The 104517-nt window shown below is 44.7% G+C and overlaps 23 protein-coding genes across 23 annotated transcripts; 19 read left to right on the top strand and 4 right to left on the bottom strand.

Moving 5' to 3' along the window:
- Positions 1-19275: 19275 nt before the first annotated feature.
- DSM5745_07879 (uncharacterized protein) lies at positions 19276-21064 on the top strand (the record flags this gene model as incomplete). The annotated part of the gene is made up of 2 exons (XM_026749895.1): positions 19276-19660; positions 19719-21064. 2 exons carry the CDS (start codon positions 19276-19278, stop codon positions 21062-21064), a joined length of 1731 nt encoding a protein of 576 aa, XP_026601927.1.
- Positions 21065-22726: 1662 nt separating this feature from the next.
- Positions 22727-23199, top strand: DSM5745_07878 (uncharacterized protein; the record flags this gene model as incomplete). Its single annotated transcript, XM_026749894.1, has 2 exons — positions 22727-22953; positions 23016-23199. The coding sequence occupies 2 exons, from the start codon at positions 22727-22729 to the stop codon at positions 23197-23199; spliced, it is 411 nt and encodes a 136-aa protein (XP_026601926.1).
- A 2261-nt stretch (positions 23200-25460) lies between these two features.
- DSM5745_07877 (uncharacterized protein) lies at positions 25461-27185 on the top strand (the record flags this gene model as incomplete). Its single annotated transcript, XM_026749893.1, has 1 exon — positions 25461-27185. The coding sequence occupies one exon, from the start codon at positions 25461-25463 to the stop codon at positions 27183-27185; it is 1725 nt and encodes a 574-aa protein (XP_026601925.1).
- A 921-nt stretch (positions 27186-28106) lies between these two features.
- On the top strand, positions 28107-29096 carry DSM5745_07876 (NAD(P)-dependent alcohol dehydrogenase; the record flags this gene model as incomplete). Its single annotated transcript, XM_026749892.1, has 1 exon — positions 28107-29096. One exon carries the CDS (start codon positions 28107-28109, stop codon positions 29094-29096), a length of 990 nt encoding a protein of 329 aa, XP_026601924.1.
- Positions 29097-29383: 287 nt separating this feature from the next.
- DSM5745_07875 (uncharacterized protein) lies at positions 29384-30769 on the top strand (the record flags this gene model as incomplete). Its single annotated transcript, XM_026749891.1, has 1 exon — positions 29384-30769. The coding sequence occupies one exon, from the start codon at positions 29384-29386 to the stop codon at positions 30767-30769; it is 1386 nt and encodes a 461-aa protein (XP_026601923.1).
- Positions 30770-34724: 3955 nt separating this feature from the next.
- Positions 34725-35434, top strand: DSM5745_07874 (FKBP-type peptidyl-prolyl cis-trans isomerase; the record flags this gene model as incomplete). The annotated part of the gene is made up of 6 exons (XM_026749890.1): positions 34725-34861; positions 34963-35030; positions 35082-35142; positions 35201-35221; positions 35279-35320; positions 35377-35434. The coding sequence occupies 6 exons, from the start codon at positions 34725-34727 to the stop codon at positions 35432-35434; spliced, it is 387 nt and encodes a 128-aa protein (XP_026601922.1).
- A 1599-nt stretch (positions 35435-37033) lies between these two features.
- Positions 37034-40648, top strand: DSM5745_07873 (uncharacterized protein; the record flags this gene model as incomplete). Its single annotated transcript, XM_026749889.1, has 3 exons — positions 37034-38542; positions 38606-39037; positions 39092-40648. The coding sequence occupies 3 exons, from the start codon at positions 37034-37036 to the stop codon at positions 40646-40648; spliced, it is 3498 nt and encodes a 1165-aa protein (XP_026601921.1).
- A 2520-nt stretch (positions 40649-43168) lies between these two features.
- On the top strand, positions 43169-45549 carry DSM5745_07872 (uncharacterized protein; the record flags this gene model as incomplete). Its single annotated transcript, XM_026749888.1, has 5 exons — positions 43169-43651; positions 43716-43877; positions 43934-43981; positions 44054-44366; positions 44492-45549. The coding sequence occupies 5 exons, from the start codon at positions 43169-43171 to the stop codon at positions 45547-45549; spliced, it is 2064 nt and encodes a 687-aa protein (XP_026601920.1).
- A 4976-nt stretch (positions 45550-50525) lies between these two features.
- DSM5745_07871 (MBL fold metallo-hydrolase) lies at positions 50526-51591 on the top strand (the record flags this gene model as incomplete). The annotated part of the gene is made up of 3 exons (XM_026749887.1): positions 50526-50726; positions 50787-50926; positions 50985-51591. 3 exons carry the CDS (start codon positions 50526-50528, stop codon positions 51589-51591), a joined length of 948 nt encoding a protein of 315 aa, XP_026601919.1.
- Positions 51592-53234: 1643 nt separating this feature from the next.
- Positions 53235-53910, top strand: DSM5745_07870 (uncharacterized protein; the record flags this gene model as incomplete). The annotated part of the gene is made up of 2 exons (XM_026749886.1): positions 53235-53845; positions 53874-53910. 2 exons carry the CDS (start codon positions 53235-53237, stop codon positions 53908-53910), a joined length of 648 nt encoding a protein of 215 aa, XP_026601918.1.
- Positions 53911-56883: 2973 nt separating this feature from the next.
- On the top strand, positions 56884-58516 carry DSM5745_07869 (uncharacterized protein; the record flags this gene model as incomplete). The annotated part of the gene is made up of 2 exons (XM_026749885.1): positions 56884-57121; positions 57189-58516. 2 exons carry the CDS (start codon positions 56884-56886, stop codon positions 58514-58516), a joined length of 1566 nt encoding a protein of 521 aa, XP_026601917.1.
- Positions 58517-60265: 1749 nt separating this feature from the next.
- DSM5745_07868 (bZIP transcription factor) lies at positions 60266-61397 on the bottom strand (the record flags this gene model as incomplete). The annotated part of the gene is made up of 2 exons (XM_026749884.1): positions 60266-60649; positions 60699-61397. The coding sequence occupies 2 exons, from the start codon at positions 61395-61397 to the stop codon at positions 60266-60268; spliced, it is 1083 nt and encodes a 360-aa protein (XP_026601916.1).
- A 3486-nt stretch (positions 61398-64883) lies between these two features.
- Positions 64884-65894, top strand: DSM5745_07867 (bZIP transcription factor; the record flags this gene model as incomplete). The annotated part of the gene is made up of 1 exon (XM_026749883.1): positions 64884-65894. The coding sequence occupies one exon, from the start codon at positions 64884-64886 to the stop codon at positions 65892-65894; it is 1011 nt and encodes a 336-aa protein (XP_026601915.1).
- Positions 65895-68123: 2229 nt separating this feature from the next.
- Positions 68124-68589, bottom strand: DSM5745_07866 (uncharacterized protein; the record flags this gene model as incomplete). Its single annotated transcript, XM_026749882.1, has 2 exons — positions 68124-68397; positions 68459-68589. 2 exons carry the CDS (start codon positions 68587-68589, stop codon positions 68124-68126), a joined length of 405 nt encoding a protein of 134 aa, XP_026601914.1.
- Positions 68590-68787: 198 nt separating this feature from the next.
- Positions 68788-69156, bottom strand: DSM5745_07865 (Con-6 family protein; the record flags this gene model as incomplete). The annotated part of the gene is made up of 3 exons (XM_026749881.1): positions 68788-68866; positions 68918-69073; positions 69116-69156. The coding sequence occupies 3 exons, from the start codon at positions 69154-69156 to the stop codon at positions 68788-68790; spliced, it is 276 nt and encodes a 91-aa protein (XP_026601913.1).
- Positions 69157-69734: 578 nt separating this feature from the next.
- On the top strand, positions 69735-71260 carry DSM5745_07864 (trehalose-6-phosphate synthase; the record flags this gene model as incomplete). The annotated part of the gene is made up of 3 exons (XM_026749880.1): positions 69735-70017; positions 70067-71156; positions 71206-71260. 3 exons carry the CDS (start codon positions 69735-69737, stop codon positions 71258-71260), a joined length of 1428 nt encoding a protein of 475 aa, XP_026601912.1.
- Positions 71261-72965: 1705 nt separating this feature from the next.
- DSM5745_07863 (hemerythrin domain-containing protein) lies at positions 72966-73598 on the bottom strand (the record flags this gene model as incomplete). The annotated part of the gene is made up of 2 exons (XM_026749879.1): positions 72966-73310; positions 73365-73598. 2 exons carry the CDS (start codon positions 73596-73598, stop codon positions 72966-72968), a joined length of 579 nt encoding a protein of 192 aa, XP_026601911.1.
- Positions 73599-74278: 680 nt separating this feature from the next.
- Positions 74279-76561, top strand: catA (catalase catA; the record flags this gene model as incomplete). The annotated part of the gene is made up of 2 exons (XM_026749878.1): positions 74279-74825; positions 74874-76561. The coding sequence occupies 2 exons, from the start codon at positions 74279-74281 to the stop codon at positions 76559-76561; spliced, it is 2235 nt and encodes a 744-aa protein (XP_026601910.1).
- Positions 76562-77601: 1040 nt separating this feature from the next.
- Positions 77602-79092, top strand: DSM5745_07861 (URC4/urg3 family protein; the record flags this gene model as incomplete). Its single annotated transcript, XM_026749877.1, has 4 exons — positions 77602-77754; positions 77820-78159; positions 78216-78392; positions 78458-79092. The coding sequence occupies 4 exons, from the start codon at positions 77602-77604 to the stop codon at positions 79090-79092; spliced, it is 1305 nt and encodes a 434-aa protein (XP_026601909.1).
- A 1223-nt stretch (positions 79093-80315) lies between these two features.
- DSM5745_07860 (Zn(II)2Cys6 transcription factor) lies at positions 80316-82573 on the top strand (the record flags this gene model as incomplete). Its single annotated transcript, XM_026749876.1, has 6 exons — positions 80316-80438; positions 80496-81113; positions 81181-81338; positions 81395-81565; positions 81612-81950; positions 81997-82573. The coding sequence occupies 6 exons, from the start codon at positions 80316-80318 to the stop codon at positions 82571-82573; spliced, it is 1986 nt and encodes a 661-aa protein (XP_026601908.1).
- Positions 82574-83390: 817 nt separating this feature from the next.
- Positions 83391-84422, top strand: DSM5745_07859 (porphobilinogen deaminase; the record flags this gene model as incomplete). Its single annotated transcript, XM_026749875.1, has 2 exons — positions 83391-83637; positions 83689-84422. 2 exons carry the CDS (start codon positions 83391-83393, stop codon positions 84420-84422), a joined length of 981 nt encoding a protein of 326 aa, XP_026601907.1.
- Positions 84423-87782: 3360 nt separating this feature from the next.
- On the top strand, positions 87783-90641 carry DSM5745_07858 (uncharacterized protein; the record flags this gene model as incomplete). The annotated part of the gene is made up of 1 exon (XM_026749874.1): positions 87783-90641. One exon carries the CDS (start codon positions 87783-87785, stop codon positions 90639-90641), a length of 2859 nt encoding a protein of 952 aa, XP_026601906.1.
- A 1787-nt stretch (positions 90642-92428) lies between these two features.
- DSM5745_07857 (formate/nitrite transporter family protein) lies at positions 92429-93490 on the top strand (the record flags this gene model as incomplete). Its single annotated transcript, XM_026749873.1, has 3 exons — positions 92429-92713; positions 92785-92905; positions 92964-93490. 3 exons carry the CDS (start codon positions 92429-92431, stop codon positions 93488-93490), a joined length of 933 nt encoding a protein of 310 aa, XP_026601905.1.
- Positions 93491-104517: the final 11027 nt, after the last annotated feature.

Raw genomic sequence — 104517 nt, 5'->3', positions numbered from 1 at the left:
TACTAAGTTTAATAGGTTATTTTAGTTTAAACTTTATATTTTTTTAGCCTTTATTATAATAGGTTTAATAGTGTTTTATATTTTTTTTTTAGTTTTTTTTATATTTAACTTAAATTTTTTTAAGTTTTTTAATCCTGGCTAATATAGCTAGTACCTTTATTTATTTAAGGTTAACCTTAAACCATGCTGTAATTTCTAGGTCTTGGCTATATATAGCTTAAAAGGGTAATATTTTAATAATAGTATTTTTAGTATTATTATAGGTAAATTATACTATTTTAAGTAATATAAGCTAGGCATGGTAATTTTTTATAATAAAATAATATAAGTACTATTTTAAAACCTGGTTAATTTACTTAGTTTATTTATTAGTTTAGGGGTGGAAAGCAGTTAATAAATATAATTTAGTTTTATAATAAAACTATAGCTTTCCCTAATATTTACTTATAAAAAAAAATTTTAATTAAATATAATACCTTTAGGCTAGCTATAACTTAATATTTAATTTTAATAAAAAACTTTGGCTAGTTTATGGGCTTGGATTAATATTAAAATAAAAATAAATTAATATTATTTTATATAATAATTTACTATTATAAAAATAATATTAACATGTTATTTTTAGTACATGGTAGGCGGTAGGCTAATAATAAAATTTATGCTAATTTTAAAAAAGGGGCGATTTAGTTTTAATAAGGTGGATAATTTTTTATAAGGTTAATATTAAGATGCCATGGTGTGTTAGCATATAAGGTATAAATAAGTAAAAATTTTTATTATAGCTTTTATTTTTAGCTAAAAAAACTTTTATTTTATTAAAAATTTAGTTTTTTATAAACTAAAATATTTTACTAAAAAATTATTATAATATATTTAAATAATTATAGTTTTAAGCCTTTAATTTAATAAAATATAAATTTAATTTTAAAAAGTTAGTAATTTACTTTTTATAATTAACTAGTTTTTAAAACTTAATTTCTTAGCTTTTTAAGCCTAATTTTTTGCCTTTAAGGCTTTAATTTACTTCTAAGTTTAATTATTTATAAATTATAATACTAAAAGTAACTCTGTTAAATAATTTAATATATAATTAAAGTAAATATTTTTAATTAATATAGTATTTTGGACTTAACACTAGGCTAAAACTTAATTTTTTTTAAAATTAAATTATATATTTATAATACCATGGTTTTTAAAATTAAGATTTAACTTTATTTTATTTTAAAAATAAAAAAATTTTTTAAAAATATTAAAGCACTTATTGCACCTAATATTTTAAACTTAAATATTTTATTTTTTATTTAAATTAAGCTTTTTTTTATAAAAACTTTATATTAAGTTTAGGTAAGTAATTATTTACACTTTAATACCTTGCACTATTTTTTTTTTAATAAGTATTAAAAAATTTTTTTTAAGACTAATTTAGTCTTATTTTTATACCTTTTAAATAAGGTATTTACAGGGTTATGCTTGCCTGGATAATATAGGATTTTAAAGTTATATATTACTAGGTTTATATACTATTTTACTTGCTTTTTACTATACTTTTATTACTACATAAAAAAATAAAGATTTATATAATCTAACCATACCGTTATTTTATAAAAGGAACCTTTAAAATATTACCTTTAATAATAAAATAATTAAATAATGGTAAATAGCTTCTTGTCTGGAATTAACTAATTAATTTTTACTTTAATAAATTTATAGGACTAAAATATAACGAAATAATATTTTTTTATATTATTTAATTAAAAATAAATTCTAGCTATCCCTATATTACTAGCATCCACTTTTAATTATTTTTTTTATATAAAATTAAAATAACGTAACAAAAGGGCTTTTATAAAAGCATTAAAAAAAGATTAAAATACTAGCTTTTCACGCTCTTAAAATTATAAAGGCCTAATTTTCTTTTTATGCTGCATTTCCTTTATTAAACTAGTTAATAATAAGGTAATTTATGCAAAATTATAAATAAAATAATAATAAAAATTAATAAAACCTAAAAAGGATTGCAGGGCTTTATAAAAATAAGGTTTTTTTTATAAAATTATAGTAGTTACTTATTTTAGGTCCATTTTAACACTATTTTAATTAATTATAAAACCTAGAAATTTTACCTTTTTCTTTAAAAAAGGTATATTTTTTTAAATTAGTAAATAATTTAGCCTTGCGTAACTATTTAAAAACTTATTTAATATACTTAACATGTTACTTAAAATTAATAAAAAAAATTAAAATATTATTAAGGTAAATAATATAAATTTAATTTAAAATATTATAAACTACAAAATAAATATAATTTTAAAAAGTAGCAGGAGTATTAGTTAAACTAAAAGGTATAATAATATACTTATAGTAACTATATTAATATTAAAAAGCTATTTTTTACTAGTTTTTTTTATAAACCTAGATGCAATAATAAGCATTTTTTAAATTAACTTTAATATAGCGGGTTGCTCCCAAGATTTAGTTAAAAATTTTTAAAATAAAAAATAAAGGGTATTAATTTTTAATTATTATTTTATTTAACCCTTAATAATTAATACATAATTATAAGCCTTTATTTTTCTTAAGCATAAAAAAAATAAGTACTCCGGCAGGACTTTTAAAAGGTTTAATATAATTATATTAAATATTTTTATTAATATACTAGCGTAACGTGGCTAATTTAGCAAGTAAAAAAAAATAAATTAGCCTATAAAAAGGTAACTAGCTATTTATTATTATAATACCATGCGTAGGTACTAACTTTAAAAATATTATTTTTATACTATATAAGAAAAATATATTTTAAAATATATTAAGTTTAGGTAATAAATTATTTATTTAATCTAACTTGCCGCTATTATAAACTTTTTTAGGTAAAAAAATAATAATAAATATATAAGCTTAATTCCTGCAAGCCTTTATAAACTTATATTATTTTAAAATTTAGTATTTTATTACTTTATTACTAAACTATTATTAATTTATTATTATATAAATATACATGGCTTAAATAGTTATAATAAAAAAAATAATTAAATATTTAATTTTAGTTTGCTTAATTCTTATATAAAACTATTTAAATATTTTTATAATACCCCTAAAATTAATAACTTTAATAGGTACTTTTTATACTCCCTTTAAATTATTTTACTAACCACTATATTCCTTTAAAATAAAATAAGAAAGCTTAGCTTAATTTAAATAAGCATGCTTAATAAATTTTATACTTACTATATTTACCTTTACTTTAGTATTTAAGTTTACTTTAGTTTTAATTTTATTCCGCGGAGCTTTTATTATTATTTTTATTTAAAAATACTTACTTATTTTTATTTTTAAATATTAAGCTAGGGCATAAGACTTTACTTTAGTTTTTTTTTATTTTTTTTTTATATATTTTACTTTTATTTTAATTTATATACTTACCTTCTTGCTAATTATCTTACTTTTTTTTATAATATTCTTTATTTTAAGGGTCCTTAACCACTATTTTATAAATTTTAGTAGTTTAATTAGGATTTACTAGTTAAAAGTTAGGGTTTTATAATAGTTTTATATAATTAAGTATAATATAACCAGGTTTTCCGCACTTAAAACATGTTATAAAAGTTAATTTTAACTAATTTTAGTTTAGTACTATTTTAATGCAACTTTAAAAAGGTTTTATTATACTAGGAGCTTATCCCGCAGGTATTTTATTATAACTTTTTTTAAAAGTTTATTTTATAAAATAACTTTTTTTTTAGGTTTTCCTACCACGGGTAAATCCATGTTAATTCCCTTTTAAATTAATAATGTTTTTTTCTTATTCGGCGGGTTTTAATTATTTATTATAATATAAAATAATACAAGGTTATAAATACAATATATAAAACTAATACTATAAAATAAGTTAAACTAAATATTTTTTAGTATTTAAAAGTTTTATATTATTAAAATTATAAATTTTATTTTAAAGTGGAGGTAAAAGCTTGCTAAAATAATATTAAATTTATATTTTTTTATTATTTTTTAAAAAATACTGTTCCAACATGGCTAAATAATTAGTAAAATTTTTAAAATCTTAGTTTTTTTTCTAACAAGCTAACTCTAGTTTAACCATAGTATTTAATAAACTAGTTATTAAATTTCTTAGGATTATAGCTGTTTATTTTTTAAAGTATTTTTAAAAAAATTCTTGGTATTTCTTATTTATACCCTTTAATTTATTAGCATGTTAAATTTAGTTATTTTTATATACTAATTTTATTATAATTAAAGCTCCTAGGATTTACTATTAATTTAATTTATATTTTTTAGGTGCTTTTTTAAAGTTTAATTTTAAAGTACCAAGCTAGTTAAGGTGTTGCTATAAGCTAAAATTAAAATTATACTTAGGTATATTTTTATTTTTAATTTTATTATAATTCTTTAGTAAATTATTTTAATATTAATATTGCTTTAAAGGTGCATTATATTTAGCTAATTAATTTTTTAAATATTTAATATACCTTTTTATATTTTATAATTATTAGGTTACTAGCATTTTGCAAGTGTTTTAATAGTTTTTTATAATAATACTTTTAATAGTTTTAATAATAGGAGATTATTAAGTATTAAAGGGTTTTTTTTTAAAACTATTAAAATAGTCTTATTTAAAAATAAGGCGTGAGTATACTAGCGGTATAGTATATATTTTATAAGTGGTTAATAAGTAAAAGAGTTAAAATTATAAAAACCTTAAGTAAGCTAACTAGGTATAAAATAAAGTACTAAGAGGCTATTTAATAGGGGATTAATATTAAATTTTAAAACTTAAAATATATAAAAACTAACTTTTAGCTAATTATTCTTTGCTAGGGCGTTGGCCTTAAATATACTATTAAAATAATAATAATATTATTACTGCGTGTTGGGTTAATGTTACCATAACTCTTATTTAATTAGTTCCCTTATCTTATTGGGGCTTGGCACCCGTGGGTGTGACAATTTTAAGCTATAAATTATATAAAAGTCCCTTTTACCTTTAACACAGGCCACCTTTAATAATTTAAAAAAAATTTTACCAGCCTTACTCCTTATAAGTTAATATATAGCTAATTAATTTACTAAGTATAAAACTTATTAAAGTACCTAGGTAATTACTTTTTTATGGTATACTAAAATACTTATAAAATATTATTATTTATTATAGTTTAAATAAAAAAGTATTATAACTAAAAGTATTAGGTAATATTTTTTTACTATTAATAATAAGGTGTTATTACGCCTTTATTAGGGATATAATATACTAGTAAATAAATAAATATTAAAAAAATTAAGTTAATAGTTTATGGGTTTTTTTATATTATATGCTAAGTAGGTTAACTAGCTTATAAACTAAACTTTTGAAAAAAATTGTAAATCCACCCTGTTATCTTAGTGTAAATACTTAAAAGCCTTAAAAAAAACTTCTTTAATTAATAGCTAATAAAGCCTGGTGTAATAGTAAATAAAGGTTTTTTATTTAATAAAAATTAGTATAAGGTAAAAAAAATAATTAATAGTAAAATAATACGCATGGGACATAAGTAAATACTAGTAATAAAATACTTAGTTTACTAGACTAAATATAAAGTAAAAAATAATTAATAGCTATTAAAATCTAAGCTTAAAGGCGCGGAAAACTTAGTAAAAAAATATAATAAAACTTACCTAAAGTAATTTATAATATTTATTTTAATATTTATTATATTTATTTTTATGTCACGTCATTATCTTTATTATTAATTTACTTAATTTTTTATGCCTTATCTTAATACTATATTTTTTTACTACACCCTTTATATTCCTGTTTTTTACTAATTCTTGCCTTTTTTAAAGCTTGAGGTCCACAAGCTAACATTTTTTATTTTAGCTTTTTTAGTTTTATAAGTAATTTTACTAATTATATTTTTTATTTTTAAGTAAACCTTACTTTAGCATTATAATACACCTTTTTTTAATTAAAGCCTGCTTATTAAACACTGCCTATTCTTACTTGGGTAAAAAAAAATTCTTTTATTTTTTTAGTAAGCAGTTATTACCTATTTTATTATTTTATTTTATTTTTTTAAGTAATCTTTTAAGCAAGCCCTTCTATTATTTTAGTAATTAAAACTTTTTTTTTAAGCAAGCCTTAGTTTAAAAATTAAGATTTTTTTTAAGCAAACCTTAATTTAGGAATAAACATTTTTTTCCCCTTTTTTATTTTTTTTACTTAATATAACTTATTAGGGCTTAAGTTATTAAATCTCTTCTACTTTTATTTTAGTAATTTTATTTTCCTAAAGCTTTTTTTTTTCTTTTTTTTAAGTCTTACTAACTATAAAAAAACTTAAAGTAATCTAAAAACAAGATTACGCCAATATTATTAATAAAAAAAATAAAAAATAAAAAAAAAAATAAAAAAAGCTATATAAAATACTGCTAAAAGTAATATAACTACCAAGATTATTTTTTAATATATTAAATATATAATAATAATAGCAAGGACTGCCCGTGAACGCAGGCAGTAAATAATAAAATAAATTTAAATAACTTAAAGGTAGGAAGAAAGCTTGTAATTATATTAAACAAACTAGTTAAAAATTTAAAAATTTATAATTTTTTTTTAAAAAAAACGCAAGTCTTAAACCTTAAAGTATTTTTTATTATTTATATAATAAATAGGTTGTCCAGGCACAAGAAATACCTATATAATTTTAATTTTAATAAAAATTTTAAAGTAAAAAAAGTACTTATTAGCCTAATAATATAAATTTACGCACATGGGGAATACTAGTTTTTTATATATTATAAATAAATAATTTTATATAGTAAAGACCTAGTATTTATAAAAATATAATAATTAAAAAATATAGTTTTACTAGGCTTATTAAACTTAAATTTTACTTTTAGCTTTATTATTAGGCTAAAACTACACACCATAAAAATTACTAAAGCTAATAATATTTAATTATTATTTTTAATTATTACTATAAGTTATTATATTTTAAACTTTTTTATTTATATTATTCCCCTAGGGAAAGGTCCAGCTATATAAATAATAAAAAAAATAAATTATAATAAATTTACCTAAGCTGCGGGAGGTAGTTATTTATACCTTTTATTTTTAAATAATTTAGTTACTTATAATTTTTATTAAATAGCGGGCCAAGATTTACTAAACCCTTTATTTAAAACATACTTATTACTAGTTTTTAAAAAATATAATATAGCAGGAATAAAGGCCTATTAATAATAAATAATAATAAACTAGGATCTCCTAGCCTTAAAAGCTAAAAAAGTAAAGAAATATTAAAAACTAGAATTAATAGCTAAAGGTATACTAATATAACATGTTAATAATTATAAATTAAAATTAATTAAAGAGTTTAAACTAATTATAACAAAGTTTAAGAGTAATACTAATATAAAAAACTTAAAAAATAACTTTAACTTTAATAATAACTCCAAAAATAAAATGTTTAATAAAAATACTATAAATAATAATAATAATTAGCCTAATGGCTCCTGAATATCTAAGGCAAAAAACTCTTATTTTTAAATATTTAAGGTAAATGCCCCTTGCTCTTGGGTATTTAAAATAAATAACTTAAAAATAAAAATACTAGGCCGCCTTAGCCACTTTTAAAAAAAAGGTTATTAATATCTTAAAAAAAACTGCGTAAAGCCGCGGATTAATAAAGTTCTTAAAAAATAAAAATAATACTAAATTTTATTTTTTATACTAAAAATATTTAAAACACCACGGCCTAAAACCTATTTACTAATAAGTAAACTTTAATTAATAACTAAGTTAAGCCCCCTGCCGCCACAACCACTAATATATTATTTACTAGTAGTTAAAAATTATTAAATCCTTTTACCCCTTAAGCACTTATATTAAATCCTTTTATTTTTTAAGCACCCATGTTAAATTTTTTTACCCCTTAAGCGCTTATATTAAATTTTTTTACCCCTTAAAATAAAGTTATTAGCCCTTTATACAAGCTAGCTAGTATATTTAGTTTAGGCTTATAATAAAACCTAAATTTTTATTTATAATAACTAAAACTAGGCTTTATAATTTTTAGTCAACTATAATTATTCGTGTAAAGTTAACTTATAAATTAATAAAAAAATATACTTATCCCTCCTGCTATTTTAATAATAATAGTATTAATAACTTAAAAAAAGGTAAAGGCTTAAAAAAGCGCTAAATCCTATTTTTACTAAATTTAATAAGTTAACTTTTATTACTAGTAAAAAACTAGCTAATAAACTATTAGTCCCTTAAATAATTTTTAAAACCTTAAAAACTATAGCCGCTCCTGCTAGCTTATAAACCAAAAATACTTTAAAAGCTTTAATAAATACTAAAACCTCTCCTGCTAATAATAATACCTTATTTTTAATTTTAAAGCTAGCTAATAGTAATGCTTCTATAGCAGCACAAGTGTTTTTTAAAACCTTAATAACTTTAGGTTTAACTTTATTAACTTTAATAATATTTAAACCCTTATTAACCTTGGCCTAAGCAAGTAACCTTAATTTATTATTAATTAACTATAATATAGTATTAAACGCGCTAAAGTAAAAGTACCCTATTATTTATAAGGCTATATAAGCTTTACTAAAGGCCTAAAGGTATATTACTAGTATTAATATAGCTTATTAAATAAATAATGAGGTGCTGGAAGTTTTAATAAACATGTTATATTTAATATTAAAAAGGTTAAGGCTAAACTAAACTTAAACATGCTTAAGTTTTTAAGCCTCCGCATGTTACTTATGTTTAAAACCAGATAATTTTTGCTCTTGTGTTTTTTTTATTTTTTACTAGCTTAAAAGGTTTTTACTTAAGCTTTATTTTTTATATTTCTTATTTTTATTACTTTTAAAGCTTTACCTTATTTATTATTATTACTTACTACTTTTGCTTAATCTCCGAGCGTCTTTTTTTTATTTAATAATATTTTTTATTAATGAACAAGGGCATCCGCCTTTTTTTTAGGGGGGACTTATTAATATTAGCCAGCCACTAGCGGCATATACTACTATTAGCCACTGCTATTAACCCCTTTCCTAAATCTAGAGCTTAGTTAGTTTTAGTCAATAATTAATTCATTATACTTCATCAAGATTGTTGTCTACGATGACAATAACCTTTTAATTTTATAAAAGTATTATTTTAATATTATAGGTAAAAAAGGCTATTAAGTTTATAGTTGAGTACTTAAGTAAAGTATTATATTATTATAAGCTTAATATACCTTATACTAGCATGGTAAAAGTAATATAATATATTATAATTTATTTAAATTTTTTTTAGTACCAAGAGCAGTACTATAAAACACTAAAATTAAAATAAAAACTTATTTTTTTTACTATTTTTTAAAAGTATTACCACCTCCGCAAGCTTTTATAATAGAAAAAAATATTTTAGTTATAAATATTAATTATATAGCCTATAAATAGCCTGCTTAATATATTTTTAACAAGCCTTTAAAATATAAATAGTTACCTAGTTTACTTTAAAAAAAATACTGCTTACGCTAATAATATTTTTTTTTAACCTTTTTTAATAAAATTTTTTTTTAATTAATATAAGTGCTTGTCCCCTGCTAGTATTTTAATATTAAAAAATTAAAGTTTAGGTTATTATTTATATTAAATTACTTTAGTACTATTTTTTATAAAATATTAGCCTTTTTTATATATTTTTAATTACCCTATTATTAACTAGTAATAGGGGAGCTTTAAGCCTAGGCTTTAACTTATATTAGGTTATTATTTAATATAATTTTTAGTTATTTTTAATACTATTAATTATTTTAATTTAATACGCGTGTTTAATCTTATAAATTATAGTTAAAAATTATTTTTTTTATTTTAAAGTGGGATTTACCACCCAAGCACGGTAATTTTTTATATACTTATTTAATTACTAAAAAGCACCATGGCTTCCCGGGCTAGGGTATTTATTTATAGCTTATATAGCCTTTATAATAATATTATTAAGGGACTTTGTATATTAATTTAATACTTTTATATTTTTAAGCTTTTTAAGTTAAGATAAAAATATTATTTTATTTTTAACTAGTTTAGCTAGGCATTTTAACTTATAGTTTAATATATTATAATAATACTATTTTAGTATCTTCTCCCCGCGCCCTAATATTATAATAATTAAAGTTTAATAATTAAAGTTATTATATAGCTTAGGTATTACTAATATATAAGTAAAAAAAATATTTAAAAAAGTTAGGTTAAAAATATAGCTAGCTTTATATATAGCCATGCCTGGTTTATTAATATAGCTAATATTATTATTATTAACTTACCTAGTAATCTTATTACCGCGGTATAGGTTATTTATTTTAAACTTAAAAATATTATAAGTAGTATTAAAATTCCTGTTAATAACATAGTTTAAGGTAAAGATTAATATAACCAGGTAATTAATTATTTTATAAGTAATTAATTTTTAATATATATTTAAAACCTTAATACTATTTACTATTAGCTATAGTATATTCTAGCTTTATATTAAGTAATATTATTTAATATATAATACTTTTTTTTATAAATATAAGTAAGTACTTTAGGGTGCTTTTTTAATTAATTTTTATAATTATTTTAGGTATTTACTAGCGCGTAGTACTTATATACTAGGTAATTTTAAGTTTTTATATTTATAGTAATTTAGGGCTTTTAAATATAGGTAATATTATAGCCTTACTTATAGGCTAGTTATAAAATTATAATATAATTAAATATAAATTTACCTATATTTACCTAGTAAATAATAAAATCTTATTATTATTAGGTATTATTTTATTAGTGGTTACCGTAATTTCTTTTTTAATATTTTATTATTAAAGTTTAAAAAAAAACTTAGCGTTAATTTTTATTACTTAAAATAAAAAAGGCATGCCCGTGCTAGCTAGGGCGGGCTAGATTAATTTAATAAAAAGTTATTTAAAATTTTAGTTTTTAGTAAAAGTATTAAACCACGGAGTATAATAATTAATAATTATTATAAAGCCCTGTTTATTTACCTTAAATTTTTTTCGCGGTGTGCTTTTTAAGGTTTTTTTAAAATAAAAACTACTTAATTTTAGCTTAAAGCTAGGTATTAATATTAGCTTAGGCATGTATATTTTAGTACTAGCAAGTATTATAATAATACATATTATTAAGTTTTTTTTTTAAATAAGTAAATTAATTTTTTATTTTTATACTTAAGGGCTACTAAGTAATTATTATATTTTATTAACTAGGGGTTTAGGTAATTTATATAACATGTAAAATTTTTATAATTTAGGCTAATAAAACCTAGGTAGTTTATAATTATTATATTATACTATATATAGTATACCACGTGGTTATATTATATTAGGTAGTAATATTTTTAATAGTTAAGGTTATATTAAAAAACTAGCTAATATTTTTTAATAAGCTAGTAGAGCTTACTTTAGTTAAATAAAGTAAAAATTTTAGGCTATCTTAAAAAAAATATTACTTAAATAATATACTTAATATTAAAATTAGGCCCATGTTTTAAAAAAGTAAGCTTAATGAATTTTAGTTTAATTTAGGCTATAACTTTATTTTAAATTAGTTTAATAATATTTATTGTCGGACGCCCGGAGGGCCGGCGCCCGGGACGCGCCTATCCTAATTAGGCCTAGCGCAGCACGTGATAATTAAGGTTTTCTTATAACTTACCACTTGCTACATATAAATAATTTAAAGGTTTATTATAAGTAATATTATTAGCTAGTTATTAGGTTATAAGCCCTTAAACTTTTTTAACTGCTTTAAAATATTATTTAAAACTTTTTTAAGTGCTTTTATAAGCTTTAAAGCTTGTAATAAGTGCTATTATATACTTTTTTTACCTTTTTAAAGCGCGATCTTTAATACCTACTATTTATAAATTAATAAAACTGTAATTTTTTAACTAATTAAAACTTAATATTTAATATAGCTAAGCCTTAATAAGCTATTTTTAATACAGGGACCCTTAATCCTGCTATAGGGATGCCTTAGCAAGTAACTTAGCTAATAAATCCCCCTAATTTCTTGCTTAAACAGGCATATTATAAGCACTGCCTGCTTTTAATAATAATTCTTACTATTATACACCCGCTTGGGATCAAGCTCACGGGCTAAACTAATTATAATAAGTAATTTAATTAAATAAGAAAATATTTATAAGCCCTATACCTTTTTTAATTAATTAATTTTTTACTTTCCTGGCCTCCCAAGAATAGGCTATACTAAAAATATTAAAAAAATTACTTAATACTTATTACTAATTAGCTTATAGGCCAGATTAGCTATAAGATTTATATTAAAGTTATTAAATCCCCGCGTTTAATAAAGTATGCTAATAAAATATTTAATATAATTTGCTAAATTATTATTAAATAAAATATACCCTAAATTACTAAGGTAGTGCTTAGTGTTATTAATATATATAAAAACTAGTTTTTTATTACTTTTAAATTTATTATAGTATTTATAATTACATAGGATACTATTAAAAACCTGCATATTATTATTAAACCTAGTATTGCCATGTTATTAGTTTTTTAAAAAATTTATAATAACCTTAAAATATAGTTTATACTTTAATAATTATTTTTAACTAATAAAATCTTAAATAATTATAGTAAAAATAACCTAAAATAATTATATAAGAATATTATAGCTAAAGCTAAAATAATTATCCTGCTTACCACCGCGGCCCCGCCCTTAAGAAAATAAAAAAATAAGTTTATTATAAAAAACCTTATATTAAAGCACTTACTAGCCCTTTAAATAATATAAATAATAAAAAATAAGCTAATTAAATAAAGTAAGGGGATAATAAGGTTTATTTTTATAAATACTATAAATAAGGCAGCCACTTTTAAAAAAATTATTATTATTTAAACCCTTAACTTTAACCTAATAGCTAGATTAAGCTTTTTAAGGTATAAGCACTATGCCTAAATAAGACTAATATAAAGCTATAAGCTACAGCTTTATATAATAATAATAAATTTAATAACTATAACTTTAAATATAATAAATTAAAGCCTAAAATTAGCCCTAAATTTTTAGTTTTACCCGCCTTTATTATAATTATTAAACTAATAAAGTGGCTTATAAATACAGGATTAGCTAAGTTTATTTTTTTTAAGTATTTTAACTTTAAAAGCTATATAAAATATGGCCCGAACCACTTAAAATACTTATATAAAATATTTAATAAAGTAATTAAACACGCTAAAGGTCATGGGATACTAATTATTATTATAAAAGGTATAAATAACATATATAAAAAAATTAGGGTTTATAAATATCACGCGCCTAAGGTTTTAATTTACCTATTATTTATTAAAAGGCTAAAAAAAACACTTAGCATATAATATTATAAAAAAAATAACACTTTTATTAGCCTAAATAAATTTATTATAGGGCAAGCTTACACACGCCATGGTATTTTTTTTTAAAGTTTATATTTAAATAATATTTTTAATTAGCTATAATTAATATAAATTTACTTTATAAGTACCTTAGCCACGTGGGCATTTTTAAACTTTATGCCATGGCCCGGGCGGAAGGCCTTAATATAAATATTATTAATTAATTAAACTGCTTTGCTTGTCTTAAGGCTAAATTTTATAAAATATTATTCTAGCCTGTCCCGCGGGAAGCAAATCTAAAAAAACTATAATATATAAATATATAACCTATTTAGCTAACTAAAATTAGTAGTTTTAACTATTACCTTATAATTATTAATAACACTACTTAATTAGCCACGGTATACTGCGTTAAAAAAAAAAAAGTATTTTAATAACTAATATTATACTAAAAATATTATAAACACCTTACAGGATAATACATCCGCGCTATTAAAATAAATAGTAGTAAAAAATTTTTTAAGTATAAGGCCTGGGCCAAGCTAAAGGGTTTAATATTTTAACCTTTTTTACTAAAAACTTTAAAATTTAATAGGATTTTAAAATAATATACCTAGTATATTAATATAATAGCCCAAGCTATAAAAATTAACACTAGTTTACTAAAAAAAGTATGGCCTAAAATAATTAAGGCCGCTATTAAAACCTTAAATTAATTATTTATTACTAAAAATTCTTATAGTAAGTTACCCCTATAGCTATGGTATAAATACTACTAGATTAATAACCTAATACCCTGCCTTAATAACTTCCACGCTTATAGCTATAAATTATATATTTATATATTAATTAAGAATTATAAATAGTCTTATAAACTTGCTATAAGAGCTTTAATTAACTATTTAATTAAATATAAAAAAAATAATAATAAAATTTTTTAAGTATGGGTCCTAGGGAAGCGGGTTTACTACTTAAAGCATGTTTTATTTAATAAATTAAAGTTTTATAAAAATAATTACTTATTTAATATTATATTTATAAAGGGTGCCCTGCCTTAATCTAATAAATTAGCGCCGGGGGCTATTATATATAATACCAAACTTAATAATATACTTATTTTTAAGCTAATTTTAATAATCCAGGCGTTTAAAATATTAATTACTAGCTAAATTTAAATTATATCCCTAACTTCGCGGCACTAACTAACTTTAGTATTATATAATAATATTAAACTAAAGTTACTTACCTTATTAATACTAAAATACCAGGTTAACTTTATCCTAGCACTAATATAGCGCTTACATGCTAGAAATATAAGAATTTTATTAAAATAACTAATTAATAGCAAGGGTAATAGCACTAGCATGCCAAGCCTAACCTTATTAAATTATTATAATAACCTTAATCCAGCAACGCCACCTTAATTTTTAATAAGAAATATTAATACCATAATAACACCGGCTTATATACCATTATTAATAAATCTTATTAATTAATTTTAAATATAAATTATATTATTTTTATTAATAACCTAAGCCCCACCTGCTCCACGCCCTTAAAAGCTTTAAAATAACCTTAATTTACTAAAATTAACGCTAAATAATATTTAAAATATATATAAATAAATTTTTAAAGCAAACCATTTTAAACCACATGTATTTAATATAAATACTAATATAGTATTAAATACACTAATTAATTAAGATTTAAAAATATTAAACTATAAAATACCAGGCTAATTTCCTAACTAACCAAAGGTTTTAATAATAAAGACCACCTTATATAAAATAAATATAAATACTAATATTTCTAATATAATAGTTATTTTATTAATTAAATACCCTAAACCCTGTATTAACTATGGCCTATTAACTAAAGTAACTAAGCGTGTTAATACTAGAGTTATTAAAATACTTAATAAAATAGTTTAGTATTTACTTACTAGAAGGTTTTAAATATTAGCTAAAGCTAAATTATATATTAATAATATTAAAGTGCTAAGATTTTATAAAAAAGCGTGGTAATTTAAGTTTTTTAACTAATAAAAAAAAGCTATATTAATTTATATTAGCATGGTAGTTACTATAAACACATAAAAGCTTGTTAAATAACTAAAAAGGGCTAAGATTATTTTTAGTAAGTAGGTATTTATACTTAAAAGTAATAAAAATAGCTTTATTTTATTATTTAAGGCTTGGATTATCGCGTGTGGTAACCATTAAGTTATTAAATTAAATTATAATAAAAGCTTTTATTTAGTTATAGCTAATATAATAATTAAATATATATTAATAGCTATAGCTATCCAAAGGCTTAGCTAGTGCTAATTTAATATTATTAATACCTACCTTAATATAAAAATAGCTAATTAAAAGGTTTATATATAATAGCCACGCGGCCACGGGATTAGTAATAACCTTATATATAAGGTATAAAAAGCCTTATTTAGCCTTTATAATTTTATATATTTATAAAACCAGGAATTTAACTAATTATTACACGCCAAGGGCTTTAAGCTGCTTACTAAAAAATTTTATATATATATTTAAAAGTTACCCTACGCGCTAATTATTACTTATATAAATAATAATATTATTACTAGTAAAATAAAGGCTAATATAAATACTATTATTAGCCTTTTATAAAAAATTTATAAACTTAAAGTTAGTAATAAGCTAATTAAATTTCTTAAATTAATAATATTCCATAACTATAAAAACAGGATAATCTATTTTTTTTAAGCTATATATATAAAATAAATAGCTTAATATTTTAGCCTTACTAAGGCTAGGCCGGTAAAAACACTAATAATAAAAAGGTATATTAAAACTATATAAAAAGTTAACTAATTAAATATTATAAATCCTAATATACCTTTAGTTTTTAACGCCTTTAGTACTTATGCCTTTACCTAATTAATTAAATTTTTTAGCTAGCTTAAAAAGACCCGTGTTAACCTTGCATACCTAGTTTAATTTTTATAATATTAATAAAAATCTTTAATTATTAATAACATGGCAGCTACTAAGCACGTGATTTACTATATTATAGTTAACTAAAGTAATTTAGTACTTACTAAAACCTATATAAAAAAAATAATTATTTATTCCAACGTGTTTTATTAAAATTATTTTAATAAAAAGTTAATTAAGGGCTTTATTATATACCTTTATAAGTTTTTTATTATATAAAATTTAAAAAAATAAGTAGTTATAGCGCCTTTATTTACTATAATAAAATTTTTAGTATTTAATAAGGCTATTAAAATAGCCTTATTTATAAAAAAGCTTATTAAAACGCTTAAGGTATAAAATAGCAAGCTAATTATAATATATTTTAATAATACTAGCGCTATTACTAATACTATTAGTTAAAAAATTTTAGTTATTACACGCTAGTTAGCTAATAAATACTTTTTTATATAAAATATTTATAAATAATACCTTGTGGAGTTCCACCACGTGCCTAAAAAAAAACCCTATAAATAAAATAACTAAACTATTAAAAGTAACTAAGTTTACTACCTTTTAAAATATAATAAGCCTTAAAAAAGCCCTTTAATTAATAAATTAAAAATATAAAAGTTTTATTATTTTTATTTTTAGTAATATTTCCTATTTAAAACATATATATAGCTTTATAATATAACCATGTATTACTTAGTTAAAAAGTATATTAAATATTTAAAGGGCCGGCGCCTAAAACATGCCTATTTTAATTAAAACTAGCGCAGCATGTGATAATTAAGGTTTTCTTATAACTTACCACTTGCTATATATAAACAATCCAGAGGTTTACTATAAGCAATGCTATTGGCTAGTCATTATTTATTTTATTATTATTATATACTAGGATAATACTAGGCACTTTTTATATTATATAATTATATTATTTTTAAAAAATATATATATTAATAATGCCTAAGGTATTATAAATTATGTTAACTACTTTATTAATTACTAGGAAATTTTTAATAAAAAATTATTAAAAATAATAGCTTAGCCCATGCAGGTAATATTAATTTTAAAAATAGTTATAATTATAATTAAGCCTAGTATATATTTAATAAAGGCTTATTAAATAATATATACTTTAGGGCATGTTATTAACTTATTATTAAAAAGGGTAATTAACACCTTATAATTATTTTATATTATTAAGGCTATAGTAAAGCTATTACGCGCTAATTAAGTTATTAAGGTATTTAATAGGGCCCCCTTACCTAAAATAATGTTAGTTAAAGTAAAAAAACTTACTTTAAAAGGGGTAGGTTAAGCGCTTAAATTTTTAAGGGTTAAACTTATTTTTTTTAAGTAATAATTTTACTAAAGGTTATTATAATAATAAGTTAATTATATATATATATATAAATATAATTAATATTATTAATATTAGCATAACCCTTTAAAAAAATAAAGTATATAAACTTATTATAAATATTATAAGTAAGGGCTTTTTAATTTTAAATTTTTTACTTAATTATAAAGCTATTAATAATAATTATAAAGCTTATAAAAACTTTATACTTAATATATACTTAATATTTTTATTTATTAAATTAATTATAAAGGGTTTTTATAGCTAGGCCAGGCTAAAAAGTTAATATATTATTATTTTTAATAATAATAATAAAAAAAATAGGCTTGCTAGGGCCCTTTTTTTTATTTTTTTATAATATAAAAATTAAAGAAAAATAGGGAATTTTATAATTAAATAAAATTAGCTAAATTAAAGCTTATAAACTAATTAAAAATACATGCCTTTATTTTAATTATTACGCCATGGGGAGTAATAAAAAGGGGAAAAAAAAGTTAAAAATAAAATTCAAATAGTAAAAATATATATTTATAAGACTTTTAAAGTATTTAGAGCCCTTATTTAAAGGTACCCCTAGATTACTAAGAGTTGTAAAGGTGCGTCCGTTATCTAGCAACCTTGGAACTGTGTTCCAGCACCTACCAGGACTTGCTCAAAACAACCTTAGATACGCTTTCAGGTCACTTGTTCCTCCCGGTTCTCATTCTGGTATGGGAATCCATCGCATCCTTTCACGCAAGCTACGTCACGGTGGGAGTTAATGGACCTCCGTGGCCTCAGCAACAAACGCACCAGTAGTCTAACGCTAGGTCCCAGCCGTAACGCAGTTCGTACAATTGGGTAGATAGGGCTCTGGATGATTGGTGTACGCTACTGTCCCCTGACTGTTGTACAGTTCAACTTCAGAAAGTCTCGCCTTCGCCGTCGCGACTTCTACGTTCATCTAGGAAAGCTCTTCTTATGATTCCTGTGCGGAGAGTAATCATTCTGCTTACAGGAGAAGTACTCAACATGGGGGAGGAATAGTAGCCAAGCTACCTCACATATTCATCCACTGAGTACCTACCAGGGGCGACATTCAGTATGGGATGTGGTCCGTCGACGCCTATCAAAGCACAAACCCTAGACCTACCTTCGGCGTCGGTGAATGGATGGGCATACTCATTTGGCTTAGTCTACGAGCGGGTGTTCTCCGGCCATTGTCCTCATGCCGGGCATATCTTGGATCCTCCATCCCAGGGACGTCTCGATGACTCTTGGCTTTCTTCCGGTGAATGAAGCAAGTCTCGCAGTGGGTACCATGGAGCCAACTTCACTGCACCCCGGATTTTAGTCCGGGGTAATCGGGAGCAATTGGGGCCTTCACTAGTGATGATATTTGTCACCTTCCTGTGAATAGGGTAGAAGAGTGAATATTCAGCAGCTTAGTGCCAACTCCAGATGTTCACGATCCAGGCTTGTATCCCAGACCAGCGCTGGGAGTTTCTCTGCACCACCATCTTCGCTTCTTCAGATCTTTAATGTTTCGAGATCCATCGTATCTTCCAACTGCCACTATCACACCATGTTGAGCACAAGGGTCTGCACGGAGGTGCTAATGCGCCGGCACAGAAGGCCAAACGAGCCTTTATCCTGGCCGTTTGAGTCCCTCGACAGCTCGAAACGCGATGGCTGCAACTGCTGTTTGACCCAAACCTGCGTGAATGCCGTCAGAGCCAAGAATGGCATCGTACCAGCGAAAACGAAGTCAAAAGCGAAACCAGTCTCGTTCATTGAACCCTCGGCCATTGTGACCATAATAGCACAAACGACAATTTCGATTACAGAGGCAGTGTATCAACAATGTGAGAAAGACAAAGAGGACGAGACTGCGCTCAAAACGAAGAATGGTGCTGAGACTGGTGCGGTTTGCGCGGGCTTTGTTGGATGTCTGGGTCTACAAAGAGCAGGTATGGCATGCCATTTATTCCCCAACAGATACTCGATGTACTAATGAGACACGGCAAGCCATACAAAGGCCAGTATCGTTCGAGAATTTGGTTCACAATCCTCGAGGGATCCGGAATGCACTACTTAAACCCTCGAAGCCATGCCCGATTTTCGACGCAATCAACTACATCGCATTGCCAGAGTTCAAGCTCCAGCACATACACTCACCTGAATACCTTACCACAGATTCAACCGTTCTCCGTACGGCATATCCATCACAGCCGAAGAGCATACTACGAACTGCTTCAACTGCAACCATAACAGCAACCACACCCATACCCATTCCAAGAAGCACAAGCACAACCACACTCACCATGGCCGGACCCTCCCGCAAGCGCTCCGCCGAGCACCTCGACGACGGCCACACCAGCGACGGCAGCAACAAAGCCCCCCGCTCCGACTCCCTGCGGTCCTGGCCCAACACCTCCACCCCACCGCGCTCGCCCCGCATGTACGCCCCCAAGCAAGACGGGGAGTACGACGAAGCGCACAAGATCGCCGACGGCGCCGACGAAGAAGCCCTCGACGAAGCCCTCCGCGCCAACGGCGTCATCGTCAACGGCGACGGCTCCGAATCCGCCATGCCCCCGGGCTGGCGGAGAGGAGAGGGCAAGCAGCGCGCTGGCGCACGCGCCCCCGCACCCCCCACCAACGCAGGGAGCTGGGAAACCACAAGCTCCGCCATCACCGAGAGCACCGCCGGCAGCCACAGCCATGGCCAGACACCCTACACACGCGCCGGGTATGCAGGCCAGGCGGGCCCGTCAGGCATCCGCCCGCGAAACGCGCCGCGGCGCACCGGCGCGGCCGCAACACGCCCCAGCACCGCCGGCCACCCCACAAACTACCAGATCTGGGTTGGGATCGCGAACGAGTCGAAGGAGACGAACCGGCACTTCACGGTAGTTCTGCGGGCGCCGCCGCACCTCGCGGACCCGCGCGGCGACTGCACGTGGTACCACGTGCTGGGGGCTGGGTTCGAGGAGACAAACTACTACCGGCGGGTTGTGCACGCGCCGCGGATGCACGACGAGCCGTTCTTCCACCGCAAGCTGCCTGTGGGGATGATGCCCGAGCACAAGATGCGGCTGTTCCAGCATGCGTTCCGGAGCACGCCGGCGCAGCCGCCGGAGTTCTTCCTCATTCATTTCTTGCGGAAGTTGGTGGCGGCGCAGATCATTGATCCGTGGCAGATTTTGGACTTTGAGAGGATGATTGGGGAGCCCCCGGCCGAGTTGGCGCATGATCCGGATTTCAAGCCCAGTCCGGAGTTTGGGCCGACGTGGACGAGGAATTTGGATGTTGAGGGGAATGTGCCCATTTTTGAGATGGAGGGGATGGATGTTGAGGAGGGGGAGAAGTAAATGATCTCTTTTGTTTGTGTCTCGTTTGGTTTGGGGTGTTTTGTTTGTCGTTTGTCGTTTGTGCATGGAGTTAGGGCTTTGGGACTTCTGCTGCACAGGGTCGTCCACTGTTCTGCCTAGAAAATAAAAGGATTAGCATCCAATATACTATTTTCTCAGGAAACGTAATATTTAGATTATTAAAATTGTTATTCACAGCCAATTCAGGTAAATAACTCGCAAAGGTCCGGGCGTTGGCATGTTCTGTTTACAAGTTCCAGCTCTGGTCGGCATAAATGGGAGAACAAATGCTAGGAGACTTTCCTCTGGCATTCCAAACTCACTTGGGATAAAGTCCAACGAGGAACAGCCGTACTGTAGCATATACCTTCTCTGCCCGTCGAGAATAAACTACACGCGGACGGAACGCGCTGGCCGAGATGGATGGTGGTGAGTCATTATCTTGCTCCGTAGATTTACATTTCCAACAGGGTCAGTGTAAAGGTCGTGGAACCTGGGAATAGGAACGGGAAGGCTTGTTCGACCTCCCGATGTGATCATCGCTAAGATCCAGAGTACACCGAGGACTATAGCACCTGAGGCTGGGGCACTTTCCTGAAGTGCCAACGCAAACATAGCATGGTCTGCCGTTGCTGTTCCGATCGCGACGTTCTTCGGTTCTTTGCCCTCTAGAACCCTAGACGCTGGTTTATTCTGCAGAGATCGTACAAGCGGTGTAATTTTATGGCAGGTAATAACAGGAGGGAGCGTCCAGGTCCGCGATATCACGGTGTCGGCCAAAGGAAGGAGACGCGGCCACGGAAGCCATTGGGATTGATGAATGAGCAACCCAAGCAGACGTGGACACTCACCTGCATTGTGGAATGTGTCGAGAATGGTCCAAGCAAGGTTTCTTTTCTTTTCTTTTCTTTTCTTTTCTTTTTTTTCATTTCGTCGAACTTTCATTCCTGGCTTCGTCCCTTCGATAACGTCTCGAAGAGTGTCACTAACCAAACGCGATCTTCGCGGCGAAGAGATCAAATACCGTAAAGCGTCTCAGTTCCTCTTTTCTTCACGTGGCCCTTCTCTTTTCGAACAAGATGGCCTACCTCTTGCTCCCTCTCCTCGCCGTGTCCAAACCGGAAACAACCTAAAGATCTCTCGCGAGCGGTGTCTTCCCACTTCCACTCAGCCTTTCGACAGCAAAACCCGATTGTCCCTCACAACCTCCAATGCAGGAAAATGAATCGGTGGCTTTTGCCTCTCGCCCCCTGATCTTTTCCTTAGTCAACAAGGAGAGGGATGTAGCCCGGTTCGTGGTTGGTGGTGCCGTCAGAAAGGGCTACTCGTGCCCGAGTGACGCAGAACTTGCCATTAACAAAATAACAGTTTCCATAGACTGAGTCGCCGGAATATAGACACCTGTTAGGATGAGCATGCATCGTTCTCACTCCTGACTTGTCGTACAATTATCGCCATTTCAGCCAGCAATGGTGTCATGTGATCACGCCTTTCTCCCAATGTTTTTCTCCAACTTTTGCTTCTGTTCCCCACCACAACTCTACAACTGCACCAACGCCCTAACCAGCTCTTTTCCCAAGCCTACCATACCGAAGTTCCTGAAAGCCCCTCACCTCCTGTCTCCTGCCATAATTCCCGAACAAAAGCAAAAGCCAATACAACATGCCAGTCCTAAGCGCCTACACCCTCCCCGCAACGACGGACGGCCTGCAGGTGCACCTCTCCCCAAACGGAGTTCGCTTCTTCCTCTCCTTCCACGCGTCCGTGGACCCAGCGACACAAAAGCCCTGGTGTCCCGACGTCGTCGCCGCAATCCCCCATCTGCTTGAAGTGTTCGTTCCGTCTAGCGCCCCGACCGTGGGGTTTGTGCACGTCGGGCAGAAGCCTGAGTATGTACCTACTCTCCTAACTCTTTATCCCAGGAAGGAAAGTGCACTGATCGTAGATGCAGATGGAAAGAACCGACCAACGTCTTCCGGACGAAGTGGAATGTCAACAATATTCCGACTCTGGTTCGCTTTGAGAGGGTTGATGGGTGCGTCAAGGAGACGGGGCGTCTTGTTGAGGCGGAGATTCTTGATCGGGAGAAGTTGAGGGAGTTTGTTTTTGGGAAGGAGGCAGCCGAAAGGACCTAGGCAAGTCGATATTGAGCTCCTGTTGCTGAGGGACCGGGGGTTGAGTTGTGCGCGAACCTCGAAGGAAGAGCGCATTTACTGCGCACTAACTGCTTCTTTCTTGTTATAAGTCCCCAGAATTGTAAACCTGGCCTTGAGGGAAAGTTTTGTTGTGACGTTCTGGCCCAAAGATGATTATTAGATGCCATTGACATTGAGCGGCATGCGTTATGTCAGATCTCAGTTCACATCAATGCCTAGGTCCACGGTGTGGACGAATGCTATCTCCAAATACCTGCAATTCCGCATCGTCAATCGTAATTCTCGTTCCGCAACAGCATTTACGCTCCCCACTTTGATTGTGCTGATATTTTGGAGAGACTTCAACACGCTGGCCGCCTTGGGTCTGTTTTTTCCGTCTATACCAATAAACTGGCAAGCAAACCGTACTCCGACCTTCATGAAGCTGTGGACGCCTGTTAACGGACCTTTCCTCTGGGCGTGCTGCTTTTCGACAGGAACCTCCAACCCAAACAGTGCTCAGCATTGATTCATGATTTCTGCCCTGCTATCACACCATATCCGCCAGGCAACCCTGACTGGCGTACTCCAACATAAGGTTGAGCCGAAAGCCTCCGGTATTGCGACTGCTGGCCAATTGAGTAGCAGCGTGCCTGACTCCGGCGTCATTCCAGCTATAAAGGCAACATTCCTGCATTAACATGTTGGTCGATGGTGTGGGCATATCAACGACGACGGCCAATCGATTGCGTTTCCCAAAACGATCAATTTGAAACAGGGCGATGTATGAACATTGATGACTTCCTGTAAGCAACCACCTGCATAAAAAACTTCTTCACCGCTTGAAGAACAAGATCACTGCGCCACAAATACTCCGCATGGCCCTAGAGAATCTTCGACTCTGCCACCCCACCAAAGTGACAGACGAGCACAGCGTAGCCGCGCTGAAGCTGGACGGTCGTGTTTGAACCCCTACCCCGATTGCAGATAGGAGGCCTTGCGACGCCGGGGCTCACTGAGAGGGCGGCCAAATCTGCGAAGAGAGTATATCAACCCTTTGCACTTCCCTCCGCAACAATCACCAGCCCATTCCACCTCAGTTTCAAACAGGTACGTCTGGAGTGGGAGACTCCCATATGACCCATCATCAGCCCAGAAGCCCCCCAGGACCTCGACCTCAATGCGTTGCTTACCCTTTGGACACCACTGGATATGTCGAACACGCAGAGAAGATCTCCCGGCTTGTCGCTTGTTCCCTTGAAGCCGTGGGGCTCAAAGTGACGATCGAATTCGAGACAACCGGGCTGAATTCGCGGCGATTGGAGTCCGTAAGGGAATCGGTGACCTTGCGCTATTGGACTCGACGCCCAACCGTACGTTCAGGGTCCTCGATGGTAAGATATTGAGTGAGGCATGGTGGCTTGGGTATGATGGGGAGGAGGTGCAACGGTTGTCCAAGGAGGCAAGAGAAAAGGTTGGCAGTAAAGAGAGCCGCGGGTATGGACGGTCCTTGAAGAGGCTACAGGAAAGCCTGCTGTAGTGGTATACTGCCCATTCAGATGTTGTTTGGGTGTCGCGGTTGGATGTTAAAGTCAAGGTCGGGTCGTCGGGGATATTGGCGCTCGGATAGAACAGACTCATTGATTCAAGATATCACTCAAAGAAAGACAGTAAACGTTATCTTCATAAAACATACATTCCACCTATTCATAATATGCCGTGACTGAGCCGGTCCTTCCACTCCTTCCGCCATCCACTCCCTGCTCTCATCTACCGAGACGGGTTTTTGATGCCTAGGTCGTCTCATACACATTTGGAATATCTCCCAACTTTATCTTCCATTGGCCACGTCAACCATTCCTTCACCAATATGGGACACTCATTTGCTTCCATCACTCGAAGGTTCGCCGGCAGGACCTACCGAGCCCGTGGTCATGTTTGCTGATAAATCGCGGAGATACGTACCGGGCCGTTTGTCATGCTCGTTTTTGGACTGAGCGTGCTTCAGAAGTTTCTCGAACAAGGAGTACACTGAAGGATATTTTGACATCCCAGCCGACCGGTGCTGGCTCCGTGTGCACCTGCCCTGGCACCGCATCGCTCCTTCCATCATTGAAGACCTCCCCAGGCCCGAGAGAAAAATGTAGCCCTTGACTTGATTCTTCTCACCCACTTCCATAACTTTACGCTTGCTTCCATAACTTTACGCTCGCTTCCATCACTTTACGCTCGCTTCCATCACTTTACGATATAGAACTAAAATGCCTATTATTTCACCCATCAAGACCATCGTTCAGGGTGCAGCCACTGGGGAGATCCTCAGCTCCACAGAACCCCTCAGCTTCTGGGGCGGCGTGTGTCAGAAAACAGGCGAGGTGACCGATACCCAGCACCCGCTGCATGGCGAGAACATCAAGGATCGCATTCTGGTGTTGCCGTCGACCTCTGGCTCACCTAACGGAAGCTTGGTAATCCTCGAATTACTCATCAACAGCGCCGCACCCGCCGGCTTGGTCTTCTTGAACGAGGAGGAGATCGTTACGACAGGCGTGATCATAGCCCAGACGCTCCTCGGCCGGTCGATCCCCGTTTTTCGAGTCAACGAGTCGCAATTCAATAACATAACCCACCACACACATCTTGCTACGGCTGCGAGGGGTTTGGTCGCTGATGTCGCCCCATTCCCGCCGTCGGACGCGGTGCCCCCGAACAGATCCGACCCTGACACACAAACTCAGAACGGAAACAACGTCCGGCTTTCCTACCGGGACAGAGGCATCCTCAATGGAGACTATAGCATTGCCGCGGCCCATGCAATGAACATCCTCATCCAGTATGCGCGTCTCCGGGGCATGCGCGAGCTTGTTTCGACTTACCGCACACATATCGACTCATGCATCTATACCGGTCCGGCAAGCCTGCTGCTCGCAAGAACGCTTCTTGATCAGGGCGCAGATTTTGCCGTCTCCACCACGCTGTCATCGACCTTTGATGAGCAGCGCTGCTTGCGCGAGCTGGGAGTTGACACAAATGTGGCGCTAGAGGCGGATGGCCTCGTGGACGTGTACGTTGCCATGGGTGGCAGGGCATCGAAGGACTTCCGCGGCACCTCCCAGTTCGGAGGGCCCGGTGGAGTTGTGTACAGAAACAGTTTTGATCGAGGTCGGACACAAAGGTATCCGGCTCTGATTGACATCTGCATTGCCCTCACCGGAAGAAGGCCGGTGGCTGAAGTGGTCGAGACGGCAGGGCCCAATCCTTCCCTGTGCATTGACGTTAGGATCGAATCGGTGATCGAGCTTACAAATGCACTGTACCCATTGCTCGGGTATGCAATCGGTAAGGTCGCTGCAGACCAAATCCCTCTGATAACTGGGTTGGAGACAACCACGCCGACAACCACCGATCTGCAAGCGTTCAGCGCAGCTTTTGCAACAACATCATCCGCACCGCAGTTCTACCTTGCCGGCCATTCGGATAATGCAGCGCAGTCCTCTCCGGCAGACCTCAGGCGAGTTCGACTCGGCGCAGACAAGCTGGTTTCTGCCCTTGACGAATTCACGACCGCAACAGACGCCACCGTCGGGCTCGTCTCGCTTGGGAACCCCAATTTTACGGCCAAAGAGTTTCGTCGGTTTTCGCAAATCTGTGCCGGTCGCCATAAAGCGGACTCGGTTGAGATGATCATCACCACTAGCCCGCGGGCGTACGCTGAGGCCAGCGCATCGAGGACTCTCCAGGCGGTTGAGGCTTTCGGAGCCAAGGTCTACACTGATCCTTGCTGGAGCATGAGGGCGGAATCCGCAATCGACCCTGCTGCCGGCAACATCATGACCAACTGCGCCAAGTACGCGCTCTGTGCGCCGGGGATGGCGCGTCGCGGGGTGCACTATGGCTCGTTGAGACACTGTATTAACGCGGCGGAGACGGGGAGGGTGGCCAGTGGCTTGCGTGAGAGACTATTGGGCTTGCAATGCGAGCAGTAGGGATTTATTGATTATTGGCTGTTTATGAGCTTTGATGCGGTCATCGGCCTCAAGGTCCTTGTTCTGCTGTGTATATAGAGCGGCACCACCAACGTGGGCTACTTGATCTGACATTGTTCGTTCAGTCTTTCCACCAGGAACGAAATCCATTCTCTTTTTTCCCCTTCTTTCATCGGGTACTAGAACTTATAGTCATCATTCAACCCCTATACGGCGAAAAGACACCAAATGGACGAGGCTACGAACCGACGATGAAACTCAGCCTCGATCTCAAACCACCCTCAGATTCGGTATCCACCGCGATGAAACAGCCATGACGCGGCAGCACTCGAACTGTCAAGCCTCACGATGCTTCAGCGATCGGACTAGTCCGGTCTAGATTCTGGGCCTGGCCGTGTCAAGAAAGCGAGTAATGCCTGACCGACAAGGCAGCAACCCGACCGAGCCCTGGGGTCGGCGACCGACACCCTGGCCCTTGATCTGCACCCACATTGATGGGCCGAGTCGCCGCTCAGGGATGCAAGAAGCTTATGGGTGGATGCAGGGTGCATATCTTGGAAATGCCGCCTCTATCCCGACGTCATGGTGCCTGTCCTGGTGGCGGAGTGGATGCGAAAGGGCCTGCTTGCGACCGTGGATTGTGACCTCACGCCTCTGCGATTGCGACCATCACTCGACCGTTGAGTCCCATAACCTTTTTTGCGGGCTCAGCTAAGCAGACCGGAAGCGCCGGAAGCAACGTGCTGAGTTTGAGCTTCTGAGTCGGCCCAGGTCCAGGTCCACTGGGTGAGGTCATGATGAACTCTGCGTAGTGTTGGACCGTGACATCACGAGAGCGCACCGATAAATAGGTAGAGAAACCCTCGCAGCAAACCTTAGGGCAAGAAGATACTCAGACACAATCAACACACAGCCACAAACATGTCATTCAAAGTCTTCAAGGGCTCGCAGAAGGGCGTCGTGCAGTCCAGCACCCCCAAGCCCGCGCTGACCGGCGACAAGGTCCTGGTCAAGGTCTCGCACTCGGGCGTCTGCGGCACAGACCTGCACTACAAGTCCGCCGACATGGTCCTCGGCCACGAGGGCGTCGGATCCGTCGAGGAAGTCGGGCCCGAAGTGCGCGAGCTGAAGAAAGGCGACCGCGTCGGATGGGGGTACGAGCACGACTCCTGCGGGCGCTGCAGACACTGTCTCTCCGGCTTCGAGACGTTCTGCCCGCAGCGCGCGATGTACGGGATGGCAGATACGGACCAGGGCTCGTTTGCGAGCCACGCCGTCTGGCGCGAGGCGTTTCTGTTTAAACTCCCTGATGGCCTGGACAGTGAGGCCGCGGCGCCGCTGATGTGCGGTGGGGCGACGGTGTTCAATGCGCTTGTTGGCGCGGAGGTGAAGGCTACCGATGTCGTTGGGATCGTTGGGATCGGCGGGCTAGGACACCTGGCGATCCAGTTTGCCGCGAAGATGGGCTGCTATGTTATTGTGTTCAGCGGGACGGAGAGCAAGAAGGAGGAGGCGATGAAGCTGGGCGCGAGGGAGTTTGTTGCGACAAAGGACGTCAAAGAACTGCAGACGAGCCGCAAACTGAATAACCTGATCGTCACCACGTCGTTCCTCCCCGATTGGAGCCAGTTCCTGGGCGTCCTTGATAACCGCGCGACGATTTCCCCGCTGACGGTCTCGGGCGATGACTTTGTGATTCCCAACCAGGAGATGCTGGTGCGTGGGTTGCGGGTGCAGGGGGGCATTGTGGCGGCGAGGCAGGTGCACCGTGAGATGCTGCAGTTTGCGGCGTTCCATGGGGTCAAGCCGATTGTTATGCGGTTTCCCATGAACGAGAAGGGCATCGGCGAGTGTATGAAGACGCTGGAGGATGGGAAGATGCGGTATCGCGGGGTTTTGGTGGCGGAGTAATGCGACTGCTTTCTGAGTTTCTCAAGGTTCCGAGTGATGAGTGATGATTTGAGGATCGATACATGGTCGTGATTGTCAGGAGTCAGAATCAAAGTGTATTTTAGCCTCCAGTGTGTGTTAGAAACCGTGGACGAGCGGGCGGACCCTCAGTGGGATGACGCGAATGATGACGACGCCGGCGATCCTGATACTTTGGCGCCTAGGTATAATAATATTTCATTCCCCTGTCCATCTTTTGTCTCTATTGTCCATTTGATATCCTGCCTTGCTGTCAGTAAATCAATGTAATGTCCCCCCTCTCCAAAACGGCGCACCGCCGCCTGTACGTGCTGGTGGGCGCCATCGTGAGCCTCCAGGTGTACTTGGCCTCCAGCTACACGCACTTCTCCCCCGACCGGCTCCACCTCCCCCACGCCTCCCAATCCCATTCCTCACCAGAGCAAGACAATGCACCCGCCTACTCAATAAACGGCCAAATCCCGCCCGACTGCCCTCCCCTCCCAGGCCTCGACAACATCGTCCTCGTCCTCAAAACCGGCGTCACCGAGTCCGCCACCAAACTGCCCATCCACCGCAACACCACCCTGCGCTGCATCCCCAACTACATCGTCTGGAGCGACTACGACGAGAACATCGCCGATATCCCCGTCCACGACGTGCTATACAACGAGTCCTCAAGCCTGCACCAGCTCCCAGACTTCAACCTCTACACGCGGGTGCAGGAGCAAGGCCGCGACGCCCTAACGAGCCACGATCTCTCCGGCGTGCGCGAGGAGTCCACAGCCTTCGGGAAGAGCAATCCAGGCTGGAAACTGGACAAGTGGAAATTCGTGCCCATGATCTCGCACACCCTGAAACAGTTCCACAGCCCGCAGAACAAGTGGTATGTCTTCGTCGAGGCGGACACGTACATCCTCCTCCCGAACCTCCTCTCGTGGCTGGGCCGACTCGATGCCTCGAGGCCGTGGTATCTCGGCAACCAGATGCAGATACGGGATATCCTGTTCGCGCACGGCGGGAGCGGCTTCATCCTGTCCAGACCGGCGATCGAGGCCGCGAATGGCATCATCCTCGATAAGAGGGGATACTGGGACGCCATCACGCAGAGCGAATGGGCGGGCGACTGTGTGCTGGGGATCCTGCTCGGCCAGGCCGGCGTGGAACTCACGTGGAGCTGGCCGATGCTGCAACTTGCGCCGCCCAAGGAGATCGAGTTCTTCGGGATGAACTACGGGCGGCGCATGTGGTGTTTCCCCGCTGTGAGCTTCCATCATCTTGAGCCGGGGGAGATACGGGAGCTTGTGCGGGTTGAGCGGGGGATTGTGGGCCAGAGAGGCCGGGCGGACGAGCCGATTACGTGGCGCGATATCTTCCTTAATCTTGCGCGGCCGGCGATGGTCAGCGACGAGGATGGGGATGGCGTGCGGCGGGACTGGGATAATGGGGCGTCTGAGGATAAAGGTGTTACGCTGTCTGTGCAGGACTGTCGGGATCTGTGTGCGGCGGATAGGTACTGCTTGCAGTTTGTAAGGAGGGCCGATGGGACGTGTCTTTTTGGACGGGATGCCAGGGTTGGAGGGCACGCTCCGGGCGCGGAGAGTGGGTGGTTGACGGAGAGGATTGACAAGGCTGCGAAGATGCTGGGGAGTTGTCCGCGGGTTGATTGGGGGTGACAGTTGCAGCCCAGGTGGCTTGACTTGGCTTCGTTTCTTTTCTTGTATAGTATTTGGATATGAATTATGACTTTGACTTTGACTTTGACTGCAGTAGTGCTTTTGGCTTCTTGACTCCATAACTTCCTAGGGCTAGGGTACTGTTGAGACGAACTATCGACGAGCATCTGCCTATGCATAAGGAGCATTCTTTCCCGTGCAGATCCCGCTGATCAGCTGCAGCCCCAACCTTCAAACGCGGGATAGCGACGATCATAACATCTCTCATTGTCAAGTTTACTTCTTCTGTTCCTCGTCCGGTTCCGTGGAACCCCTACCTAGGTGGGTATCTTTCGCCTGCAGCGTGATCCTTGTGCGCGCTGACATGATACCTGTCACTAACATACAGTCCTCGAGCCGCCTAATCACAATTTTCAATCTGTGCTTGTCGTCTGGAAGTAGAGATAGCGGGAGTGACCGAGTCGAGCAGGACCAGATGGGATCCTATACAGATCGGGTAGTTCAAGAAGCAGACCCTCGTGATTCGAACAAGTCAAGAAGGTGCTTGCGGCAGCGACTCGAACACATTTCTAGGGCTGGCCTTCGTCTTAAGGCTGGAATCTAATCGAGCCGAGGAAAGATCCCGACGTCCTAGCTGGAATGAGCCCAGAGCCCGGTCTATCACCATCGCACCTTCATTGCACCCATCAGTCGCGAGGGCGTAGCGAGATGTGATTCCTAAGATAGCTGACCGCAGTGGAAGCGAGACATCGGCGCCGTTGCGGACTCGTGGCTTGCTGTTGTCTTTCGCGATGGCAAGGTAGGTGAGCAGGTTTCACAACATGCTTTCCAGGGGATTGTCCATGGAGAAGAAAGGTCAATTCGGGAGCTCGGAAGGTGCAAAGGGGAAGACTCTTGTTGTCTTTGAGGGTTGTTCAGCAACTGAGGGCTAGCCGCTCGGTCTTTGGCAAACTCAGACGGAAATTACTGTACGCTTCTTGCAGGAATATCATTAAGCAGGACCAGTCGTTAGCTGCGTACTGGGTCCAGTCAAAAAGCACGGGGATGGCAAGATCTTCGTTCCTTCCTTGAGACCTCCTCCGTAGCTAATGGCATAGAAGGTTAGTGGCCAGCGAGACGCGTTGGTCTTCCCACACTCGCTGCGGACTCCAATTTCTTCGCCAACAGGTACTTGCGGCACTCGGATGCTGGAAATAATAGAATCAATCAAGCTGAACGACAGGCAGGGAAGGCAGCCATGCAGGTCCCGTCCTCCCTCGTCTAGGAGGCCCTCGAAACCTAGGAGAGAGCCCTCGTTCCGTTTCCCATCGAAGTCTCATCTTTCTGGCTCCATTTTATCCCCAGGTTATATCAGAAACATTTTGTTCGGTGCTGTGACTCGAGCAGGGGACCATTGCGGTGTCGCGATGGAACTCCTTTGGCCGTGGAGATCGCTGAAGAGACAACCTATCTTAATACCAATGACATTCGATGCCTCGCTCTTGTAGGGAGCTGCTTTGAGATACTTTCGCCTGTAACAGTTGTTAGCGATGTGCAAAAGTCGGGAAGATGGGGGAAAGTTGGAAGGATAGAAGCGGGTGCACAGCAGAATATATATCGTCCACCCCAGCGAAAGGAGTTATTTAGTGTTGGCGACTCTTAGCCACAAAGACATGGAGGAATAATAATATCCTCCAAGTTTGTGCCGATTACGTGTTTTTAGCATTTACTGCTGTACGGGAGAGACCCTTGACTTACCGTAGAGTAATCTGTGCTCCGCCGCTCCCTCCGCACTCTTCTCATCGACCAGATCATGATAACCATCATCAGTATACATTCTCAAGTGCCTTACTATGAAATGCCGCGTTCCAAGCCCAGATATTGAAACGAGTCCGAGAAAACAGATTCCCAGAACGCGCTCTAATGACGACGATGTCCACGGATCGGAGCACGAGGCTATTTACGCTTTTGATGAGTTGACCATTGCGCTCTGGTGCTGATCTGATTTAGTTTTCTTTCTGGGCATACAAAATTCAGTCTTCTGTGAGAAACAGCACTATCTATCTATCATGAATAGCCCGGATCACACAAAAACATCGCGTATCTCTCCTCATGCACAACATCCAGCAACAACACCCGAACCCATTCCGTCGCCAATATCCCGGTCGCCTTACGAATCCTTTCCTTATCCTTCACATTCCCCGGCGCGAGCATATTCAATACACAAATAAGACGAACCGAAAATACAAAACTAAGTCACTCACCTTGGCTTTGCAAACAATCAGCCCGCGTGCCAGGACATGGGCGAAGCCCTTCTACAGGCGATCATGAAGAAAATCAACTATAAAAGGCAAAGAGTGCGAAGAGCGTGAGGTGATTGTGCTGAAGGGGCTCAGGCTGATACTCATCAAGGTGTCAAGTAGACTTCCGGTGTCTGTTTGCGTCTCGTGGCGTTGCGCTGGGTTCAACCTTGGCAGCTTGGTGTTGTATACAAGAGCGGGCCCTTCAGCACTCTATTCAGGATTGTAATTGTACATGGCTATTTTCCGCGGGCCATTTCATCATTACGGAACCCAGCTGAGGAACTTTCTATGGGTCCCGTAGAGTCGACACTGCGTCCAACATAGGACGCCAATGAATGAAGCGTTGCTTCTCCTGATCAAGTGGTATCCTGTGCTACATGTCTATGTACATCCGGTCTTCGAGGAAATGCCCCACTTTATTACACCCCCGGAGTGCTAAGCCTTTGACCACCATAATGACCGGGTCAAGCAAGGGTTTGCTAGATATCCGAGAAGAGCGCGCTTCGCCGTTGTGGAGGGTAGCCGCCGAATCCCTCCTTTGCTTGGTCCGTCTCACCGCGGCCGATCGCAACTGCCGGACTTGTCAATTGGCGAAGGTTACAACGCGGTAAAAGGAGGAACTCCCTTTGCCGTCCAAGTGTGCAGTGCTCAAGCCCACCTGCGCCTGGGGCGTTCTCCTCCCCGTCTCCTTCTGATAACACACCCCAAACAGGCCATTTCATTTCGTCGTCGATTCAGCAATTTGCCAGGACAGTAACCCGGTGGAGTTTGCACACATCTCACGATCTCTTTATCGAGATTAAGAGAAGAGTTCTCGCCGGCGAGGTCGCGCACCCAGTCCGGACTCTAATCTCGCTTGGATTCGGACCCAAAAGTGAAGTCGACGTCCTGACCACGGACAACTGGTACCTATAGTCCAACAGAGGCCTTGTATAAAAGGCCCGGGGCATGACAGTCAAGTAGCACACCGCGGATGAAGAGCTCCTTCCCCGCGGGGGGCCCGCAGGTCCGGTTACCGTCAGTTTCCCGGCGATAAAACAGAAAGAGCAGAAATTAGACGGTAAACCGAATACCCCGTAGCCATAGAACGCCTGACCTTGCTCGAGATGCGTAAAGAAGCAACAATGACCAATTGGTTGAAGGTTTTTCCTTCGATACTGGTACTGCCTTCGCCGCCAAAACACAGGCGCGCTCAGTGCTCGTTCGGCTCGACTGGCAGCAAGTATCGGGCATCTCATCTTTGTCAGTGGAGTAATGCTCGTCCAATACCTCTTGGTAGATCGCAAATTTCGACGTCCCGATACGTGGAAGGGATCAAACTGGTTGCAGTCATTCGCGCCTGAGGGCTCGGTTCGGTCACATCATCTGTTTACATCGCGGGGTTGATTCTGCGGCAGCGCAAGCATCTAAACAAATGGACAACAATGAGTCCAAGACCTGTCGCAGTATATTTCAGGAACAAAGACTCACACAAGGTATGGTCGCACTAAGAATCGAGCATTGTCCAACGAGACAAGCGATGAAAGACAGCCCTGACTGAGGCCTGGGCAGGCGGCAGAATCGCTGGAGGCGCGGGCGGTGAGCGAGTTTTTCAGAGTGAAGCCTTAGGCACAAAATGCATTCAGTCAACTTCAATCCTTTGATCTCGAGACGACCACTTTGAACTGCCACAAATGGGGCTCATTGACTTTATCAAAGAGATTATCCGGCCTGGGAATGCTCTGGACTACCCCAAGCCGGGGGATATGGTCACTGTCCACTACCATGGCTACCTGTATGACCCGGCCAGATCATGGGGGAGGGGACGACGGTATGCTGCTACAACTTGATTTTAGGATACTATTGGCTCTATCTGGCTATATCTATCGTTTAAGCAAAGCGCTGCGACTGATCTGTAGTAAAATTGAGTAGCTTCGACAGCAGCATCAAGCGCGGCCGACCGTTTACCTTCCAGCTCGGAATGGGCACAGTGATCAAAGGTTCGCGCTCTTCCCTCGATCAATTGAACTTCTGAACTAACTGCAACATAGGCTGGGAAGTGGGAATCCTAGGGATGAGCTTGGGCGAGAAATCGCTGCTCACATTTGGCCCGTGAGTGTTCGCTTTTCCCTGATTCTGTTGACATCCACTCACGACTGAATCCCATCAGACACTACGGCTACGGCGAGAAGTAAGTCTGAAAACACTGTCGCCTGCATAAGGTCCAGCTCTAATTTAATCCTGGCAGAGGGGCGCCGCCGTTTATTCCTGGGAACGCGACGCTTGTGTTGTGAGTTTCTCTTGCTCGCGCGCTGGCGAGCGGACCGACTGACATCTTGATTCTAGCAATGTTGAGCTTCTTGCGATTAATGGGAGGACCTTGCAGTCTGAGGACTCTGAGTAGATCGATATCTAGCTAGTCGAAGCTACTCTACATTCTGTACAATTACTTCTATCCAGAACCCTAATTGAATGGCGTTCGAAAACTTGACCTGAGCATCGTGCGATCAATGGGAAGCCCCTGGAGTCTGAGGACTCTTAGTAGATAGACATCTCGCGAAACTCGAAGATATTCTAATTTCTGAACAATTACCCCTCTCCAGAATCGAGTAGCGTTCAAAAACTTGGCCAGGGCATCTGACCGTAGGTAGTGGAGCGAGCACCAACCTGCCCCATAGCGATGACTCTGACGTGCAGATCTTGATAAGCAGGCACTGCCTCTTATTGGCTCCCGATCTTCATCTGCTCGCTGCATTCACTGGTTCCTTAATCAGGAACCCTCTGGACCGTGCACGTGCCCTGACTGACAGGGATCCAGCCGCATGTTTCTTTGTTATGATCGCGTACAGTTTCAGTGTTTGTGTGTGCGCTTTTCACGCGCCTATTGTCACAGTATGGTAAAGCGCACACAAAGCGCGGCTACTGAGACAAAGCGCACCTGTCTGACGCTCTGCCTGATGTTTCGGCGGCTAAGAAAGTCGTCTTGGATGGAATCTTTGTCTTTCGAGCACGTCTTTCGACAGGAATAGCTCAACCACAATGAGCTTCTCACGTTGTATACTTCGAGTAGATAATGGCCCTGGTCTCAGGATGTCTCCAGTGAGTTTTGGAGATCCCTCGGCCTTTGGTGCTGGTGTAGCAGCCAGCACTGGGCGGGGGCGCCAGACAGCCCGGGACCCTGAAAAGCTTGGGAAGCTTTTCAGTGCATAGCGGTCGATCATGACTCGGCGTATTCTTCATGCTCTGTCCGTCTCAGTACCGTACTCATGCCCTAATCGCGTTTCGCCTCCCCTCGTCCCCCGCGTACCTGATTATTTCCCAAAATACCTCACACGCTCACGTCCCAAACTTGCTTTGCATGATGTCTCAGCTGGGGTGTGATCCGGTGAAGTCCAAGGGCTCCTGTCTCTGGTGTTGCCGAACTCCCAGACTCCTTCTTCACTCGCAGACTGCTTAAAATGCCCCTCCTCGTCCGAGCTCTCCTTCCCTTTTCGTTCTCTCTTTTCACCAACATTTCCTTCTTTCCCATTTCTTTCCCATACCCTTGACTTCGATTGAGTGTTATCCGTCTTCTTTGCAAGCTGTCTACGATTGAAGTCTCAATTGCAGACTTCGTGCATTCTGTTGTCTTGTTTCTGGAAGCAAGCAGCAGGTTTCTGTCAACACTTGAGCGAACTCAAGCTATCACAAACCCAATCCCATCACAACACCATCTTTTTCTCCTTTCATCACGGTATTCCGTTTTCTCTGAAGCAAAACCTTTACAATTCGTCTTGTCTTTCTGCTATTTCTGTTTCTTTTCGTTTTTCCATCTCGTCTCTGCTTGAGACACTTACCTGCCATCCTGAAGCAAGAGGCATCTTGTCAAACACTCTACACTCTTCTCTGCCCTTGAGTACCTACGACTGTCTTCAACTTCAGAGCACACACTTAACACCCATCACACGTTCCATTTGTTGTCCATCTTGCCGTCTCGGTCTTTTGATTTCCTACATGCAGCAAGATGGGGGGGCCGCGAGTACCGAAACCCGGAGAACCCGGATATGAAGCATATATGGAAGAAAGAAAAGTCCGGCTCAATGACGCCAGCAGACGTTCCTACCAGCGCAGGAGAGAGAGATTGAGAGCTGAGGCTGAAGCAGCGGCAGCAGCGACAGGATCAACGATCGGGCCGCCTCCAGGTTATGAACGACCTCCTAAGCATGGACGAGATGATGATGACGACGAAGGAGACAACGGCGAGGGGTCATCTAAGCGTCCGAAAACACCAAGCGCACCCAGGCCCAAGAGAACAACACGAGCACGGGCAAGGAGAGCAAGCCCAACACCAGAACCAGAACCAGAACCACAACCAGAGGCTCCAATTATTGCGGTACGACCTACAGCCTCGGATGCAAGACCGGGGATGGGGCACGACTTGTCGGGTATGCAGGCGCTCTTTGACGCGACATACGGTGCACCCCCCAGTCAGCCTGAACCCACAATTCAAAACAATTTGACGACCGCTCCCAGCGAAGTCAGCTCCCATTATGTTCCTTCCAGTGCTGCGACGGAGAGTGTGGAAGGACGTCGAGTGTTGAGATCGTCGACGCGCGCACCAACAGGTTCAGTTGCCAGTACCAGCAATCTCACCACCACTACTGATCTGTCCACTGTTGTGGCGGATAGTGCGGCTCGTTTCCTTGCTGCGATGGCCAGTCTGCCTTCCACCAAGGGTTCGAGGCCTGGTGCTGCTACCTCCAGTACCGTTACCACCAGGGCGGCTCCTGCCAGTGATGTTACCACCAACGACGCGCACCCTGATGATGCTACGATGGCCAGTCTGCCTTCCACCAGGGCTTCGAGGCGTCGTTCTGCTACCCCCAGTACCGTTACAACCAGCGCGGCTCCTACCAGTTATGTTACCACCAACGACGCGGACCCTGATGAGTCGTGGAGGGCGGAGTCCCCTTCGCCTTCGGACTCGGAAGACGGGAATCCCAGTTCTGATTCTTCGGACTCGGAAAACGAGAATCACAGTTCTGATTCTTCTTACACGGAACGACGGCCCACGCAACGACGGCCCACGCAACGGCAGCCCACGCAACGGCAGCCCACTGCACCTTCGACAAGCAGCTTTCGGTCCGTAGAGCCAGAATACCGGACCCGTCGACAACTGGAGCAAGATGCCATTAGAATGGCTAACTCCAATCTGGCCGCTCATAGTTTGACCAATCCATATGGCTGGACCACAGGAACCTTGACGTACGTCCATTGGTTACCGCTGCCGCCTGTTGACTATCTCGCACAGCTGGTAAAGCACCTGCATCGCCCGAATTCCAGGAAGAACATGCGCGGTATCAGTAGGAATTACTATGACGTCTACATCTATCATTTCGGGGATCACTACAAGCTAAGGGCGAATATGGAAATGGACTATGCCGCGCTCGTGCCTATCGTCGTCGACTGTTATGCGAGGAATGATGGCAGGCCAATCGGGGCTTCAACGGGTACCATTTGCGATCGATGCTGGGTAAGTTCCCATTTCTGTCTCTGACTTCCTGCTCTTTTCTTTCGTGACAGCTAATTTGTCTAGTTTCATGGCTCTCGGTGTACATCAACAGGAGACAATTCGTGTATGGCTTGCAACAGAGCACATCAACCCTGCACCTTCACCGACCGACGCACTTTCGTCACACGGCACCTAGCTGGTACTGCTCAGTACAACTGGTCCATTCAGCACACTGGAAAAATACCGAAGGAGACCGCAACTCCAAATGCCAGCCGGCTGTTTGTTAACTGGGAAGACACCACGTTGTACCCACTGCCGCCTTTGCCGCCGCCTGATACCGACGTGGTGAGGCGAGGCGCAAGCAGCGAGCGAGAGCGTTTTAAGAATAGGGTTCCTCTGCCGCAGTTACCTTTCAACAGGCCGTATCAGGTGCCAGACAGCATGATTGAGAAATACCCGCATCTGGCAAATGCCGGGCCATGGCCACTTCCAGAGCCATTCCCGACCAGTTATGAGGTAAGTTCTCAGCCGCTACACAGGCAATGGCACACCGCTAACCGGACGTAATAGCAATGGGTTGGTAGGGAGTCGGACGAAGCTTATGAAGAGCGACGTCGCAGGTGGGACGAAATCGCCGAGTACTTGGCAATTGCGAGGGATAAATATAAAAAGACTGTCAATTCAAAAACCTACGTCCCGAGAGCCAAAATTGCACGCACCCGTGAGCAGCAAATGACCTTCATGAGGAAGCAGTTCTTTGCATACAAGTACGATTTTCTAGATAAGGGGAGGTCTAAGCCACGGGGACGCGAGAGATACCGGATAGAAACGGCGGGCGAGGATTCGACGGCTCGGGCACTGGCTCGGGAAACGGAACATGGTGTCTATGAGGAATCGGAGCACGAGAGCGAAGGCGAGGGCAATGGTTCAGCTGCAGGCCGAAATCGTCTTCGTCGTGCTGCTCGGGATCGAGCTCTAGCTCAAGCTGCAGATCGAGCAGGTCGCCGGGAAGGTGCGGCATCAGTGAATACTCTCGAGGACCACGCCAACGACGTGTTGGACAAGCTGGAGAAACTGAAAGACGTGCTCAACCAACGCCAGCTTGGTAGCTACGCCGACGTCCTCCAGTCAGTCAACCGGTTTATTGGCTTCACACGTGGCATCGGTGCCCGGGTCCGAGGAGAACTTGATTCCACGCCGGCTGATTCTCTGGATCCTCCTACGGCTCCTCCCATGGCTCCTACTATGGCTCCTCCTATGGCTCCTCCTGTGGCTCCTCCTATGGCTCCTACTATGGCTCCTCCTGTGGATCCTGCTAGCCGTTATCCTCTGGATTATACTCCTTCGCTTATTTCTTCTCCGGCTCTTTCTCTCCCCAGTGCTCGACACCAGCCGTCTCCTAACTACATGGCTCCAACTCAATTCAAGCGCCCACGAAGAAACGTTCCTACCCCCAATCAGCCATCTACACGTCGCCAGAATGCCACGACCGATAACCAGCGCAAGCTCCAACAGGTACGCGAGAGACGGGCCAAGAGACAGAACGCCAGCTCCCGTGTCCAAGAACGTGAAGATCCTGTTTCTTTCATTGACCCTGCGATCCTTGGTTCCGGGGGTGTCACCCACGCCCCTCCACCCGCTGCCCCCACACGTCCCGTACGCTCTCGGCAACCCCAACAGCTTCCTGGTGGAAATATATCTAACGGGCTTGACTTCGACGAGGCTCAAGGGCCCTTGGAGATGACGGAGGCCGCTTTCCCTAATCCCCGTCGCCCGTCTAGACGAAATGCCGCCGCACCCGCCAACAATGCCATGCCCTATGCCCCCGCGTCTAGCTACCAGGGGCATTATAATCAGCCGGCCGACTCAGACGACGATGGCTTTGACAATCAGTGGCATCAGGCCCAGGAGTATCCTGAACCTCCGTCGTCTGACCTGCCCGAGCCTATCATTCCGCCGCCTCTGCAGCCTCCACAGCCTCCGCAGCCTGAGCAGTCTGCTCCGACGTCGAAGAAGCCTAGAAAGGAGCCTACTAGGCGCAGTCGGAGGATCCAGAACGCTTCCTCGAAAGCTGACTCAAGAGCTGACTCGAGAGATAACTCGGATGTGGACATGAATGACGCTTAATCGGGCTTTCAAATCGAGCATTTCTTCAGAGAGAGACTGCGTTTAATCAGATCTTCTCTACGACCTCTTTACCATGATCTACAAAAACCGCGAATACTTTGCAATTTTCTTATGTTATTTCCTTTGTTGTTCTACCGATACGTTGCCATCTACCATCTAGGGATCGCAGTCCAAATCTCTCTTGTCTCATCTCATCTCGTTTTGCAAGTCGTTTCGTCCTTACTCAAGTTCGTTCTGTTTTCTTCTTTTTGATTCTGTTATGTCTTTCATCTCCACTCATACTCATTGACTTCGCGTCAACAGTTCAACAGTCACTCTTTTAACAAATTTCCTTTGTGATCATTGTTTTATTCCATATTTATGTTTTTCATAATATCTCTCCACTTAGTGACCTCGTGTCAACAGTCACTCCTTTAACAAATTTCCTTTGTTATCATTGTTTTTTCTTCTTGCTCCATATCTTGTTTTGTTCCGCTCAGCCAAAGTATCTTCAGCGCAGGCGTCACGGCTCTGGTTCCACTCTTGCTTTACTGGGAATACCCTCATGTCAGCTTTTCTCTGTCATTGCCATGTTTTCCAACTGCGCGGCTGCATATCGTTATCCAACCGCAATGCGTGTTGATTTTGCTTTTCTTTTGAGATATGCGAGACCTAGATGTGGTTAGTTTGTTAACGACCAAAAAAGGGTTTAAAATTGAATAACTTATCAAAATGTCGTCGTCGTTTTGTAGGTGCGATGTAGATCTGGTACATGTAGACGGTAGATAGCCTCTTCGTCTTCCTTGGGGGAGTAGAGTTCGTTTTAAGTAACTGATCTATCAAGTCTGATAGTCAAACACGCAAAACGTAAGATATTAAGGCGTTGATACGCTGTGCAGTAGGATGGTAATGTTGAACCGTCAAGTAGTCTTCCCCCCTTCCGCGATACGACAAGTTAGGGCTAACGAACGCGCGGCTGCAGTGTCCGGATGGCACTTTCTACCGACACTGCAACTCAGTCATCGCTCCCTTCATCCGAAAGACATATTGGAACAAGGGGGAAATTAGGGCTAGGTTGGAAAGTACAATCCCGAGTCGTGTCGGGGGCCAGATCACCCGGCGCGTGCACTTAGGGCTTCCGGTGCCGGCATACGAGTACGCGGTCCAATCAGTTGGTGACAAGTACGCAGTTTGCGGGCTAAGCCTTGCGATCAGCGGCGGCACGGAGGCCGAAATCTTAGTGGCGGGTCTGGCGGCTGAGCTGAGAATGAGATGGCTGAGCACAGCCTGCCGATCGTACTCCGTAGCTGAAGGCTGAAGGTGAGCTGGTGAGGGTATAAGGGGGTATTCTGCTGCTCTCCAGGTTGAAGGGCGATTCGTCTTTCCGGTCGAATTTCCTCTTTTCTACTACAGGGCTGAACGGGTTGCTTTTCCACCCTTACCCTGGGTTCTCGAGGCCTCCAACTCATCGGACGGTCTGAGCCTTACGGTACCTACGGAGTCCCTACCATACGGTAGCAGCGATCTATCCCAACCTTACTAGATCTCATTAAATCTACCTCGCATCCAATCTGTCTCCAAAGCGAACTATCTACGCCAAAACCACCCACATCAAGAACCAAGAGAAACCAAGAGAAACCAGACGCAAAAAGCAAAAATAAAATGTGCCTCGGTTTTCTCGGCCTCCTGAATCGCTACGCGCGAAAACACCACGCCAAAGCCGCGGCGCGACACGAGCAGAACCAGAATCAGAACCAGAAGCAGAATACGCCTCAAGGTCCCCGGCCGGTGCCGGTAGCCAGCGAGGTGGGAGCTTCTATATCTATGCCTGCGCCTGCGCCGCCGAAGAGTGAGGGTGCGCTTTTGGCGAAAGCCGAGATAATGCCGGCGCCGACGCCAAGGGCTACGGTCTGACTCGATTTTGTTGGGAAGGAGGGACAGGATTGCGTTTTGGGGTGTTTTATGGCTTTCTTGTTTTTGAAGCTGGATTGATGAAGGCGTTTCTTGCTGTGGAGTTTGAGCCTGCGAGCCGAGGGATCTGGATGAGTCGGAGACCGGTGGGAATATGAGGTGGGTTGCGAGTAAGAGGCTGAATAGGTAGCTTCGATGTGAGGTCATTGCATGAGCGATAATCTTTCGTGGATTTCCAGCGTAGAGTACTCCGTGAGGATAAGGTCAGCCGAAGCTGTGGGTTCAATGCAGAAATATATATCAGGTCAGACTGACTGCGGTCGTACAGCGACAGCGCACTTTCCGTGCAATGATAGAGTCCAGTTGATATCCTCGAATGTACTACCATATGGAATCAATAGCCGAATGTCAAACGTATGGAGGTTTATTACTCGTAAACTGTCTCGACGAAAAGGGCCCTGCGTGTGGAAAGTCTTGGCGCTCCACTATTGGACGGACAGACCCAGCCCCGTGACCCGCTGACTCAGCGATTGGCAGAGTTCGTCCGTTCCTGTTTCTCTGTTTCTCCTCACGATTTCCCCGCAACCCACCTCTCCCCTTGTTGATCGCTCTCTCTCGCTCTCGCCCACCATGAGGGAAAAGGCCCAGAGGCTCCCGCGTGTCGCTGCTAAGAGCTGGAAATCCAACGCCCCTCCTTACAAACCCGGCAAGCCTGACGCGTTCCGCCCCGCAACGCCCCTTCCCGAATCCTTACTGTCTGTTCCCCCCCAAGCACGAACCCGCAACTACCCCGAAACCTGGAAGGCTCCGAAGGTAAAGTCTCCTAAGCGGGCTCCCGCTGCTCCTGCTGCCAATGACTCAACAGAACCTCCTGCTCCCCCGGGAGCTGCGAATGGCGCGGCATCTAACCAAATGGCATCTTTACTGGGATCGATCAAAGCGCAGCAAGAGCAGCGAGCATCGTACACTTCCCTTGTACAAACTGTCGACGACAATTATAAAAATCAGCTTGAAGCTACGATGAGTTACCACCAAGAATCCCAACAGACAAAGATGAGACTGTATGAACAATGCATCGACGCCATGAACGAAAACAAGAGCGACATTCTGTCGGTTTGTCTTTCTTCTCTTCCACTCGCGCCATTCAAAATGCCTGATTGCTCACTCCAACTCATAGGCAATAGCGGATGTCTTCAACAAGTGGCAGCCCTCGACCCACAGCTCCCGCCAAGGTAGCGACGCCTTGGATGAAGATAAAGTGAGTCACGAGGAAATCCAGGCTTTTTTATCTCGCAAATTCGACGACAACCCGAAATCAATTGCGATCAGACTGGCCCATGTACGCTTCCCCTTCTTGCCAATCTACTCGGTATTGATGTCGCTTACCCCTTGTAGGAACAGATGGCTTACTACATGGTTGTTGTTGATGGAGATGCAATGAAGGTGTGTTCCTGACCGACATCTTTCCCGGAGAAAGCCACCCAGACGCGCCTGACCGATCCCAACCACGCTTAGTTCAACCCAGAGTTCATTAGGCAAGGCTACGATGGCGGTAGAAGATTGGCCAAGGAGTTCAGAAACAAGGTTCGCCAATATTTGGAAGAAGTTCGTGGATACAGCCGTGCCACTCGGCGTAATCACACTCCTGCAGAGACTATTCTCCGAGTCTTCGCATCCGTCAAAGGCCTGAAGAAAATGTACCGCGAGGCTGGGTACATATCCTCAGATGATGTCTTTGATGCTTTCATCCAAGGGTTTAATCTCAACGTAAATTGTGACTTCATCGATGTCGGAACAGGACCTGATAGGGCTGATACTAAGGTGAAAAGTAGGTGGTCAGATCATTGGAGGATCTGGAAACCTAGCGGCTAATTCGTCGCCATGCCACAGGCAATTTCATAAGAGCCACCAAGGATTTCCACTGTCTCCACATACTATTTTGTGCCTGCACAGACAGTGGCTACGCGCCTGTACTCGCCAAGGCTAAACCTACTCAATCGCGTATAAGTCTGGTTAAGGCGACGCCATTCGCCCCCTTATTGCAAGCGTTTACGGACACTTATAGCACGGCCACATTCCCGGACATATTCATGTCAGACGAATTTGAGAACACGAAACCGCCTTCCCTCAGAGATTACGACAAAATTTACATGCACCAACCGTCACCCACAGACACATCAGGAAGTCGCCTGGCTGCCATTGAAAGGAAAATGGCCCAGATGATCGATTTACTCCAAGAACCGAGGACAAACAGTCTTCAATCGACCGGCCAACCGCCTATCATAAATCACGACTCTCCCGCCGACTTTCCAAGACCTTTGGACATCCTCGATGTAGATCTTGACCATCAGTCTAGCAGTCGCCTAGAGTCAGTTACAGAGGACATAAAGGAAGAAGATGGCCAAGACAACAACAAAACACGAACGCTACATGGGGCTGCGCGCGCATCAAGCCCGGGGACTCCTGCAAAAGACCTACCCGGGCATAACTCCGAAGATCCCGAGCCCAGCGACAAGCCCAATGAGCAACAAGAGGCCAGAAACCCCGAGCATGCCGACGCATACGGGCAAGCTAGCTTTCCCGAAACGCTAGACGGCAAGCGGGAGTTCCTGGAAGCGTGGGCCGCCAAACTGGACAAATTCCTCTCGGAGAACATCGAATCCCATGCCGCTGAAAACGCCCGCCTGCACAGCCATGCCATGCGCCAACGCAAGGACTGGCCGGAATGGGAGCGCATGGCCGCCATGTGCAAGAAACTCAGCAAGGACCCCGACCTCAAACAGCTGGGCCTGGTCAAACAGCTAGAAGTACTTCACAAACGAATTCAAAACGGCCTGGACAACATCAAGACGGTGAATGTTCATATGTTGGATAACGTCGTAAAATCCAACTACCATATCCAGGTGGACACCCGGATAACAAGTGACATCGCCAAGCGATATCGCAGCCGTTCGAAGGTTGTCTTCAATTTGAAAGCCAATAAGGCTGCTGCCAATCGCTCCCGACGTTGATGGTTCTGGTGCCGTTGGAGATGGGAGGCGTGTGATCGCGCTCTACCCGCAGGCGCTGAAGCCACGAGCCCGCACCTGCAGCTGCACCTTCCACCCCGGTTTCGGGTTGGCGGCTCACTGAACCTCCAGTTGGAGCTACCAAATCCGACCTCGTCAGCTAGAACAATACGGGAAAAGATATCGACCCCCGGCCCTTGCTCGTGCGTCCCGCTATCGGCAAGGCCATCAGCTACATGGATCTGCTTTGCCCTGTCGGCGTCAACCCACCCTCGCGAAATCCAATCTTGTCTTCGTGGACTCGATGCATCCTACCCGACGGACCTGACTCAATCTCTCCTTCTCCAGCGCTCGGAATACATTGGAGGTGCATATACGGAACTGCTATTGTATTTCTAGGAATGCTTGGTATATGTGTATAACATCTTTCGGGTTTGCTGCTTGTTGCCTTCCTTAGAGAGCGCATGCATTTGGTGCGATAAAAGCGATATACAGGATAATATACATGTTGCAACGCTGCTGAGCGGCTTGCCTTTTTATTGGAGTCCATATCCATGTAGCTATCAGGTTGAGTTTCCATAATCCATTGTAAGCGTTTCGGTTTCAGGAATGTTTATCTTGAGAGTATGGCCCGGAGAATCCACCTGGGACACCAGATCGACTCGGAGATGTTTCCAGTTCGAGGTTCCTTCTTGACACTTGTATCAGTTTCTTGAGACCATGCGGTTTCCTACTTCGCTCTACCTGAAACGCAGACAGCCCGAGTCGATAGGCATGGTAAATACCCCGATGCACTGAGTGGATCGTGTTTTAAAGCGAACGTTATCACCGGTTACTCAGAACTGTAGTCCTTCGAAGCCGATGTCGTATATCCAAACGCGTACTTGCCGGTACTTGAGGTTATCTGCCTTCCTACATCCGCAATGCACCGGGCCTCTTATTGCAGGTGGTTAGGTCTACGAACTGCAGGTGTGTTTATCGCCCTCCAGCTCCCACCTCCTTAACACCCGCATTACTGTTTCCGAAGGTTCAAGGGCTTTCCCCATGCCCATCACCGCAAGCGCAATCATCGCACTGTCCAGGACATCCACCGAACAGATGGAAGGAAAATGAAATGGGGGGATGACTTCAGTTTGCTCTGGATTGTCCATCTTGCCAAACTATGGCCTTGGCTATGCATCATGGATTCAATTGTTAGGGTCGAGTCGGTTCCGGGCATGTGCACAACGCTACGGTTATCAATTCCACTAGCAAACAATCTACATTCATGATGGTAATCGGCCGAACTGAAAAGTAACCTTCTGATAAGAAACTGGGATACTTGAATATGGAAGGTTCGTTGTCCAGGCTTCTGCCCGGAAAATTGTGCATTGGTTCGGAGGTGTCTCTTATGGCTCGCTTCTGCAGCCTGGACATTACGCTCCCTCGTTTATTTTGTGAGCAGAGTATCTGGGATCGAAGGAAGGCAACGATGAGACGCATTTAGTCACAATCGCTGCTGGTGTACCTTAGGCCGCATGACTCTCCTGGAAACACCATAGGTACAGAGATATGACAATGATCGGGGTGCGTTTGCAATCATGCCGCATCTTGCTGCCCTTACCGAACACATCGACGTCCGGAGATAACCACTCCCAAGAAGGTGGACGTGATATCGGGGCAGCTAAAAAAATACGCATCAGCTGGCAGTTGCCAGGCCCGGGTGCGATCAACCCTCCCGATGCAGACGCAATCACAAACCATGGCCTTCCAGAGAACAGCTGGAGTATGTTACAGCAATGCCTCAGCCCAAATCTCGAGCGGAGCTTACCGAGCATATTTCGAATCGGACTAAACCCCGCAAAATAGATGCGATTGCGCGAGTCATGCTTATCACTTGACACAGTGGGCTGGTATGGATGTGGCAGTCGTTCAGCTGAAATGTTCAACCTGAAGCTCACCAAAGGATGGCTGACTGGGAGATCTGAAAGTTGATAACTGGGCGGACAAATCCTTCTCTTAAGGTAGCTAGGTGGTTAGGTAAGTAGGTAAAACCATACGCCGAGACCTCCTATCTCGCATAAAGCAAAGAAACAGGACCCGAGCGGCGCAGTCAAGATGCAGCCCGGATCTGCATGCGGCACCCTCGGCTGTGCGGACCCTGCACCAGACATTAACTCGGCGGCCCTAGTTCGGCGCAGCTTGCTACCAGTGCGAGTGGACGACCGTTGAGCACGAAGCCTGCGTGCCTATTGGATGGTGAGCCCTATGATTTGCAGGTAGGAAGCGGGGGTGGGGTTGGGTGGTAAGCCTGCAGGTGCTTAGATGTGATAGCAGGGTACGTACTGCAGGGCGTTCGTAGATCACATACTACCTGAAGCGTCCGAACAATCTTACTGGACTTCGAAGCTTCCAGGGCTGTTGATCATTTCAGTATAAACCACATGAGCCCGGATCACCCCGTCATGCTTCGCAGGGTGGACCACTCAGACCCTATGATCCCCAGAAAGCTCCACATATGGCGTGCGTGACGCCGGCCCGTCCCGACTCCATTTGACAGGGTCTCATATACCCAACCGAAGTATGTCGAATCAGAATTATACACGTTCGGGAACGACCGAGCAGGTGGTGGTCAGATGAGTGGGATAACAGCTAGATGACCTATCCAGAGCTTGTTCGGTTTGCCCTGGAGTTGATAGGGATGGTTGACTGCAACGCAAGACCTGGAGTGACGCACAATGGTGTCCATACGTAGTGCTGTAACAGGAGAAAGACATGCACTGTGATGCACGCCCGAGTATAACCCGTGATCCCGAACAGCGTGGGGAGGGATTTGGATGGAAAAATGGATAACCAGATGATATGTGATTACCGCTCCAGCGGTAGGGAGAAAGTCCATAAATACCGCCCATCATCCGGTTGAGAATGCTTCCAACTCAGGCCTTCAAGCACCTTCATCACTATCTTCGTTCTCAACTCCTCCATTTTCAAGACTTCGTCAGACCCCTCCCACCACCATGCGCGTTGTACAGCTCGCCTTGCGCTTTTCGCTAGCGGTCTTGCCGTAACAGCTGCCCCTGCTCCTGCCTCTGCGCTCGACTCCGCTGGTGTAGGCGATATCGTCGCCGCAGCTGACGTTTCTGTTGTTGGTTCTGTCTCTACGGCGGACGCTGTCTCCAACACCGAGTCCCTCGCCGTTACTGAAACCAACGAGAAGAATCAAGCTGCAGCTGACCTCGACCCTGATTGCAGTCTGTCCAAGTCCCACTGTGGGGTATGAAGAAACATCCCTCTTATTACTTTCCTACATGACTACATGATCGCACATCAAACCTCTCTAGACAATCAGTTATACTAACAAGCTGCCATCGCGCTAGGAGTGCAATGGTACGAGCTGCAGGATTGTATTCAAGAACTAGTGAGTCTCTTCTTGGGCCATCCCACCCGAGCCTTCCAGGAAAGCCGTATAGCAGCATGCATATACTGATGTGATTTCACGGTATACAGTCCTTGTGACGCTGGCAGTGTATGAAGCTTCCTCCTTCTGGTCTAGCCTAATTGATGCTTACTTCTCCCTCTACACAACGCTAACATGTTTTCTCTTGTGCAGTGCACCAAGCAGCGGAGGTGGGGATGGCAAGAGGTGCTATGATAATAACCTTGGTGGCCCAGGCCCGAGGCACATTATTTGCCCCGGAAAAAGACACTAAGGGGTCGGTATTGGCGAACAATGTCCTCGCTGAGGAAATTCAGTGGCTCTAAGTAAATAGCGCCGCCTACAACTATTTCCCGCTTGGTTCTGAACGTGATTACATAGGTGGAGGACAGAAGGATCGGACTCCGTGTTCCGTCACTCTTTATGAATGACAAGGCAGTATCAGGCAGGAGGCCTGTGGCGCCGGGCTTCTTGCCCTGATCTAATACGCTCGTTACGAATGTTATGTCCTTATGTTGTTATGTGCCTATGTACTTACCTTGCTCACGCTATGTGCCCGCTCTTCAACAAGCCAGGCCAAGCGAAGAGAATGACACTCTGATTTTGACTCTCCCTAGAGGCTCTCTTCCTGTGAATAGGAGAAAGAGCTGAAGAACAGGCCTAGGTGGGATGAGACGTACCCTTAGCACTTCGAGCCCTTATCTTCCTACTGAAAAGGAAATATACACCCTGTACCGTATGTCAATCGGACTGCCAGCGCACCGGGATATCGAGTACACTCAATCACTGCTGCAATTTCCAAATGGGCATGGATGTCCTCATCGGCCTCACAAAGGGATTGGATGCGCCAATACAGGTAATGGTCGCCTCTACCCCAGCTTGAATACGAGTAGCTGTCTGAGCTTATCCAATAATGTCTGCATAAGCTGACACCCAACTGTTTACCGCACTGCCGTCAATTCGTCTCAGGATGTCAGGGTTAGCAATATAGATCCTAATCGAAATGCTGTATCTGTTAGAGTGCAAGTTGCCCTGCCCCTATGGCTACCATCTAGGTAACTCATGACCCTGAGCACAAGCCCACAGTCCGGTATGATATGGCCTTTGTTAGCAAGGACTCTTGCGTGGGTAGTAGTGTGACATTCAATTCAAGGTCGACGACTTTCGGGCTAGTGTCGGAAGCCACAGTGGACAAGTTGAGGGTAATCGTCTGCATTATGTTGTTCCTGATAGCAGGCCGCTGCTGGTAACTCGGCCCCTTTGCCTCGGTGTTATGCTCTGTCTGCATAAAAGTCAGATGTGTGTTGGAAATACTTGGTCAAACTATACTGCACAAAGACGTATGTCATAGGCATTTGATTGGAATCCCTTAACCTCGACGACAAGCTTGTCTTCGATGTCTAATTGCTTGAGATAAAGGCCAACGGATATTTGGAGCAGTGATGGAGGAGCAGTGGTAAGCGAGGCATCGGGTGGGCGACCCCGCGGAGATCGCGACCCACCATCCTTCCTCCAGCTCTCCAACGCAACACCAAACCACGCAACACGACCTGCGCGATCAATCATGTCCAACCTGGAGGCCATGCTCCCCGCCACCGACGGCTTTGTGCACCTCCACCTCCTCAACGGAGGCAGCATGACAGCCGAATACCACAAACTGCACGCCGGCGAACCCGCGGAGGAATTCCGGCTGTACAACTGGGCGTTTTTGATCCAGCATCCGACGCTGAAGAGGAATGTTGTTTGGGATTTGGGGATGTCCTCGGTTCGTTCCCCTCCCGTATTGCTTTCTTGATACACGCTGATTGCTCATTTGTGCCCGAAGAACCCAGAGGACTTCCCACCCGTCATCGCCAACGGCGTGATCAAAGACGCGAAAATCTTGGATCCGCGCGAGCCACTTGTCGCGCAGATTGAACGGAGGACTGGAGTTGCGGCGGATCAGGTTGACACTGTTCTGCTCAGGTACGAGCTCACCCTTCCTCCTCATTATCTAGTCCTTCGGTAGGTTGACGACTTCTAGCCACGCCCACTTCGACCACTGCCGCCCGATCACCCCCCTTTTCCCCGCCGCAACAGCCTACTTCGGTCCCGGGACAGCCGAGTTCTGCAGCCCGGGCCATCTAGCCGATCCCTCCTCCCCGTGGGACGGACGATACTTCGACCCGAACCACGCAACAGAGCGGTGGTCAACGCTCAGCGGCCCCTGGGTACCATTCGGACCCTTCGATTCCGCAATGGACTTCTTCGGCGACGGCAGTTTCTGGATTATCCAAGCGCCCGGCCATATGCCAGGTAACCTTGCGGCGTGCGCGAGACTCTCGAGCGGGGAGTGGGTTATGCTGGCAAGTGACTGCTGCCATTCGAGGGGTTTGCTGGAGGGCAGCAAGGAGATCGCGACGTTCGATGTTCCTGGTGGGGGCGTGGGGTGTTTGCATGTGGATGTTGAGGCTGCGAGGGATACGTTAGGGAGGATTAGGGTGTTGCGGAGGGAGTACGGGGTTCATGTTGCGCTTGCGCATGATGCGAGTTGGATGGAGAGGGAGGAGGATCATGTCCTGATGTCGTTGCTTGATGAGGTGTTTAAGAGGGATATGCGGAGTGCTTTGCGGAATCAGGAGCCGTTTTGATTTGGGGGTTTCTTTGAAGGGGATTTGGATAGCGCATCGAGCGAATTGTACGGTAGGGAGGTCTAAGTCAAAGCTAGAGAAGCTTTGGATAGATGCCTAGGATAGAATATATGATGCTGGCAATATAGAAAAGTTACTCTGTCTTGGTAACATCCCTGTGAACGCAGCCCAATTTGATGGAGCTGAGGCGAGAGGTACTGTCTGTTTATAAAAAGCCGAAGGGGATCAGTGTTTGCATTGCGCTTTCAGCCTTGATAGTAGGTTTATATGCTTACCTATTGTGCGATAGGAGACAGGAAAATTAACCGCATTAAAAGGCCGGACTCATTGACCCGGTGGCCCCTTCCCACCACCAAGTCAGCTCTTTTCTCCAGGGTCTCAACACACTGCACTCACCGCGGGAACCTTTTCTTTCCAGCTCATCCATCCACGCCCAACCCGACCATGTCTGCTCCTCAGCCTTGCCCAGGCACGCCATCAATCTCTAGACAATCTCTCTCAACTGCCTTATCTCCTCCGCTCCTCCTTCAACCCCTTCAACATCGACCGCCAAAGGTGACCGCAATACGGACTGGACGCCTCACTCATCATCAGCATGGCCTCCACGACCACAGTGACCCAGAAGGCTCCGAATCGAGGGCCCCGTAGTCCCACCGCCGATCCTCGAAGCAAAAGATGCCATGCTCGAACACGATTCCAGTCTCCGAATGCCTATACAGAGGACGTGTGTCGGAGCAACAAGGAGAGCGTTCTTTCGTCATTGAAAATGAGCCCCAATGTCACACGGCGACCATTTCATTGTCCCCGCCGATGGGTTGACGGCAACTGGCTCTGAATCAACAAAAGTGCGTGGAATTTGAGAGGAATTTTCATGCCCGAGTGTGAATGCAACAAGCCCATACAGCCTGGAGGGAAGCCAGACAAGCCTCCAGGAGCCTCCTCCGCCACTTTACATCCCGTGAATGGATTGACGCCGCGAAGTTCCAACCCAAAGCTGCTCGTGCAAGAGCATGCGATTATCGAATTTCGCCAAATGGCGGTTGGATGGATGCGGATGTCTATCGCGCAGGGTATTCTTCTGATGACCGGGTCCTTGATTCTAAAGTCAAGTCAAAAAGCCTTCATTAGCGGTGGAGGCCACTGCCTAAACTCAACTATATTACCGGGCTACTATTAGGTTGACGAGCTGGGGTAATCCCCAGCGGTGCATCATAGTCCTTTGCCTAGGATGAGCTGAGATCGAATCGCGTTTTCTATCCCATTGCATTGCAAACACGGAGACAGAGTGGCCAATCTGTGGCTTTCTGCCCAATATCTCCTCGTGAATTGTACGACACAAGCATCGCTGCTTACTTGCGGTAGGTGGGAGCCCCGCACGAACCCCTCTTTACCCTGACATGGTAGGATGAGGCTGGCTGAGGGCTGCAATGACGAGCGTTAGGGGAACTATGGTTCGTGGAACACCGTCAGTGCCCAAGAAGGCTACCGGTGTCAGCCAGCCACGCCAGCTTACAGGTATATAGTGTCTCGTCTTCCTCTGATCGCTTTCCTCTGTTGAACTCAAACGCCTGCACAACTTCGCAACAGACGCATCATCCATCCATCCCATCAGACCAAACTACCTCTCTCTCTGCCACTTCACGATGGTCGACGCAGTCTACTTCTACCCCCCAATCCACCAAGCCTACTTCTTCAGCGGCCTCCGCTACGCCCGCATCAAATTCACCCCGGGAACCAGCCACGAAGAAATAACCTACGGCCCTCGCCGTATCGTCGAGCACTGGCCATCACTAGCCTCAATCGGCTTTGGCAGAATCTCTGCCGTCCTCCCCATCGACGGCAAGCCCGAGGAGGCCTACTTTTTCTCCGGCGCCCGCGTCGCACACATCAAGTTCGACTACGAGTCCTACACCGACAGCGTGCTCGGCGGTCCGTGGACGATCGCCGACAAATTCAAGAGTCTGCGCACGCCTGAGTTCGGTACGATTGACGCCGCGATCCCGGTCCCCGGTCACCCCGGCCAGGCCTATTTCTTCGCGGGTACGAACTATGCTCGCGTTGATATCGTGGGAGACACTGCGGTTGTTGCTTCGAGGGAGATTACCAGCCACTGGCCTGGTCTGAACAAGGCTGGGTTTGACTCGGTTGATGCGGCGTTTCCCCAGCCCGGAAGCGAAGATGGGGTCGCGTATTTCTTTAAGGGCGATAAGTATGTGAAGATTAAGGTCGTCGCTGGTGAGCCCGATGAGATCACGTATGGGCCCGAGACTATTATTTCGCAGTGGAAGACGCTTGAGTGGATCTAGTGCAGGTGCATAAGGATCGTGGTGCTGCGACTGCGATCGGGCAAGTTCTATCCGGATTTGCCAGGACTATAATTCTCTTACTGCATCCTTCTATCATCGTATATGCCTAGTAAAGAGCAATCAGATTTCTTTGACTCACCCAGCATGAGCTACCCCGTAATTCGCCATAATCAGGTCATGTCCACGGTCTTCCTTCCATCGTCGGTAGAGCACAAAGGCCACATTTCCCAGAAAAGTGACCCAATTGACGAGTGCATATTGTGGAAGGATTCCTTCTCGAAAGCCCGCATCGCTGGCCGGCCTGGGCCGCACAAGTTGGCTTGGGAAAGCTTATTGCAAAGTCTCAAGATCTCAGCTCTAGTAGTGATGGACAGGCTGATCTCCCAGGCTCCGCTCCGCTGGCCGAGGCTTCGCCGGTGGCATTTGCGCGGTGCTGCAGGTGTGTTATGCATCAATGTCCCTTGAGCGGATCTCCCACCCTGCAGGTGCCTGTTCATTTCGTCTGACTGGAAACCACTACTGGACCCCGTCTTTCTTCCTTATCCTACACCTCTCTTCCCACTCGCACTCCCATCATCCATCCTTTACTCCCAACACACCTGCTACTTTCCCCATCTCGCCTTCAGCGTCATCAATCACTCTCGACCACGTCCGTCTTCACTGTGAGTCTTCTCCCATCGTCATCGCGTTTCTCTCCATTGCCAGCCAGAAAAGATGAAGAGACCTGTCCTTCACTAACACAGCCCACGTCTAGAAACAGCAGCAATGTGCGAACAGGTGAGGACAAAGATCAAACATCACTGCAACTGTCTCATCGATGCCCCCGTTGTCCTCAAGCCCAAGGACGGCTGCAACGGATGCGGAATCCCCAAGAGCCAGCTGTACTTGGGTCTGACCCGTCGCCGGGAGCCCTGCCCCAATTGCATCGCGTATGGTGTTTGGGTTAAGGTTGATGGCCAGTGGAAGCGTGCTTAGAGGTGCTGTGAGTTCTGAATTCTTTTTTCGGCCTGTGCCCGTTGTTTCCAAGGCCGTTTGCTAACGGATACCTTCGATGATATAGAGACGCGAAGTCATCCCATCCGACCCGATTCTTTGCGATGTCCTTATGTGGTGCGATCGAGCTGGAGATGGGACCTGGTTTGGGAAGTGCCGGTAGAGTTGCTATGGACACCATTGTGATGAAGGGAGACTTACAAATGCTATGACTATGACCCTTGGGTGTCTTTGGAATCTGGTTATCTAAATATCTAGAGCGTGTCGAAACGGATATAGTGCGCTTCTGCTACAGAATAGATAAACCCCAGACGGTTCTACGTCAAAGCTGCTTCGTCCACTGTTAGTAGAGCAGGAAGTACACACCTTCCAGAGAACAGCTCCGGAGGTGGAATAATTTTCTCTCTCGGGTAACTCTACAAGAACTTATCCAAGCGAGACGAAACGGCAACTCGACCTCTCTAGCTGACCTCAGACCAAGATTCCATTGCGGGTCAGTGTCAGCTAGCCAATGGCTGTAAGTCGTTGTGCAGCAATATCTTCAATTGCCGGTGCGTCACCCAGGGCATGGCCTGAGAATCAGAGAACCGGGAACCTGTCCGGCTACAACAGGGGAGAACAGCAGATGGAAGGCCGATTGACAATTATTTTTGTTCAGCAAGAACGGAGGACTTGGGGTCATTGACTTGATGGAGATCCCGATTGAATCCCACGTCATGGGAGGCTTTAAAGAAGCTAAGCTATGGTATCTATATAGGCAAGAGGTAGTATTGCCAGCTGGATGAGATAGTAAGTAGCAAGGAAGAATATAGTGTTTGCCTGCTCCGGTGAAGTCTTACCTGTTTTCGGATTGTGTTCTCACTTGAGCGGATTTTCCAAACTGCAGGTGACCATTGCCCTTCTGTTGAAATTTATTTCTTTCTGCCTGAGCTCCTTCTGTCTTCCTCCCACAAACTCTCTCCAGTCAACCTCGCTTCCTCCGTTAAGCATCATCTCCCATCTTCACGAGCATCATTCCTTTTCCTCCTACCTCGTGGTTTGAATGTAAGTCGGACCAGCTTCACGCTTGCCCACGCCCGCCAAGCAGATTCCCAAGCTAACACAGAGGAACACAGTCCGCAGACCGACAAAATGTGCCAGGAACTCATCGCCCCAATAGAGTACATCTGCACCCACATCGTCGAGACCCTCACCCCCGTCGAGTTCAACGGCTGCAAGAACTGTGGTGTCGTCGTCAAGAAAAACTACATGGGAAAGACTCGCAAGCCTTCCCCTTGCCCCGACTGCATCGCCAACAAGCTCTAGGTCATGAAGGGTAGAAAATGGTCTCGTGCTTAAATTGCACCCGCAGTCCACTGTGAGTAACGACCATGGGCGAGAGGCTTGAGGATTCGCGTTGAAGAAGAGCAGAGGGAGCTAACTGTTCGCCATGCTTGCTTTCAGATTAGTCGAGATGCCGCCGAACGTTTTCCGCCTTCGCGTCCAGAGGACCAGGACTGCTTTTGGTTGGGCTCCGTTGAATAGCAATTGATAATGATCTGGGGTGATTGCGAGTGGTGCTTGGTTCAGTGGTCTTGGGGTTGGTTCTTGGGCGCTTGGTGGTGTTTACCTGCTTTCAGCTCTAGATCGCACTTTTTCAACGTACCTTGCGTCCTTTTTTGTCTTTTAATCCAGTCCTCGTAGAAACATCTTGCCAGAAATGAAGTGAATCACGGATTCAGGAGTTTATTCCCTCCACGTTGTAGTCTAAACAAACCGTAGACACTGAGTGTCAACAGTCCCCTTGGTGCCTTATGGTTCAGGCCGCAAAGGTCAGGCGAGGTGGACCAATCAGGTGCGCGCTGTTGTCTCTGGGCAGGTGTTACTCTCCAAGTCCCAACGCTCACATTGACTGAACTCTGTCAAGACCTGCCATTCATTTTCGATCCTGGCTTACCAGAAAGGAGAAGACAGCAAAGAGTGCAGCCCGGATCCCTGACACCTCCACATCGTCATGGATCTTCAGAAACAATTCCCGACGGTCCACTACATCTGGGGAGGAGCAATCTCGCATGTTTACGAAGTCCATCCTCTGATCGTCCTCAAGGTGCCGGGGACAGGTGATTACGACGTGGAACAGTTCAAAAACGAGCTCAAGATCTACGACATCCTCTCTCGCCACCCGCCTTGCCCGTTCATCGTTCAATGCTTCCACTGCGCTGAAAACGGGATCTTCCTCGAGTACATGAAGAGTAAGCACTCCTCCGGCAACAGACTGCTTCGAAGCTCTTGCTGCGGCCACACTAACACGGCTCGCAGATGAGGTCCTCGCCTTGCGAATCCAGAACAACCACACAAGAGACCACAAAACAATGGTCGTCACCGAAGTCAAGAAGCTTGAACCTCTCGGCCTCCGCCAGCAATGGATGACCGACCTCGCCGGAGCGACCGCATTCCTCGAGTCTCTGAACCTAGCGCATGGCGACCTCCGACCCGAAAATATCCTCCTCGACGGCGACAAGGTCAAGCTGTGCGATTTCGACTGGACGCGCGAGTTCGGGGAGGAGTACTGGACTTGCGAAGCGCCCTACGGCAGGTTCTTGAACAAGGGGGAGGAAGAGGCGGGTGAAGGGACTTGCGGGCATGGTGGCAACCTATGCGTGCGCACGGAACTTTTCGCCCTTGGCTCGCTTTACTACCTCATCAACTACGGCTTCGAGGTCTACGGGGATCGCTGTGTGTCTGAGGACCCCGAGGGGCGTGGGGCCGCCGTGGAATCGCTGCTGCAGAACATGCAGTTCCCCGAGCTGAACGGGGATCCTGTCATGGATGCCATTATTGACAAGTGTTGGCACAATAAGTATCCCACCATCGCGGACTTGGCTGCCGAGTTGGAGCGCCTTTTTGATGGGGAGGGTACTAAAGTCAGCACTGCCAGTGAAGAACACCATCGAGTTGAAGCTAGTGGGGATGGCGAAACCACCATCGATGCTGCTGTCGCCGAGGATACTGCGGGCAAGTCTTCTGAGGCTGGACCTTCTGAGGCCGGATCTAGTGAAGCGGGATCGACTGAGTCCGGAGCTTCAGAGGCTGGATCTACTGATACTGAGACAGAATTATCTGAGAATGCATCTCTTGAACATTGTCATCTGGACGAAGGTCATCTCAAGGAAAGCCATCTAGAGGAGGGTTTTCTCGAGAAAGGCGATGTTGACGAACATCACCTCGAAAAACGTCGTCGTCTCCAGGAAGGTCATCTCGAGCAAGATCATCTCGACAAAGGCCATCTCGAAGAAGTTCTTCTTGACCAAGACCCTCGTGAAAAAGAACCGCCCAAGAATGCACTTGCAGAAATAAAAACGCATGAGGAAGGACTGGTCAGCGCGGGAACCAATGCGCCCGAAGCAGCTTTGGGAGAAGAAACCGGCAAAAGCAACGCTGACGAAGGCGTTGAAGAAGACGAGGGATACGCCAGTACCTCTAGACCTCCCAGCATGGATGAAAGCGGAGCGCTAAAGGGGGATTTCTCTGCCTTGAAGGCCATTTGTCAGGACTTGGTGGCCCGCGGGCTTCTCGACGCTCTTTCGTCGGTGGAACCTAAGGACCTCGGATTCAGTGTTGAATGGTACAGATATCACAAGGGTTGAACCACACTCCCCAGTGCTCTTTGTCTGCCTAGAGCCAGCGTTCGCCTTAGAATTACTTCCTTCTATGACGTGGGAAATTAGTTGTTGTTTTGTCCTCAGATTTGTCCTCACTGGTACTAGATATTACATGCTCCTTCCATGTTGCTAGGAAATAATAAATGCACCACAGATGGAATCTTTCTCAGTAATTTTAATCAGTCTAACCAACCCTAAATAAACCAAGACACTAAGATGCCCGACAGTTTAATAGATCCAACAAATCAGCAAAGCACCTGGGCAAAGCAAAAGACCTCCCAAAGCTACCAACGGCCCCTGGTTCCCCTCGTCACAATTATCAAGCTCGGGCTGGCCAGCATAACCCACATAGCGAGCCTTAAAGTAGCACCCGCCCTTCCTACTCGCCTCGGTAAAGTTGCGTCCGCAGATGCTGCACTTGTTCCCCTGCTGGACGAGCTTCTGGCCTAGCTGCGCCCATCATGAACGGGATCCCAGACCCCGGGGGACTCTTCGGCAGATGAAGAGACACGAGGTGAAAGACTCCGTTCCTAGGAAGTGCTTTGTTGATATCACTGTTCCTGTTAGTACTGGGCATGGTTTGCCGGCTGGTGATGGTTGATGGTAGATGGTTGATCGTGTATTGAGAGGGAAGCTAATGCTTGATGGAGGGTGTAGTTGGTGGTGCTTTGGGGAATTTATATAGATAACTTCCTGGATGAAGGTCCCTGAGCGATACTGAGGTTAGGTTTGTGGACGCCTTTGGTGTCTTTCGATTGTTCCACTCTTCTTGCATGGTATTGATAGACATCTGCAGATGATGAGGGCTTTATCTCTGTACGATTTCACGCATGGCTTGGCCTGTCAGCGCATTGCGTCAACTTCCTAATGCTTTGACCCTCGGCGCGGATGGATGAGAAATCGTTTGGTCTGGAGAGAGAGGAGGGAAAACATCAGTGAGTGTCTACGTTGCTAAAAGCCAATGGGTCGAACCGAGAACTCGAATAACCAACCAAGTATTTACAGAGTCTAGCCCTGGAGCTTGACTCCTCTGGATTTTAGGCCTCTTTCCAATCCTCCCAGCGATTCTGTATTAGACTGCTGCAGGATATCAGTTGGTCGAACCAGTATTTCTCCACCGTCCTGGGCTATAGTCCATGACCGGGCGAATCCGAAGCCAACTGTTAATCTTGCTCAGGAGGAGCCAGGGTAAGGTCATAGTACCGCAGCTGAAGAAGGGCTTAGAGGTGCAGGTCACGCCGGCCGCGTCCCAGATAGATTAGCCTAGCCGTATGCTGGGTATAGGTCCGCTTCGATGCTCGCTAGATATAGATAGATTGTAAGAGGTCTCCATTTTAGAGGCAATTCCTATACTGCAGATGCCGTAGATACCGCTGTATCGCTCGGAGTTTGGTGCTTGCGCATGAATCTTCCGGATATAACGTCTGACCCATGTTTTATGCTTGAGGAGACTGAATGTAGATGGTGCGGCATGGCCGTTGAGACGACGAAACGTAGAAGGGTTTAAGTACCATACTCAACCGACAGTAAGAAATAAGGTTGGACGGCATGTTTGTGCAAGAATCGTACATTGAAGCGATATATATACATGCTTCGCAACTATACTCGTCAAGTCTAGCGCAGAAGTGCCACAGACAGACCTGGAAACCAAGTGATAGAACCGCTAAATGAATAAACGAAATCGGGGACTCAAGACGCCCATACGCCGGCAACGGTGCTTGGTCGTACGACATCTCAAGCCAGGATATTTTCATCGTCGCCAATATTGACATATTTCTTCAACTTGGGGAACATAGCCGCCCACTCCCGCGACACCTGCCAGTTCTCGTAGTCGTACAAGCCCTTCTCAAAAGCTTGGGTCGGCATCAGCTCCCCGTTGTCATTGGTGTAGATGAACTCCTGATCCCCCGGCCACTGGAAGTGTATGGAGCGCATGTACATAATCACCGAGTGCCGCGGGTCTTGTATTTGCTGCGCCTTGTGGATTAGGCGATCGCGGAGGCCAGGCCAAGGAAGGAAGTCGATGCAGACGGGGTGCGGGACGGTCTTTTGGATGTCGGTCGGGTATAGCCAGGTCGGGACGTCGCGCTGGGTTTCTTCGTCGGGGCAGAGGCGCCACTGGACGTTGTTAGCTGAGGGACGGGTGCTGCTACCGCGAGCGACTTACTCGTAAGAAACGATACATCACAACATAGCAAGCGAAAAGTGTGCGCACGTTCGCCGGCCGGACTTGGCTGAATACCAAGCCCAGGATCTGGATGACGGGGTTATCGGTCGATGTTGGTCGGAAGACATGGACGAGCGACGGGGTGCGAGGGAGCCGCGTGCTGTTGGAGATGCTCTTGTTGAGACCCTGGTGGGCGCGCAGCAGAATCGAGAAGGTCGAGTACTCGAGGCATTCGTAGTAGGAGCGGTGGTCGACTCCGCATCGGCAGTCGACAGGGACACTGTTATCGGGCTCGCCCAGTGCCGGCGCGTGTACGAGCATCGGGAGTTTATCGGCGGGGAGAAGGAGCATGTCGTGTGCGTTGGGGAGCGGGCGCGGCGGAGCGATCGAGGCCGTCGAGGTGCCCGCGGCAGGGACGGGACTCGGTGTTTCCGCCAGATCAAAACAAGCGAAATAGCGCGACTGGTCTCGCAGTCTCTCGTTGAGAACGCGAACCTGGTCGGTCAGCGACTGGACGGCTTGCTGCAGATTTGTGACCTGGGTCTCCAGGCTCTCCATCTGGCGCTTCTGCTGCTCGCGTTTTGCCTTGTGATTGATGCGGTCGGCCTGTCGCTTGCGCGCCAGCTGGGCTTCGGTGCGTCGACGCTTCTTGTGGGCGCCGTCGGAGGGCGTTGGAGGGGTGGAATGCTCGATCTCCATTTCGACTTGTTGATTTGATTCATTGATTTCCTTGAAAAGGAGAGTGAGCAAGATGGGAGGTGGGAGAGGAAGGCCGGGACCTGATCAGCAGCGCAACCCCGCATTCTGGCCGCCCACGGGGTTCAGCCACCACCTGATCCACCCTCCTCTCCCTTCACGAGGCGGCCCTGGATCCAGGCCGAGGGCTCCCTGCACCGTCGGAAGCAATGTCCTGGCGGTTTCTTCTTATATTGGCCTGTCTACATCTACATTAAACTCAGGAACCGTGTGGAATGGTCTGGTTGTTCCTTCTCGCGAGGTTTATTGAACAGTGTTATTCCGTACTAACTCGCCGTTCTCCAAGCCAGGTTTTCAACCTTTCTTCATCTGACGCAAAGTTCCCCTTCGTCAAGTCATTCAACGGCAACGATGTGAATTGTTTTGAATACCGATTAGCACTCCGGAGGGCCCCGTTGTGGTGATCTGCCTCCCGCTCGCTACACGCCGCGGAGACGAACCGAACCGTGTCAGTATGGATTTATTGTGGATACATCGCTGGTGGAGATTGTTGGTTGCATTCGGTGACACGCTGAGAAAGCTCTACAACCATTTTGCTATATCGAACCGAAGAGAAACTGCTCTGGTTGATTTCACGAGCCCACGGAATCGGGCCTTCCCAAATACGGCATACCCATTGCAGGAACTGGTTGTGCAGATTTCTTCTCTTCCATTTACCGCTCTCGAATACAGACAGAAGCAGGATTGACGGCTCAAAGTCTGCCGCGAAGCTTTGTATAGCGCCCGGTCAACAAAGCCTTGAAGCACGTGCCTCGGGTGACGGCAGCCTTCAGGTGGTCGACGTCGACCAGGCAAGTCTGAGACGCAGGGGTCGCAACCAATGAGGCAGCTGGCAACCTTTCGGCATTATTCAAGGTATACAGCTAGTCGACGCCCATTCAGCTAGTTCAGGGCGCTCCAGTTCTCTGATTTATAGCCCGCTTGAGAAATCATGGCGAGAAAGACCTTACGATCCCAGCGGGTACTAGAGAATTTCGACATCACTCGCACCAAGCGAAGATATCTTAGCGCTTCTTTCCTAACCTATCTCTCTGTTGGATGTTCTGCCCGAGAATCTGGATACCCCTGGCATCGCCGCATGACGACCCCCTGGCAAAGCACGGCAGAGACACTCCAACCCTGGAGTGTAACCCAGATGCACTCCAGCTATTCAAATCCGCCCGCAAACTGGCGGGGCACGAGCAAGGTCTGATCTCAGTACGGTATCACTCCGCGCAGTAGTTGCGCCGCCCCTCGGCGAACAATAGAGGGCGAACGAAGTAGCACAAACACCCTATTCCGCCCGGGCTTGATCTCCTGTCACCTGCGAAACATTCCCGCGGTCTAGGGGCAGCGTCGTCATACGAATCGGTGACTTCATTCTCTCGAAAAATCCCGACCTCTCGAAATCGAGTCCTCCGGTCTGAGCGGCAGAACGTACCGGTCGCATCAACGAGAACCGACACTCGCCGAAACACGCGACACTCAGGCTGTCGATAATAGTTGTTCTCCAGGTTACGCTGGGGACTGGTTACCGGAGGCAGCAAGCTCTGTCGTGAAGTCCGCGGAGTTCTGAAAGACGCCGAGCAAGTGCTATTTTGGTGCTGGAACGCTGCGGGCGCCGTGGTTTCCCCCGACCCAAAACGTGGGATTCTATTTCGATGATGTCGCCCTGCAACGTTGTGCAAAGTTAACTTTATCGCCAAAAGAAATGTTAGGTGGAGCGTACCGAGTTGCCGGGTTTGCATGCACCTGCATTATTGTCCGACTCCTTCTCCATCCCAGCAGTATGTCGTGATATCAAGCGCAGCAGGCTGGTGTTCAGTTTGAGGAGCCATCGCGCCTGTCTAGCGACGAAGATACTGCCTCTGTAACTCCTGAGTCCAGGACGTTTACTTTGTTCTCACATTCCAGAGAGGAACATGGCCGAGTCGAGGAATTCCGCCTTGAATCATCAACAAGGCTTACCCTGGCGCTGGCGACTTAGAGTTATGCCATGCCTTCAAGAACGATCTACGAAGCTTCCAAATCTCTATGACGCAGCGGCCGACGTCAAAACCGGAGCGTGGGGCTGGAAGGTTGGGGTCGCCCAGAGGTCGAAGGCCATCAACTTTGGTGCAGTGGCCCAGGATAACCCCGGGTTCGCTAACAACCTTTCTAACTGACATGTGACCGGTCACAATAATAAATCATTCCAAGACATAACGGGATTCGCAACATCCGTTAAGAAACCAGTTTTCTCCAGGGAGTCCTGCTTTGCTCCACCACTGGATGGGGATGCGGCCAAAAGTACAGTGGGCTTGAGGGGCGGGATGTAAGATCCAGGCACTCCCATTCGTCAGATACGACATCCAGACGCAAAAGTACGCGACATTCTCACTCTGTACTAAGTCGATGGATCGCAGCCCGCTGCATTTGGACAGCTGCACTGATCGTCGGCTCTGGATCAGCTTCATACATCATCATTGGTGGAGCCTGCTCCTACAGCTTCTTACCCTGAACGGCAAGTGGCGGCAAGTGGCGGCTTGATTCATCCTCTTCTCGGCGTCCGATGCCTTGAGTTTACAGTGGCTTGCTGAAACACGGTTTGGCTTTCTTGGAGCAATAGCTCGGCGGATCAGCCGTCCGAAGGGGGTGATTTGGTGAGACGGCCATGCATGTCATCCTGCATCAGCTTATCTTGCTGACCTTGTTCCCGTTTGGGATTTCCTTGTTGTGCAGCCGTTGACCGTAACACATTGCAATGCAATGTTATCGCTTGCAGGAAATGATAGCCAGGCCTCTGCTGCGCGAGAAATGCGATCTGGAACCATCCAAGCGCGGCGCACGAGAGGTTCAAAGGCTACCAGTGCACGAGGCAACGAGGCAACCACGTCCCCAGCCCAGTTCCAGCACTTTCCACTAATGCGCTTGGAGTACCGGGGTGGCCGAGTCCAGCGGCGCTTCTCTTCCCGCCACTGTGATTGATCAAGACATGGCACCCTCACTACGCCGGCACAGTGCAAGCGTCATCCTGACACTAAACTACCCACTGCCCTGGGCCTCAACTGCGATTCTGAAAGGAGCCAAGATCAGCTTCCCTTGAGGACCGTATGGCTAGTCGCGAGCTTCCCACGAAAACGTCAAGACCTTGGCTTGACCCTGCACGCAGTGTGGGTTTCCCCGCTTACTCGATCTCGTCGGGCACAGTATATAGCTCGATCGCGTGTCTACGGCACCTTTCGGCCTTTCTTGGATTCTTCATACTCGATTGCTGACCTAGCTCTACATTGGACTCAATACTAAGTACTTGCACTTCAATCAATTCAACTTCAATCTTTCATTATCTACCCCCTAATTGTTCTTCACACATCTTAGCGAGGTGTGCTTACTATCATATGACCGAGACGGGATCTCCATAACGCAATTCTTTGCCAGCCAACCGAGCAGGACCACGTTGGTAACAGCATAATGGCCAGCCAGACAACATTCTACCAGCCCGATCCCTCTCTGGATGCGTCGATCGCCCCAGAGTCGCTGTTCTTGGGCCAAGAGTTCTCTCCAGAATACCTCTCGCTCTCTTTACTGGAGAAAGACGACCAGCACCCAGAGATGCCTTTCGAGGCGTTCCAATACCAAGCACATCAGAACCAAATGCAGCCTATGCCGACTATCCCAGCTGAGAGCGACATGAACCGCCCTCGGCTCCGCAACCGCGCCCTCCGCCCAGCACCCCCGGACAGCCGCAGAGGCTCGGCCGACGACATGAACCAGCCTCCATTCTACTCCTACGGGTCCATCCCCAGCTATTCATCCTTTTCATCCAACAACTCCAACCCCCACGAGGCAGACCAGGACTTCCGCTTCTCCCCGCACTCGGACATGAGCAGCAACAAATCGACCTCCCCCCTCCGCTGGCAGACAGGCGACACCGAAAAACGCGCCAAACATCTCGAGCGCAACCGCGCGGCCGCCAGCAAGTCCCGTCAGAAGAAGAAGCGCGAAACGGACCAACTCCGCACGCGGTTCCAGGAGGCGTCCCGTCGCAAGTCGGGTCTCGAAATCGAAATTAAGGAGCTCCACAGCCAGCTGCTCTCGCTCAAGGACCAGATCCTCATGCACTCGCGGTGCGATGATGAGGCCATCCATATGTACCTGGGGCGGATGGTCAAGCAGGCGACCAAGTACGATTCCTTCTCGTCCGCTTCGAGCGGAGAGCCGGACTGCGATGACCGCGACCGGAAGCTCGAGCGTCGGCATGCCTCGGACTCTATCTCGCCTCGTCAGGCTGCGGTCAGTTTGCAGCACCCTCACCCACACGGTCGTCCCAACCAGTTTGAGTCGGACATTTCGAACGGGCAGCAGTTCCCGATGAGGATGGGGGATGGGGGATTGCCCTGCGGCGTGGAGAAGCCGATGATGAACCAGATGTTCAACCAACACGATCAAAATATCTTCGATCTGCAGATTAGCATCTCGTGATATGAACCTGTTCATTGCGCATCCGTTTTTACTACCTGCGCCTTTTCTTTCTTTATCTTCAGCATACCCAGTACGATCTGTACGAACGGTCCCGGCGCACACGGATGGGGGTGGATATCTCTTTTGGTTTTTGAAAAGCGTTACGTTACGGTCTACTGACGGCCTTTTTCATTCTTCATACCAGTTAAAGTCAATAAAATGCGTAGATATCTTGATAGATGCTGTATTATATATGTCGGTAGTCGTGATCCATTACATATGCCTGTTCTTTGTTCTGTGTCTCCCGTCCTCTAGCCTGGGCGCCTGCTGTGTAACTGTGTAATATAGGCTCAACCCAATAGAAAACCCGCAACATCCCACAAAACTCAAACGCGATTATCAGATCCCGCCAGGCCAGCATGCAAAAGCACCAGTCTCGAGACCAAACCCCGAGTCCCCGGTCTAGCCCTGCTTCTTCACCCTGTCCTCCCAGCCCCCTCACCGACAATCCCGCAGCCCTACTCTATACAATATACAAACTACCGTACTTATCAATCACCTCCATCTGCACCAGTCACAACCACCGCCTCCCCACCAACCCAATCTCCCGGCCGAGGCTGTGCGTAGCCCCCCTATCCCTCCTCCCTCTCCCTCTCACCAAATGCCTCCACCTGCAGTCCTGCACCGATACGGACTCCACCCCTTCCTCTCCCTTGCTTCGATTGGGTACTCGTTTTATACCCTCCCCAACCCGGATCGTACTGCGCATAACCTTACATTGAACCTCCCCCGAACTTGCCTTTCGTCTGCCCACTGACATGTGTTGAAAATGCGGATGCGGGTGCGGATGCGGATCCGGCATCGCGCCTTCTAGAAATACATAACCCCGACGCTTTGTTTCCAAGGTTGTCGCGCCTCAACGGAGGGTCCTCCCGACTCAGCTGGGAGTTTCGGGATCAGAATCACGCACACGTACAGGGGCGACATCCATGGATGTCCGTGTAGATGCATCGCGATGCACTCTCCACGTCCCGCCGCCTCCCTGGGTCCATTTGACGACGCGGGGGATTCAAGATTCGCGTATATTGTATATTGGCTCGTCGGCGCGTCGGCCGTAGAGTTCGGGTTCGGGTTTGGGTTTGGGTTTCACTGTGAGTAGTGCGATGCGCTGCGCTGGCTTTGGATGAGATGAGATGAGATGAGACTCCGGGATAGGTAGGTAGGGGACCCGGGGCTAGAGCGGAATGCATCCCATGCGCGGCTGTATGGAATCGTCAATGGCACGAACGCCTCTTCTCCAACGCCTTTTCTGCGCCCTTGGACGATACGCTTTGCTTGCTTGCCGGGGCGTGAGCGGAAGGGGTTCCGGACGTTTGAGACTTGCAGGGGCGCATTGGCACCCTCCATTCGCTGGTGACTGTTGGGCGAGATGGGGACTGCGGTTGGTTTATGGTGGGTTGTCGGGAGGGACAAGTAGGAGCCGTAGGTCTTGTAGAGCCGTATTTTTCTCGCCTGGCTTTCGGCGGTGGATTGGCTTTGGCTGCGGGAGGGGATGTCGTGAGCTGGATGTGGGTGGGTGTGGAGGGGTGGATTACTGCAGCCAGCTCTAGATTCGCAGGGGTGTTTTGTCTTTGGCGCAGAGGGGGTTGGGAGGGGCGATGAACTCGCGGTAGCGTTTATTTATCGAGCTGATGAGAGCCCTGGAGGACTCCGGGGTTCAGGGCGTCGGGGAGTTTGACGGGGCCGAATGAGTAGAGGAAGGGGGTTAGTTATTGCAGGGCGAGGGCCATGTTCCTGGTTTGCTGCTCTGTCCTGTCTTGTCCTGTCTTGTCTTGTTTTGTCTCCTGCTTTGGAGCATTGGAGAGGAGGACGGGTGTGTAGTGTAGCAAGTGGTGTCTTGATCATAAGGTAGTGTTCTTTTATGGTAGACGCTGATCTGTACCTGTGGTGTTGAGAGGCATCCTTGGGCTTTCGCTCCTATTGCACTCTTCTTGACGTCAACTCGGTAACCCCTCTCTCATCCCAAGTTTCTGCTACACTCCCTGCCAGGATGTGAATCTGATGGTGCTATGAGAGATACTGGGTGCTCCAGGCCATCCGATCTTCGACCGATCTATACGGAGTATGGCAGATCCAGACCCGTCCTATCCTATGCCAGAATCATTCCACAGATAAAAAAAAAAAAAAAATAGATCATGCACCCAGTGCCTTCTTTCATTCCCAATCTCAAACAACAATACAATACAGAGTCTAATTCTGCGGCCTCTGCGGCGAAACCGTCCCCTTAAACTTGGCCGTCTCCGTCTCCCCCTCGCCCGTGATACTCTTGCCGGGCTCGTTGACGTACGGGTTGCTCGTGTCCGCGTTGCTCAGGCCCTCCTGCTTGCTGCTCATGCTGCCCTCGCCTGCGGGCGCCTTGCGGGTCGCGGGCTTGTCCTTCTCCGAGGGTGTTGGGTGCGTGTCGCCGCGGCCCATGAACAGGTAGAATGCGGCTGGGATGCCGAGGGCGGCGCCGATTATCATGCTGGGCATGACTTGTTAGTGGGGGGGTTGGAGGAAAGGTAAGAAGGGGAGGGGAGGGGTACATTGTGTTGTTGCCGCCGCCGCCGCTTGGTGGTGCGGAGGGGTCGGAGGCGTATGTGCGGCGGGTGATCTTGGGGCGGGGGGTGGTGAGGGCTTGGCCCCGAGGGAGGCGGAGGGCGCGTGGGAAGGGCATCTTGGTGGTATTGTTTGGGATAGATGATTGATCGATTGAATGGAGGTATTTTGCAATTTGGGGAGAGAGGAGGTATATACAGCTGGGATGGCATGACCGGCAATGATGTAATGTGAAGCTGTCATGATGTAGTCGGGATTCTCCACTGTCAGGAAAGCTACTCTGGGAATTCATCATTTAGCTATCATTATCTATAGATTACTCCTGCGGCATCTCGGCCAGCTTCTCCTTGGCCTGCTTTTTCCCCTGCTTCGAGATCGAGTCGTTGCTCATCGCGCTGAGGCAAGGCATGTCAGATCAGCTAAACAGGAGTGAGCAAAGAACGTACGCCTTGTAACCGCCCGCCACTCGGTTGGGGGACTTGTCGCGAGCGCCCTGGGCTGTCAGAATCTCCTCGTGAGGCTGGTCGCCGCCGAGCTCGTTGTCGAGGACGTCCTGGGCGTGCTGCTTGGCTTCGTCGGAGACGCGGGGGTTGTTGAGGGTGCTGGCCCATTAGAAGTGTTCTTAAACAAGAAGGGCAGCATACGCCTTGTAGCCTCGCATCTGGTTGACTTTCTCGTCGGCCATTTCTCTAGATTGCTAAATCAAGAATCGGATATAGCAAATCGTCTGTCGGAGTGTCTGTTCTTCCTAAATCGTCTTCTTCCCCGTTAAGCTGCAGCAATATATACAATCGCCCGCCGGTTACTGTCCGCTTGGGCATTCCACGTCGGGTTGCAGTCAGCTTCACGTCAGTCCCATCCATGCTTTCTTCTCCTCCCCAGACTGTCTGATCTGGAGACTCGAAGGGTTGAGTGGTGACGTCATCCCCGCATCATCTCCGCATGCACTCATTCACCATTTCAACACAACAGACAGCCGGAATCTTCGAGATAGCAAGGATAATCCCTTCTGAAGCCTTGTATAAAGCCTGATATCAGCTGAGACACGCGTCCAGCGCCTGCAGCGCAAGTGGCGTAAGCCCACTGCCAGAAACGACCAGGGTCCAACGATGACGGGACTGGAGTAACACTTGGACCTGGAGACGACTTTAATTCATTTCATTTCATCTCGTATCCAAATCTGATAGCCTGTCATTGAACTCAATCTCGTAACTCTACCCCAACAACTCACCAAGTCAAATACAACTCAACAGCAGAATCAACATGTCCGACAAGAAGCGCGGCCTCATCATCGTCTCGAACCGGCTGCCTCTCTCGCTCAAGAAAGTCGACGGCAAGTACGAGTCCTCGCTCTCCAGCGGCGGCCTCGTCACCGCGCTCTCCGGCGTCAGCAAGTCCACCAACGTCCGCTGGTTCGGCTGGCCGGGCTCCAACATTGAAGACCCGGACGAGCGCAAGATCGCCAACGACGCGCTGTGGGAGAACGGCGCGGTGGGCATCTTCCTGGACGAGGAGCTCGCGCATAGCCACTACAACGTTTTCTCCAGTACGCCCCCGTCTTCATCTCACTTTCTTTCTTTTGCTAATCCAGACAGACGGCATCGCCTGGCCAATCCTGCACTACCAAAGCGGCGTCGACTTCAACGAAGACGCCTGGAAAGCCTACCAAAAGGTCAACGAGATCTTCGCCGACACCGTCGCGCAGTCCGCCGCCGACGGCGACCTCATCTGGATCCACGACTACCACCTCCTTTTATTGCCTGCATACCTCCGCGACCGCCTCACCAAGGCAGGCAAGCACTGCCCCATCGGCTTCACCCTGCACACCCCCTTCCCCGCCGAGGACTTCTGGCGCGCGCTCCCGGTCCAGAAAGAGCTGCTCTCCGGCGTCCTGGCCTGCGATCTGATAGGCTTCCACACGGACGAATACAAGCGGAACTTCATCGAGTGCTGTGCGCGCGGGCTGGACGTGTCCGTTTCGCACGATGGCGGCGACATAACCTACGGCGGACACACAGCACACACAGGGACCTTCATCGTGGGCATCGATCCGACAAAGTTCACATCCGCGCTCTCCAACCCCGACGTGCAATCCCGGATCGGCGAACTAGAAGAAGAATACAAGCGCAAGCTGGTCATCCTGGGCGTCGACCGCCTCGACTACACCAAAGGCCTGGTGCAGAAACTCCATGGCTACGACGCCTTCCTGCACCAGCACCCGGATCTCGCGAAAAAGACGACCCTCATCCAAGTCGCGATCCCCTCGCGCGAAGACGTAAAAGAGTACCAGGACCTCGAGCGCGAGATCTCCATGCTCGTTGGCAAGATCAGCGGGACACACAGCACGCCCGATGGAAGCCCGATCGTGTACATGCACCATTCTGTGCCGTTCACTGATTTGACGGCGCTGTATCGCATCGCCGATATGTGTCTTATTACCAGCCGGCGCGATGGGATGAATCTTGTTGCGGCGGAGTATGTTGCGTGTCAGGGGGGGCGGTTTGGGGTGTTGGTGCTTTCGGAGTTGGCGGGCGCTGCGGCGTTTATGAGTCAGGGCTCTGTGACGTTTAATCCGAGTAGTGTGCAGCAGATGGCTGATGCGATTTACAAGGCGGCGACGATGGGGGAGGGGGAGAGGAGGGCGGGGTTTGAGACGCTTGGGGAGTTTGTGCGGACGAATACGAGGTATGTTTGGCTGTTTTCTGGTGGGAGTGTATACTGACGGTGTCTGCAGTGAGAAATGGGGGGAGACGTTTACGAAGGTTCTGGCGGGGTTTGCAGGGTCCTAGAGTCGTTGGCTTGATCCAGCACTTGCCTTTTCCGTTCTTGCCTTCTTGCTTTTGCTTCTACAGGCGGGCCCTCTATTCAGTTCTATTCGATTCATTCGGCTTGATTCAGCGCCCTCTCTTTCTACTCCATTCTTTACTTCTCCACTCTTCGGTTCTATACTTACAGGCCCGCCCTCTACCTCTAATCAGTTCAATTCCATTCCATCCAATTCGAGATTCGCATTCTGTACCGTATCCATTAATATCTTGCTCAGCACCACACCACGACACCTGCACTAGGGCTCCAGCTCAAGCCTACTGCTCCCCTTCCAGTCCTGCCACCCTATCTTCAACGCCAGCCACCAATCGTCTATTCTATACAGCCAACTCCCCAATCACTTATCTCCAACGCCATCTCCCCACCCACCAATCACCCATTTCCACCCCCCAATCTCCCCCATCCTAGAACGCAGTGACGTGACCAGTCCCACGCACACCCACCAATCACGCCCGGCGGAGCGAATGTCCGGTACCCTGCCGCCCGCAAATGCCGCAATGGGGTATGATAGGTAGAACAGCAATGGCGCAAGCCACAGCTGCTAATGACGTCGGGTATTACGCCGCGCTAGGTCGAGTACACTTCAACCCCCGGCCCCGCGAGGCTTATCAGATTCGGGATTCAGCAGGTGCCAGGCGGGGCATGCAGGGAACCTTAAGCGCGGAGAACGGGAAGCTTCTGCTGTGTGACGCCGGGGATGGACGAGACGAGGCTGGGATCGGGCTGGGGAGAGCTGTTTCCGGATGGGGATAATGCTAGTATATGAGTCGGCATATGCTGCAGGTGACAGGGTACGGTATCTGGATTCTCTGGTGGTTAGGTAAGGTACTAGGGCGAATATGGGAGAATGCCTGGTTAGGTTTAGTAGACCCAACGGAAGAGAGACTTGTGAATCTTCCAGGGCCGTCCTAGGTACGGTCCTTCGCGAATTAGATAGCCCTAAGTACAAACCAACATGTGTCGCGCTGCTCGCGCATGAAGATGATGCTGGATTATTGTGATGAAACTTGGTTCCCCTGTTCTTCTTTGCTGACCATACAGTATACAAATACCTTGTTGGTTTGCCTTGGCCCTTTGCTTGCTTCCTTCCCTTGGAATAGCAAACAAACATTCCAATAATTAACGGTCACGCAGGACGCTGAGTGTCGTTGAATTTGATAAATATTTTACAATATCTGCGCAGTGTAGCTTCACGACAGCCCATTGTCCAACTCCACACCTGCAGCTCGCAGCAAACGGACGGCAACTGACAGAGTGGGCACGGCCCGCTTCCAAGGTCCTGGACATCCGAGCCGGAATACTATACGTATGGACCCCACGGAGTAGATGCGGCTTAGAAATAATGGAGCTTCTAGACTTCCACCAGTCCGGGTTAAGGCAATGCATGTCATTCTATGCCATCCCGCGCGAGGGCAGTCTACCTAGGTCCTACGGACTAATATGGATGCATACGAAAGCGCATTACGCAGATAGAGAAGCTTCATGGACAGTACCAAGCGCATATTCATATTCGTGCTTTCCGGAATCAGAATACCCTATCCTATCCTACCCATACAAAAGCAATTCGTAATACATAGACCGAAACAAACTCAAAGCCCTAACCTAACCAAACCCCAGAGCCCATACCATGGATCCTACCATTACCTTAATACTTAAGGCCCAGGCCCATTACTTCGTACTAGGATTCGGCATCCCACTCGTCCCCGGCCACGACCTAAACAAATCCGAAAGATGGTCCAGCGGCGCCGCCATCAGCCCCGCGACCGTCTCGAAGGGCGGCTTGTCCGGTGCAGACGGGTGGCTGCGACTCGGGACAAACATCTTCGTGCGCCCGAAGCTCTTGGACAGCTTCTCGGACTCGGCGGCGGAAATGGCGTCCTCGAGTTTCGGGAGATCCTGGCTCTCTTCTTCCTTGATGTGCTGGGATAGATCGGCCATGAGGGACTTGAGGGTTGATTCGAAGGCGGGGTCGGCGGGTTTCATGTTTTGGAATTTTTTGAGTTTTTCCTTCACCTGCACGTTCATTAGTACCGTTATTTAAGTGGGGGAGTGTGTGGAAGTGCCCACCGTGTTATGCTCGTGGCGGTCCTTGTCGGCCATGGCTTTGCCGTCGGGCAGGTTCTTCTCGAAGACCGGGTAGACGACCAGCTCCTCGCCGATGGAGTGGCGGGCGAGTTCCCAGGTGAACTGGTTCTGCCACTGGGTCTTCTCCTTGTCGGTTGTTGCGGCGAGGATCTTGTTGTAGTAGTCCTCGATCTCGCGGTGGTCTTCCTTGATGGCGTCGATGATGCGCGGGGCCATTGCGATGGGTGATTGGGAGATGGGTCTGGTTTGGGTTTGGAGGGACCTGTATTTGGGTATAGTGGTAGTAAACTGTCTGAGAGAGCGAGCTGGATTCAGGGTGATGAGCCTGGACATTTTGGAAGACGGAATAGAGTCTAGATATTTATGCTTGCGGTGGTCGCACAGGTTCTCTTCGGGTTACGATCACACGACTTCTTCTTCTTTATGGAGGGTTGATCGGCGGACGTCATGATTGTGTCTGTCTGATGCGATTTGGTTTTGGCTGGATGAAGCCTGGTTATGATCGCGAGAGCAGGTCTAGAGTTTGTATGGCGGTGGTGGTGGTGGTGGTGCCGGAAGGAATGCCGGCCAGTCATCGGGCACTTTTTAATCAGCGTCATCGTCACGAACAGGCCGAATGCGGAGACCAATGAGAGAAAGAGCATTACAAGCATGATCGACAACGGCCGCTGGTGTTCCAATGGGACGGGATCGGCGGTCTAGATTGACAGCTTTGAAATCGAGTTAATCGCGTTGCTTTTCATCATTCTGTCATCATGGCCGAACGCGCATGATGTCACGACCTGCCAGCCTGCAATCCTGCAGCAGCAGGTTATAACGGATATAACCACCATGGCGAATCAACCTTATTTCTCAACCAGACTTTCTTGTCTTTGTTTCAGTTTCCCTCGATCAGCATGGCAACGCAACTCGCCGCCGGCCTGCAAAAGGCCCAGCAAGCAGTGCAGGACACTGCCACCAAGAACAAGAAGGCCGTCGACATCGCCCAGGATACCGTCGACGTGCACAGCGGCCAGGAACAGCGGACTGACTTTGGTGTTGCCATCAGCGACCCAGAGCACTGGCTTCGCGTGACCAACGAGACGCACTCCGGCCCGTCGCTGTTGGAGGACCACATTGCGCGAGAGCGCATCCATCGCTTCGACCATGAGCGCATTCCCGAGCGTGTGGTGCACGCCCGGGGAACTGGTGCGTACGGTAACTTTACCCTCAAGGAGAGCATCGAGGACTTGACGTATGCGCCTGTTCTCACGGACACCTCGCGCAACACCCCGGTTTTCGTCCGCTTCTCCACGGTCCAAGGGAGCAGGGGAAGCGCCGATACTGTTCGTGATGTCCGCGGTTTCGCCGTCAAAATGTACACCGACGAGGGGAACTGGGATATCGTTGGAAACAACATTCCCGTCTTCTTCATCCAGGATGCCATCAAGTTTCCTGATATGGGTGAGTCATTCGAACAGCATTAGAAATGGATTATACTAACTGGCACAGTTCACGCCGTCAAGCCGGAACCTCACAACGAGGTCCCCCAGGCTCAAACCGCCCACAACAACTTCTGGGACTTTGTCTACCTGCACCCCGAAGCCACCCACATGTTCATGTGGGCCATGTCCGACCGCGCCATCCCCCGCTCCTACCGCATGATGCAGGGCTTCGGTGTCAACACTTTCTCTCTGATCAACAAGGAGGGCAAGCGCCACTTCGTCAAGTTCCACTGGATCCCCCACCTCGGCGTGCACTCGTTCGTCTGGGACGAGGCCCTCAAGCTCGCCGGGCAGGACCCAGACTTCCACCGCAAAGATCTGATGGAGGCTATCGACAACAAGGCCTACCCCAAGTGGGACTTTGCCATCCAAGCCATCCCTGAAGAAGAGCAGGACAACTTCGAGTTCGACATCTTCGACGCCACCAAGGTCTGGCCCGAGGAGCTCGTCCCCCTGCGCGTCATCGGCGAGCTCGAGCTGAACCGCAACATCGAAGAGTTCTTCCCCGAGACCGAGCAGGTCGCCTTCTGCACCTCCCACATCGTCCCCGGCATCGACTTCTCCGACGACCCCCTCCTCCAGGGCCGCAACTTTTCCTACCAGGACACCCAGATCTCCCGCCTCGGCGTCAACTGGGAGGAACTCCCCATCAACCGCCCCGTCTGCCCCTTCCTCAACCACAACCGCGACGGCGCCATGCGCCACCGCATCACGAAAGGCAGCGTCAACTACTGGCCCAACCGCTACGAAGCCAACCCCCCAGCAAGCGACAAGGGCTTCAAGTCGCACCCGGCCCCGATAACCGGGCGCAAGCGCCGCGACCTGACCCCCAAGTTCAAAGAACACCACAACCAAGCCCAGCTCTTCTACAACTCGCTGTCCGAAGTCGAGAAGAACCACGTCAAGAAAGCCTTCGGCTTCGAGCTCGACCACTGCGACGACCCAATCGTCTACGAGCGCCTAGCAGGCACCCGCCTCGCCGAAATCGACCTCCCCCTCGCGCAACAGGTCGCCGAGATCGTGGGCGCCCCTATCCCAACCAAAGCCCTGCGTCCGAACCACGGCAAGACCTCCGTCCGCCTGTCGCAGTTCGATTTCCCGCCCAAGGTTCCGGGGATCATGTCCCGCCGCATCGCGATCATCATCGGCGACGGCTACGACAAGATCGCCTTCCAGGGCATGAAAGCCGCGATTCTCGCGGCGCAGGCCCTCCCCTTCGTCATCGGCACCAAGCGCTCGCCCATCTACGCTGATGGCGAGGATAAGAATAGTTCCAAGGGCGTGATCGCAGACCACCAATACGACGGGCAGCGGTCCACCATGTTCGACGCGACTTTCATCCCCGGCGGATCGCACATCAAGACGCTGCAAAAGAACGGACAGATCCGGTACTGGATCGCCGAGACTTTCGGGCACCTTAAGGCGCTTGGGGCGATGGGTGAAGCCGCGCAGCTGGTCAAGGAGGTTCTGGGCAATGTTATTGGTGTTGAGGTTGCTGGTGCGGACTCCAAGGAGCCGGTTGAGTGGTATGGTGTTGTTACGGCGAGGGGACCCGAGAGCGCGGAGAGTATCAGTGAGGGATTCAAGATCCTTAAGGACGCCGGCGACTTCACGGGCAAGTTCTTCTACCAGGTTAGCCAGCATCGGAACTGGAAGCGGGAGCTTGATGGGTTGGCTTCGACGGTTGCGTTTTAGATGGCGTGTGTGGTTGCACTATTGTACTGTACTTTTATTCCCGGCTAGGCGTTGGTTTGTGTTGTATTTGGGTACCCTGTATGTGACGGCAGTATATCGCTGAATTCAGTATATGATCATTTCTCACTTTGTGTGTTCCTCCCCGGTTGAGCTGGGAATAATCCCAACGTTTTGGCGTCGCTCGGTAGTCGCTCCTCGTGGCTGTAACTCGGAAAGAAACGCCTTCAATTCCAGCCATCATCAAGTAAAGCCCTCGCTGCGCGGCATAAGAATCGCACTTGGAAGATGATTGCTCCAGCCAATATGTCTAGCAGGAGGAATAAACGACACGTTGCCGGGGGGAGGTCTCGACGAAACTCCCGCAATGGGTTTCAGGAGACAATGAGCCGGATATCAATATCAATCGCACCTCTCACTACTGCTCGCACAGGGGATTGGCTGTGAGGCTTAGGCGCTGTTGAGGTTTTCGCGTCGGGTCTCTGTGGTCATGGGGGATTTGGGGAAGGATATGTTGATTGGCGACTATTCCTTGTGAGTCCATAGAGAGGTACTATTTGCATGAACGGGTCAGTCTTTCATTATTGCTTCTCACCTCGCAGGTTTCGAACTCCGTGTTGGAGCAGGCAGATGGTATATATTTTGGACAGGTAGTGATGCACGATTCGGCGTTGGCTGATATTGCGATGATGAATTTATCTTCTTGCGCTCATTTCTGCATTAAAGTAGAATGGCCACCGCTCTCAGTAGCTTGCTTGAGACTCCAGGGCTGTTGATGCGCTAGTCAATCGACTTGATGATGTTGGTGTTGGCCAGCTGAGCTGGAGATCTCCGAATCCCAGGCCCGCTTATCTCCGTCTCCAACTCTTATCCGATAAGCCACTGATAAGAGGTGATAAGCCGCTGATAAGGCCTCCATATGTAACCAACCCCGCACGTTGGACAGCCTTACATCCTCCCTTGTCCTACCTACCTTTAATTCACTCTCGTTATCCTTTCATCATCCGCTTGACGACGGTTAGACCTGCTTGATACCACCCGCAATGTCCGACCTCAACCCCCTCCTGACCCTGCAAGCCGTCCGCTCGCGAGCCCACCTCGTCCTCGACCTCGCGAAGCAGAACGCCCTGAACCACTTCGATTACCATCCCGAAAGGCTCGATGAAACGGTGGAATATGTTATTGGGATTATCCAGGTACGTAGGCTTTATCAACATCGACCCCCTTCAACGTTATCTTGTTAACTTACCTTGTGTCACAGAGAGACTTCGGCCCAGACCGCTACGACACGATCCCGCCCCACGGCCGGTGGCAGCACTTCGAGGTCGGCTCGGTCCCGCGAATCGATAAGTTACTAAAGCAATGGGGCGAGCGCGGATACGACGCGAAAGAGAAAGTGCGGAGTCTGCTCGATCTGTTCTTTGTTTCGGTGCTGCTGGATGCGGGGGCGGGGGATTTGTGGACGTTCACCGAGCCTGGGACTGGGAATGTTTATAATAGGAGTGAGGGGATTGCGGTTGCGAGTCTCTATATGTTTTTGGGTGGGGAGTTTGCGGGGGAGATTGGGACTGACGGAGACGGGAGGAAGGATATCGTTACTGGTGAGTGCTTGAGTGGTCTGCATAGAGAGAAGCGGGACCATACTGACTGTATCCAGGTGAGGGGTTGAAAAGTTTCAGTGTTGAGGCGCTATACCGCGGGTTCCAGATCAACGACGAGACGAACCCGCTTGTCGGTGCGGCGGCGAGAGTCGAGATACTCCAGAGACTGGGCGCGTCGTTGTTGGAGAATAAGGAGATCTTCGGCGAGGCGGGAAGGCCCGGTGGGCTTGTTGGTATGTGATCCAATTCCACCCACAGCTGCTTTTGAAGTTGAATAGATGAATGCTAATACGTCCAGACCACCTCACCCGCAACGGAACCGACAACCTCGATTACGCCGAGCTCTGGAGCACACTGCAAACCCTCCTCATCCCAATCTGGCCGTCAGATCGAACAAAAGTAGCCGGGAAGCCTATCGGCGATGCCTGGCCGTTGTCAGCACTCCGTAAGCACGAGTCGACAGCAAACCTCGACCCCGCAACAGCCACAATCGCGCCCTTCCACAAGCTCACCCAGTGGCTCGCATACTCGCTTAAAGTCCCCTTCGAGCGGCTTCTTGGCACGGCATGGACGAATGCGGAACTGGGCACCGGTCTGCCGGAGTACCGCAACGGCGGGCTCTTTGTCGATATGGGTGTGCTCTCACTAAAGCCAGGAGCACTGGAACGTGGTCTCAGAACCTCCGGCGGTCCATTACCCTGCTTTGGTGCAGGTGATGATGAGATTGTTGAGTGGAGGGCGATGACGGTCGCGCTGTTGGACGTTCTGCACCAGCGCATTAACGAGAGTGGACGTTTCGGCGATGTGAAGCTATCACTGCCGCAGGTTTTGGAAGCTGGATCGTGGAAAGCCGGGAGGGAGACTGCGGCACAGAAGCGACCGGAGACAAGGTCGAGTCCGATTCTGAATTCGGGGGATGGGACGTTGTTTTAGATGTAGTTAGTATGATGGACTGTTATCTCTGTGGAGTGTAGATATAGCTCAGTAGTGGGCCTTTGGTGGAGCTGAAGATCATGCACGATGAGGAAATATCGAGTCGGTATGGTATCTTAGAGCGTGAGGCGAGCGAAGTTGGGCATCGTCTCTTACGATAAGGCCGGAAGGGGCATTAGCTTTTTGTCTGTTATACGGAGAGTTGGAGACTGGAATTAAACTATAAACATTTTTCTGTTTATGTACTGCTATTTTTAGTAGGGAAGTTAAGGGCTCATAACTTTTGGATAAAAAGCAAACGCTTATTTACTTAAAACCTATATAATATGTTTGACAACCACCCTGGTATCTCGGTAACAGAACAATAGCGGTGTAGACCGCATCATCCCCGCGAGCGTTGGAGATACTCCAAGTCCCCTGAAGACCAGTATACCAAAGTAAGCATGGTTCTGTTGGTCTATCTCTCTGTGTATCACTGTATTCTGCGTACGGATAACAGATCATTGAATAAAAACTGCCCGATCAGCTGATCGAGACGATCTCCTCCCACTATTTCCGGGGCTACTGCACGCGATTGCGGGGACACATGTGGAGGAATTCTTCGGGATAAATTCCCACTGGCGACCCAGTGTGTGTACGGAGTATAGAGTGTATCAAGTGTGGTAAGTTGATACGAGGTTCTCTACCCGATCCGGGATTTGTGGTCGTACCTTCCTTAGGTCGTCTGCCTACTTCATTAGAGTGAGGTAGACTTCATTCAGAGTAATATACCAGGCTATTCCTCTCCATTGGATCGCCTAAGCTTGCTTGACCCAAGTCTTGTCGTCATCAAGGATGCTGATTCAGAGAATCAACAATTCGAGCCGTGAGCTGTGATTGGTGGAGCGAGTCTCCGGGCCAACCGGAGCAAACGCGCACAAAGCTCGGCCTGCCAGTGGGACTCTCGATCTCGCTCGCATGTCCCTCTGCTCTCGCCGATTGGCCTGATCGCCCTTGTCAAGCTTCACTTGAGGTGTTCGGCCTTTGTCTCGGATCCTCCCAGGCGGCTGGGCCCCTTCCATCGACCATGGACCGACGCCCCAGCTGGAGATAAATAAGCCTGCTCCTGCTGGGAACTCTTTTCCGGGACGCGATCTGGCGCCGGATCCCTCGCGTTGAGCCTCGTGCCAAACAAACATCCCCCTAGCTCGATCCTCCTGCAAGCACCGTAGCCACAGCCTCCCATGTCAAACTCACAGTCCCCCGCTTCCCTTATAGGCCCGGACGGAAATGCCGCAACGGAGCGGAATCCAGCGCGCAAACACAAGACAACCGCCTGCCAGGAATGCAAGAAGAAGAAACTCAAGGTGAGTCGCCCTTGAACGCAATTCGCTGGTAAGCGTGCTGACCCCGCGGGGTATCAGTGCCGGGGCGACCCGCCGTGCCAGAACTGCGTCGCAAACAACATCCAATGTCTCGTGAACGAACAGGCCGACCAGCGCCGAAAGCTGCCACAGAAACGTAAGCTCGAGAGCCTGGAGCAGTCGAATGATGTCCTGCTTCGCTTGCTCAGAGCGATCCGCGACAGCGAGAACAAGAAAGTCGCCCAGCTCATGAATCTCATCCGCAGTAATCCGGCCGTGTCGGAGCTGCAGGAATTTCTTGCGACGAACTTTTCACGGTCGGAAATTGAGAAGACCCCCGAGCTGCAAGAGGTACATCAACACGTCCTGCGCGAAGAAAGTGTTATTCTTGAAGAAAATGCCATTCTAGAAGAAACCGCGCCGCCCCGGCCACGACGGATGCTGGACATCCGCCGCCTGGCCGATAACCCGGTGTATCGGGTGCCTGCGAAACCGTGGACCACTGTCACCGATGACGATGATCTTGTCTCGCACCTTGTTTCGCTGTATTTTACGTGGACTAACCCGGTAATGTGCTGGGTCGACAAGGATGTGTTTATTAAGGAGATGCAAAATGGGGACCCCCGCAGCCGGTACTGCACGCCGTTCCTGGTGAACGCGATCCTCTCTGTTGCTAGTGTATGTTGAGTGACTGGTAAATGTCCATCTACCTTTTGTCCAGAGGTTTCTAACTTATCTCGATCAGTACCATTCCGATTATCCTGAAGTTTTTACAGTTCCAAACGATATAATGACCAAGGGGGAGCAGTTTTATGATGAAGCGCGCCGGCTTCTGGAGGAAGAGGAGCGGGAGGCTACCGTCAGTATTCCAACGATTCAGGGACTTACAACTTTGTGGTTGAGGTTGGTTATCAAGAGGTTCCTCTTTGTACCGAACAGCGGATTGCTAATCATATCAGATTGGTCTTGGGGGGCAAGGATCGTCTCGGTTGGATGTACCTCGACCTTGCATGTCGCGCGGCGGAGGAGTATGCTGCCGCAAACCCACCGCGGCCCGCGGAGAATGAAAGTGATCGCATCGAGGAGAGAGTCATGAACATGGCGCTATGGGGAAACTTCAGTATGGCAGGGTATGTTCATATCAGTTCCATGTCCTAACGCTGGCTAACGAGGCAGTACTTCTGCGGTATCGCTTTTGAAGCACATCCATATTCAGCCACCCTCGCGACCGCGCGTTCCAACGCACCACGATCCAAACGACGTTTGGTGTCCTTATCCTCGAGGAATCGACCCGGTACCGGGACACCATCTCTGTGTTTTTGATCGGTGGTGTGACCTGAACTGCATCGCGTTCGGTATCAGCAGGGCATTCTACTCATTGCAGGAGCGGGTTCCAGCCTCGGAAACACCCTCGACAGTCACCGAGTTGTACCGGCAATTACAGGGCTGGTACGCAAATCTGCCGCATTGTCTTGATGTCAATACCGCGGTCGTCCCTCATGTCATCGGCCTCCAGTATGTTGTCCATCCTTCACGTAAAAACACAGCTAACTGATTGCAGTCTCTTCTACCACACCAATGTCATCCACCTATTCTGGTCTCTGCAGTCATATTACCTTTCCGAAGGCGATCACGAAAAGGCCCGATCCGCACGAGATTTCAGTCACCAGAACGCCCGTCACTGTGCTCAACTCATCGCCATTCATCGTCAACGCTGGGGAATTGACTGCATGGCACCTTGCACCATACAGTGGGTCACAATCGCGCTATCCGCTCTGCTAGGCGCCCTCGACTCCGCCGAGAACCGGATCGCCTTCACAGACCTCTGCACCACTGCTCGGGCTTTCTCCAGGAGATATCCCATAGCCAAGGGTATCATGCGGATGCTCCAGCTGACGGCAAAGCAGATGCAGGTAACCCTGCCTGAGGAAACGGACGCCCTGTTTAGCTCGTTTGCGGCCGAAGCATGGCATGAACATGACGGGGAGGGATTCAGCAGCTTCTACCCGCACTGGACGACGGTGATTCGCCACGGGCCAGCTCGGCAAGATGACGATGTCCTAGACCGGTTCCTGCAGAAATGGGACAAGCTCACTATTTCGGATGATGCGTCGCAAGATACCCAATCCCCAGTGTGAAGATCGCCAACAAGGCTGAATATCAAGGCCAAAAGATAAGTTTTTCTATGACGCCGTTCAATTGTTGCGACCAACCCCCGGCGACTACCGCAACAGTCGCTTCCGAGCATTCCGGGACCTCGATTATCCCCCGAATGGCTCCTTATCAGCATTGCGGTGACAGCCCTGGCTTATACACGTGGCCTGGGGTCCTACAGTTGCTTCCACTTCCACTTATCTCCCGGGCAATCTACGACGCTCAATTGACATGATGCATATACTAGTTGCGCCGGTTATATACTATCCGATTCAATATAGGGGTGGCAATTGGGCGCGCAGACTGGTAATCAACAGCTGCCCATTGCATCATGCGAGTCATCAATCAAGTGCTCTATTGACGAACTCGAATCGGTGCCGATGGATTTAGGGGATGACTTATTCTTCTCGCACTTAGTGGGCCAATGTTTAGAGGTTAAGGTTAGTATAGCGTGGACTATATATTTTGCAACGCATTCGAGTTAGAATCGAATTACGGTTCACTAAGCCGTAGGCGTTGGCCTTGAATGTTGTGAGATATTACTAGCAATTAGATGACGACAAAAGGGTCAAACTGCAACTGCTATTATGTCGATCTGGTGTTCGAGCATTAAGTTAAGGAAGGAGAAAGTCCGAATGAAGAGTTTAGTGCGTATGCGTATGCGTATTTGCTTGGCAATAAGTAGGGCAGGCGGATTATTTATCCGCGCCGATGGCCTTCGCCTTAAATCCACGCGGGCGGCGGGACTCCCCGCACTCTCATCCAAAGTTCCTCAACAGGAGTCAACACTCAAAACCAATTATGGCACCACCATTCCGGATCGGCACACGCCGATCGAACCTCGCTGTCGTCCAGGCCGAAGGCATCCGCGACAGCCTACAACGCCTGGCCCCCGACCGAACATACGAACTCGAAGCCCTCCGCACCCTCGGCGACAAAGACCAGTCGACTGCACTGTACAACTTCGGAGCAAAGAGCTTGTGGACCGCCGAGCTGGAGGAGAAGCTGACCTCCGGCGAAGTCGATGTTGTCGTCCACTGTCTGAAAGGTACTATTTACACCCAAGGCCGGTAACTGAGCGCTCTAGAACTGTTGACAGACATGCCGACCAGGCTCCCGGACTCGTGCGATCTCGCCGCCATCCCACCCCGCGATGACCCACGCGACGCCCTGATCGTCAAGGCCGGCCTCCCGTATACGAGCCTGCAAACGCTTCCCGAGGCCGCCGTGGTAGGCACGTCCTCCGTCCGCCGATCCGCGCAACTCCGGCGACTCTACCCGCACCTCCGATTCGCGAACCTCCGCGGAAATGTCGAGACACGTCTGGCTAAGGTCGATGACCCCGAGAGCGAATACACGTGCATGGTGATGTCGGCTGCTGGTCTGGAGCGCATTGGGCTGGCACACCGGATCACGCAGTATATGGGGTCGAAGGACGGGGGGATTCTGCACGCCGTGGGACAAGGGGCGCTAGGGTTGGAGATCCGCAAGGGGGATATTGAGACACTGCAGTTCCTCAATCAACTGGGTGATTTGAAGTCGACGCTGGCGTGTCTTGCGGAACGGGCTCTCATGCGCACGCTTGAAGGTGGCTGTAGTGTTCCCATTGGCGTTGAGACGGAGTGGATTGATGAGAGCCTTGGTCGTCTACGGATGACTGCGATAGTTGTTAGTCTGGATGGCGCCCAGAGTGTCCAAGACAGTATCGACGGCCTCGTGCAGACAGAACAGGAGGCAGCGGCTCTGGGGGAGGAGTTGGCTGCGAAGCTTGTGAAAGCTGGGGCGGACAACATTCTCAACGCCATCAACGCCGACCGCCCACCCAAGGATTGATATGCCTTTGAAGCTTCCCAAGCCGTGGTAAATAGCTCCTTTGTATTCCCCGGATTAGCCCATGGCCCTGTAAAAGTGGATCCGCCACAGCGGGAACTGAAGCCGAGTGTCGCGATCGGGAACAGCATCCGTTGCTCGAGATAATGCTTGGATTGTATACATAGCGATAGATGCTCGCCTAGGCCGAGGCGGTCTGATGATCGACACTCCTGCAACGGCAGGCTGGAGTTTCGAATTGACCCTTTGACGTGCTCCACGGGCAATGACGCAGGGAAACCGGGATCCCACCCATAATGAGTAATATAAATGGGTTTATAAGCCGTTGCATGTCACAGCTTCACAGCACAAGCAATCAGAGGTATCGGAACAAAGAAACATGGCAAAACATCCCGCTGTGTCTTCTGCCAAACAGACGACCACCCCGGCACCCCTAAAGTCCAGCTTCTCACCGAAGGCCTTCCCCGTTCTCAGTTCTGATTGAAGTCCACGGTGTTGCATTATCTACCGCGACGCAGACATCGCGAATCGCAGAAACCTGTGGCCTGTTACGCCGCACGGTATCCGCTGCAATGATGCACGGCGAGGTCATTGCCGTAGGCGACTACGTCAAGACCATTGCTATGGGCAATAGAGTTGCACCAACTTGGAACATGTATGTGATGGCTGTAAAACTAGATCGAGGCACTGTTGGAATTATTGATGCTTGTTGAAAGCATGTTGAAGCTAATCACCCAACTGAAGTACACAAGGGGATTATATCAAAAAACGAATGAAGCAGATGCAGAGAAAGGAGTTGGCCGTGATCTCCTTGCTGATGCATCTTGACACAGGTAATGTGCCATGGTACTATATCCAAAACGAGCGGTTGGACACTAAGCACATAATCTCCAGGTTAGAGCGAACCCTGAATCCCTAGTACCATCTATCTAGCCCCCCAAAACCCGCCAGAGTAGGCTATGCACAGACCCAAGACAGCACCGGCGCAAGCCACTGCCTGGGATACCGCGCCGAGCCCGGGCCCGGGCCCACGATGCGATGCGATCACGCTCGCCGTCCAGGACAGAAAGTCTCCCATTTCTTATCCACCTTCGCCACGTAACATGATGCTCCATCGCCGCCTCCGCTCTGCTTGGTACACTGTGCAAGACGAAGGTTAGAAGCGCATCTACCAAGGTCCAGGGTGTATGCCGGACTCAGCAGCTGAGCGTGAGAGTTGGGCTTGGAAACTGGAAAGGAAACCAAAGCAGGTTCTTACACTGCCGCGATCACAATGACTGTCAGGGGTAGATTTGCCCGTCAGCCAAGTCCAGTGTTCATTGCATGCGGCCCGGCATGGCATGGAATGGTAGGAAGAGTAAGTGGCACACACCGGTTCATTCCATTTGCTAGGCAGCTGGTCCCATTGCATTTCTATGTTCGGTCACGCGTTAGTCGGCGCAATTGAAAGGACAAAAGGGATGGATAGCGGCTGCAAAGGCATGTAGGAAGAGGTAGGACCGGGGTTTCATACTCCGCAGTTGTGGGGTCTTGTTCCCTTGGGGCATCTCGCTGCTGCTTCGGCTGCGTTGGCATCGACGGCGAGCTCGATATCCTTGTTAGCCGTCGCCTCCACGGCGCCTGCGGCGTTCTCTGCTGGGGCAGCGAGGGTCGCGAGGGGTATGGCGAGGAGGGCCAGGGCGAGAGGTGCGAAGCGCATGGTGGCGGATGGTAATGATGTTCAAATGTAGATGAGGAAGATGAAGGCAGCGCTTGACTACCTGGAACTGGGGCTTTGGGGGGATGTGGTGTTCTGTTGATGGAGTCTGAGAACCTGAGGGTTGTGGGCTCTGTTGTCCTGGTGGGATGCCCATATTTATACCTTGCCTTGCACTCTATTCCTGTTTCAATCTTGCGGGTTCAGTGGACACGGGAATCCGCACATCGATGGTCCATTGTCGCTCATCCTGCTGTCTGTCAAGGTTGGACCCTGTCCTGGTCAAAGGGTCAAAGTGCTGGGGAGCATGCATGACTGTTTGACCTCACAACCCCAGAGCGGGGACGGATTGTTTGTTTTTTTCTATCGTTCCGCAGAGCGGCAAGCAGGTCGCTGGGCATGGTGCCTACCAGACAACTGGAAGGTCGTGGACTTCCGGTTTCTATCCACTCCCGAACTGCGCTGTTCTGCCCGCTGCACATGTGAGCTCCAGCGATTACCCATTTTGGGCATTACCATGTGATGACTGCATCTCACATACCCCTCTTTGAAGAAGCAATTGATCCCATTGCTTTCAACATCCAGTACTTTCATGCGGACAACGCTAGACCTGACTACGTTGAGTCACCTCACCTTTCATGGTCATTGGACGTCTTCGAATGTCTACGCGCATAGCTCGGCGTCCAAGCTATCACTTCGACGTATTAATAACATAGCAGAGTGGGAAGTATAAGACTGGGGTTCCACGAAGGACGCCTTCGGAGCGGCCCGTCATCCATGTCACGGCGCCAGAGGGGGTTGACCTCGATATCCACTTGCAGGGGACAACTTGGTACATTGGGTCCAGCACATTGGACGCTTGAGCACGAGTGATGTGAAAGCTGCGCTCAAGCCCCCTGATCAACAGTGCAGCAGGGCGCATGGACGCAGCAGACCCCAGCCAATGATTATGTCCGGGCACTGCAGCCTCTCGGTCCATTTTACAATACCCTCTTCGCCTCATTTCCCTCCAAAGACTATGCTATCGAGGACCAGGGGTCATAGTCCTAAACAGAATATGCACAGCTTTCTTTCAAGCGGGCGCCAGGCGCTCGAGCCTCTGGGTCTGGGGTTGGTGGCTTAGGTACCTATGCGGTGTAACAAGCGCCTGGCTGTCACCTGTAGGGTGCATGGATGGCTGATCCTGTGGCCTACATTAGGCGAACACCCCGCCCAAGCATGGCATGTTCTGACGACGTCCTTGGTTGACGCTAGTTGTTCGTGACAGTGACGCGAGCTGCATGTTGAGGTACAATTTTCTAACCACCATGCCATCACTCGCTGTTTCATCGCCTCCCAGCAGCTGCTCAGAGACGTACAGCAGCTATCACGCCCATCGACTAGGTGTCTGTCTAATGCAGTTGGTCCAATCGATAGACCATGGCGACCGTATTGCTGGTAATACTCCTAAAGGCACTGGACGCGTATGGTATAGCGCTCCTCTCTATGTCCGGAGACGATCCGGTGGAGAACTGTGTGTGAACTGTGGGGCCTGAAAACTGTGCCTTGACCAATTTTTATCCTCTGTAACAACGCATCTCATCACATACGACTCCGCGACCTGCAGACAATGCCGCATTATGTCGAAAAATCTCGATGGACAGAGCAGACCTCCGCCACCCGCAACAATGTCCCAGCTTGAAGCCCTGCTCCGATCAACAGATCCTCGATCCGCATTGCAAGCCGCCGTGCAATCAAAGCAGCTTGCAGTAGCGAAGTTTCTTCTGGAGTCTTCGGACATCAATTTGGAATCAGAATTCGGAGGAGAACTCCTCCTTACGGCAGGCAGTAAGCCCGATCCAAACATGCTCAAACTGCTCATGGCCAAAGGTGTGGACCCGCATTATCGACGAGAAGACTGTCGAAAGGCGATCATCGTCGGCCCGCACCAGGATATTGTGGACTCTTCTCTTTTAGTGGCCATCTGTCACGCTTTTGCAGCCCGAAAAACACGGGCCTTCTGGGACAGTGCCGAGACCGATACTGGAGACTTGGCAGACCTTGTCGAGCCATATGAACGAGCAATTGATTTAGCTCTTGCTTCTAGTTGCGATGTGAATACCCCAGGCTCGATGGACAGGACTTCGTTAAACTGGTGCGTGCTGAGCAGTATGCCTGCGCAGATCATACAGAAGCTCCTTGACCATGGCGCCGATGTCAATGCCGAAGATAGCGAGGGTAATACACCGCTGCATTTGTACTACCCCTCTGCGGAAACCGAAGCAGTTCTCGGCATGCTAGTTAAGCATGGCGCGAGATCGGATAAGCGACGCAAATCAGATGGAAAGACACCATTGCATACGTGCGTGGACTTGGGATGCCGGAAACATGATCTCAATATGTTGCTCCTGCAGCAGCATGTCAAGGACTGGAACGTTACTGATTCTAGAGGTGATACTCCGCTACATCTGGCGGCCAGGATTCAGATTACCCCTGAACTAGCAATACGGTTGCTTGAGCAGCTCATATCCCTTGGTGCGGGTATCAATGAAGCGAATCATGATGGCGATACGCCCGTACACCTGCTAGACAGCATAAAACTGGGCTCCGATGATATCAGAGCTATGCTCGTTGCAGCGGGAGCGGATTTCGAAGCGCGAGATAGACGAGGAAGGACGTGGTTCCTCCGCGCTGTTCTCGAAGAGTCCAATCTCACTGAGAGAGCGCATTCGGTTGCTCTCGATCTGGGGTTGGATTTCCATGCCGCTGATTACGAAGGAAACAATGCTCTTCATCTCGCACTTGGCAATGACCGGCCGATTGCAAGTCTTGAGTATCTCATTAAGGCCGGTGTCGATCCATGCCATGCGAATCATAACGGTGACACGCTATACCACGCGCTCATGAGACAGTGTTTCCAGTCCGCCTCTACTGACCTCATTGCAAAGCTTACCGTCCTTCGCTCAACGAGGCCAGAAATACCCGCTTTGGCTCAAAATCACCGCGGCCAGACCCTACTTCACTGCGTGTGCAGTAAACCACCCTCATTTCCCGCGTATCGCGATATGCTCTATACAACCCGTAATCCCCTCGAGTGTTTCTCTGAATCTGAGATTTCCTCCATGGTACGAACCTCGGACAATGAAGGCACAGTACCAGTTCATGCAGCCGCAATGACAGACGAAAGTCTCGTTTGGTGGCTGATCACCAAAGGAGCAGATATATCTGCCCGCACGCATGACAAAGAGACTCCGCTGCATCTCGCTGCTCTTGCTCGGCAAAGCAACATTATCGGCTTACTTCTTGAGACGTATACCAAAGCAGAGCGAGTCAAGGCTGTGAACGAAGCAGATATCCATGGACGCACGCCACTGCACTACGCATGCTGCTCTGGGCGGCCTGAAAGCGTCAGGCTGTTATTGGATGCTGGGGCTGATGTTGGTATCGCTGATAGAGCCGACTGTACGCCCCTTCACGCTTGCGCACAGCTTGAAAGGAAACTAGAAGTCCGGGGTTCGAATCATGTTGGTTACCCGAATGACCATCAGATACGCTCTGATGACGGATCCTTGCGGGTAACAGATATTGTACACCTGTTGTGCGAGCGCGGGGCGGATATCATGGCAGTAGATGGACAGGGGAATACTCCTATGGCTCTAGCCATAGGCAAAGGAAACAACGAGATGGTCGCTGCCCTTATGGATGTGATCGACAATGGGTCGCCGGAGCAGAAAGCAGCTTTTGAGAAGGCCCATGCAATTCGTCTTTCTGCACGATTGTATCTAGCCAGTGGACATCTCAATGCTGAGTCAATCGTTGGCCAATTCATTGAGAACAGCACTCTCAAGGATGATCCCGCAGCCGCGGTCCAAACCTGCGACCAACTCCTCAAACTCGGCGCCTACAGCGTGATACAAGAACTCTCCAAAACGGGCTTGCCGCTCTCTGGCGCAGTAGGTCCAAGGAAAGTTGACTTCCTCGAGTCCCTGGCTCGTTGGGGCTTCACGGATCTATTCCTTAAACTCGGCCTTACACGCAGCAGAAGCCTCAACAGTCACAACTGGATAAACGGGTCCATCTCAACACCATTCTCCGAGATGTTCGATCTTCGCCCATTCCTCTTAACCGTTGTCTCAAGGTCTCTACCGAGCATGGACCTCCTCTCCCTGGTCGTCGAGACTTTCAGCGCAGACGTCAACATCAAGCTTGAAAAGCGCCAGCGTATGAAAACAGATGTCTCCGCGCTGCATATCCTCGCGGAAGGGAAGCACTGGTGGAATACAGATGCTGTCGCGTATTTGCTGAAGCACGGCGCGGATCCGAATATCGCTGATGCGTTCGGACGCACGCCGCTCCATGTTGCAGTGAGTGGGGGGTATAGACGGCTAGGGATTGTGAGGCTTCTGCTTGAGCATGGTGCGGATCCGGATGCGAGCGATTGGAACGGTAAGACGCCGATTTGTCTTGCGGTGGGAGATGAGGATATGGTCGGTTTGCTGGTGCGGTTCGGCGCTGGGGGTGCGGCTGGGGAGGCGCCGGTTTCGTGATCGGGTGCGTCCTGTCTCCATCTTCGCCTCGCTGGTCTTCCCTGAGCGCGAATATCGTCGAACCAGAGTTAAGCCTACTATATTCGGAGGCGTGGCAGAGGACAAGGTTCCGAAAAAGACTTTGACGCCGGAATGCCCGGGAACGCAGGCGTGATCTAGTGGACCCGTGGAACTCTCACTCAAGAGCACACCGAACACTGCAGATTCTGGCCATGATCGATATCTTACTCTTGCCGTCTACCGAGGGTAGAAATGTTCAGCATGATGATGCCGATGGGGCTGTACTGCATATCACCGCGCGGACTGAACTCAGGCTGCTGAGCTCTTTCACTCGTCTTCTTTCTGTGCGAATCTGCAAGAGCTGAGCGATCGACAAACCCCCACTGAGAGGATCTCAATTATCATATCAGGAGAGAACAGCTATGGACAGTTCAAAGACTTTTTGTTCCTCGACAAGCTATGATTCCGAGCGTCGGTCTCATGGTCGGAGCAAAAGAACGATTCCCTGCTCTCGAAGGGCCTTGTCAATTCTGGGTGGATAAAAGTCCTCTCACAATCAGCACTTGAGAACTTATTTACCACTACGTCACCCAGTGTAAGCTTACCTATCTTCAGCTCGATCGCAAGGTACACCATCAAGTCCGCACTGCAGATCTAGCCTCGACGAGCTGCGAATCACAGGTTGTGATTGGCCCGTCAGAGCGCTGATAAGGCGATTGGCCCAATGAGCGAGCTCGATTCCCGTCACTGCGCGGAGTCTCGGACATGTCCAGCAGCTCCAGCTGTGTTGGAGGCACCGCGTCGAGCCCTTCCCTGGCCCCAGCGAGGTGGATAGATCTGCTCCGGAGACCCCATGCCATGGGTTGCCCGTACAGCTGGGTCGCTGGAGATAACGAAGGTTATTTGGACTTTGCTGTCCTTATCATGATCAAGGATTTGCTGCCCAAACATATCTACCAAACAGCGAACAAGTCTCCGGCAACATCGCAGCATTAGGCGCTGTGATATATGGATCATCATCCTTTTGCCGTAGTCCTGTTTTCCATCCGCGGTTCTTATGGTAGCTGGTCCCCCAGCCGTCGGTCATTGATAAGGCAATGGCGGTGGCGCCCTCTCAGCACGCAAGGCGTCAGCCATCTCCGAGCCACGTCGTACATGTCTCTTGGCCTGCCTTGTATCGGCATTGCCAAAAGCTTCTCATCAACAAGCTTTGTTTGTACTCCGTCTGCGACGGTGCCATGGCGATCGCGGCAGCAGCGCGAAAACAAGCACCTGCACCTTGCCATCAATCGCCGATCGCGATCATCCAAAAACAAACTTCGAGATGTGCTATCTCTCCAATGGTTTGCGACTAGTTCCCGATCGAAGGGTGCAGTGGGCAGCGATCAACTCTATCTCTTTAACTCTTATCAGCCCCAGCAGTTTAACTTAGTCGCGGATTTCCTTTCTCCGCGGAACCCTGATAAGACCCCAGAGCCCAGAGGCCCTACCTACGCCCTTCTGGGGAATCCGAGCTCGGCCTGCGACTTGACTCCGGGGCTCCAGGCCCTGCGATTCGTCCCGGAGTCTTGGACTCCTGAGTTTCGTGCCCTAGGCCTGATAGTGTCTAATATCTGACGATTTTCTGAGCTGATGACGATCCAGATAAGCTTCTCTGCGCTCTTATTGGTCAAGACACTGGATGCAGGATGCTATCACTCAGGGCTGAGTACCTATTAAAGCTCCCTGTCTCTCATACCTAGGGATCCCGTCGACGGCTCCCAGCTACACATCCTCAAACCGCCGCAATGCCGCCTTCAATCGACGCCTACACGCCCGCCGAGGTCACCGAGTTCGTCTCGCGCGCCGGCTCCGTCAAGGGCCATATGCGCCTGGACAAGGTCTTCTTCAGCTCCGTCTCCGCAGGTGGTTTGCTTGCTCTTGCGTGCGGCACAGTCCTCAGCACAAATGCCAGTCCGTGGTTCAGCGAGAATGCGCCGGGGTTGATCCGTACGATTAGTGCGCTCGTCTTCCCGTATGGGTTGGCCCTGATTATCCTTACCGGCGCGGATCTGTGCACGGGGTCGTTTATGGTACGTTATATCAGCCTTGGTATTGTCAGATGGGACAGCGCAGACGGGATGCTAATACGTTCATTGGGAAGTTTACGACCGTCGCTGCCCTCCACCGCCGACTCTCCTGGCCGAAGATGCTCCTCCACTGGTTCGTTACATTCTGGGGGAACCTTTGCGGCTCGCTATTCGTTGTCTCTATCATCTTCGGCTGTGCGCCTCCTTCTTCTCCCTACGATTCCTAATGACTCCCCACTGACAACTGCTCCAGACGGCGAAGTCTTCTCCGCCGACCCCTTCCGCAGCGCCGTGATAACATTCGCGACAAAGAAACAAGTGACGCCCGAGTTCCACAGCATATTCCTGCGCGGGATCGGATGCAACTGGCTCGTGTGCCTAGCATGCTTCCTAGCACTGCAGGGCCGCGACATGGCGTCCAAGATCATCGGCATCTGGCTCCCGATCTACGCGTTCGTGTCTCTGGGCTTCGACCACGTCGTCGCGAATATGACGTTCATCCCGTTGGCCATCTGGCTCGACGCGCCGGGGATCAGCGTGGGGCTGTATATCTGGAAAGGGATTATCCCGACGCTGCTGGGGAATATTGTGGGCGGTGGTCTGTTCGTCGGGACGTACTATTGGTACATGTACCTGCTTCAGACGAACCCGGTTACGTTGACGGGGCTGAGGAGGAAGGCTGATGGTGGGAGTGAGGGGACGGTTACGCCGAGGATGGAGGATGTTGAGGCGAATGCGGGTGTGGTTCAGGGGGGTGAGGGGGGGAAGATTGGTGGTTGATATGGTATCTTCCATTTTGACATCCTGCGCTGCCTACTAGACATACACTACACCTGCACTATCCCTTCGTAATATACCCAGCTAATACAATATAATATTCATCCATACTCAATGCTACCATACCCCCTCGGCTGGTAGTCACTCTCGGGCATAGCTATCCGGCTGCGCCACCAGCTCGCCCATCCACGGCGTGATGTACGTCCCGTAGCGCGTGCCGGGCACCTTTGCATACTGGATGGTCACCTCCTCGACACTGGCGTCTTCAAGGTACTGTCCCAAACACCCGATCGCGATCCCGCTGCCGCCGTTGCAGGTCACGCCGCTGATAACGATATTCGATGGGCGCGGCTTGATCGCGATGAAGGAGTCGCCGCCGGTGAATGTGAAGTTGGACAGGGTCAGGTTCGTTACGTCCATCGTGTCTGGGCCATGGCCTAATTAGTACGGTACCATATGGTATCTCAAAGGGTGAGGGGGTAGAGTAGGGCGCACCAAACCCATCCGTATTCTGCGCCCAGTTTTCCTCCTCCGGCGCAGACGAGTCGTCGACGGCCATGGTGATATTCGTGAGATGGAGATCTGTCCCGCTCATGACGTTTATGCTCCAGAGTTGGGGCTGCCAGATCGCGAAGTTTGAGACGTGGATGGCGGACACGTTCCAGGGGACGAAGGGCTGGCCACGTCCACGTCCAGCACAAGTTTGCGTTACCTATGATGGAAGAGAGCTGGGGAGGGTTTGCAGGTTGGTGGACGCACCATCTGACGTCCCGACCTCGTCGTCCCAGCCTCATCGATATACCAGACCTCGCCGTTCCCGTCTATCCCGCCGGACCCGTGCCCGTTGATTGTGATGCCGTCGCCTGAGAGGATGAAGCCTGCAGCGTGATTCTGGAATTCGATTGGGTAGCTGTTTGCGCCCCAGTAGGTTAGGTTGTCTGAGAACTACAGGGACCATTAGGTATCACCTCTTCAACAATATAGGTTGATAAGGATAACAGGGGTGCTCGTACCAGCCACGTTCCTTTCAGTCAACCGTGACATCCCTAACATGCGGATTCAGCAGCTCGGTATCCAGTATGTTTTATTTTCAGGGAAGATAATCTTTCCGCCGTTGTTGCAGTGCTGGAATGCGTCCAGGATGTTGGGGACGTCGTTTTCGTGGGAGCCGAGGGGATGCACGATGCAGGTCTTTTGGCCGTGGTTCAATAAGAACTCGAGCGAGGCGCCTGATAGTGGTACCAAGCTCAGGAAGGCTGTGAAGAAGCGCATGTTGGGAAGTATGCTATGAGCTGAAGAAGAACCCAAGTGCACATCCTTTCATGCTGCTGCTTAATGGTTACATAGCCCTCTGTGATATGTTTAATGCTCCGTGACCGCGCAAACCTTACAGCTGTCCTCGCAAGTGTCTATGTCAGGCCCGTGGATCTTGGGCACATTGAGATGTTACGTCTTTCCACCTGTCATAATTCTATCCATCCCCCGCTCTGCAGATCACCTGCAGACATCCCCGCATTCTCTGGGGCTCGGGGTATTGCTTCCCGATGGGTCAGGGGATAGGATGTTCGCAGATCTGGACTTGGAGCACATGGAAACAACCTGAATCAATGGATTTGCCCAACGATGTAGGTAGTGAGCTCATGGACTCATTGGGTACAAACCTGCTTTTTTTTACCGCTTTCTCTTTGGGCCCTGGTCGGACTTGCCAGTGGTAAGTGACGAGGAGAACTTGGATTGGGCAACTGCGCATACTATGACAAGTTTGTATCTTGTGGCCCTCAGTCTACGTCTGAGGAAAGTGAATACAGTGAGCGGTATTGCAGGTAGCGGACAGGTAACAATGAGCCCCCACCCCAAAGCTGGCTTAAAAACGTAAAGATTATAAGCAAGGACACGGCGTACTACGCCTACACCCCCGATGACGAGGTAGGTGTACACACTCCTAACCGCCCTGAGCCGTAAGCAGTAATTCTGGATCAGGAACGCGCCCTACTCCTAATGGCGTCAGGCTGAGAAATGGACATAACCAAAAGAGCTTTTCTGTATGAGCTTTTCTGCATGAGCTTTTCTGCACTAAGTTATGAGGTCTTGCTTCTCGCCATGGCTGCCTTCCGGTGTAGGCAAAACCTCAGTTCATGTTTCAGGGTGTCGGCCGGATCTGACAGCAATTCGTCTTCAAGCTTTCAGCCCTAATGTAAAACCAGCTGCGGTATAACGGGCTATTACCACTGTTAGAGCGTAGTATACTACTTGCCCTATTATAGCCCTTGCCTATTAGCTTAGTTAGCTATACTAAGTATAGCTTTATTATTATAGCCTAGTTAAATATAATTTTTAAGCTTTTATTTTTAAAAAGTTATATACCCTAGGTAGCTTTTTTTATTAAAATATTATATTTATTTATATATAACTACTTTTTTTATTACTACCTTTTTTTAAAATTTATTTACTTTAAATATTTATTAAGTTAAAAATATTTTTTATATAATACTAATATTTTTAACTACTTAATATAAATTTTTTGATTATTTATTTTATATAACTTTTATATTATCTTTATATATTAAGGCTATATAAAAATTTATTTATAATATAATTAATATTATTATTATTAATTTTAATTTTTATAAAATTATTATATAGCTTAATAATTAAAAAAACTATTATTTATAATATAAATTTTTTAAAATTATATTTTAATTTAAAGTATTTTATTTTTAGCTTATTATTATTAAAAAAGTTTTTTTATAGATATTTACTAAAGCAAGCTATTATTATTATTAAATATATTAATAAAAATAATATAGCTTAAAATTAAGTTATTAAGCTTATTATTTAAAATTAAATAAGTATTTAATTTTTTTAAAATATTAAAATAAAAGTAAAGCAAGGGTGCTAAATATAATATAATTATTTTTTATTATTATTTTTATTCCTAATACTTTATATATAATATATAAATTAAATTTTTAGCTTTTATAATACCACCCAAGCCTTTTATTATTTATAAAAGTTATATAACTTATTTAGTACTAATTTTTTTTGAAAAGCTAGTAAATACTTAATATAATAAAATATATTAATTAATAACTAAAATAACTTTTTATAAAAATTAAAAATATTATTATTAAGCTAGTAATTATTTAAACCCTTAATTGATAAGTTATATAATATTGTTTTTATTATAATAATTTTTAATTTATATAATATATAGCCCTTTATTACTAGTTATATATAATATTTTATTAAAATATTAATAATATTTATTTACTTTTCCTGTAATATAAACTTAATTAAATATAAATATTTAAAATTATTTAATATATTATTAATACTACTAGCCACCCTAGCCATAATAGCTTTATTTTTATTAAAAATTATAATATTATATAGTATATATATTACTAGTTATATAATGATTTTTTTTACCTATATTAAAAATTTAGTAAATACCTAGTTATAAAATAAAGGTAACTTTAAAGGCACTAGCACTAGCGCCTGTTAAGGCTATAATAATAAATTTAAATATTATAAAAAAAAGGTCAAAAAAAGTTATAGCGCCTTTACCTTTATAAATATTATATAAATAAAAATATTATTATTAGTGCTTTATAATAATTAACCTAAAAGTTAATTTAAAATTTTTTATTAATATTTTTACTTAAAACTTTACAGGCCTTTTCAGGCGCTAATATTATTAATATTAACTTGAACTTTATATATATAAACTTTATGTTTATATAACTATTAAATTTTAATATTAATAAGCTAAATTTTTATATTAAATTAACTTATATAAATATTAAACTAGCTACTAATAATAATCAAATACTTAATTTTAATACCTTTTATTATATAATATATTTTAAGCATAACTTTATATTATTTTAATACGCTAAAATTTTAGTTAAAATAACTAATAATAATAAGATTTTTACTAAAGGCTATAATAATATTATATTAGGTATTATTAATAAGTTTAATATAAGGTAAAATAAAAATTTTTTATTAAAAAATATTTACTACACGCCTAGCTTAGCTTATAATCTATTATTAATTAAATAATTTATAAATAATAATATTTATATAATATTTAATATTAATATTATTATTAAACTTACTTAATATAAATTTAGTTATATACGCCATCTTGCTTAAATTTTATTACTATTTTTATTTAAATATTAATACTTTTTTTAAAATAATTATCGTGCTTGTAAATATTTTTATACTTAATTAAAATATAATTTTATTTTAGGGCTAATAACAGCCCGGGTAAAGGTTTTTAATAAAATAATTTTTATATATTTAGCTTATTAATAAGCTGCCCGTGTATTTAAAAGAAATTAAGAATTTTTTTAATATATTATTAGCCTTAAATTATATAAAGGCCTGTAAGTTAAATAATATAAGCTGTTGGAGGTAGCTAGCCGGGAGTTAAAGGATAAGTTATCTAGGTTAGGTAACCCCGCGCTACTGCCTACTATAATTAATAATTATGTTATTTTTAGTTTTTTAATACTTACTTAATATTATTAAAGCTTTTTGCTTATTAGGTTATATAGCCTAGTTAGCCACTATTTTATAATTTTTTATTAATTTTTTAATATATATAAAAACCTTAAAGCAAGTTTTATTTTTTATTTTAATTTAGTTTATTTTTTTTATAATTTAAGGCTATATTCACGCGCTAAAGTCATGCCTTTAAATTTTATTAATTAAATTTAAATTTTATTAATTATTATTTTTATTTATTAATTATATTATACTACTATATTAATATAGCTACCCCTTTAAAAAATAAAGTTATTAATATTTTTACTTTTACCCCTTTTATTTTTATAATTAATAAAGGTACTACTAGCCCTTAGCCTAAGGTAATTACTTAAATATTTTAAGCACTAGTAATATATTATTAAGGGATATTTTATAATAAGATTATTTTATTTTTTACTTAGCTTAATATTTGAAAGGTTGCGCAGCGCCTAAAAGGTAAAAAAAAATATAAATAATAAAACTATATTATTAGTTATTTTTTAATAATATTAAAAATTAATATTATTATTAACAAGACACTTTCCCGCCCTAAAAAATAATAATATTTATAAATAATAAAAGGCAGCTTTTTTATATATTACCTACTAGTTATTTACTTAAATATTTAATAAAATTAATAAATAAATTTATAATATTTCTAAAACCCTAAAGTTTGCTAATAATTTATATAATATTATTATAAAAATAATAAATAATTAAAATATAATTTAGGCTTGGATAGCTAATATATATATATTTAATATAAAATATAATAATTATATTAACATGGTTAATTATATTAATATATTTTAATAGGTAAATAAGGTTTATACCTACTTAAGTATTAAAATAAGCATGTTTTATTTATTTTTTATTTTTTTATTAATTTTTGTAATAATCTCCTAAACTAGGTGGATAATTATTAATATATATTTATTAATAAGTTACTTAAAGGCTATTATTAAACTAATTTTTTAAAGTTTTATAATAATATTATTATTTATATAGCTATAGTATTAAAAGTTAGTACTATAATACCTAAAAATAGACCCTTACCTAATTTTAATAAAAATAATAATAAAAATAATAAAAAACTAATTATAAAAAAGTTAAATAAAAATAAAAAAAAGTTTTTTAAGCGCAAGGGCCCCGGCCCGGGATAATTAAAAAAAATATATTTAAATAAGTTTATTAAGCGCGAGAAGTAGTATATAAATAATAAATATTATATATATTATTATTTTATTAGCTATAAGTTAGGTGAGTATTTTTATTTAGTATTATTTATTTATATTAAAAAATAAAAGCTATTACTATATATCTAGTGTTATAAACTACTAAAAAAAGTATTAATATTTAAAAATACTAGTTAAAACACTACTTTACAAGTAGCTAATAATTATAACTATAGCTTTATATTTTATATAGCTATTAAAGCTTTACTAACTAAAAAAAATTAAAGCTAAATTTTTAACTTTAATATAGCTTGTTATTTTATAGGTAACTATTTATTATTTTTTATACTTTATAAATACAGGCTATATAATAAAGCCTATACTTATAAAATAACTAATACAGGTAATATTATTATTCGCGGTGTTAAAAATGCTTGTATTTATTTATATTAAGTTAATAAAAGCTTTATTAAGTATTTTTTTAAAGTATACTTTAATTTAAACCTAGATTTTAACCTCTTGTTAATAACCCAAGCGTGAAAAAAAATAAAAATTTAGTAAAGCTTTAAAAACCTTTTTATTTATAATATAAAAATAAATATTATTACTAAATTAATATATATTAAATGCGGAGTTTTTATTATTAATATAGTTTTTTTAAATATATTTATAAATAAAATATTTACTAAAGCGCTAATATTTAGTAAAAATAAGTTAAAAATTATTACTAAAGCAGTTTATAAAAATATTATATAAATATATTATTATTTAGGTTACTACGGAGTTTTTAAACTATATAGTATAATTAATAAAAAAATATTTTAAAGTTTATTTATAATATTTATTATATAGTAAATATTAAGTATAAAGTTTTATAAAAAAAATAATAATAAAATAACCTAAATTATAATAATTTTATAGTAATTTAGTATATAAATTTTTAAATAATTTTTTTAATAAGCTTTAATAAGTTTAAATATTACCTAGTTATAATAAATAGTGTAATTACTTTTATTATATAAATATTACTTAAAAATAAACCTAAGGCCTTTACTATAATAATTAACTTTAATAAAAAATTATAAACTTTAACTAGTTACTATCCATGTTATTAATAAATTAATAAGGAATTAAAGTTTTTTTATTTTTTAAATTAGGCTAAAACTAAAAGTATTTAAAGCAAGGTAATACCTTCATGTATATTTAAGCTAAATAATAAAGTTAAGTATTTAAAAAGGGTATTTTAATAGTATTACCCGCGTGATAATAATTAATAATAGTTTATTAAAATATTTATAGTTATTTACTATAAATAATATAACTTACTTAGTAAATTACCTTTCTTACCTAGGACACGTGAAACATAAGCTGCTTATATAAATTTAATAAAAGTATTAATATATTAAAAATTTTATATTTTTAATAAATATATTTAAGGTTTTTAAATATCGCGCCTGGGTTTATATTTTTTAAAAAAAAATTATATTTAATTAAAAAAAATAATACCTTGGGCGTGAGTTAAATATTAAATAAAATATAAAAAAAATTATAGTTATATTTAATATATTTATATATTATTAAAGCATAAGCTTTATAAATCTTAAGATATTATTATTAATAAAAGCTATATATATAAAAATAATTACACTAACAGGCGCCTAATAACTATAAATCTTATTAAAAAACTTATAAATAAAAATCCAGGTATTATTATTATAGTTATTAATAAGGTAATATTAAAAACTATTTAAATTACTAACTATAAGGTACTTATAATATATTATTTTAAGTATATAACTGCTTGCAAGAAGGTAGAGGCTATTAAAATAAATTATTAATATATTATTTAGTAGAAAAAAATACTAATTTATAAAGTTTTAAAGCTAAAAACACCTTTAAATATACTTAAAAAATTAAGAAATTAGGCGCTTGTAGGTATAATATATATATAATAAATTATATTATTATAAAAAATAACTTAAAATAAGCTAATTTTTTAGCTAATATAGCGCAAGAAATTCTTAATAATTTAAGTAAAAATATAAGTTAAATATTATTAAAATTATTTTTTATATTTATTATTTACCTAACACTTATAAAGGGGCTATTAGTTTAATTAATACTTATAAATAAGCTATTAATTTCTTAAATACCCGCGTAAAAGTTATTTATTATTAAATTTTTTACTTTTATAATATTATTTTTAAGCTTTATATTAACTCCGGAGGCGCTATATACTTAATACTTAAATTTTAATATTTACTTATATATATAATAAGGTTATAAACACCTACTAGGTAAAATTAAAGCCTATATTAAGTAAAAAGCATAGGAGTAAGACCTATAACTAGTAAATATAAATTTATAAATTATAAGTTATATAACACGCGAGAAACACTATTAAAAGCTATTTAAAAAATAAAAATATTTAAATAGTTATATATTTCCTAGTTAAATCTTAATAATTTAATAATTTAGCTACTTAGGTAAATAAAAATAAAGTTATACTTGTATAGTATTATAAATTTAAAGTATTAGCACCTGCTAAGGGGCTATTAATACTATTATTATTACTAGTAAACTATTATTTAGGTTATTAGCGCTGCAAGGTGCAATAGCTAGGTAATAATTAGGCTATTAATAAGGCTAAGCAGGTTACTAAGCTAGTAAAAAAGTATAAAGCATGTAAATATATAATAAGCATAATATTAAATTTTATTAGTAATAATAAAAATATTAATACTAGTAATATTATTATATTAAATAACTATATATAAGTTATAAAGTTAAGATATATAAATTAATAGCTAGTGGTAATAAAATACTAAATTAATAATATTACTAGTATAAAGGCTTATAAGGTTATTTATTATTTAAAAAATATAAAAATTTTGATAATAAATAAATATTTGCACTTAAAATAAATAAATATAATAAAGTTAAATACTTTAAGGCGCGCTAGGTTATATGCGGTAATTAATAATAATTAGGTATTAATTTTATAAATAGTACTACTTTAGTTTTTTTTAAATATTATTATGTAAATATTTTAAATAATAATAGTTATATTTAATAAATATACTAAATAAATAAATATTATTACTACCTATCTCCACGCGGTATTAAAAAATTAAAAAATTTATATATACTAACCTTAAGGCCTTGCTAAGGGTAAATTAAATAATATTTAGCTATTACTTATGGTACTTTATAATTCATGTTAATTAAGTTATTTTTAGTTTAAAAAACTTTAAAAAAAGCTTATTTAAATAAAATTTTAATTATTATTAGTTAAAACCTGTATTTATTATAAAGGATTAGCGTTTATAATAGTTTATATTAATAATTTAATTATTATTAATAATACTAACGTACTTATTAACAAGATTTAGGAGGAACTTAACTAATTTTTTTAGTAAAGTTTTTAGGCTATACTATTACTTATAAGTATAAGAATAAAATAATTTTAATAAGTTAAAAGCCATATATTATAAATTTTTTAAAAAAGTTAGCTTTATAAAACTATAATAGCTTTATAATTTTTATAAATTTTATATATTTATTATACCGCCGCAAGATTGCCTTAAATATAAAAATTAAGTAAGTAAATATAAAAAATATATTAAAAGCACCTTTTAGAAAGTATATAGTTTTTTATAGCTTATTAAATTAATTAATTACTAAAACTTAATTAAATATAACTTATATAATATTCCATTTGTAGCGCTATATAAATTTACCTTTAAATTATAATTTAAAGGTTATAAAGGGACTTTTTAAATATTTTTAATATATAAAGTTTAACCTTATTTTAGGCCTTTAACTTTATAAAAAAAAAGATTTATATTAATACTTTATATTAGGATTATAAAAATAACAAGTTATTTAAAAACTTTATTATTTATTATACAGGCTTATTAGTTTACTAGGGTGTAAAAAAGTAAACTATTATTACTTTATTATTAATTATAGTAAAATTTATTATATTTAATAAAGTTACTAAAAAAATACTTTATATTTAAAAGCTTGCTATAGCGCTGGGTATTTAAAAAAAGATTTTTATAAAAATTATTAACATAAATAGCGCTAATAGTATAGGCATTATTTAAAAAATTAAGTTTAATAATATAATTTAGTAAATTAATAACTAATACTTTTTTATTAAAAACCTTTATAAATAAGGTATTATTATATTTAGCTATATTAATAATAAAAAAATCTTATTAATAGTTTTATTAAGCTGCTTAATATAATTAACTTTAATAAATTTAAAAGGCCCTTAGGCTAGTTAGTAAAAATAATAAGTATTAAAAAATTTAATATTTTATTTTTTATATATATTAATTTTAAAGTATAATATATAATATAGCATAAAAATACTTTATATTTAAATTATTATATAAAGCTTATTTTTTTAATTAAAAAATCTTACTAACCTTATAGCCTCCTGCCTAGGGGGCCATGTTAAAGGTAATTAGCTAAAAATTAAAAAATAAATTATTTAGGTTAGGTAACCCCGCGCCGCTACCTACTATAGTTAATAGCCATGTTATTCTTAGTTTCTTAGTACTTACTTAATACCATTAGAGTTCTTCGCTCATCATAAGCTATATATTATTAATAAAAAATAATACTCCCCTAAATAAGGTAAAATTTAATTAAAAATATTAGCTACTAACTAGGTAATATTATATATATAAATATTTATAAGCTTATATTAATACATGGGTAAATAAGTGCTTTATACTCTATTATATTTATTAATAAGGCCTTTTAATTTTACTAGGTATTTATTATAAAAAAAAAACTTTTTAAATGTCAGGGCCAACATTTTTTTATTTAATATTACCAGAGCTAACCCACTATTAGTCTAGAGTTAGCGCCTTAAGTAACCTAAGCTTTGGCCTTAGGCTGCCAAGGCTTGGTATACCTTATTATTATATTAGGCTATATAATTTAACTAGGTTATTAATATTTAGGGTTTTAGCTACTAGTTAGGCAAGGCTAGGGTAGGCCCTAAGTATAAGTTAAAGTAAAAACCTATATATAAAGTATTTAAACTTATATTTACTTTTTAATTAAAAATAGCTTAAGTATAGCTTAAAGGTTTATAAAAATAGCTTTAAAACTAGCCTTTTTTTTTAAATTTTTAAGTAACTTTTTTAATATTATTTAATAGGGTTTAAAATACTTTATTTTTATTAATTAAATTTTTTTATTAATATTTTTATTATTAGTAAAGATTTTTAAAACTTATTAATTTTATAATTAAAGTTGCTTGCACTTACTACTTTTTAAACTTTTTTAATAATAATATTT

Source organism: Aspergillus mulundensis (assembly GCF_003369625.1).
Source record: "Aspergillus mulundensis strain DSM 5745 chromosome Unknown scaffold_8, whole genome shotgun sequence".
Classification (NCBI taxonomy): domain Eukaryota; kingdom Fungi; phylum Ascomycota; class Eurotiomycetes; order Eurotiales; family Aspergillaceae; genus Aspergillus; species Aspergillus mulundensis.
This window is presented reverse-complemented; position numbering and strand designations above follow the sequence as displayed.